Source organism: Mesocricetus auratus, unplaced genomic scaffold (assembly GCF_017639785.1).
Source record: "Mesocricetus auratus isolate SY011 unplaced genomic scaffold, BCM_Maur_2.0 Super-Scaffold_100003, whole genome shotgun sequence".
NCBI lineage: Eukaryota > Metazoa > Chordata > Mammalia > Rodentia > Cricetidae > Mesocricetus > Mesocricetus auratus.
In genome coordinates, this window is record NW_024429188.1 from 79256761 (window position 1) to 79400939 (window position 144179).

At 37.7% G+C, this 144179-nt stretch overlaps 1 protein-coding gene across 1 annotated transcript; it reads right to left on the reverse strand.

Moving 5' to 3' along the window:
- Window positions 1–202: 202 nt before the first annotated feature.
- Window positions 203–107403, reverse strand: Ammecr1 (AMMECR nuclear protein 1). The gene is made up of 6 exons (XM_021234320.2): window positions 106888–107403; window positions 56959–57069; window positions 21281–21395; window positions 8635–8725; window positions 7249–7345; window positions 203–4656 (listed from the first exon to the last, which is right to left on the reverse strand). Exons 1-6 carry the CDS (start codon window positions 107352–107354, stop codon window positions 4542–4544), a joined length of 996 nt encoding a protein of 331 aa, XP_021089979.2. The 5' UTR covers window positions 107355–107403; the 3' UTR covers window positions 203–4541.
- Window positions 107404–144179: the final 36776 nt, after the last annotated feature.

Genomic DNA, 144179 nt, shown 5'->3' on the forward strand with positions numbered 1-144179 from the left:
ACGGTTTGCACTTAATCAGGTGTCTTCTCTAATTCACCAATGACCTCCACATCTCGTGAATGCCCCACTACCCTTGACTACAAAGTGCCTTTGAGACCAGCTGGAGGCACAGGAGACCCTGTCTTTTAAACACAGAAGTACCAACGACCCTAACACCCCAGCATGAGGCAGGTTAAATAAGTAAAGAAATCCAAAACAAAGATTCAGTTTTAACATTTTATTGGGTAAATGATTTTAAAGGTAATAACAATAGTGTCAAAACTACTATAATATCTTTCCACAGCCATACCATACAGACCCACATAAAACTTTTTATATTTTTCTTTTTTTGTTCATTTTTAATATTTTAAAGCCATACAGGTCATATAAAATGCCCACTTCCAATAGCTTCTTCAAACTAGTAAGCAATTCAATCTGGAAGGAGGGAGGACCTAGTTATAATGAAGGGGTTTCTCGTAATCCGTGACGTCTCACTGTAATCGAAACCCCAGGTTACTAAGAAGGGAAGCAAGAGCTACTCCGGGTAGCTTTTTGCTCATTACAAGTCTCACCATTGCATCACCAAAAACTCTTTATGCTGGTGACCGATTCAAAGTAATTTTGGGGAACATATAAAACACTAAAATAACTTAGAAACTAGATCCAAATATCTGAAAAGTAATCAACTTTGATATACAAAAGCAGTCAGAGGTGGTTACAAAAGTATTGTTTGTTTGCTTGCTTGCTTTGTTTTTCTCAGTGCGTCTATGTACCAGCGCAGTTACTGGGTCTGGAGCAAAATAAAAGGTTAATTTTCTTCTGAAACAGTAATAAAAAACAAGGAAAACTTATCTTTGTATATAAAGGATCAATGCTGGTCTTAAGAATAATGAATTCAGAAACCCTGAAATCGAGAGGCACACAATGGGTTTCCACTTGTAAAAAATAAAAGGAAAGTCACCAGTTTATTTGAATGGAGGAGGTGCTCACACTCCTCAAATAAACTTAATTCAGTTTAACATCACTAGCAAAAAATCACTTAGAAACTGTACAAAAATAAAAAAGTTAACACATTTAATCCTGCAAGGTTTTTGTAAGGACTGGAAGGCAGGCTTTTGGAGCAGCATTTGGGCATGGCTGGGGGCTTCTTTGGTTTGATCTAACACACATAAGAGATGGAACCTATTCCAGATGACAGTTTCGAATTCTTGTACATTTGAAGACAGGGAAAGAGGCCAGTATACAAACTTCCGGTGTGCTATGTGTGTGCAATGTAACCATGTGCATTGGACTGGACATCCTAGGTGAGGGGTGGGGGTGGAGGCGAGAGCAAGCCTTGCACTTCCTCCTCCACTTTCACTGACCTCCTGGGGGGGGGGGCGACTGAAGCGGGTAGTAGCACATTCGTGCAATCAGAAGGCCACTTGAGGGGGGGGAGGGGCAATTGTTCTTTTAAAATCTGGTACCTGGCTGACCTTGTTTAAGAACAATAAAACCTTCCAGAAGTGGAAGCCTTTTGCTACATACCAAAATAAAATACACACTGTTTTCCAAGAAAATACCCAGTTGCATTTGAAAAACAAAAACAAAAAACAAAAACAAAAACCAAAACAGAAAACTTAATTGGAACTAATTAACATTTAAAAGGGGCTCTGTAAACTTTGTGCTACTCAAATGAAGTTCAAGTATTACTTCTGAGCTGTTTAAAGATCACGGAACTTATAAAATATTCTGGTGATAAAGAGTGCAATTCACATTTGTGTTTCTGAACAAATAAACCACAACTGGCTAGAACACAACTTGTGCAATCAGAATCTTTGTCTGAGTTAAAGACACATGCTACATATTTTCACATGTTCAAAGTTATTTCAAACCACGTATTTAACAGCTTTGTAATATACAACAAAAGTGAAAGGGCCTAGCATTTGTTTGTTTGAAGCACACCAGTATAGCTTGTATAACACCCTTTACACTACAAAGTCTTTTAGTCAACAGCTACTTAGACACAAAAATGTACTGTGCATCAACTTGAATACAAAAGGAGACAAAACTATCCTTTTCCCCCAAGCCATGGTGGGAAATATTGCTGACCTCGTCCTTTGAAGCCTGCAGGATGGTTATTCTTCAGTATAACATTATTACACTGGTAAGAAAATCTGTAGAACATCTGCATATATCAAGGATTTTAAAAAATCTGATATGATTCTTAGAGTCCGCATGACCAGTCACGTGACCTGCTCAAGATTGATTAGCACCGTTAAATACATAAACACACACATATGCATGTATGCATGTGTAAGTATATGTACACATACATGCATATATGCATGTGATAGATCTTTTCTTTAAAAACAATAACAACAGAAAAAAAAAACTAGCCATAAGCTCACCCAGGATGAGGAGCTATTGAAATGATGAGATGATGGATAAGATGGATTTCACAACAATATTGGTCTATTCTGTCTCTCTTCAATTTATATGTTTCATTTACTTTTCTTTTCTTTCTTTTTTTTTTGCAGCAGACAATACCATTCAGCTTGTGCTCACTTTCCCTATAAGGGCAAGAAAATGTCAGGTAGCCGTTTGCTTTTATACTGAAAGACTAATCTATCCCAACATGCTTCCAAGCACGAACAACAGGACTTGAAAGCCTGTTCTAAAGCCTGGAAGCATACATTTCTGACAAATCTCTGCATTCGGTGGAACTAGCTATCGAGACTGCCTTTCAGGCTAGCAAGTGGCTTCTTAGTTAAGGCATCATAACTGAAAATGTTTACTTTAACAATGGATGCTGTGGATGAAGGAATACCAAACTTTGAAGAACTCTCATCAAAAACTAAAGCTGTGTACTTTGCTCTGGTCGCAAGCAGAATGAATGCAGCCAATTGTCTTACAAACTAGAAAAAGATTTTCTGAACTACCAGTCTGTCATTTATCACAGCAATTAAATGTATAAGCTTGACCATTTCAATAGTCAGCGGCATGTTATAGTTTTAGAATATACATTCTGCAGCATAATTTCACTCACCACTTATTATATTCTCCTGCTTGAAAAAATTATATATTTCCCAAATATATGTATCTATATGTGCACACATAACACACATACATGTATGTACGTATGTATGTATGTATGACGTACGTACGTACTACCATAAAACAAAGGTCATCTTTTGCCAGAATCATCTGTGGATTTTCTTGGGGATAAAGATAAGAGCTTCCCATTGACATCAATAAGTTCTCTTAGATTGTGCCATGGGAAGAAAAGCCCTGCAAATGAGCTGGGCTCTAAGTAATATATCTGAATGCCATCTTCACAGGTCCAACATAATACCTGTCAACACAGAAATGTGTTTCTACAAAAGTATGTAGTGCAGAAAGAGATTCAAACTCTTTACAGGATCTTGGAAACAGCACTGTTTCCATGATAGACAAATTTGAAATCATAGTATGAAAGAACTTTTCACTAGATTATCTGTATCATGTCTTAGATAGTAGCTAAAGTTGTCTCTGACCAATTATGACTCATTGAAAGCTAAAGCTAACAAATTTAAATTAATACAAAATAGACAAATGTCTTTTTGGTTATTTGCTCAAAATAATTTTTTTCAGCTAAAAAAATACTTTGGAGTAAGGAATTTGTGTAATCTGTTGTTTCTTATATAGAAACAATAAAATTTTACAAGAATATTTCTCTAAATTGCCTTTTTAAAACCCCCTCTTAATTTGACTTAATTATAGTCTTCTCAAAGGCACTAAGTTCTGCATCTGATCTCTTCCTAATATGCTGCCTTTCAAAATGATTTCTGCAGCCCATCAGAAAGGCAGCTTATACATTTCTAAAACAGTGTTTTAGTTTGGAAATTGGTTCTATAGCTTGATGAGGCTGTCTCTTCTACCATAACCAGTACAGAAGGCGTCAACGGTTTCTTGTTCTCTGTCACAAGCCCTATCATGGACCTTTGAATGGTTACTTAAACTAAAGCTCACTTATTTTAACTATGGGAAAAAACATGTAGTTGACTCAAATACAAAGCTGTCATAGCAAAGAGAACTTTAGGCAAATTCACGAGTAATATACAAATACCCGAATTTGTTATGAATTAATCCCCAACTCAGCTATCAAAAAATGACTATCTTACTGAGAAATACTAACGACAAACCTAATAAATCCTCAAAAACTGCATACTTTCTTCCATCCACAGTCAAAAGAAGGAAGGAGGAAGCAAGAAAGAGAAAAAGGATAAAAAGACAGAAACCTGACAGAGACAGTAAAAAGCAAAAATATACCTAATATTGTAAGGAAAGAAAACTCCAAGGAAAGCTGTATGTGCTGCAAAAAAATCAGGGATCTAAAATAATAACAACATCTTCTTAACAAATGCCATTATTCCTACCCGTTACCATGATGGTCTTAACTGACAATGTCAAAGCTTCACCATGGCAACGGAAACTATCATCATAAAATGGTACAGTAAAAGAGATAGCTAGACCAAGAAGGTGTTGGGTCTCCTGGGAAGAGGTCTGCCGAGAGGCGCAATGACTGGTTGTGCGGCTCAGTGTCAGGAATAATGGTTGTATGGTGGCAGGGGATGCCCGATGCCATTTTGGAAGTGATGATGCTGGCGATGAGCAAGGTATTCAGCATAACTCAAGGTCATCTTTTCACTACGGTACCTAAAAGAGTGAGGGAAGAGAAAAGTTAGTATCAAGAAACAACTAAGGTCGGGCGTTGGTGGCACATGCTTTAAATCCCAGCACTCGGGAGGCAGAGGCAGGAGGATCTCTGTGAGTTCGAGGCCAGCCTGGTCTACAGAGTGGGTTCCAGGACAGTCTCCAAAACAATACAGAGACACCCTGTCTCGAAAAAACAAAAAAAGAAAGAAAGAAACAGCTGATATGCTATTATCAGAGCGAGGAGGGCCCCGAGTGTAGGAAACAAGAAGCCCTGAGAGAAGCAGTTACTTGCCTAAGGTCACAAAGCTGGTAAGCGGCAAAGCTGAGAGCAGAGCACACGAATCCAAACTCTGAGTCCATTGCTTTTTCTGCTCTACTACTTGTCTAGAGTGCTCCAGGAATAACATTGCCCCTTTCACCCAATTTGGAGTCAAAAGGAACAAGGGAAAGCCAATCTTTTCCATCATGTATCTATCTCCATCATATATACATCTCATTCATTGGAACATTTTTCTTCAGAGACCTTCCATCTCTTCCTCCCTTACCATTCCTGTCTTTGTCCGCATATCTTGGGTTTTGCCACCATGTTACAACATCTTGCACTGGAACCCTCTCCTCCACCTGTATCTAGTTATCTTTCTATTGCCTTACTTTTCAAGAGGAAGCATGGCTTCTCCCTTCAGTCCCCTCCTTATTCTATCCATTGCCCAGCATCCCTTGGTTCTGTCACTGTTTTTTCATGGCTGTCAAAGGCTTCTTTGGATTCTGTTGTACCTTTCCACGATGGTTCTAACTGCCACTTGCTCTGTAGTCTCATGAGTTATACATCTCCTGTCCCTGGTTCTTCTCCTGATTCTCAGATGGCTTCTTACGTCTTTCACAGCTGCTCCTACTACTATATAGAATTTTCCTAGGTTCTGACATTAGCTGTTTAGACTTTACACACTGCCCTGCTCAGTGCGCCAGACCCTTAGAGCTTCAGCTTTGAACTGCTCACACATTATTCCAGGCTGCAAGCTATATCATGAACTTCACACACCCGCATTTTCAGTGGCATGCTAGACAGTTCTATACAGACTTAATGCAAGTCCAGGACTGAAACATAAACCTAAGTCTTCTCTAGTGGTCCTTACATGTTTTTCTCGAGGGATGACACTGGTCCTTTTCATCTTGCATTCCTTTATGTCTAAGTGATCGTCAAGTGCTCCATTTCTTCCACAATCTGCTTCTCTCTGTCCCAGCTTCCCTACCCTGCTGCCACAGCTCCAGTTAAAGGCCCACACTATATTACTGTGCTTAGACTGCTGCACAGATTCTTAGGTAACAGCAATGTTTCCTACATAATTTACCTGTTCCAAGCATATACTTCTCAAGATGAACATTTTAGACAGGGTCTCTCTACAAAGTCCTGGCTGTCCTGGAACCCACTATGTAGACCAAGCTGGCCTTAAAATCATACAGATTCACCTGCCTCTGCTTCCTGAATGCTGGGATTAAAAGCTTGTACCTGGCCTGAAGTATATTTTTTAAAACCCTATAATGGCTAGTCAATGTCTATAGAATCAGGTCCAAAGTTTTAATTTTGGAATCCCAAGCCTTGTATGGTCTGACTCAATCTACCTTCTGGGCCACATTTTCCTTTACTGACATTTCCTATGTGCACTAAAAAACCAGAAAAATCATAGTGCTTCATATGCCTTAAAACTGGCTCTTTTCTTTGCCGCCTACGTGATTTGACTCACAACACATCTTCAGGGAATCCCTTTCCTCCCTCGCTTTCTACCTGTCAAATAGTCTACCCATTTTAAAGCCCTAAATCCACCTCCTCTTTGAAGTCTTCTGTTACCCACTGACTTCCTGGAGTTTCTCTTCCAGCATTATGATCCTACACATCCATAATATTCTGCCATGTAGTAGTAATTATTTTTAGTCATGCCCTTCTATTTTCCTCAAACTATAAACTTGGGGAGAAAGAAATGGGGACATTTTCACATTTGTAACTATGCAGAGCTGAGAACAACCCATTTTTAAACCACAGGCACATAATGTATTTTCTGGAACTGAAATGAATGAAAGCAGTAACCCATTTTCCTAAAATGTTCGATACTTTCCTTCTTAAGTAAGTATCCCTATTATTCCATGATGAAATTTACTTAGCATTCAAGTTCAGCTCAATTGTGTTTTCCAATACGCTTTCATAGTAGACTCCTATCACTGCCAAAATTCTAAGGTTAAATTTAAATTTTAGGACTGCTTATCAGAATCCTGGGGCTCTCCTAGGCAATGTCAAAAGCTAGTGAATAGCTAATTCTGGTACTTTCTCCAATAAGGTAGTTTAAAGTCTCAGGGGGTTGGTTGTACAAAGCCAGAATAATCACAAGGAGCTAAAGATGGGAAGGATGGGCTCGTATATCATGCAGTATTTACTGTCAAGCAGAGTTCCATTGTATCCACACTCAGTAGGGCCCTGCATTTGTTTCCACTATTTATACAAGAGAAGCAAGTCTAGTTCAAGAGACCAAAGAAATCAAAGAGTTATAGGCATACAGTCGGAAGTGTACTGGTTAGTTGTGCTACAAAATGCCACAGTACCTTGTCAGCTTTATGGTTTTCCTGAATTCGTTAGTAATCGGAGCTTTGTAGCCTCCTTTCCTTAGTAAGGAGTCTATGGTCTGAATATGGTCCCATCCTGTGGAGAGGCAATGAGATAAAATATCAGTCAAGCACATAACACAAAGCACCTTTGCTTAAATACAAAATGACTATGTAGAGGTCAGCTATCACTGTGACCAAATGCCATCAACTCCTTTGGTCCTAAAAAAAAGTCATATAGCAGAACTAAGATTTACCGCAAGTTCATCACCACATGTGTTAACTTGTCTAAAAAAACCATTCAGTCATGTCTCTGTAGCAGATACACTTCTCTAATGGTCATGCCTTCAAAAGGAAAGGAAAGCCTCAATAAATAAAACATGACCCGTGTTAACGTGTATTTGGGGCTCCCATAACTGTTGCATGGTAATTGCTGGGCTTAGTGGTAACTTCTATGCTCAATAACCTGTATTTGTATGAAATACTCAAGGGTATTTTATTGTTTCTGATGTGAATGCTATCCTAATATCCTTATGAAGTCAATGATCCTGCAGTAAGACATTTTCTAAAGTAATCCAAATAAATTTTCACATAGCTGCCTTAAAGATTAATATCTCATTTGAGGATTAGCACATTAAAATTTGTTGTTTTATCTTTCATATTTGTATGTGAATATACAGGGAAGGCACATTTTAAATGCTTTCTGAGAAAGATAAGTTCTACAGAAATTTTTAAAAGCATTCATTTGAACTAATGTGAGACTAGAATTTAGTAGTGACGAGGAAGGTCAAAGTACTATAGCACAGTTGTTTGGTGTCACCATATTGGTTCATAAAGATGTGTGGCATATCTGTGAAATAAGAAAATAGTTACTGGTCATTAAGTATAGACTAAACAAAGTGATACTTCATGTATTCACAATGCTCCCAATTTTCATGGGAACTTAGTTTCAGTATTAACACAATGAATAATAGGAAGTATCGAAGAAGAATTGCTACATACTGACAACGAATAACATCCAGCCACACGGCTGTCTGTAAGCCTAAGGCTTCTTCATGGCACCATGCTAATTACTGCACACTGGTGCATAGGAAAATGGTGCTCCAAAGTAGTAACAAACTGTTGCTTAAAATAAACCCCAATTTTTATAGATTTGTACTATTTTTAAAGTATGTATTTATGAGTATATTCTGTCAAATGTCACTGCCAAGAAGCAGATTTTGTGTTAATTCACCAATTTGAACCAGACATTGATTGCAGTGACAGTGATAAAAAAGTCAGTTATTATAATGTGATGGAGATCAACTTTCAGACATAACTGCAAGGTCAGCTACTGCATTTCAGGTTAAAATATTCACTAGATCATATGAAATAAAGTACAATGACCTTGCTCCTTTGCAACCTCCGGTAGGTAGGTGGCGGTGCGTTTTGATCCTTTTTCATTGATGAATTCTATTCTAATGCCATGCACACCCACCTGAAAGAAATTGGCAGTTTTGTTAGTACAGACTTCTTCATAGAAACAGAAAGAAAAGGTTATAATAATTACACTTTCAACACAATTCTTCCCAACCCACCCTTGCTTTTAGTATTTTTTTTCCCAGAGCTAAGGACCAAACCCAGGGACTTGTGCTTGCTAGACAATTACTCCCCACTGAGCTAAGTTGTCAATCCTTCCCCTTAGTTTTTAGAAGTATGTAGTATTTTCTGTTTTCCAACACTTTGGTTTTGGATTGGAAGGTTACTATGATATCCATAGAGACTGAAAAATGCTGACTTGTATGTGTCCAACATATGCTAGCCTATGGTATTTTGTCTAGAAGTCTGAAACAAACTATATGCATAGAGTAGGACAGTTGATGGCAAGAATCTTGACAAATTTCCCAACCTGGAAGAAGAAAACTACTTCAAAGAGATAGCAAAACTCCATGTATTCACACTCCAACTTCAGGTTATATCCCCAAACTTCCCGTGCTGATGCCCTCAAGCTTGAGTTCCTTTAAAACCTTAACTCCTATGTAGGCAATTTAACACTAGCTGATACGTCTGAAAAAAAAAAAAACCCAGTCTGAACTGGCTGGTGTACATGCAAGGCAAGACAGCAGGATCATGTATTTGAGGTCAACCTGTGATGCATAGTGAGCTCCAGGACAGCCTCAACTATATAGTGAGACCTTGATTAAAAGAAAACACTAAAACGTAATGAAAACAATCCGACTGTACATTCTAACATGTTTCAATTTAACAGCAATAAGGAATTCAAATTACATTGAGACAGGACATTTTTCTAGTCTATTATCCTAGCCCAGGAAACACTGTAATGTTTTAAAGTGTGACAAACTTTTTTTTATTAACTAATTTTTATTGGAATAAATGAAATTTTTCTTACGTGACATAAACTTTTTAGTGATACCTAAAAAGAGAAATCTATTGGCCGTAGGAAGATCTGTTGCTAATGTTTTGGTTTTTGTTTTGTTTTGAAGCAAAACCAATGTGTTTTCCTTTCATTAGCATATAATCTAAAGGAAGTGGTCCTTTCCCATCATAGAATAGTGCAACAAAACTGAAGAGAAATTATTCAAGGTTCTTAACGTCTTTAAAAACACTGATAATAAAAATGCAATTTTTTAAAGCACGACCATCCTATTTCATTCTCCCATGTCTCCAGGTGCCTCAGATCAAGACTTCCCAAGGAGAGGGTAAGGCTGCTCACGTCCTGGAGCGAGGATGTAAAGGCCGGTACATACTATTCCCAGATAGAGGCTTCTTTTTAGAGCAGATGAGCAAAGACAGAGTCATATGCTTCCCATGAGTGATACATGGCAAGGTCTTAGAGGAGAAGGGTGCCAGTGAGAAATCTCGCTTGCAGTTTCTGCCCTTTGGCAAATGTTTTCTGTTTTTTTAGGGAATGAAATGTCCCTGGGAAATGGATTTCATCCTGTCTTCATACATATACCCCTTGAGCCTGTCAGACCTTTTGAGCAATTGCTGTTTTATTATTATTGAAGTGTGTCCCCATGGCTATTCTATCTATTGGATATCAATATTCCCATGAATTTCTTCTTGCTAAAAAAGCAATTAGGACGTTGCTTTAAAAACCATCACAGTAAGTAAGGCCTCTCAGACCCTGTGGGATGGCACTGTGGACAGCTGAAAGGAAATAGGACTGTTTAGTTAGCAAATATTTCCAGCAGGAAAGGCATCTATCTACTAGTCACCCCAAAGTATGACACAGCACTGAGGCAATGACAAATGTGATACTTTCTCTATACTAACTTCCTGATCAGTGAGTGGCTCTGAAAGTTTATTCTTTGACAATATCAGATGCTTCATAATTTGTTTCTCCAAAATACACAGCACAGGTAATTTATGCTCTATCATTCAACAGAGTGAATTTTGAATCATTACCTCTATTTATCAAAAATATGTCATGTTAAAATTGAAAATAATTTTGGTGTTATTAAGCTGTCTAGTCACAGCTCTGAGACGCATCCCTTATCTGCACGATGAGAGTATCAGGCAAAGACCAGTGCTATTTAACTGTCTCGGAGAGAGGAGGGGACGAAAATGATATCAGCATTGGGGGGCTGGCTGCTCACCTAAGTGTGCTTTGGAAAAGGAACAATTCCTGGTACAAAATCTCTGATAACCATGCAAGCTCTGGCAAACTACAAGCTCTGCACCTACATACTGAGGAAAAATAGATGGAGGGAGAGTTCAGACATATAAATCCTTTCTCTACAGGAACACACTCTCTTCAGCGAAACTCTCTGGTATTTTAAATCCTAGTAATCTAATAATTAAAAGAAGCTAAGACTAGTTGTATGGTATATAAATTGTTCTTGAAAAACCTGTTTATCTGAGATCAAAATTGAAGGACACATTGAACAACATAAAAATTACTCACCAACAGGATTGTTTATTTACTTTTATATTATGAGAAGGCCCAGACAGCAAATTTGGTTAGAAAGAGCCACATACTTTTCTGGGTTCCTATAATTTCAACAACTAAAAGTCCCTATAAATATAGTCATTTTAAAGTAAATACTTTGTGAGAAGCACCATTTTTCATAGGTCAGAAAGCTATTCCACAAAGCTAGAAAGCACAAACTGTGACTCAAGCGAATGGGAATAATGCTCTCTTTGATATTTGTTTTTTTTTTCCCCAAGACAGGGTTTCTCTGTATAGCCTTGGCTGTCCCTGAACTCTGTATACCAGGCTGGCTCTGAACTCAGAGATCTGCCTGCCTCTGGCTCCCTAGTGCTGGGATTAAAGGCGTGCGCCACCAACTGCCTGACTTCTTTCGTACTTGTTAAGCAGTATCTTTTTCATTGTGCTTGGTCCATGGATGTCAACACACAGAAGAATCAATGCGGGACAGTGGAAGCAACCCATTTTGATCAGCCTACAGAAATCTCTGTCTTTGCAAACTAAGTCTTCTTCACCAAAATGAATGATGCTGTGGTTTGGATATGTGAAGTCCCTATAAGATAAGCTCCTGTGCATGAACACTTGATCTCCAGCTGGTGACCTTTAGAAAGTGGAACCTTGCTGGAAGAAGTAATTCAGGTAGTGGTGGCAGGGGACAGGGAGAGTAAGATTTTATAGCTTGGTCCCACTTCGTATTCTCTGTCTGCCTGTTTCTCAACTACTGATGCACTGTGAGGTGCTAGCCTCATCCTCCTGCCACACTGCCTTCCACACTACAGTGGGTTATAAGCCAAAAAAATACATTTTCCCTTAAATTGCTTTTGCTGGGCTGTTTCATAACAGCTATTGTTGAAGTTATCAACGAGATATGGGATCCGTTACATAGAGAATTAGGATTCCATGAAGTAAATCTGGACTAAAACCATATTTGTAACAGATTTAGGATGGAAAAAGAGAAAGTATCTAGGAACAGAATGACAATCAGATAGTAATATATCCCTAACCAATTGTACCACTCCCCAAAAATATAGCCAAGTAGGCAAAACCTAGAGACTTGTAAACCTAGCTTCAAATGATTCTGCAGGTCAGTTTCAAAATGATTAGAATATCTGAGAAAAAAATGCTTTCAAGATCCATCAGCTACTCTAATATTGTTCTAGTCAGGACTATACTTTTGCTAAGCAGAGCTATAAATCAACTAGAATTGTAGTATATTAAATGTAGGACTTATAGATAAGAGGATATGGAGTTAAAGAGCTATGTCGGTGTGCCAAGCAACCATGAAAAGGCCAGCTCAACAAATTTCTGTTTCATGCTAAAAAGAAAGCCACATTTATTTAGAGCCATCCCATAGCAAGTAATTTTTACTAATGATATTATACAATCTTTCATATTTAAACACATCAAAATTAATGTTGGACCCCCAAATATATTATCTTGATGATTCCATAGTTGATCATCCAGTTTGGGGATTGTGTATCCCGAATCCACCAGGCCTCAGCCCCCATCACATTTTCTCTTATTTGTTCATTCTGTCAGTGAGTATGTATGTACAGGGAGAAGAGATACATGCAAATTAATCAATTTTGCTTCATGGTAAAAGGTTTGGTAGAACAGATTATAACTAATGGCTGAAATGAAGCCCCGAGACTGTCTGCAGATTTCATTTATCCTCATTATCTGTCCCCTTGTTAGAAACGTGGTTTCACTTAAAATTATTATTCTCTAATGCAGTGACCCTCAACATAAGAGTATTAAAAAAGTGCCCTCTCCCACTCCATTATAATACATAGTCCATATTATGTTCTCTACAGCTGCATAGTCAAAGCTTAATAAAGCCTCATCTATCTGTAAGGCAAGTGTTAGTCCTATAATACACTAGCTAGCAGTACTAGAAACGGGCCCTGCTTTTACTGGTGAGCCTAATCAGTGGGCAGACAATCTGAAGAGGTTCATACTTGAAGAAGAAGAAGAAGAAGAAGAAAGAAGAAAGAAGAAAGAAGAAAGAAGAAGAAGAAGAAGAAGAGGAGGAGGAGGAGGAGGAGGAGGAGGAGGAGGAGGAGGAGGAGGAGGAGGAGGAGGAGGAGGAGGAGGAGGAGGAGGAGGAGGAGGAGGAGGAGGAGGAGGAGGAAGAGGAAAATGGCATCTGGCTAAGCATATAATTGCCTCTAAATGTGCTCCAGCATTGAGTGGGCTTCATGAAACCTTTGAGCACTGGGGCCTACAATTATGTCCAAAGACCTGACCTTTGAAGCTAACTCTGTACCTGATAATATTTTGGCCCAGAATATTAATCAGTTTCCTCGAGTATTATATCATCTCAGCCAGTAGTGGCAGTGCTGGTCCCATTAACTCCCACCACGGGGCCTCATGCTTCTTCAACAATATGGGCATAGCTCACCATACTCCTTTCCAGTCAGTTCATCTTGAATAACAAAGAAATATATAGCAGGAGGTCAGAGAATTAAAAGTTGTTTGGCATGTTTTTTGGATGAAATCCTTTGGCAAAATATGCTTTGTAATTAACAACACAGCCAGTTACTGGCCATTCACAGAAGACTGAGCTGCCAGGCTTACTATACCAGCACTACTGAAGTAAATGAAAGGTCTCAGTTCTTAATGAGAGGAACAGGGATGTTTGGCACACTCCCAACTCTTTCAAGGCTTGTATTGCTGATGACATACATATGCATCCAGAAAGCAGCCTAGGATACTGTGGCCAGAAACAAATACTGCACAGGACAGTCCATGGATCAGACCCAAACTCTCTTACTTTTGGGTGGAAAGACTTGATGCTTCTTTTCCCTAAAAGTCCTACAAACCCACAATGCATTACCATCTCAAATTTATCACACCACACCAAATTCTGTCCCACTCTAGCTCAGTGTATCACAATAGAGACTTCTCCTAGTGAAAGAAAATTCAACATAAAAGATGACAATACTGCAATCCCAGATCTACTTACTCCAAGTCTGCAATCTGGGATAATTCTTTGTGTAGGATTTTAATTGCAGAAGCTGATACGGATCTGTATGGCTCCTACTCAGTGCTTACCCCCAAACTCAGCAGTACCAAAAAAAAAAAACCCAAAACAAAACAAAACAAAACAAAAAGATTACATATTCTTTAGATCCTCCATTCAAATTCTCAGTCATGTGGCTGGCTGCATCTCTTTGCCTAGCAGTTTGAGCAGAAATTCTGGAGTTCTTTATGTGTCTAACTGGTTAACATGACCCCCTTATAATCTGGCTAAATTGCAATTTTTGAAAGTATTGCTGCAATCTGGATTTTTTCCTTAGTGGGAAATTGTAACAACTGCAACCATGAATATATTGTCAATAAAAGAAGAAACACACATGCAACTTCTCTTTAGAAGAATATACTGGAGGGAAGGTAATGGATTAGCCTGTAATCCCGAGTATGACCAATAGACAACTTAGTGACTTAAAAACCCTTTCCTCCTGAACTGGGCCAATAAGAAGTGTATCTTAGGCTGTTTTGGTCAATCATCACCCAGTCCTTAGAACACCCTCACCTCTTGACAAGTTTTCTAGAAAAAGAAAAACAGGAACCTAAATTAAAAGGGATAACTGATTACAAATTCACTTAGATAAACATTAGTAATCTTTTAACATAGTTGAATATAAAAACTTGCCTTCACCATCTACCTCAGCTAATGGATTATTTTTCCCTTGTTATGTAACAAGTGTCCCCTTGAATAAAATACATACATGCTGCTCCGGTCTAAAATCCTTGTAAATTAGTCACCTTAGCTTAGCAATAAATTAGTCCAGTATTTAAGGACCATTTCTTAGCTTTTGTAGTAATTTTGGTTCATGTAGGAGACTTAAACATCTTGTCTATAAGGAGCATAAGCCTGCCAATTTAGTCACAAAGGACCATGAACAAAACTCAGATGTAGAATTTATTTTATCTAATAGTTTGACACTCTAAAGTACCTGAACTATCTAACAATAACCGCTATAAATTTTAAAGACTCAGTTAATATTTGAAATAAAACATTATTAATGAAGGGGTGCATTAAAAACTACAAAGCCAAACATATTTATGTATCATTTTCAATGAAAGAAAATGCTCGTACTCAAAGGATTACAGTGAACAAGTGACAGCTCACAGTATAATTATGGGAAAAACCTTCTATATTATGAATAATTATAATAGGCATTCAGAAAAACTGAACACACTGAAGCTCCCCATAGGTGACCTTTAAATAAAAGGCCTGTTTTCATCAAAAGTTAGAAAAATGCATTCCTACCATTTTTAAAAGGAAATAAAGATGAGGAAACAGAAGTTATTTAGATTTTTCAAAACCCAGAGCTATGCCTTAGTTTACTCTTCAGAGGCTGGATTGGGGAGGGCATCTCAGGTCAAATATGTTCTGTAGGAAATCTTTGCCTGGTAAGAAAAATCGTGTCCAATTTCTAACTATACATTGAGTATGTGACTCAATATGGGTTACCTGAGCTTATGGAAGAGATTTGTTTCTAAACAGTTACATGGGGCTTGAATTATGAACATAAACTAATCTTGAAACCATGAGGAAGACAATGAAGAAACCACACCGACCCTTCCCCCACTGAGACATCTCTCCAGTCCTTTCACTGAATCCTTCTGCAAAGCAAAGTACCTCTTGTAAAATGAATAATCTCTCCCTAGCATAACCGTTTCACTTACTTTTAAATGTAAAATGCTGACTTAAAGGAAGAAATGACAGTAATAAAACGGAGGGACTAATGGCTTAGAATATTTTGTTACCAAAGAGAATTCCTTTTGATAATGAAATGTACAATGTATAATTTTAAAAATGGACTCTGACACTTTTTGTTCAACATTTACCTTGACAGTGGTCATTTTCAAAGTTAGGAAACTTTTTTATGATTTCTAAATAGCTGATTGATTCTCTGGATGTAAAATGAACCAGAAGCCAATTTTTTTTAAGGGAGCCTGTCACAGAACCACACTCTGTCAAAGAGACCTTAGTCCAACCTTTTCAACTTCCTAGTATAGAAACTGAGGTCCAGAAAGGTCACAGAACTGGAGTAGGGGCAGCCAGGAACAGAACCCAAGCCTCCCTGTTCTCAGAATTCAGCACTCTGAAAACAATTCAATGCCGGGGATACATGCAAACTGCAGATGAAAGAACTGTAACTGAACCTGCAGGAAAGGAGAAGGCAGGCAGTGTGGATTCTAGGGAAGGAAACAGAAAAACTCCCTCCGCCAAACAATACAGACAGGAAGGCAGGAGACCTGAGAATGGACCCTGCTGCCCATTCTCTAAGGGTCCAAATGAGTAATGCAAATATTTATGGACTAAACTCCCGTCTAAGAAGTTGCTTTAACTGCTTGCTTCCCCCTGAGACTTCTTGTTCGGTATGAGGCCCTGTTGATACCCAGCAAATTCTCTGTAGATGGCCGGTAAGTGCAAAGCACTCCAATGTTCCATAGCACTCAGACAAGGACTAGATATCCATAACCACAGTGGCATCTTCCACTCCATCTCAAGGTCCTTCAGAAAATGACAATGAGGTGCAATTTCCAGAGCTAGGTAGACTCATTTAGTCTTGTTGTTGTTTGGCTTGTGTTCATAAAGGAAGGAATTTTAAGGCAGAAGAAAGACAGAACATAATGTACACCATGGTTGCGGAAAATAATCAAAGGGAAAACAGACTGTATATATGCGACTAGAAGTCATTTTACTTGGTGACTTTGTGAGTCATGCCGGCCATCTGTGTATGAATGGGGACTCTGTTTTCAGTTGCACATTAAGAGGATCTAAAAAAAATTGGAAACCTTTATGGGGGAAGGAGAGTGAAAACGAGAATATTAGCTTCTAAAATATAGGGGGGGGGATAATGACAGTAGCCAATTTGTTCATCTCATCTGTTTATTCTCATGGAGGATGTTACAAAAGCGCCCTATTATTAACTGCAACCAGACACATCAGAAATGGAACCGTGGCCGCTGGAGAGGTGTGCATTAGAGGTTCTTTTGAAAACGAAGCACAGCTAGCTCTCTGAGTAGCAGGAGTCCTCAAGGCTCACACACAATGACAGATGCTTTGTTGTACCAGGGACAGAGTGAGAATAGTGAGGTCTAGCTTTAATAGTCCAGGGACAGATTTTTGAATCACACAAGAATCATGCTGGCCAGCCCCATTAAGCATTGGATGATTCCATGTAAGTGTGATGTACTAAAAATGAACCCGAAAAAAAAGGTGTCTTCAAAGCCAGAGAAGGAAGAAAAAGTCTTCAAGTTTGTGCAAGTATCATTAAACTTTCTAGATGTTATCTGAGCTTCTACTTTAGGATATGTTAGAAAACATTTGTTCTTCATGCCTTTAAAATGATCTTCCCTCTAAAGCTCAGATTTAAAAGATGCCTGATTATAATTTAGAAAATATTTTGACTTCTGTCAGTGATGTGCTACATTAGATCTCAACAAGATCATTGGTAGCTTGTATGCCATACAAGTTCTACAAACACGCAGCCTATTCATTAATAATATCCTGAAAACAAGCAGCTTAGGTGACTTTACCTAGAATCAACCCACCAAACTCTGTCCATTGTCATTTGTCTTACAACCTTAAAAGGAAACACAACGCCCACACAGTGCAACTATACTAGTTTCAGGCTATGTGTCATTTTGGAAAGTTCCGACATGCTACATGAAGTTTTCTTTCTTTCTAAAGTGCCATGTCTGTCAATCATCCCGTCGTTTCGAATTAGCATAATGCTGTCAATGGAAGAACACAGAGTCTTGTAAGTGGATACAACAACATATCAATTAATGAATATGTTCCCCAAATTACTCACTTTTCATACCTTTAAAAGGTACCTTTAATAAGAGATTCTACTGAATACACTTCATCAGTGGCCCTATTACAATTTCTGCTTATATCAAATGTACTATCTTATTTTTTTAATTTTAAGAGAATTTTAAAATTATCTTAAAATTCTTTAATAGTTTTGTTTTCCACTATGGCATATGCACAGGTTGGACTTGGCATTTCATGTTAAGATGAAACACAACAAGTAGGGTATTCTAAACTGGGGAAAGAGTTCTAATTACTCGACAGTGTGAAATTTCTCCAAGAGAAGGTTATAGCTTTCATAATATAGTTCGACTTCTAAAAATGAAAGATCAAAAATATATAATTAACTAACATGCAAGGATAAGTCATAAAGTCATCCTCATAATTTCTTTTACATAATAATCACATATAACTAAGCATGTAAATATATTGCTACATAAAGAATGTAGAGAATCATAGTTTAGGATACCCAAGTGCAGTGACAAGAGAAATGTACATATTTGATATAGATGTAATGTTTCCCAAACATTTTTAGTCTATAGCTGGTTGGATCTGTGCTGGAAGAGCTCATAGATGCTACTAAGGCCTTGACTTATTCAAAAATGAAATGGAGATATTATAAGGGACTTACATTTCTTTATACTTTACATTTTTTAGAGTTTTCTTCAATAAGTCAAAATTATTAAGATCGTGTGTGTATGCTTGTGTGTGTCTGTGTACATTTGTAAAACTTATTTTTACTATTTTCATTTTGTAAAATACAAATAAAATTTACCATTTTAACAATTTTTGTTTTATCTTTTAATGATTTCAAAAGCATATAATTCAGTGACAATAAATGTATTTCTCCTCTCATATAACCACCACTAATTCCAGAACTTCTTTACTATGGCAAATGGAAATGCTGGACCCGCTAAGCAGGCACTTCCTATTTACACTTTTTCCAAGTTCTGAGGACCATTAATCCATTAATCTTCCTATAAGTTTGCCTATTCTGGACAATTCATATAAATGGAAGCATACAGTGTGTGGCCTTTCCTGTCTGGCTTCTTTCATTTAGCTTGATGCTTTATCACGGGCTATGGCTGATATGGACATACTACTGATAATAAACAGTTGGGTTTTCACTTTGTGGTTATTGTGAAAAGTACTGCTATGAGCATTCTTATTTAAGTTTTTGTTTCAATATCTTTCTTAAATTAATTTGGGCATATATCTAGAAATGGAACTTTATCAGCCCATAATTAAAAGTATTTTTACTTCCATTCTGACACTCTGTTTAAAGCAGCAATGGTTTTCATAATTAGCAAAGGCAACCTTAAGACTGTCCTTCCTAAAAGAACATTATATTTTTAACCACAATAGTACACTTAAAACTAACTCACATTCTTATAGTTACAAATGCAATTGTTACTCTTTGAGAATGTATTTCTTGTAAGTTTCTATAGTCTTATTTGAAATAGTGATGGAATAACAGGAAGACAGTCTTTTCCTCCTAGCACAGCCATTGTAGCAGTGTGGAATTCACTTTTGAATGCTGATATACCAAAAGTACAAAACCCTGGGTGTTGTTTTAATTCAACAAGAGAATGTTACATAATACAAATATTTACACTCCCAAACACCAAGTCAAAGAAGAGTATACAATCTTGTAGAAATTCAAGCTGGCAGACAGTGACCATGAAAGACAAATAGCACTTGACAGGATACATAGTGCTAGCATTTCAAGTGCTGTACTTCCCAGCCACCTAGCAGAAAACAGATAGACCTTATGAACATCAAAGCCAAATAGAAAGGTGAGATTTTGCTGTTGAGAGCTCTTGATGTACACTAAGGGGAAGTTATTAACTACACTTATCTATACCGATTCATCAGTTGCTGGGGTCTCAAATTTTTCTTTCCCATGAAACAAACATACATTTACTCAATATGTATACATGAATAAAACATAGCCCTGTGTTTACACATGCTCAAACTGTATTTTCAACTCAGTGGCTGCAAGTAAGGGTGAAAGGGCTTCTGTAGCTTGGTCATCCCCTTGCTCTGAGGCCTTCCCCCATTCTCACTCCCCATGCCACCACTATACACATTACATTATCCAGTCTACAAAGCAAAAATTTAAAACTCTGGCTAGAGAAAAGAAAGCGACCGTCTAAAACAGTGAAAATAACCTTCTAGACTACAAAAAACGCTCTTCAGTAGGGACATGAATTGGAGCCATTAAGTATAATCTACTGGGAGATAGTTCCATAACACTCCTCTACTCAACTATCTCAAGTACATCACCATGAGATCTTTTGAATCCCACATAGTCAAGAAGAAAAATACAATTAATGTAGGTGTCTCTGGCAAGGACAAGACACAGACATACTCTAGATACAACAGTATTTTCGGTGTAATCTCAAGTGTGCGTATTAATGAAGCCAAGGATGAACTCACACTATTTAATTCTAGTTTACTAATACTCTGTCATTGTCACAGACTGCTTTCCCCCAAGTGGTACATTTTGCTAACTCTTGATGCTTCTTTCTGACATGTGTACTCTGACTGCCTGATCACTCAGTAGTACTTACAGCACAATGCACTGGAATGGAAATACGGGAAGAAATAGATTCCACCCATTCTTTCTCACTACATATTAACAGCCTTTATTGAGTACTTAGGTGAGGTAGGAGGATAAAAGTGATGCCTGGGAATCCAGCATGGGACTGATCAAGACCCCCCCTGAATGTGGGTGTCAGTGAGGAGGCCTAGGTAATCTATTGAGCCTTGGGTAGTAGATCAGTATTTATCCCGGGTATACAAATGGACTTTGGGCTCCCATCCAACAATGAGAGATGCACTCTTACCCTAGACTCTTGGGGGAGGGTCTAGGCCCTGCCCTGGATGAAATGACAGACTATGGATGACCCCATGGAGGGCCTCACCCTCCCTGGGGAAATGAGGGGACTTTGGGGGGGGTGGGAGGGCGCAGGAGGAGGGGAGGGAAAGGGAGAGGGACCTGGAATTGACATGTGAAGCAACCTTGTTTCTAATTTAAATTTAAATTTAAAAATAAAATATAAAAAAGTGAACACCACATTCAGTTTGGAGATTCGAATACCACAGGGTATTTGGCCATTAAAAAACAAATCCTTCACTCATAGCTCATTGTTCAATGGAGAGCTTTGTTTCAGTGCTAGAATGGATAGGGAAAACCTTATATCCTGGGCCGAGTTGGTAACATCTACTCAGGAGGTACCTTCATGTGAAGTATCTTATAATCTTACCTCCCAGTCCAAATAGTCACAGACATCTTCAAAGTTAGTGAGCAGAGACACCGAGCAGAAAAGCCGTGGCAGCTCATCCCTTGTCATTGGTGGAAAACGGCTGTCTTTAAGGGCACTGTTGAAGACAGAGTAGAGATTAAAGCCATTACTGAATATGGAGGTTCCTAAGTTCAAATACTGACAATCATTTGAAACAGGTAAACAATTAAGAATCAAAGGTGCAGCCGGGTGTTGGTGCCTTTAATCCCAGCACTCAGGAGGCAGAAGGAGGCGGATCTCCTGTGAGTTCCAGGCCAGCCTGGTCTACAGAGCAAGTTCCAGGACAGCCTCCAAAACAATACGGAGAAACCCTGTCTCAAAAAAAAAAAAAAAAAAAAAGAATCAAAGGTGCAAGTGAATGTCAAGGCATTTTTAGAAACCTGGAGATTTTCGAAGTCACTCTTTTTCATTGCATAGATTCTGTGACTACTTCAACTGTAAAGGGTGAATGCTCAATTCACTCTTCTAAGCAATTTTTATGTCTCTCCATGCTATTTGTAAAAGCAGAACATGCTTTATTTTACATTTGAGGAGAATAAAACTAGAGAAGTAGAAGCATGCTGGAAGGCCTCTGAATCAACGGCTGGAAGAGAAAATGTATATATGATCACATGTAACTGTCTTTTGATATATAAAATCACATTGTAAAACATTAAAAAGTTAATGCTAGTTGCAACAGTTAGCACAGAACATTAAATAACTCAGAAAGATGAATTTCTCATCAAGGAAATAAAATCAAAGAAAATGAAGACAATCATTCAAATCATAGACTAGAAACACAAGGATTTCATGTGCCCAATAAAGGACAACTGAAGACAGGATTAAAAACCATGGAACTACAAGAAAAAGGCTCATCTGTACGACAGAGGTCTGATTAGGAGATCATGAGGTCATTAATCCCATCAGTGGAGATCTGAGTTTCTGCATACATCAACTCTGATTAGGTCCTTTAATCAAGTAGTACTGTGCCAAATTCTAGAGACCCTTGTATAAAGCATAAAAATGGTCCTCTTCCAAGAGTAAAAGAGATAAATCAATGGTGCCCATCCCCACCACCACCTTACTTTCTCTCTGCCTGTCACACACGCCATGTTCCTTGTACTTTTTAAAGAAACCATTTCCTGGTCAAGCAAAACACACCTCTGATTATCTAACATACAAATGCAACTATTGACGTAGCATCCGTAATCAAACAGCCTATATAGCAGCCAGGCTTAGAAAATGTTTTCACTGTCTCATTCTCACAGATTACAAACTGAGAAATATAACTCCCATAGCCTTTGGAAATAATTTAATCCCCTTTGAAGTGACTCATTGCCAAATCCACTCTTCCACTTGTTGTACTTCTGAAACAAGCTCTTATTTCAATTTTTATTTTCTTTTACTTTGCCCTCCCTTCTTGACATTCTGAAACTCACTGCATTTGTATTTTCAGTGCAATTGTGGTGCTACTTCCATCCCACTATACAAAAGAAAGAACAGATAGATGCTCTTAGGAGGATGTAGAGATGATATATATTTATAAACATTCAAGAGGCCACGAGTCACCAAGAAAATCAGGAAATTGCAGCTCATACTTTGAAAGCATCATTTCACTATTTTACAATTTAACAACATAAATTTCCTATGGTTTAGCTCCCTTTATTTTCCTCCTGACAAACAAAATTCTTAAAAATATTCTCGAGCTCTTATCCAAAGGCAATTTGAAGACACACTTATATTCAACCATGTCTCTTTTTTTTTGGTTTTTAGAGACAGGGTTTCTCTGTGGGTTTGGAGGCTGTCCTAGAACTAGCTCTGTAGATCAGGCTGGTCTCGAACTCAGAGATCCGCCTGCCTCTGTCTCCCAAGTGCTGGGATTAAAGGCGTGCACCACCAATGCCCGGCTTTTAATCATGTCTTATATACACAAAATGCTAACATGTCATATAGATATATCCCTGGAATAATTAAAGTCCAATCACATTTTTCAGTTTTCTTGTTAAAAAGAACAGAATGAGAAAAAAAAACACTTTATATAATAGAATCATATAAATGTAATTTTTGGAGTTAGGGAAGGGGTTTATTGTGGTAAAATATACATAAAACTTAATGTTTTAATCATTTTAAAATATCTATATTTTGGTAGAATAAGTATATTCACAGCCATTACCATCATCTATCCCCAGAAATTTATGGATTCCCCAACTGAAACTCTATACCCATTAAACACTAATTTCCCAGTCCTCTCTTTCATCCAGCTCCTGGCATAAAATGGAAGTATACTTTTATAATCTCAAATATTTATGCTAGAATAAATTTACTTTTGTTTCTATTTTGGTAGTCACATATCACTAAATTAACCCTTTTAAAGTACACAATTTGATGAGTTTTAGTATATTTAGAGAAATACAGCTATCAGTCTTATTCACTATTAGAGTGCTTCATAACTTCATAAAGAAATTCTGTATTTATCAGCAATGAACCCAAGTTTTCTCTATTCCCGGTAATTATAAATCGACATTTTGCCTTCATGGATTTGCCTACCTGACCATTTTGTATCTGTAGAATTAGACTTGTAAAAATGATATTTTAAAAGTCAAAATATTGCCTTTTGTGTTTGGCTTCTTTCACTTAGCATGTGTAGCAGCACTAACCTTTCTCTATTATCTAATAGTGCTTTGTTTTTATTCATGGATGGGCGGGCATTTATACTGTTTTCTTCTTTGAGACTATTATGAATTATGCTGCTGTGAATATCTACTTACGTTTTGGTAAGGGCATAATTTTTCATTTCTTTGGGTACATACCTATAAGTAGAATTACTGGTTATTAAGGTAATTCTGTTGGGCTGGAGAGATGGCTTAGCAGTTAAGAGCACTGGGTCTCTTCCTAGAGGACAAGGGTTCGATTCCCAGCACCTATCTGACAGCTCACAACTATATGTATCTCTAGTATCCCTCCAGTCCCAGGGGATCCAATGCCCTCTTCTTAACTCTACAGGACATGAGGCGCACATGTGGCACACAGACATACATGCAAGGAAAACACACATCAAATAAACAAATCTTTAAAATAAAAAAGATATTTCTCGCTTTAACTTTGTGAGAAATTAGGAGTTCCCACAAAAAGGCTGAAGAATTGTACATTTCCACCTGCAATATATTAAGGTTCCCACTTCTTTACATCCTCAGCAATGCTTGTTATCATCCGTTGTGTGTTTTGTTTGGTTGCTTTGTTTTTGTTATTTTGTACAATTCTGGGCCTGTTTTAAGGATGATACATTTTGCATCCAGTTTTATCTTTTCACGTAAATAATACACGTGATGAAGTCATCATACATTTAATTTCTCAATACTTTGCGGTTAGTTACATTGTTTGCCATATTTCCTAAACTGACCAATGAAAGTGTAATTCAAGCCCACTAAAATTCATTCTATTTCAAATGGATGAATATCTCAAGTTCCTAAAATAGAGCAAGTTTTTCTCATGCTGTTGGAGCCTTGCTGTTCAGTCACTCTAGGACTTAGAGAAACATCGATGGTTCTCAATGGAAATTCCTAGAGAAATACACTGACAATGAAATCCTAGCAAGAATTTAAGGGATCTTAAAGAGATAAAAATTCAGCTGGAGATGCACCTCCAAGCTGCCAGGCCAGTGTGAATAGCTGATACACAAGAGAATTAATTCAGCTTATCTCAACCAAGCTCTTTTTAGACTACACCATGCACACTGTTAGACCTAGGGCTTTGGAGAGGATGCTACATTTTGAAGCTAGGCAATGACATCTGAAGTGACCCAGCAAAGCCAAAATATGGAAGTAAGTCTATAACCCAGATTTTTAGGCCCAAGCCCAAAATTAGTACCCACACATTAGTCTTCACCTTTGAATAGATGATGTTTTGAAGTTTGAAAAACGAAATACTTGTCTTACTTGGCATTTTGTTCTCAAACCTGTAGAGTCAGTCTAAAAGCAGATACATAATCATTCAGTAGTATTCGTTAGTAGCCAAATAGAATGCATTCCTAGACTTCCTGGCTATTGGAAATCTACAAGAATAAATTAGTAATATTGTCCACTAAAAATATTTTATACCCAACAAGTATCTGCCAATTTAAATTCTAGGGAGTTTAAGGAGGCTCTTGCAGTAAACTGATCATGAAATTTCTCTTTGAAATGAAGGGAAGCCATTTTCAAATGTTTAAATAGTACTAAGGAAATTACCAAAATGTTTATGCACAAAATCAGCTGGCTGCCCCATCAACCATATGATGGACATGAACAGTTTAAACAACAATTTAGTTCACATACCAAATTCAAATGTATTCAGTTCAATCTGGCACCTTCCCAAGTAGACATTTCACCTAGTTGAGAAGCAGCATTAACATCTATCAAAGTTAATATCTAATGTTAAGTATCACTCCAATGAATATATTAAGAAAATAAGACTTCAGCTACCAAGAAATCAAGGTTTGTGAGAATATCTGCTAAAAGGAAATAAAAGAGCTGAAAAACGGTACAACTTTAGACACTGCAAGGCCCGTCCTAAGCAATACTATTACATGCAACAGAAATGACTGAAGTGCACCTGTCGAGCCATTCATTCGCTTTCTGAAACAAAGTCCGTTAATCAGTTAAGTAGCAGGAAGTTACCAAAGTGACAAGGCTTCCTATTACAGACAATCATTTTACAGCAAAGTAATTAAATCCACAATTAGGCACTGCTATTGGAATAGATAAAGAGAAGTGAATGAAGTGTGCATGATTTTTTTTAATCTTTCTGAGAAGTTTAGGCCATTAGGATATTCCTTGTTCTGTCATTCCCGGGCATTAGGACTCCAAGGACAGAATGCACACATGACACATTCGCACCATACAAACTAGAATCTTAAACCCACATCTGAAAAATTTATACATACTTTTTCTTTCTTATTGAGTAGTGTATCTTAGCTTTTACAAACTTGAGACAACAATGGGACACAATCCAAAAGTCAAACATGTAACTGCTGCTCACACTTAAACACACTGCTAGAAGAAAGAGACCCTGGTTTTGGTAAGGGCTGTACAGGGAAAGGAAATTGCCAACTCTATGCCATATTGACACTGTTGCTTGACTGTGAAGTGCTATTTCTTTAACAGGTATAAAGGCAACTTACTTGCTGCCCATTTTAGTGTAGTATAATAGTGGGCAATTCATGAGGAATGGAGAAAAGAACAGGGCTGGGACAAAAGGAAGAGGGAGGAAAGGGAAATGGGAGGCAATAAAAAGTATACAAGGAAGATACCTAGAAGTCTCCAGTAGAGATACACGTGCAAAGGGACAAAGAGAAGACAAGGGAGGGGAATTAATTACATGGGTGAGGGAAATAAAGGGCAGTAGCTTCTGTAGGGTTAGCTATGCATTTCTTGGCTCCTACAAAATTCATTTAGCCTTCAAGAGCGCTATCACCCACTGGCCTTTTTGTAGTTCTTGGATTCTTAAAATGCCTGCATGTATTTATATTATAACCTCAAAAACTGAAAGGAGAAATAATTGTTTTTAAAACCTGTGCTCTTTGAGACAACCGTGGCTGCCCACCAGAAATGTCTCTGGGCAAGAACATCATCAGAATCTGCCTCTGTGGGCTGCAAGCTTTTTCTCTTACAAATTAGAGAAATTGATTGCAATTTTGATTTAGTGGAGCAAGATGAAAATTGCCAAATACCCGATACCTAAAGAAACAGATGGCTAAATGTGCATATGGCAAATATGTCTCATTTCCGCCTGTGCAAGGTCCACGCAATGTTTTCTCTGTGGAGTTTCTGGATTACTCTACCCTGGTTTTGGAAACAAGCAACTAAAAAACATTTTTTACTTTTACTTTTTCTTATGAAAGTCTTTAAAATATATCCTGCCAGAGTAAATGGTAATTTAATTTTCATTTTATGAGTCAGTTCATCTTTAAGACTCAGTATGAGTTTGAGTCATTCATTACTACACACGATACGAACAGTGCTCTCATCATATTGAAAAGGGAAGGCTGTGTGGGCTTGGAAAGCAGACTATAATGTGGTCATGAACAATTTCCATTTTGGCAAATTTAAAAACAAGACTATTTCTGATTTCAAGTGACTGCAAGGCAATAATAAACTGATGCAGACTAAAATCCTCCAAGGAGCTCACTCTCATTTAAATTAGAGCACTATAAAACTGAATTTACTTGAGGTTTCTTGTTTGTTTGTTTTTGAGACAGGGTTTAACTATGTAGCCTCGGCTAGCTTGGAACTTGTTATGTGGATGAGGCTGGCTTTGAATTTAGAGGTCCACCTGCCTCTGCCTAGGATTAAAGGTGTGCTGGGACTGACTGACGGCATGCACCACCACACCCAGCTTGTTAAATTTCTTGAGATAAATTCTCACGATGCAGCCCAGGATGGCTACCAATCCATAATATTCCTGCTTTAGCCTTCCAAATGCTGAGATTGCAGGCAAGTACTATCATTTCTTAAAGTACTTAGAATTTAAAGACTTTGTCTATATCCCTGAATGAATTACCTCTTTGCAGTTATCGAAAGCATATTCCAATGGTGGAGCCACTAAATACAGCACCAAAAATGCAAAATTGGAAGTTGCAGTTAACACATAAGCACTATTTCACAGTTTTATAGAACCGAATATATTTACATGGCCTAGGACCTTGGGGTCCTAGAATGAGAAATCCTTGCATGTGAATACTGGCTCCACTGCATACCAGCTGTGTCATGTCTTTATCTGTGGAAGTTTCATTTATAAAATGAAGATAATAATAGTACCTCTGTAGTCCTTCTCATAAATGACACATAGTGTTTAATAAGTATTTGGAAAATGAAAGAAAATGAAACAAAGGATTTGCAAAGATACCTGTTAAAATCTTCCCATAGTGTGACTAAAGAGCCAAACTTAGTCCTGCCACTCCCTTCCTTTCACTAGACCAGTCCTGGCCTTATGGAGTTACTATGACAATAAAAGAATAAATAATTAAGTGCAGAAGTGACTTGCATACACTATGTGTTTGATAAATGGTGCCTGTTGAAGAACTCTGATAGCAGGCGTATTTGCTAAATTTATACCCAGGGCCTAGTCTGGTGAAAGGAAGGGAGCTACAAGACTAAGCTTGTTCCTTTAGTCACATTATGGAAAGATTTTAAAATACTTGTTAACGTGTATCTTTGAAAAGCCTTTGTTTCATTTTCAAAATACTTATTAAGCACTTACTTACTATCTGTTATTTATGAGAAGGACTACAGAGGTTACAATAAGTCCAGAGCCACCACTTTTTTTTTTTGAGATAGGGTTTCTCTGTGGCTTTGGAGGCTGTCCTAGAACTAGTTCTTGTAGTCTTGAACTCACAGAGATCGGCCAGCCTCTGCTTCCCAAGTGCTGGGATTAAAGGTATGCGCCACCACTGCCCAGCTAAACCAAAGCTTTTTGAGCAACAACAGAGATTCAAGGTGTTTCAGATTTTAGAGCATTTCAGATTTCAGATTCAGATTAGGTATGGCTAATAACAGTAGCAATCTGGTCCTAAGCACTTCAGTTCCAGAGTCCTCAGCTTGCAGTATGTGGATTACTAAATAACACACAGATGTGTGTAAAACACTCATTGCAATATTAAATTATAAAATGCTAAAGGAGAATGATCAGACTAGGTTAACTCACTTTTTGGAAAGATCTAACTACTGGTTTGCTAGTTGCCAAATGACCTAGGATTGTAGGTAACTTTATAGAAATGAACCTATTTCATCAAATAAGATATATCTTCTTCAAGAGTTACATCAACACAGAAAATATAGTCATATATTATATAATATTTTCTCAAGTTTCCTGAACTAGATTTTTTCTTACCTCTCTACAGCAGATTTTACTTCTGTTCAGGAAATGTTAACAAGCAATAAGTTTGTACAATGAAATCCACTTTGTACAATTAACATACACTAATATAAAGAAACAGTGCTCATGAAATTATAATCATTCTGCATTTTTTCTATTCTACTGGTTACATTCTAACAAACTGATCAGAAAAAAAGACAACTCCCTAAGAGGCACAAGATGGGGAGAGCCCAAGACAGAGACCAAGAGAGACAGAGCAGACAGGACAGAAAGGCAGAGAGGGGCACATGGTGAGGATAAGAATCAGAGACCCCAAGGGCAACAGCTTCTTTCCTTATCTAATCCAGTGGTTTCCAAACTACTTGGGTAGAGCATTTACATCAGGAGAAAAAAAAGACTGAGCACACATTTCAATACCCTTACTCATTCTGTTGTAGAACTCTTAAGCCATGTCATTTTGCTTAGGTTAGCTTATCTAGCTTTGGACAAACTGGTTCAACAGCTTAAGAATACTGCTACAATGAAACTTCAAGTTCAAAGAATCTACTTAACCAGCCATGTCTAACCTGAAATACACTGTAAGTTGCTCAATATGACTGAAACAATGTGTTCCACTACCACACCACACCAAAAAGTGGATGACACCTCATTTAGAGTTATGGAAACCCTCCAATGTGAAATGAATGAGGGTACTGAGGTCAACCCAATTACCAAATATTAGTAGGGCTTAAATATTTTCACATATTCTAGATAAAATGATCCTGAAAAGAATTTCTAATATTTTCTTCCCATTCCTCACTTGGGCATATCCCTCTTTGAAGCTGCTAACTGACTTTTCCTATCAAGTTTTGAAGGCTGGTTCTAATATACCCAGACATGATACTTCAAGCAAAAGCAGCCTTAACTACCAGAGTCAAGATTTATTGAGAATTTACTGTGAGCCAGGCACTATGCATGGAGTCTTCTGTTTAGTCCTCAAAATAATCCCATTACATATGGAAAGAAACAGAAGCTGAGATTAAGCTATTTGTCTGGGGTCCCAAAACAGCTGAGAAACTTGCTGTCTGAAGTTAGCACTGCCTGTTTCAAAAACCCATTCTCTTTTGAAAACCAATATGCTGATGTGGTCGGTGACAATAAATATACACACTTTTAATCGATTTCAAGATTTTCCTCTCCGTGGAGGCTTCCTTTCAGGGAGTTTAACTAGAAGCTCCCAGTACAAGTATAAGCAAGTTCTGAAACTGCTGTAGTAAAAGCGTTCACTTGTTTTCCTTTCTCCTCTTCCTTCTCCCATTTTGATCATGGTGACTCAGAGCTGTTGCCATTGAAAAACATCTGTTTTGTCTAAACTTAATAAGTCTTATTAGGGGATACTAAGCCTTGCCTTATTCTGAAACCCTTCCACAGCTTGAAATTTAATCTGCTGGAAGTCATAATAGAGTTACCAAAGTACTAGCATTTGGACCTATCTAAGCTGGTGGGCCTGTTTCTGATTTTTATCTGCTACTTGGATCTGAATAAGTTGTTTCATATTTGTCACAAATGCCATGTTATTTTTCTTCCCCCTTTCCATGACAATCAAATCTATAATTTGAATTTCATAACCCAGAAGACATGTGTTATCATTCTAACTTGTGTGCCATGTTAGAGCCACTCAGTCTAACCTACTGATTTCCTGACTTTCTAATATTGTTGTCAGTCCTTGATGCTGGGACTGGTGACAGAGATCATGATGGTTTGTATTGTGTGGCCTGTTGGTAATTTTTATAATTGTCACTGGCAGGGGACTAAAGGTACCTAAAGGAAGAAGTAAAACTAACTAAAATGATCAGATACAAAGTGAGCTTCTGTGCTCTCTCATAACTAAGAAATAAAGAGGAGGAAGTGAACTCTCCCTATTTCATCAGAATGCAGTCCATCTTCATTCCTCCTCTCCTGTGACTTTCTAGATGTTTTCCTCTCTTGCCTGCTTACCTAGTAAGGTAAGGGAGGAAGACTATTAAGATGCTAAAAGGAAGGCATGGAAGAAAATACTGGATATGGGAGAAGAGAAGATGCAACTACCAGACAGAGGTACACCGCGGCCACCTATAACGTTCTGTGTGCTTGTGAAGACAGGTGCAAGAAGCCCTGTGAAGCAGGCTTGTGCTCCCACAGTTTCCCACTGGGTCAACATGACCTTTGCCCTTCTGAACAGGTTTCCATGTTCTAGTTCATTCTTTGATGAGACGGGTGATAGTGACAGAGAAAAGTGAATGATCCACTGTCAACCTCTATAGGGTTTAAGCAGAAAGGGGGTTGGGAAGAACAGTAGCAAACCTCATCCCAACAGCCTACCTGCTTAACCAATCAATGTTAGGTGATGCCTAAGACATAGTTCAGCTGGACTTTTTACATGGCCTGTTTCTCTACAGTATGTAGAAGTACACATGAGTCCTTAAGACCACTGTAATTTGCCACACATTCATTTTAATTTGACTATTTTAATGTTGATCGCTACATGGTACCTTTGGGGTGAGGCATTCTTTAATTGCTAATCTTTTTCATTTTCCATGGTATTTCACTGTTTCCAGAGTATATTTACCTCTTTTTATCACAGCTGAATCTCAATGCAGCCTCATGAAGTAGACAAAGCTAATAATACATTTTGTTAGAAACTATAATGGAGTCCTCCAAGAACAAGTCCCCTATAGTCATGGGTTCAACCAAACCAACTCCTGGGAGAACATATAGTCTTCACAGGACAGTTGACTTCATGTATCCAAAGTTACTCAACTGCCTGGCAGCAGGAGCAAGACTCTACAGTACTCTACATGTATCTCCTGACTTCTTCCTGTTTCCACTGAGCATTCCATTATTCTGCCACATACTTCTTGATCCGCTCCATCCTGATCCAATAACATTCCATAGCAGATGTTTAAGACGCAAAGAGGAAACTGATACCTTTGGTCCCAGGGAGTAACTAGAACAATAAAACAGCGGGCTGCTGCTCAGCATAACTCAACACTGTTGGGCACCTGGCACTTGTTAGCCTGCCAAGGCCAAGGCCAACCTAGAAACTGAGCAGACAGAGTCCTTACACAGTCTTCTACAGTGCAGCTCTCTCCCTCTCCTGCTCTTATAGCGTCCTTACACTTCGTACACAGTGGGGTTCTCTCCTTGCCCTGCTTTTACACAGTGGAGCTGTTTCCCTCTCAAGCTCTTACCCAGTCCTTACACAGTCTTATAGAGTGAGGTTCTTTTGCGTGTCTGCTTTATCCTGCATTCCATCTAGCGTGACAAGTTTCTCCTTAGCTACTTAGTTATATAAAGGACCATTTAATAGCAAAAGTTACATATTTTTAAAATAAGACATTTAATTCCCTTTTATTAAAGTCTAACAACTGAAGAGTCTTGTCCCCATGGTAAATCCACTGTATGTTCTGATTGTGTGTGCACAACTATGTCAGGCTATAAGCGGTCAGGGCAAGATAACCTCAGTGCTCATTTTCAAGTAAACAGCACAGCACAATGCCATGTGTAGATTCAGTACATGGGAAATATGTGGTGCTCGATGTACTTAAGCTCTCTCAGACTTTAATCCATCCTACTACTCAATCTCTTAAACTGGAACAGATTTTACTTCACTCCTTTCAATATGTTTAAACTGAGTCTGATAAATAGGAAAGGACATTTTAACTATTTGTTTCTTGTTTGGTTGTAGCTTAGGAAACCCAATTTTCAAAGGCAAAGACAAATTTTGTTAGCACAGTTTCCCACTCTTTTACCATAAAAAATGGAATAACTCATTGAAAAGGTCCTTCTACTTTGATTTTGTTTCCTTGCGAAATAAGCACATAACTAATAAATATATTGTGACGGCAGCTGAAATAGAAGTTGCTGACTCTGTCCTGTGATGCATTTAGTAAAACCACAATCGATACTGAAAGGGGCAGCATCATTTGAGGATAAGAAAAATGCAATGGATTAAAGCTATGCAATTGAAATCATAGTCATGTGACAGTAGTGGTGTCATCCATAGCAGAACTTGCCAACAGGTGGTAGCTATGACTAGGGTGAAGCAGGGAATATTAGTGAGCATGACTTATTTTAGCAGATTTTCTGAGTGCCTGCTACAATGAAAGCAGAAGTATATATCTAGGATCGTTCTCTACTCAGTTGTAGAGCACCTTGCTTCGTGGAAGTTTCACTACACTGCAGTAACATGACTAGATTTGAATGCAGCTGAAATTTGAAAGGAGTTCTGACCATTTGTATCCATGTACATATTATAATTTAATCACACCCAGGGTAAATGGGTGTTGTGCTTATTTTTGTTCACTGCTGTACATTTAGTACCTTAACACACTGTAGCTGGTAAGCAGGTATTTAATCAATGAAATAAAAGTATAGGAAAAGCAGTCTCATATAGTCTCATTCTAATACATATTTATTGATAATAAGGATTAAAATAATTGTGCGGCATATACTTTATTAAATGGTTAATGGTCCCTTAAATTCTTTTATCCTTATATTTTATGTATATCTTTTATTGCTCAGTTTAAAAACTATGCCCTAAAAGTATATCTTCCTTTCTTTATAGCCATTAAATTATGTTCATTTAGAGCATAGCAACTGGTCTTTCTAGTTTTTATTTAGATTACTGTGTATTCACAATGCCACTGTTTGATAATATTTTTCTATCTGAAACTCACATACTGCTATAAATAGATGATAATCTCCCATGACAGAGTCACGGAGTGGCTTTGATCTCACAAGCCTTTTCCCCTTGAGGAAAGCACAAATGCTCTTATCCTAACGGAGCTTGACAGCATCTTATGTTTATGTTGCTATTATTACCATTTTGTTGTAGCTTGAAACATATAGGGGCCCATATTACTAACCTATTTTATGCTTTTCATACCTTCTTACAAAGGGACATATTATGAACTGAATGAATCATAAGACATCAAGGGTAGGCACAGATGATAAAAGCAGCACAATAGTCCCTTTAAATGAACACAGGTCTTGTGGAAATGAGCTAACAATTCATATGTACGCACACTGTTAAAAAAGGTTCCTGTGACCACTTCCTATTCTCTGATGGACTTCAGGTTAGTAAGTGTCCAATGTCCAAAGGGAGAAAGGGCCTTGTTGCAAACCAAGCCTCTGAAGCCATGCAGATTATTTGGAAGGAGAAAGCAGATTCTGTGGAAGGCATGTGGGAATAGTGCACACCTGGCAGGACTGTCAAATTGTTGACTTCCAAGGTAGTACAACTCACCAGGCTCATGGGGGTAAAGGATTAGCATGCACTCTATCAATAACATTGGACTTTAAAATCCCAGGGTCTAGTTTGCTTTTTATATGGAACAACATTGGCTTAGAATGCTGCTCAGAGCCTGCTCCACGGGTATGAGACCAGGTTATAGCACCTCATTTTCTTAGGTCACTGCCATGTCCTCTGTGTAGCCCCATGAAACTAAAGGCCACTTCTTAGACTTTGGTAAACAACACTAAGGAAACCAAGTGAGTATTTTCTGTGGATTTAACTTTCCTGGAAATAATTATCAATGATGGAAAATAAACTCTCCAAACAGAATGAAGCCTCATTAATTTAAACTCTACTATTTCAAAAAATGGCCTAATTCAAACAAACCTTAGCTAAAGGTTTCCTTTAGCAAGCTGGAAAATAAGGATCCACTAAGCAAATCAAGCCTGTAATTAAGGTTATAAGGGGAATACAGAACTTGCTCAAAGAGTGCAAAGAACTTTCCTGACTTTACTCATCTACAAGCATGATAATGTCCTAATTACAAATCGTCTGTGTAAGTTAAAAATGCAGGTCTCTGGCAAACTTAGATAGCACAACCTATTTTGAGACATCCATGTTACCAAACCAAGCACAACTAATTTTAAAGTACATATTTCATTAATTCTTTTTTGATATTAATTTTTATTAATTAAAAAATTCATTTATTTTACATCCCAACCATAGTCATTCATCCTTTTTTGATTATTCTTGTCTTTCTTCAACTGTTCTGAATTTGGGAGCTTTTACTCACATGAAGGTATTACTAGCTACTTGCCTACTGTAACAATGGCTACTAAGTTTATGGTTTACAATAGGTCATTAATAAACAGAAAATAAAACTAAAACATCTGGATTGCATTTGATTACTTGCTTACTATCTGAACCAATTAACTTTAATATGTGAGGCAGCTCTATCCATAAAAGAGAGAATGCAGGGTAAGAAAGGAGTATATTCCTGAGGTAAAAGATCTACGTACCCAAACCGACAAAATAAAAAGTTCAAACAGTGAAAAAAATCCTTTGGAACACTGTACGTTAAGTACTAAGTATAAAACACAACAAAATATCACCCCTGTCCAATGGAAGCATTCCTGGAAGCTGTTATTCCTCATGTGTCTACACTGGCTTTCATTTCACCAGCACAGGGCAGTCTCGCAACTCTCTACAACTATTCCCTCTGCAAGTATGGCTCACAGCCTAAGAAGCTCTGTTACCCTGTCAAAAATATACATCTGGCCACCCTGACTATATTGCTAGCTCTTGGATTTATATAGGTTTCCCTAAAGCACAAAAACACACTAAAGTAGAACATCATGGATATTCTACTAGCTTTGCTTGGTTGGCTAGGATAAGATGCCTCCTTTTCATATACAGAATTGTAAACCACAGTGATGTAAAAAAAAAAAAAAAAGGCAACAAGATGTCCTGTTTCTATGGAAACCTTGAAAACACCAGAACCACCAAATGTGTTTGCTTAAGAAAATTTGGGACACTAAAATTGATAGGTATCCTTTCAAAGGCCTATATAGAAATACTGAATAAAATAATCACAGGTCAATGTTCCAACAAAGTAAAATGCTAACCAGTAAATTTTATACAGGGGAAAAGTCAAAACGGTTTTGGGCAGGAAAGTCACAAAGACTCTCTGTTTTAAATGGAAGCATCTTTATGCCTTGAGTTAATAATTTAGGTCTGCTCTGTATTATCAGTCCAAAAACCCATCTACAACAGGAAATCAGAAGCTTGTGACCCTTGAAATGAGACTTTTTTGGGATAATGTTTCTAAGATAGTGAACATATGCAGGGCACAAACCAGCTACTGAGTTGTTCCATTTAGGGACTGCTTTTCTACAGAAGCATTATAAAAATCAGTAAAAACTAAATATGGACTATCACATAAGTATTAAAAATAAATATAGCTATAAAATAATTCTGGCACTTGTCCAAAGTTACTTTACTATTCAGTGCTAATCGACTACAACATATCCACATTAAATTAGGTAATCTATTACTTGGAAATGGTTTTGTTTTAACACTGTATATAACAGTACATCCATCCTCTCTTTTTACTACATTTCAGAAATTTCCCTTTAGAATATGTGTCAACATCTTGTACATAATGATCCATCTACAGTTTTTTTGGAACTAGCTATTCATTTGTCCTATATTACATGATTATTATTCAAAACTTAGTGACCCAAGTTGATGGCTGGAAATGTTATTTTCTTTGTTAATGTGCATTGCTACAATGAGAGCTGAACTCATTTCTCCAGAAAACTCTCCTCGTCTTCCTCTCAAGAAGGTCTGAAAGTCAAAGTCAAGAAGGCCAAAGTGTCACAGGGGATAACTCAGAACACTGCAAAGGACCCAATTTTTTGGATAGAATTTTACCTCATCTAAACATTTCATACATAAGACATCAGCTACAATATAAAAACAGACCTTATAAACTGGAATCATATTCACAAAACATCTGGAAGGGTCTGCAAAGGAGAACAGATTATTCAAAAGTATTGCTAAATAGATGGAGTAGAAGACAGTGATTTTATAACAAACTTTTGTTTGCACTGTACTACTCAAAGGATATGTTGTTTCCCTTTAAGGAACCCTAGAATCTATTTTAATTTAGCCTCAAAACTCAGACACACTTAAGTAATAAATAGATATTAAATTACATAATAACCATCCAGTGGTTGTTACAAATGTTTATTTCCTTACAGATTTCTCATCCACAAATGTATTTTTGGTTAGAAATGTTTTTTCAGGGTTCTGTTGTATTTTAACAAATGTCATAATATGTGGAGGTCAGAGAACAACTTTGTGGAACCTTTTCTCACTTTCTACCTTTACATTGGTTCTGGGCATCAAGCTCTAGTTGTCAGGCTTGCACAACAAGTGATTTTGCACAATGGGCCATCTCATCAGCCTTCCCCACTTTCCAAAAGTAATTTTATCTATAATTGAGAAACTAATTCTGTTTTGTAAATTACTGTTTATTTTTTAAATTATAATGTAATTATATTATCCCCCTTTCCCTTTCTTTCAAATCCCTCCCATATACTCCTTGTTGCTCTCTTCCAAATTCACAGCCTCTTCTTTCATTAATTCATACACACACATATAATATATATATATTATGATACAAACACACATAGTAATCAACCTGTTCAGTCTGTGTAATATTACACATATGTATTTTTTCAGGGATGATAATTTGGTATTGGATAACCAAGAGGTGTGTTCTTCTCTGGGGAAAACTATTAAGAGAGACTAATACTGTTAAAAAAATCTTACACACATCGGAGCACACATACACATAAAAAATGTTGGGGACCCAGAGAGATGGCTCAGCAGCTTAGAGTACTTGCTGCTGTTTTAGATTATCTGAGTTCCATCCCAGTACTCACACCAGGAGGTTCACAACTGTCTATATCTCCAACTCCAGAAGATCCAACTCCCTTATAGCCTTATGGGCACCTGCATATATATGAATGAACACACACACAGACATACACACATGTAAATCATACATGCTTAAACTAGGAAAAAAGAGCTCAAGACAAGTTCAAAATGTCTTTGATTTACATTATTGTGTCCATCTTTGTTGCTAGTATTTGTCCTCTGCAATACATCTTATGTGTGAGTAACCAGAGACAACCCTGATCACCCTGTTCTTCTGCTGACATCTCCCAATGACAATTCAATGCCTTTATAATCTATCTCTGTATCTCCCTATCTCCACTAGAGGCCAAGCCATGCAGCATTACTTATAATTCTTCTCCAAATAACACATACTTCTTAGTATTTATGGATATAGAATGTGTAACCTTTCCATATCCCCACCCTTAGATGTTGAAATTGAATCTTGCCAGGTGTTGGTGGTGCATGATGTTGAAATTGAATCTTGCCAGGTGTTTGTGGTGCATGCTTTTGATCCCAGCTCTCAGGAGGCAGAGGGAGGCTGATCTCCTTGAGTTTGAGGCCAGCCTGGTCTACACAGTGAGTTCCAGAGCCGCCAGAACTGTTACACAAAGAAACCCTGTCTTAGACTCTGGAGATCCACCATGGAGGGCCTCACCATCCCTGGGGATCAGAGTGGAGATTGGTTGGGGGACTGGGGGCCTGGTAGGGAGGGCAGGGGAGGAGGGGAGGGAGAGGGAGCTGGGATTGACATGTGAAACAAGCTTGTTTCTAACTTAAATTTAAAAAAGGAAGAAAAAAATTATTGGATGAATTAAGAAAAAAAAGAAACCCTATCTTGCAAAACTAAAAAAGAAAAAAATAAGAGGATGTATTTATGTATATATGCATAAAGTATTTATAAAAAGAAATTGAATCTTCGAATGTTCATAGACATTCAGCTTTAAAGTCCATTCCTTAAAACATGACAATCTATTGAGCCTCAATTAATTCCTCCCACTTTTGTTGGCACTATACCTCCGCCTAATGTGAACACTGTTACTTTGTTCATTGTACATCCTGTGTATATACACCTTGAAGGTGGATGTGTCTTGATGGTCATCATTAGTGCTGTGTTCTCAGTTCAACAAACGTGAAACTGAAATGAATAAAACCTTAATTCAGTCTGATGTGATTAAGAAGCAAAACCATGAGAATTTATGAAAAAGTCTATCTTTAACTACAGCTGTGTTGTTATAATTGCGGCATATTTAGAGAAAACTGAATGTATCTTTCAAGCAAGCTTTGGAACTATGGTAACTATTCTGAGTTGGAATTACCTTATTAAGAAAATAAGTAGAAGAAGAAGGCGAGCAAGCCCGCTGAAAGCTCTAGTAACATGATGCCAGCTGGAAAACCAAGACCTCCACAGTAAATCCAGCTGCACAAGTTCAACCAATAAGCTGCAAAGGCCACTCTTTTTTAAAAGCCCTGAGTACAAAGAGGGCAATAGTAAGCACATGAATAAAAACTAGCTAGGAGACATGTGTAAAGTGTATCAGTACTAACTCACACACTGGCAGGTCTGGATCTTCTCCCATTGAAGGGCTGAGTAGACTAATCTCATTTAATTTCCAAGCCTGACAAAATCACAACTTGCAAGTACATGACTACTGGCAATTGTTAAAACGCAATTGTTCTAGACAACCCCCTCAAATGGCTTGCATTCACAGCTTTTGTACCAGATGTTTTGTTGAAATTAACCCAGTCCTATCAAATGTACACCAGAAGGCTATTTTCCCACTGCATCTCAGCTTTATTACACTAAGCACTCTCTTTCACCCCCAAACTGTATACTCCTCACACAGACATTTACTGTGTCATATTTGTTCCACAGGGAATGAGGAAGAAAAGTCAAGTTCAGAAAGGGGCGGGACCCTTTTGGGAATGGATATTACCACAATTAATGACTGTAAACAGGAGCACTTAGAGGTTGGTTTCAAAACGCTGCTTTGAATTTGCTAAATTCAGTGATAAAAATGACTCAATCACAAGCTCGACTTTTCTTCCCTGGGAAAAAGATAGTATGTAGTACTTCATTTGTTGAATTCAAGTTTTATTTCTGTACCAACACAACCTAAGTGCTTTCAAACCTTAGTAAAAGTAAACATAATTAGCTAGTTACTAATAAATGGCACACTATGAACCCATGACCTCCAGTTGCTTACCTAGCACTTTGGTCCTCCCAAATTGTTCCTCTACCACATGAAGGTCATTCTGTAAAGCCACCCTCGCCTGCCCAGAAACTATAAACAAAATGCCACAGAAATGGTCATCTCTCTGTCATGAGGATTCAAAAATATACAGGGAGTAGTACTAGTAAGAATAAAATGTTCTCTGCAAAACAATTCTAATTGTGGCTTCATAGCACCTTCTTTACAAATGCTGGTGAGCTACAACTGTGTGCTAGTGGACACACACACACATACAGACACGGACAAAACACACACATGGACACACATACACACCACTTACCACTTCTCTTCTAGCTAGTGCTCTTTCTCATTCATCTTGTACATAGACTACTAGACTATTTACAGATTTTTCCTTGGGTGCAGATTTCAAACTTGTATTTCAACTGCTTCATTTTAAGAATAGCACAACTTCATTACCACAATGAGAATATCTAAATGAGAAAACTGAGTATCCCCATCCTTTATTAAAGGATGACTGATACTGTTTTAACACAATGAGGTAGAATTTCCATGATTTAAATTATAATTTAAAAAATGCAGATAATTCTTAATTCCAAGGCAAACTGCTACAAATGAAAACAGTGTGCTTTTGCAAACTGATTTGTTTTCATATGCCTTACCTAACACATACTTTCAGAGGTTTCCTTGTGCCTTGCCACTCTTATATAGGTCACAGTTCCCAGTGCTTTAATTGCCTTGACCGCCTTGAAAACGGATACTTCGATATACTGAGACAACTGGCCTTAGTCAAACACTTACTTTGCTCTGTACCTAACTCCTAACAGTTACCAAGGGAATGGAAAGGTGTGAAATATTTGAAATATTTGGTCTTGGGAGGGGATAATCAACTTAAGCAGACAACCTGAAGCAAGAGCTGTAACCCAGGCACACACAGTACAATGTGAGCACACAAAGGAAGGAACGGTGACTCTGGGAAATTGGGGGAAATTTCGAGGTAAGTCCTTTGGGAAACAGAAAAGGAACTACAAAAAGTATAAGTAATGCCACAAGCATTTACTTATTTATGCACTTCAAGAAAGCTTGAGTTCTTTCTGGAAATCGTGAACTGAAAATGGCAAATGCCTTATACAAGAACCAACTCTGACACTCAACTATTTGGCAAAATTACCACCGTACTAGGTCCTATCATCCGTTCCTCCTACTTCTTTAGCCTATGACTTCAGGCTACAAATGACACTTAAAGTCATGGGCTGGAGCACTTCAGCAGTGGGAAGGAGATGACATGTCTGCACTGGGCCAGCAAGCACATCCTGTTCATCAGGTAGAGGCTGTGGGGAATGTGGACAATGAAACAAACAAGGTGTTCTGGGAAAGAGAATTAAGACTCCTACTGAATTCCATGCACTAGCTAACAGCTTCAGGGGAGCACTGCTACAGTTATAGCGCTGGGACTCAGCCAAGACCAGACTCATCCTAGGTCACACGGACCTTTTAACCAGAACCCTAAAGTCACACCTTTAAAGCTTTCGTTCTTGGTCATGACTGATTTGGGATCCACTGGCAAGTCACACACTGATTCACTGCTGTGAACAAAAAGCCCTGAGAAACTGGTTTAGCTGACCCTGTCACCAGATGCTGATATTTTCTCTTGTACTGCCACATCAGCCTCTGAAACCACAGAACTGAACCTAGAAGTTCAGTTTTATAACGGCTTTGGATGCAGTCATGTTCAATATTGGCATTACTCTGGTGGGCCAACTCTTGAAGCTGAGGGAGGATGAATTTGCTGCTGAAGACTATGAATCTCTGAGGAGTACCTCCTAGGAAGGACTCTTACAGAGTTGTCCAACAATAATTTTGGCCTCCATTCAGGCAGTTGCCCTTCTATTAAAGAGAGCTTGACTAGTTGTCTAGAAATACGACTTCTTGCAAAATATCCTAAAATGCTAGGATATTACCCATAGGAAACCTAAATTAAAATTAAGAGTAGATTCCCAATCAGACAATAGGAACACATCTCATGTTGACAAGAAAGGACAACTGAGATCTAGCCACACAATGATTAATCAGTAATATCCTCTAAAAAAATGGTTCTAAGACACAAGGGAAACTAACAAAATATGAAGTCCAACTGACTGTGATGGTGCAAGTCTGTAAACCCAACACTTGACATGGGAGAATGAAGCAGAAGGATCAGGGTTTAGAGGCCAGCTAATACTACACAGTGAGACCCTGTTCAAAAGCCAACCACAAAACTTTGAATCACTTCTGCTAACCCTTCCAAATGTAACTAGATAGAAATCAATGATGGAGAAGATTTTATATATAGTTACCTGGCCCTTATGTCTAGTTGGATGTCTTCTAATTCATACTACTACTAGTATTCTGCTCATGGGCTTTCCTTTAGGTGTGGGCACATGGATTCTCATACCTACATGTTTCAGGAGCCACTGACAGAATCTACACTGGTGCACAACACGTCAATTCCTGAAGACTGAAGCATGGAGAAAACAAAAGGGCTGTAAAGAGGGTCTGAAAGATTAGATCGATTCCAGGAAATTTCATAATGGGAATGAGTATAGGTCACTCAAGGGAACGTTGGTGCCAGCAGAAGGATTTTCTCACAGAGAAAGACTCACCTCCCAGTTCTAACAGGTTGCCCTCACCGTTATATCTACAGATGAAAATTCTTGCTTTTTGGCTCATCTTTTCTATAAATTGCAACTCTGCTATAGGCAAGGCAGAAACAAATTGAGAGTTCCTTTCACTATGGTTCTGGATAAACTTGTAAATAAATTCAGTTTTCCATTTTTCATTATAATAAAGTGACATGAGTACTTCTTGGTCTCACTGCTATCCTAAAAGAACAAAATGCTACCAATTTCTGGGCTAGCATCTCCAGTCATTAGCTGGTTTTGCATTCGCTGCAGCATTAATTTAGCATGTTGCTATGAGCAAGTATGTAGGCCCTGAATATGTGAAATGACAGTATCTAACACTGGTAAAATTCTTTGAAACTCTAAGAGATACAAAACATGAATAATGCCCCCAAATACTGCTATCAATTTCATTATAATTAACAGGCAATATGTGAATAAAAATAAAAAGATTTTTCCACTGGCAAATTTAAAAATATCTAACCTGACAACAGGGTTCCAGAGGATGTATTATCTTACTCAGACAAAGAAAAGCTCTTACATGAATCACAAGAAAACCTAGAGGACATTCAACAATACCTATATTTCTAAAGTTTCTGTTATTCTTTAACTCAAAATTTTAAAGACAGTCCACCTATAAAAAAAACTATTATCGTTTTAAGGTATTTTCTTTTCTATTACTCTTCAAATATCCACTACAGAAAACAAAAGGCATATTCTGGATGATTTCATTATCTGAAAAATGATTCTTGTAAATCTAAATATGGTAAAAGAGGCATAGCTTTTTACCACATGCACACAATTCCTTCCTGAAATCTATGTCAGTCATAGGTACATTTGAGTTCCACTTATGTAACTGTTTCTTCTTTTATGCTAACTTTTCGTAAGGGACTTAAATTACAAGGGAAAAAGAGGAAGAAGAGAAGAAAATGAAAGCAATCTTTGACCTAAATTACCTAGAAATCTGGGCTATTTACTTAATTATAATTTCTAAGGAATGGACTAACTTCTTACTCCCCAAATGATGCCTCCTATGTGATCATAGAAGAGCAGAGTCAGGGTGACTCAGCACAGACCCTCTATGGAAAATCTTCCTCCAGGCCCTCAAAATACCCTTGTAGAACTTGAGGATTGAACTAGTACTCCATGTAAATGTGTTGAGGTTGGCTGCACACATCACACAGAAAGGGACATGGAAGTCTTCAGATTGTATATTCCCTCAAATGAGAGGTTCTGGTTGGAGTATGAAAGTTCTTAAGACCCAACTGGACTAAGATCGCTATGAAGAAAAAAGCATATTTTGGGAAATAGTGCCTTGGGATTCTAAAAGAAAAGTCAACCCAGGAGAAGATAAATTACACTGGAATAAACAAACTGGTGGTATATGGGACGTTGTGGGAAACTAAGAGTTGAGAAACTGAATGTCCAAAGGCTCACTCAAAGTTTTTTTTTCATCTGATATGATACTAGATTAGTTGAGTGAAGGAAGCAAGTATCTGTTTAAAGAGGAGGAAGTAAAGCTAGTGGGAGAAGAGCAGTGTAGGACTATGATTTGGAACCCAAGTTTTGGAGTTTTTACTATGTATTTTATTAATACAATGCATATTGATCATATTCATGCCCCCAGTCCTCCTGCTGTATATCTCTGGGTGTGGGGCCACCCACAAGAGTGTGGTTGACTCACCAGGAACAACGCCCTTAGCCACTCCCCCTCCCTCAGAAGCCATCAACTGTCAATAGCTCCTGAGGAGTAGAAGCTTGTGTACCTTTCCCACTGCTGAAGATATTTCTGATAAGGAAACCTACCACAATAAACAAGGTTTTGTTTCTAGTTCCTATAATAGCTTCTACTAGTGCTAATGAAAACATGATTACATTTAGTGTGTGTATATACACATGGGTGTAGATGTCAGAGGACAAATTATGGTGATCAGTTCTCTCCTTCTACCAAGTGGATCTAAGTAATCAAATTCAGGTCAACCAGCTTGGAAGCAAGTGTCTGTACTTACTGAGCCATCTTGCTGACCCAGTCTTGCTCTTTAGAGTGAAGAACTCTAAGTGTATTCTATATTTTATGAAAATAGTGTCAAAACTGTGATGCAAGGCATATAGTTTAAGAGTTAGTGTTTACATTATAAAATAGTTATTTTTTATAGGACTCCTTGAAATAACATACATGTTAATACAAAACTAAAATACATAAATGTGTATACTCGTATGCCTTCTATCATGTAAACTGAGTGACAATCCAAGACTGTCAGGAGGGCTGTGCTCTAACTCTAGTTCTAATTCTATGTTATAAAATAGTGGGATAACTGAAAGATCTAATTCTAGTTCTAACTTGAAATCTTGGGAATTCTATTGTTCATCTGACTCTAAAAGTTTAAGAAACACGGTGAAAAAATTGTGATGGCAGTAGCTCCAAAGGTTTCAATAATAAGAGGCCAGTTAAAATTATTATGGGTGGGGCAGAAGTCAATTGTAAAACTCTGTATCTTACCACCCCTAAACTTCTGAGGTTAAATTTGACTTCTTCTAGTTAATGTGGCTTTCACGAAGAAGAAAGTGCTAAATATAGGCAGTCTGTGGCTTCTGGCATTCAGACTAACTGGTACCTAGTGAAAGAATAACTGGAGTCAAGGTAGTAAGGTTAGAGGTGTCCAAAAATGAAAATGGTTTACTTAGCTAGTAGTGGGTTCCAGGTCAATGGAAATAATTGAGACACATGCTAAATGCTCATTTCTTGGAAGATTTAAAGGCAAATCAAATAAGGGCCTGCCCAGAAGACTTCTGAGGGTCTCTTCCTATATCAAGCATCAGTTTACATGGAGCTTCTTCCATCACTTATGGCTATTCAAACAAGACATTAGTCTTGTGTTAATCTGCTCTGTAAAGTTCCTGTCCTACAGTTCAATCAAACTACAACTGGCCTTAAACTAAATCCTCACTTATAGGCTCAAGTACATTGGCAGCAATAAAAGGTAACAAAAGCCAACAGAGGCAGATGGAAAGGAAGAAAGTAGACATGGCTATCAGAACCAAGTAAGGTTACCATCAAGCAATGAGACTGGTTTGTGTTTATTTGCTTTGACGTGGCTTGGTAAACGACCATTAAGGGCAATTTTATACCAGAGAGACAAACATATAAAGTCAATAATGATAATCTGGTGGGTTAAATATTTACAACAGAGGCCTGAACAAAGTGCTATGGGAACACAAAAGACTAGCCAGCTTTTCTGGGGAGTGTCAAGGAAATTTCATACAGGAAGTAACTAGCAAGCTGGGGCTTGAATAATGAGTAGGAGTTGACTGGGTGGAAATGGGGCAAGGCATGGATGGCAGAGGAAGAAAAGGTTCAAAGCCAGAAAGACATGAAAGAATACATAGGAAATTGTGAATAACCATGCATGGTTGGGTTGGGAGACTGGGGCTTTGGAGGGTATGCTGCTTAGAAGAATGGGCCTTCCTCCTCTGTGCAGACAGGGAGTGAGAGTGGATCCTTTAAGCAGTGCCATGGACTGTGACAACAAAACCACTCTGGAGACTGACTGGTCTGCAATGGTTTTGATGGGAAGCATGTGAACTCCATGCGTCAAAATCAGAGCCTTGATTAAAAGAATGGCATAAATGCTTGAGATGAAGAAATCAAGAGATGAACTGAGGACATATTTGATAGTGTAGAGCCAACTGAGGGTACTGACTGATGGCATTTTGTTCAATGGTCACACTGTGTATATGTGTGCACATTTAAAGGAGGATTTCATAAACAAAAATGACATAGTGACAGATTGTATGTCACTGATTTAGTTTTTAATGATGGTTACGTCTTTTCAGACAATAAGAACTCCTACTAATTTACATGTGCAAAAGATAGAGGAAAATTTAAATTCCTACAAGTATATTTCAAATTTTATTTGTTTATTATTCTATTTAACTTTTGATGTAGAAATGCAGCATAACCAGAATTGCTGACAATATGCTTCTTAATTTTCACAAGAAACCTACCAGATTGGTATCATTTTTATTTTACAAGAGAAGACACGAAGACTCCACAGAAGTTCTTTAGCTTCTCTAATTTCACAGAGTTAAGGACTGGGGTAACCAGCACTGCAATGCAGCTACTGCTTGCTCTTAGGCTCAGCCCCTTGATATGATCTCACATAGCATCTTTTCTCCAAAATCAAACATCAAAAAGACTACCACCAGGCCATTCTAAGTCATTTGAATTGATACACAATGAGAGTAAATGAGGCAAGTACATTGGTATCTGGGAGCAGATTAGTCCAGGTTGAGAAAATGGCATGTGCAAATGCCCTGAGGAGAAACCATGCTTAACATGTTCAAAGAAAAACAACGAAGTCAGCGAGGCTAGGGCTAACCGTGTGTGGGGAGTGGGGGTGGGGAATATGCGAAGCAAAGCAGATTAGGAGAAAGGGAAGCAAACAGAGCACTGTAACATTGTAGAATATTACTTGCAAATGAGGAAAATGTACATTTTATAATGATATTGGCTTTTACTCTAGGCAAAAAGAGATAGACAGGAATCTTGTCTCAGAGGGAGAGATTTGCTATGCCAGTGAGAGTCTGGGGTACCCTGGTTAATGGGTAACCATGTGTGCTACTCTAAGCAATAACAAAACCTATGACGTGGAAGAGAAGACAGCACAGGAGGGCACACAGCTTGATAGCACAGATAACCACTTTAGTGAGCCGCTACCTGAGGTACAGGCACATCTCCACCCACAACAGATGAGCACTCAAACATGCAGCCCTTTCAGATGTACTTTTCAATGAGAAGCAATTGTACTTGATGGGTTTTTCCCATTGGTAAAGTTAACCTAGTCATCCTTTCCCACTGAAATATTTAACAGTGGCAGCAGCTGAAATATACTATTATCTGAGATGACTCTCACTAATTCTAACCACTACTCATCAGAGGTGGGCACTCGGGAGATGGGAAGTAATAATAAACAAGTTCTTCAGGATGTTTTGAGTCCAGATTTTCTCTAGTTTTCCATAGTATTTTCAGGTTTGTTGAAGACCAACCTATGTACTCAGCTTTCCTTCTATTCCAGAAAGCTAAACACTTTTTTCCCCTAAAACCATATTGGCTCTCTTAAGAGAGCTTTTGAAAATAAATCACCAATTTTTCATATGTGTACCTTATCTTTCAGAGTCAAAAGAGTTAAAAACTCTTCCTGAGATGGCTTGGTGTTAGCAGTCTTAATGTAGCATGTTTGGGGTTTGTACTTGATTGTGTGCAAGCTCTGCCTGAGCTTTACCATGTTAACTACTTGGAGCCTGAGGTACATGATGCTATGAGGAACAAACAAAGCAAACTGGCCCAAATTGGCACTTGAACATGACCTTTTTCCTAGCAGAAGCCTAGCCTAGTGAACAGCTCACTCCTTTTCATATGCAATCCTGCCTGCTACTCCAAAGACTTGGCTAGACCTGGCTAGAAAATCAGCAGATCAGTTCCCCTTATCTAGGGAGCAAGAAAAGGCCATCTTATAAGAATGACTGAGGTTAAAAACAGCCTGAAAAATGAAAAGAAATTCTCTGCCCTGACAGTGCTTATGAAGCGGCTATAGATGGAACTTTTTAAACTGACTATGGAACACATAAGCAAGTCTGACAGTAGCTGGGCATAGCAACAGGAAGTTGAGCTCTCAGCAATCCCTGTAATTACAACTTCTGTAGGATTTTCTCTACGGATTTTTCTTATTTTTCTCTTTTACTCTAAGGAAGGATACAAATTAGTATTTCAATGTGGAAATGTTTTTAAAAAGTGGGTGGTGGTGGAGATGGGGACAATAATATGCTAATCTCATTTAAATGAGGTTCCTACAGTTTGAATGTGGATATTCATGCTAATTTTGTGAGTTGAAGTAAGGCTATAAAATTAATAAAATGGGGCAGGAGAGATGGCTTGGTGGCTAAGAGTACTTGTTACTCTTGCAAAGCACCTGGGTTCGGCTCCCAGAACCCCCATTGTAGCTCACAACTATCTGAAATTGAAGTTCTTCAGGATCCAATGCTTATTTCTGATCTTCCAAGGCACCAGGAACCAGGAACACATGTGGTACACATACATATATCCAGGGAAAACACTCATATACACAAAATCAATCTAAAAAGTCATAAAAATGTTTTCTGATCACAACATAAATTAATGGGCTGCATGTTAAAGATTTTAAATATACTGAGAAGTATTTTACACAATCTCTCCCCACATATGTATATGCACATAATTTATTTTGCTAACCAGAAGCAGTTCAAACAATGTACCTCATTTTATACCGATATTTGTGATTTGTTTAAAAAGCATATATATGTGTGTGTGTGTGTGTATATATATATATATATATATATATATATATATACACATACATGCATATATATATATATATATATATCTGGAAGCTGTTTCTAAGAAAAATATATTCTCGATGCAACATGAAAGGCTAACAGTGTTTGGCCTTAGAAGGACAACAAACTGTTATCAGTAATAAAAAAAAGAATTTTCTTCCAGTGACTGCTACTTTGAATATACACATATGAAACACTTTACAGTCTGAGAGAAGGGCAAGGATCACAGAGAAGGACTTTCTTTTTGCCTTTTAAGGAAATCTTTTCAAAAGCATTTTCTAGTGCTCAAAAAAAGCCATAGCAAAAAAATTTAATATGAAATCACCACACCCAAACCTCAACATTCATTATTTTAAACCACTCAGATCCCTAGCAGCCCCTACCCCTATCTCCAAATGTGGCAAAAGCGTATTGTTTGTGTCAGATACTGGAATAATCACTTTGAGCTTACATCAACATGACTATTTTATTCTTCCCAAATGTTAAGACACAAATGTTTTCTTGTTGACTCAGGTTCTACTGATTCAAACACTTTAGACACTTATAAGTAGAAGCAATATTTATCACTGAAATGTTCAGACCAAAAGAAATATACCTTTAAATCCAGCCATGGAGGCACAGGCTTGTAATTCCAGATACTCCAGACTGTGGCAGGAATATTATGAGTTTGAGGTTGGACTGCACACATAATAAGACTCTGTACCTCCCCCTTTAAAAAGTAATATCCACATTAAGTACCTGAGTATAATTTTAAGCCTCATTTAATACAATAGTTCAGGATAATATTGAAATTATGAGTACTTCAGGATTCTTAGAAAAAGGAGGTGATATTCAGCTTATACTATAACAAAATATGAATTAACTTTAATGGAGATGGATCAGGAAAAAAAGTTAACTTTTGTCATCATTTGTCAAACAACAGGGCTATAATTCAACTTGGTTCTAGATAATTTTTGGTAATAGTATTTGTGTGTGCGTGCATGCATGTGTGTGTGTTTATAACTACATGTGGATACACATATTTTGAAATAAATTATTTAATTAAAAATGTTTATATGCATGAGTTTTTTGTGTACATATATATCTGCTTCCTAAGAAGGCTAGAAGAGGATTTCTCTAGAACTGGATTTACAGATGATTGGGAGCCACCATATGGGGGTTACAAACTGAATCCTTGTCATCTGGAAGAATAACTATTATTCTTAACTGCTGAGCCATCTCTCTAGCCTAGTAATACACTTTTACAAGTACTTCTATTCCAAAAGATTTTTCCATACCAAGTTAATTTCCCCTGTTTAAAATATGGTGTTTCTGGGCATGGTGATACTATTAATCCCAGCTCTTGGAAGACAAGTGGCTGTTTGTGAGTTCGAGACCAGACTATTCTATATACCAAGTTTCATGGTAGTCAAGGCCATATAATGAGACCTTGCCTCAAACTAACAAAAAATATTAAATGTCATTAATCTCTTGAAATATCCAAAATCTTATATAAGGTTACTTGGCTGACATCAATTTAAATATATCCTTGTAGAAAAAATTCATATACAATAATTTATGTACCCAGTAAAACAACTGGCTAGATGAAATTATTGCATAAATTGCATTAAAGTTGTTTCAGTTTTATCCCAATGCAAAGTATCTGTGTTCATCTCTTTTGTCTCTTGAGCAAAAATCTATTCTGCCTAGTACTGTAATTATTTATCTACCTTCTTTCTCCTACTATGTCATAAATTCCTAAGGCAAAACACAGACAGATTTCAGGAAGAATTATTTAAACATGATCAAAAAGGGGAAATATCAACATCATAGGAGCAAAGAGGTTAAATTCAGAGATGTGTGTGAGAATACAATTTCTTATACTTTGCTCTCTGCCTGTCAAACTCAAGAATCAAAAGGCCTGACATTGAAAGGGCCCCATTTGCAGCTTCTCTCACAGCTTTTTTTTAACCCATGGCCCTTTCTGCTTTTCTGCCCTAACGCACTGTGCCTGTGGCACTTAATCAAAGCAGCAGGGGAATTCTAAGTGGAGACTCTGGAGATCTGAAAGATGTGATAGGGAATTGGAACCTGATATACTCAGTGCATTTAATTTCTATGGCAGGGGGTGCTAGATGAGTTCAGACAATTCTCTGTAACTCAGGAGCCATTAGCCATACTGGGAATGGTCCGTGCTCTTTAGTTTCTTTTTCCACATTGTTCTGGCCAATTTTTTTGGCCACATCTCTGCACATTAGCACAACCTTGGGATAATGAAAAGAGTGCATTAACCAGCAGCTAAAATGAAGATCTCAGATTTCTGCAGCTAAGAATCTTCATCATGCTTTCCTAAGGGTAATATTGGACAAAAAAGCATATGACAACCTAGGTTCCAAATTATACCTTAGGTTAAATACTGTATAAAATCTGACGAATTTTTATTTGGTAATTGAGCTGAAATGACTGCAGTAGGTGTAAGTTTTAGAACTTGGGCCATCCTCCTTTTTGCAAAGGGTAAAGCATAGACTATAAATTAATGTAATTAATTTTGCATTGTATTTCTAGTAAATCTGTTTTTCCCAAAGCATACTTGAGCCAGGAGTCTTGCCATAGACACTTAGCAAAAATAGTCTGTCCTCGACATCTCAGGAAGGAGCTGCCATGACAATATTGTACAGTCAGAAGTGACTCAATCAATCTGGGTGATGCTAACATAAGGACCAATATTACATGAAAAAGGAGAATAATTTATTTAAATTTAATTATTCACAATAAGCCCTGTGTATTACTAAAATAATCAATCATGAGAATTAGCACATAATAGTCTATTCTGCCTTAGTGGAAAAACATAATTATGCTGCTTACAATGCTTGTAAACTCACACTACTCTACAAAAACGAGAGATTATGTTACCAAATACAAAAGAAAATTCAGTTTACAACGCATCTTGTCACCCAGAAGTACCCAAACTGAATAAGACCTTTCAAAGAAAAGTAGAAAGCAAAGCTTGTTTGGAATTTTCACTATCTCAAACACTCTAATCAAAAGCAAACATGTGCAAAGTGCAAACAATCCCTGGCCTGCTTTTCTTGTTATTCCATTTCAGCACATACACACATGCACACATACACACCACTCAGGTGTACAGAATCAAAGAAAAGAAAACTCTACACCAAAACAAACTCTTCTCCTTTTACATGGTTACTCCATTTCTTAGAAAGAACTAAACCTCCTCTGCTAGTTTCTCAGAATTCAGAGCGCAACAAAAGCAGCATAGTGAAGACTCAAGCTCCAGGTCTGGCCCTAACCTACATAATTATTTCGATGCTCAGAGCAGACATCTACGGATAATGAAACAGAGGGGGGAAAAAAGAGTCTTCTTGTAAGTGTGGTGACTGGCCGCATCCCTGTCCTTACTATCAGTCACTTCTGTGTTCTAAAGTTCCATGTTATCATCAGGAATTTATATAAATAACTAGAGCTGTACTTTCAAGAGCAATTTATAAGACACCTTCATTGACTGAGATGATTGAATTCCTCTCTTAATCCTAATTCTCTTATATACAAAAGTAAGTTTGTAAATAGCAATAAATAAATCTATTGTCTAGCTTGCAAAAGCTATTAATCCAAATAAATACTATGTTATTGGTTTTAAAATGGTAAATACTAGACTCCATTTTTATTCACCAAGAAAAAGGACTGTTTCTACTTCAAAGTATAGGCAATGAAAAAGTAGTAACTCTGTACTTCACCATCAGCCTGCATTTTATGTTTATCTGTGACTCTCAGCTCTACAGTCTGCTTCTATACATTTTTTGCTTTTGTCTAAAAGAGTGTCCCAGGAGAAGGGAAAGGTTGTCTTCTTTGGAGTCCCATATTGTAGTTGTCACAAAGTTTTCATACTTTCTAAGTATATATTTCTATTACTGGGAAAAAAATCGCTAGCCAATTTATAAAGTCTTATTTCAATCTGAAATAAATCAAAATTTCAATTAAGCAAGCACTTTGATGATGAAAATTTTCAATTACAAACTTCATTTATGAATCAAACTTTAATCCAGGATAGATGTTTCATTAAAAAGAACTGGTCATTTTTAAAGAAATATTTTGAAAGATTAGTGACTATCAACAAGCTATATGACTGTCATCTGAGATAGCTAGCTTTTAAAGAGAGTATTGAGATATGCGCATACTCATTTTCATTGCAGCATTATTCACAATAGCCAAAAGGTAGACACTAACCAAGGAGAGGATTTAAAAGTTCTGGAGATAAAAGGTCATGATGGTTATACAATAACATTAAATGTATTTAAGATCACAGAAGTGTATATTTTAAAATAATTAAAATGATAAAATATAATTTAATTTACATTATACCAGAGTAAGAAATGGCACTGCTGCATAGCATTCTGAAAAACTCGATGTCTACCTAATCGCAGATGAAGATAACATAGAACTAGATATTCTAATTTTAACTCATCTGTTACTAAAGAGTGGTTCATTCTACTGTGCTGGTTGCTCACTGGTTAATACCGCTATTTGTTCATTTACGAGTTATGGACTTTATGAAGCGAAGACTAGACTTCAAAAAAATCACTAATTGTTATGCTTAGAAATTCTGAATTCTTTTTTATGTCTATTCTATACAATCAAAAATTACAATTCCATATCTCAAAGTAGTATTTTTATATAGTTAAAAATTCAAATAAAGTTTATTCATAAATCTTCACTAGACTCTTTGAAGAATTATTGATCACCGACTTATTAAATTCATAGTACTCTTTTAAGTTTATTATTTTCATGATGAAGCTATAAATAAAATCAGAGTAATAATTTCATTTCTGTTTAAAGTACTTACTTTGATTTAATCAAAGTTTCATTAAGGGAACACATACATATATATGTGTGTGTGTATATACATAGCACAGTGAAAAATATGCCCTTTGCAGTCCATGACCTAAGTTTGAATCTGAATTCTACCAGTAACTTACTAGATGTATGACTGAGTAAATTATTTAAATTCTTTAATCTCCATTTCCTCACTGATGTAGATATTAATACCTAACAGTTATTACAAGGAATGCACAAAGCTCCTCACAAACGTCTAACACAGTAATAGCCTAGCAACAGTATAGCATGTAGGAAACAAACACATCGTTGGAGTCAGACAAGGATGAGAGAAGGTCTCACAGGGAACCAGCATGTCACTGCTGAACATCTGCTTGAGTACAGGTACTAGCAGAGGAGGAGCATTGCTTTAGTTGTGTACTCACTGGTGAGACCATCAAACTTCAATGCATAGTTCCAAACTTGTGGGCATACAGACAACCCAGGTTAAGCTCAGAGAGTTATAAACAAAACAGAGACATGAATGAGGGAAAGAGACTTGAAGGGAGGGTGGGGGGTTGACAGTGATGAGGAAAGAAAAGAAGTGGGATAAGAATCAGGGTGTATCATATAAGACCGTCAAAATAACAAACTTAATTAATCGAAAATTACTGCTCTTTAAAAACCCTAGTTCAAAATACATTTCTCTAGACACATATTCCAACATACACACACACACAGGTGCACGCACGCACGCACGCACGCACGCACGCACACACACACACACACACGGGGAGGGGGTGGTGGTGGTACATAAGCATACTTTTGGGATGGATAGCATTATAATACATACAGTTTGTGATTCTAAAATGAATTAAAACAATGATTAAATTTCATAAGATTTATAATATGTTAATTAGATTATATTGCACATAAAAATGGGAAGCAAACCAGATGCATGTATGTGTATATACAAAACACAAAGTAAGTACATATACATGCATTCCTTTTTAACGTACTATATACAATTAAAGGAAGTGGTATAGAAATCCAAGGAAAAGGTTGCAAAGTAAACAGGATGTTCCCAGTCACAGACCACAATGCAATGAGAGCAAAAAGGCATACAAATGCAGGCAAATTTTAATTGTGGAAAAATTCACTCACTTCACATTATAAGAGTTGGATATTCTCATCTTCTAGGCAGAAGAATTTCTCTAAACAAAACCAAGGTGTTATCAGTTACTACTGCCACTACCACCACCAAGGATTTTTAAGTATGGAATATTTGATAATGGAAGTTCGTCCATAATTTCACTTAAAAACAAAAGAAATTCTATACTATAAATTGTGTGTGTAAATCTAAAAAAACGTATAATTTGCAACACTTGTAAAATTTCATCACAGGCTCATGTTTACAGGGTTGTATTCCTTGGAATCCTAATGCACAAGACATTGGAGAAGACGGATAAAGGGGATTCGTATTCAAATAAACTTCAGTCTAGAAGATGCTGCATTATATAGTTTTCTAGATTTACAACAATACTTACATATAAGGGCCTAAAACTTGCTAAAGTCAAGGGGAGCTTTTCACATTTATCAGCTGGTGTTGTTGTTTCCCAAGTTCACCTGACAGAACTCTTGCTCTCTCAGGAAATGTCAAGGAACCAGTATGCCTCATAACAAGTTGCTTTGGGAAAGTACAATAGATTATCCATTATATGTAGTTAACAAGCAATTTCATATCTATCTATTTGCTCAAAAAGTGGTTACTTAAAGAATCTAAGTCCCCAAATTAATCTATCTTATTTCATGTTTAAAAACATTTATTTCAAGGGTAGCATTTATACTTTTTAGTGAGCTGGAGTTCTTTTCAGAAGATAGATAGATGATACAGATATTTGACCTCTCACAAGCTTTGTGCTGTTTAATCAAGTCCAAACACCCAGTTTCTCATAGTTGGGAAGAGACAACAATAAATGTGTCCCTCCAAGCTACTGCACATTTTTTCTTGTAATTCACTACGAATTGAGAAAACCTTGAGGCCATGAACCTTCAAACATGAAAATATTAAACTTACAGGGTTTTTTATTAACGGTGTTGTAAGTCTGATCTTATACAATTCTACAGCAACATAGTGAATTTTCACATCACTTCTGTAGTAAAATAATAATTATTTCATTCTAACACCTATATTGAGTATATGGAAAAATACTAGAATTATTACTTTATCCATGATACTTTACTTCCCCAAAGTATCAATAGTTAGCAAGGACCAATTTCTTATTGCACCAATACTATGTGGATTACAAATATGTATCAAATAGCCATACTAAAACATGAACAAAACCAGGAAATACCTTTACTAATAGCTAATTATTTATGACATTTTCTTCTTCTGAAATAATTTTGGAATACGACTTACTAGAAGTTGTGCTTTAAAGAAATGAGATGGCATGGTAAATAGCTTTCTTTGAGTAGAGAAATTAAGAGAAAAGTCTTAAAATGTGTAATGAGGCACTCATTACTTTCTCATTGTGTTAGAAGACACAAAATAAGCAAGCTACAATTAACTCGAGGGTGAAGTGTGAATGTGAATGATTATGCTGCCAGGCTGTGACATCACTTTCTTCCTAGGATTTCTTTTGAAGTTTTAAAGCACATGAAGTATAGCAAAATGTATAAGATGAAGAGAAAAACAACTCTTTCTGAAAGGTCTAAAGGGGAACTAATAAAGGCTGTTAAGATAGAAATAACACTTTCAGTAACTCAGGGACATTAGTCATCCATTTTCAAGTTATGCAAAATAAACTGCCTAGTGGAGGAAAAAAAAGATTACGTTAAAAATCTATGGCAAGATATATGTCACCACAAAATCTTATATAATAATACATATCAATAATACTTTATAAGAAGTTAACTGGATATCAAAATGGAAAAAACTAACAAGAAAGTAGAGAGGAATGTCAATAATTTAGTAAATGAAAAGGAATTAAAGTATTAGGCTCAAGTATTGCAAGATTTTTTAAATAAATAGACATAAATGAAACAAAAATTGGTCTTCACCTGGTAAGTGTATACTCCCTGAGTCCTGAATGCAAATTCATGGCAGAAAAAGTACCTATGCATCCACGCAATCTTTTGTCTCGACCAATCTTCCATGTTACAAACAGTGGGCTGTAACAGAACATAAAATAGGGTAAATCATTCAATTCAACCAAGCCAGCATTTATTGAGCATTTACCATATGCTAGGTAGATGACTGAGATATCAAGACCAAAGATAAGCCCTCAAGGGGCTCAAAGTTTAGTTCATTAACAGAGTGTTTTGTACATTGTGTTGAGTATCTTCTATACATTAGACACCAAAATTAATGCTTTAATGACATATTTTGCTAATCCTCATCAACAATCCTTGAAGACTAAAGATATTAATTTCCTGTTTACAGACCAAATATAGTAAAATAAATAATTAAACTTGGTAATGTTGAATACAGAACTTTAGCTTATCACCTATTTCTGTAGGATTCCCTGTTTAATCCTAGGATCACTGACTGATTTGTAAGTCTGATTTAGAAAACTGGAAACAGGTCATCAACAACCTTAACAAACTCCTTTTCTGAAAATAAAGGGGCTATGAAAGATTAAAAGGCAGTCATTGGTTTGTAGGAAGCCAGCACAGAGGCAGACACAGTCACAGCTAACACAAGGCAGACTAAAACAAGGATTACAAACCATGCCCCAAATGCCACAAATGAAGCTATAGGGATAGGAAAACTTTTCATCAGGCATGATGATAATCTTCAGCTTGCCCTAGTAAAATCAGGATGGTTCAGACTAGGTGAAGTGTGACTGCAAACATTAAGTAACACATACTCTTAAATGATTAAATTAATGAGTAAGTCTGAAAACATACAAATCTATACACTTTAGAACATTCAGCAAAAATAAAAATATACTGCAGGTAAGATGGTCTGTATTATTATGAATATTCACAATAATAGTGGTATAACATATTTCTGCTTTCTAAATTATTTAAATTTATGGAGCTATCCCATATTTTATATATTTCTCATTATTCAGTAGCGAGCTACAGAACATTCTCTCTAAAATGTTCTTGGGAAACAAGATAGCCCCTTAAAGCAGTTCAATCTTCCACCTTAAACATCTCAGTTATGGCAAATTCTGACAGAGAGGTACAAAGGCAGACTGGATCCCCAACAAACCCTGCAGATCAACCAGGGAGGACTATGAAAAGTTCCCTTCTTCCATCAACTCAATGTTCAAAACATGACTACATTAGCAAGGCAGAGATGATGTACATTAAAGGTATTAAAGTAAAAACAAGAGGACAGCCCAACTTTTCTGCTTTTCAGCTCTTATGCGTTAAATATAAATAACGAGATTATAACCATCCATTTGAAAATTTTCCTCTAAATGCTCTTGATTAGCAGTTCATAAGAAGACAAAAATTAGATGGGAATTACACTATCACGATCTCTTTTCATTAATCAGAGAAACACTAGTATCAAAAGATTTATGCACTGTTTAAGAAAATGTAGCCTCTTTATTTTTCCATTTTCCACCTTAGTGCAGTCCACATCTGACTAGACAATATCCCAATATAAGACAGGTCCTCTGACAGCTCTGACAGCTTCAAAATGAAGTGAGTCATCCTGTAATCTTTATTATGCCATGTATCCAAAACCTTGATGACTTTTCAATAACAGACCAATATCGTATATTCTCTCCAGTGGCATAAGACACCTAAAAAGTGGGAGTGGATTCATTTCTTACCAAAACACATTAAATGAAAGTCATTTAAAAGTACTATACCTTCAATCATTTACCTCAAGAGAATACTTACATATGTCGTTCTTATAATAATATAACATCTTCTACAGTAAATACTCAAAATATATAGGGTAGATAGAACTGCACATACTGAACACTATACTGAATGATGAAATATGTTGGAAGGGATTCAACCACATGACAAGGGAAATTACATGTCGTTTTTAATAATGCTATGCTCACTCATTGGGGGGAATTGTTAATATATGGCTAAGGGTGCTATAGGATTGCATTTTTGCAAGGCAGCCTGGGAGGCAAAGGCATTTCACAATAACCCAGGGCATTGGGGATGTAAAAAAAACTGCACAGGGAATGAGTAGTCTGAAAACAGCCTTTATAACTTGCTGTGGTATCTTTCAGATTTAACATTTTTTGGATTTTTGACATTATTGAGTATATGTTCTTAAGAGTCCTTATAACAGGTAAAGTAGATGACACAAAATTATCTATGTTATTTCCTATTTTTCCCTGCCCTAAGCAATATTCATTTTGGAAGTTAAGATTGCAGTAAAGCAGCTGTCAAGAATGGGAGGGAATGACAACCTTACTAAGACATGTTTGAAGATGTAAGAACTCAAACTTTTAGTAGACATTATAACGTTTTCCCGTAAATGTCTGGGTCTTGCCATTCACATCCAATATCTTTTATCTTTAAAAGTGTTCACAGACTTAAAATTAAGTGTCTAAAAGCATCGTTTAATAGGGAAAAAACAATCTAGGCAGTTGAGCATTTTAACATAGATTAATACACAACAAACCACTGAGCCCCAACGATACCATCGTAGGCATAATAATGACTCTGTACAGGGTAATGGCTGCAGGAACATTCAATGCATATTATCTAAAAATAGAAACAACATATTTTCACTCCAAACAGTGGAGAGGAATAGGTTATTTCATTCTTAAATATGGTATTAAAACATGTATGAGTTCGCCAAAGTACATAAGCTAAGCCATCAGCATAAGCAGAATCAGATCAAAGGGAAGAAGGGGGCTTTGAGCCTGCTGAGAGGAGCTATTCAGTGACAAGGAAAATAGTTCATAGTAAGGCAAAGATTGAATGTTTTTGGGAAATGCTTTTGCCATATGGTTTAAGGCCACCTACATACATTGAAAAAATACTACAAACTCCAAGAAGGTTCAAAATGAGTTAAGATATTAATGGAAATATTTATCTGAGGGTAACCAGATGTAGCTTTTAAAAGAATTATCCTACTTCTGAACATTTTGTACCACTATGTTCTGAGAAACATTTGGAGGAAAGTAAACCCCATTTCCCCAAGCTTGTACATAGAAACAGGAAACAACCACCTAATCTAGGTGAATCCTAGATTCTGCCGACTGGCAGCCAGCACTGTCAGATCAAAAGTGGCTCTCAGAAATGTAGCTGTTATGGAACAATAACAGTACACAGAGCAATATAAATCTGCACAGGATTCTCCCAGTTTTATGCCACTTCCAAAGCCCTCTTCCAAGACGGTCTACTGATTTAAGCCACAACACATTAAAAATGTGTTTTGTAAGACTGGAATACAATTACATGAGACAATGATAAAGATGTATTTACTTAACAACAGTGTAGCTCAAAGCCTCTCTTTCTGCAACAACATAAAATGGGAAGTTTAAAAAAGAAAACCAAATAAAAAAGAAAACCACAGTCCATGGTGATCTCTCACTTCTCTTGTTTATAATGAAGTTTACATTAACACAATATAAACCATACCTATCTGCTATGGGCATTCAACAAAATTATTTATTTTAAAGGTAGATAAAAAGAAAAAGAGAGGTGTTAAATCTTAGTTTGTTTCTTACATCACCAAATAATGACTGTCAAGTGTCCTTGGTCTCATCAGCAACTTAGCTAAAAAATCCAGTTAAGATCCTTATATCAGGCAACTAAACTCTGGGATTTAGGAAGCTTAAGTAAAACAAAAATGATGGTGCCTTCTTTCTATCACCAATCTAAGATATTTGTCTTCATATTTCAATGAAAAGAAATTGGGTGTTACCTTTCCAAGCCATATAAATTACAGTTTTCATGAATACAAAATATGCCCAATATCATTAGATCCTGAATTAGTCAACATGGGCTGCTATAATAATTACCATAGGATGGATTGCTTAAAGAAGCTTTACTTCACTTAGAGCTTTGGGAGTTAACAAATCTCATGGTCCAGGTTATAGTAGACTTCATTTCTTAGAGACAGCCCTCCTCCAGGCTTATAGAAAGTTACTTTGTCCTCACATGCCATTTCCTGTAGCATTGTGGGACAGCAGCTCCAGGGTAGTAAGTATAGCTGTTAACCATATAGATGAGTTCCTACCACTCTTCTGAGGAGTGGAAAGATTCACTGAAAAGATGACAGAATGCAGGAGAAATGCCAGACTTAAACAGTGCTGCAACCCTTTAATACATGTTGAGGTGATGCCCCCCACCATAAAATAATTTTCATTGCTGCTTTAGAACTGTAACTTGTTATGAACTGCAATGTAAATATCTGTTTTCCAATGCTCTTAAGTGACCCCTGTGAAAACGTTGTTTGACTCCAATAGGATATAACCCACAGACTGAGAACCACTGACCTAGAAAGACCCCACCAATTTACAAATTCTTACACTGTTCCTATTAGAAACCCACAGCAAAGGCTATTTCATCCTTGATGGCTCACCAACACCCTTTCTACCTCCCCCTTGCCTTCTCATTTCATGTTCTCCTGTTATCTAGGCACCCTTCATGAAATCCATGTCTTCTGTCTATTCTCTACAAATTGTATGCCAAACGAAAATGTTCACTTACCCTTGTTTAATAATTATCCAGCTAGGGTTGGGCTCTGCTCATTTAATTATGCAATTTATGTTATGGAATGAATAATGCTTAGGTTCATATAATCTGAATTGCAGAGCAATTGGAAATGAGAAAAATAGGCTAAACTGTATGAGACAGGGGAAAGAAGGTATAAATGCATTTGACACATCTGTTCATACCACTGTTTTCTTACAGATGAAAATATACTAAAAAGGAAACAAACAAAAAAACCACCCCTCCCTTTAACCTTTGTATATAACCTTGTACCTCATGGTACTTGGGAAACTAAAGTAATAAGGCTAGATAGGATGGCTACTATAGATCACAAAAATCTAAAATTGAGAATCAATATCTAAAATTGAGAATCAAGAACTACCTTATTCTAATATTTTTTGGTTTAGTATTCACAGAAATAAATTAATAGCAGCATTATATGCTTTTCCCCCATTTTAGTATGTCTAATTTAGTTGTTAAATGCCAGAGGAATGAGAGGTAAGGTCTAACAGAGCTGAAAATTCTGAATTCTATTTATAATCAAGTCTAATCACGCTGACATACAGTCACCCCAATCAAATGTGTGCTTTAGGAGATTACCATGATTCTGCCAATTTCTGAACTGAAGAAACCGTTTCCTCCCCTTAGCAAGACTAAATCAACCATTTTCAGCAAACTTCTTTAAAAATTCAGTTTCAGGTTGACAGGCTGTCTTAGTATTTTTATTACAGTCCAATTTAGATAAGAATGATTACCCAGACTGGAAAAATAACATTTCTGTACATATTTTCCCCTTAATTTATACTGCAGTGGGCATCGAATACATGGCAACATTCTGAAAATGGTTTTCTTTCATGACAAGAGGAACATACCACAAATTTTTATTATGTGCATATCTGACTCACTAATTTTATTTTAGGGGACAGTCTACTACAGAGTTCAAAAATGAAAAAAATTTTTATTTGAATTTCCTACTCTGAAATCATTTTTCTCAAAGAACTTTAAATCTTGCAATTCAGCTTTTGCTATGAAAAGGGTTATTTTAATATGAAACAGATTAAGCAAAAAGCAACTTTATTATTGACATCCAAAGATTCCTTGGCATGTAAAAAACTAAGTAAAGGAAAATTAGGTCCAGAAGTTTTAGAATGAAAAATAATGGATACAACTAATAGAGATCGTTTACTCTTATTTTTCTCTACCACCAAAAATGTTTGTGGGACTTTGCTTTGGCACTTGCCTGTGACTGAGTATATAGTACAATCAGGAAAATTATAATACTTTAAAGAAAACAACAGAAGCAACTAGGGAATTGGGTTTTGTACCTATATTTTATCTCCTCAGTTAAGGTTCTATACTTTACCATCTTGTCCTTGCTGTGCAGCCCACTCAGGAGAAATGGAGTAGATAGGAAAAAATATGTTGATTAATTTAAACACTAACGTAAAATGAGCTGGAAATCATTTTAGCTTCTTCATTCTAGATTTTCTTGTTTCTCATTCCATGGAGAGCTGATTAAATGTGTCAGCTTAGTAAGACCAGCAACACAACTGATATATTTGTTTTTCACATGCTTCCTGGATTTAGCAAGGCTAACTCTTTCGATTTTAAGGTCCTTTCTTGAACTGTATGCTCTCGTGGAAGAAAATTACTGCAAAGACATAGCTTTGCAGAAAATCAGGAGGACCGTCTCATTTCAGAGGGAAGAAAAGCAGATTCCAGGGACAAAGCAGACAAATGACACTATAGTTGCCCTCTCCTTTCTTCTCTTTTATCTTTCAGAGAACAGCTGAAGCTATCCAAAACCCTCTACCATGAAATACGTGAGTGTGTGTGTGTGTGTGTGTGTGTGTGTGTGTGTGTGTGTGTGTGTGTGTGTGTGTGTGTGTGTGTTGCCGAGGACTGAACCTAGTGTAGGCGTGTGTATATAGTGTTGGGGATTGAAGCCATATCATACAAGTTAGGTAAGCACTCTCTCTACCACTGAGTTATACTTGCCGGGCCCGTAGTGTTTCTATAGATACAACTGACATCTTTCTTCCAAACTGCTTCTTAAACATCACTTTTACCAAAATATAATTTGCATACAAAAATTACCAGGATCAAATGAAACATTCAGGAAACTGTGGCAAACATAAACACACATGTAAGTTGAATCAGAATCAAGATCTGAACATCTTACCCCCAGAATTCCTTCATGCACTTTAGTAATAGCTTCATTCCTTGCAATACTAGATCCCAGCAAACACCAATCTACTTCCTCTCATTGTATTTTGCCTTTCCTAGAATTCCATACAAATCCCCCATTTTATCTACCATCCACCGTGTCAATGTTCTTTCACCTAGCATACTGCTCTGAATATATAAACATCTTGAGAGCTCACTATTATTGCTTAGAATCCCATTGAATGAATACACCAACAAATTTCTCCAGTAAACTGCTGAGAGATATGTAGGTTGCCTCTAGTTTGGTGATATGTATGTTGCTTCCAGTTTGGTGATGGGTATGTAGGTGGTTTCCAGTTTGGGACTATTACAAATAAGGACACTGACATTGTTTCTCTTCAAGTTCTTAACAGCTCTGTGTGTGTGTGTGTGTGTGTGTGTGTGTGTGTGTGTGTGTGTGTGTGTGTGTGTGTGTGTGTGTGTGTGTGTTAAAATAGGGTTCTTACTTAGCACTATGCTACCCAGACTTAGGATTGAATTTGAAACCCTGCAGACTAAGACTCCATTAGCTGGGGTTATAGGCACATAGCTCCTAACCTAGCAAAAATAAACATTTAATATATACAATTTAATGAGTTTGTATAGTTACAAACAACTATGACAACATCATCACAATCAAGGTCATAGACATATTCATCAGCTCTTGCCAAACTGCATTCTTTTAGCTTTGTTTTGCAGTAGGGATACTTAACCTCATAAATTTTGATATAAGCATACTATATTAACCATAGGACTGCAGTGCATAGGAGATTTTTTAACAGCTTATAGCAATTGTGACTGTAACCTAACACATACTGAACATCCCTCCAGTCCTGTTGTAAACTTCTAGCAAGCACTATTACAGACTTCTCGCATAAGCCTGTTTGTCCTCCTGTGGCTGCATTATTTCACTTAGCATAATGGTTTCCAGATTAATACACATTGTTGTAAATGCCAGGATTTCTCTCGTTTTAAAAGCTGTATAACATTTCCTTTATTTGTTATGAGTTAGTTCCATACCTTGGCTATTGTGAATAATGACACAAGGCATACTAGACTGGGAATAAGCCCTGAGCTCCTGTTTTCAATTCTTTTGAATATGTACTCAAACATGGGACTGTTGAGCCACTGTGGCAGTTTCGAATTAAAAATTGTCAGCAATGCCTACACTGTTTTCCATGGCTGCTGCACTTTGTCACCAACAGGTTTCCAACATCATTTGCCTCGTGGTATGAATTAGGAAGAGTTCTAGTGTCCTCTACATGCTGAGTTTGGTTTATTTGTCCTTTAAACATTCATAGAATTTATCCTTAAATATATCGGAATTTTAATTGTGGGACAATTCTTAATTGTAAAGTTAATGTCTTTGACAGATGTCAAGCTCTTCAGATTTCCTAGTTTTTTCTGAATTCATTTTGATCAACTGTGCCTTCCAATCTTTTCATTTATCTACATCATAGAAATCTCTGACATAATATTCAAAATATTCTCCTAATGGCTCTAAGAGATGTAGTAGGATCTATTACATTGTCTCCAACACTGGGTATTTGTGTGAACGTGTCTTTTCCCCCCTTTTAATCTTTGTAAGTCTAGCTATAAGTTCAGCAATTTTATTGCTCTATGTGCTGATATCTACTTTGTATTTTTCCTGTATTGCTTGTTCTCCATTTACTGATTTTTACTTTTCTACATTTCTCTTATTTACCTGAAGGGAACTACACTTGTTCACTAGTTTCTAAAAGGAGAAGCGTGTTGACTTTAGGTTTTCCTTTAAAGTTATTTCTATCTCAGCACTGTGGTACTTGTGTGTCATAAATTTGCATATGTTGTATTTTCATTATTATTTACCTCTTACAATTTTGGCTCATTATCTTTTTAGATGTATATTAAAAGTCAGGCATGTCGTGTGCACACGCGCGCGCACATACACACACACATTTATTTAAAAACATTTACAATAAGCTTTACAATATAAAGTAAAAATGTATTTGATAAACCAGACTGCCTAATAATATATTTAAATATCCTTTCTTGTTGCAGCTTATATAAAATATAAGCATCCCATTTTTATAGACCTTTTCCAAGGGTAGATTTGAAATATCAAAACAACTGGTGTGGTTGCAAAACATGTTCCTAAAAACTAGTATTTGTAATGAATGACTTTATTTTCCTTCTCAGTGAGGTGATCAAAATATATTGTATGGAAAAATTAAATAAAAACTATTCATTATTATTTAACAAACAAACAAAAAAGCCAGGCATGGCAGCTCATGACCATAATCCCAGCACTTGAGAGGCTAAGGCAAAAGAATCATCATATGCTCACTGCCAGCTTTGACTACATAGTAAGTTCTAGATGGGTCTGGATTATACTGTGAGGCTGTCTCAAAACAACAATAACAACAAACAAATATATACTGTGGAATAACCTTATATTTGGGAAATTAAAGGTATCGCTTTGTTATTTCTAATTTAATTACATTTAGATCAAAGGTCATACATTATATGAGTTCCTTGTTAAATATTATTTTATGACTCGTGTTGAATATTCCATGAACAGGAGAAGAAAACGTATTCTGATAGTGTTGTGTTCAATGCTTTATAAATGTTAATTAGATTCAGTTAGTTGAGTTATCCACCTTCCATTTCCTAAATGTAGTTTTATCCACTACTTCTAGTTCTATTAAGCACTGTAAAAATAGTTAAAATATCCAATTCTGATGATAGTTTTGTTTATCTTATCAGAATATGCTTATTTTAAATGTGCTTTGAGGTTCTGTTAGGGTTCTGGTCATTGACTTTCTGATGAATTGATCACTTACCAGTATAAAATAGCCAGCCTTATTCCTGGTAATACCACTCTTACTAAAGACTACTTCATCTCATATTAATACGAGCATTCTGGCTTCCTCATAGTTAGTGTTTACATTGTCTTTTCCCATATTCTTGCTTTTAATCCGTATTTATTCTTAAAGTTAGTTCTTATCTATAGTGTATTACTAGGTCTTGCATTTTTGCAACCTTTAATAACAGTGGTTGCATTACTTCTATTTAACTATTGAATGGTTACATTTAAGTCTACCATATCTATATTTGCATGTGCAAGCATGTCTGCCTGCCTGTGTGTGTGCATGCGTGCGTGTGTGCGTGTTGTGGGTGACTGGTGGCTAGAGGTTGAAACTATGTGCCACCAAATCTGGAGCTCACCAATTTGGGTAAACTGCCCAGCTGGTCCCAGGAACTACCTGTCTCTGCTCCCATCTGCCATTAATCTCCTTCTGTCTAAAGAATGCCATTAATATTTCTTACAATTGAGATGTACTAGTACCTACTCTTTCCACTTTCATCTCAAAGCACCTTATTTCTTGGTTTCCTTCATTTTTTTTTGTTTGTTTTTCAAGACAGGGTTTCTCTGTATTGTTTTGGAGGCTGTCGGTCCAGCCTGGCCTCGAACTCACAGAGATCCGCCTGCCTCTGCCTCCCGAGTGTTGGGATTAAAGGCGTGCGCCACCACCGCCCGGCGGTTTCCTTCATTTTTAAGATACTTTCATTACCTTTGGGTTTGACAGTCAGAAGTACTATCTGTTTTTTGTTTCCTCACTTTCAGTTCTTTAAGGATGTCAGTGAGTCTCCCTCAATGTTTTTGATGAGAAGTAAATGGCCCTCTCTGCACTTAATATGTTTTTGTTTTTCTCCAGCAGCATTTAAAATGCAATCACTGGTTTTAACAAGTTGATTATAATTGTTCTACTCTTGTTTTCTTTATAGTTTTTCTGTTTCTGGTTTCCAACATATTTGGAAATTTTACAGTCATTACTTCCATATTTCCTGCTTATGCTTCTCTTTCCTTGACTCCAGTAACATGGCATATAAGTGTGCCTCATCATTCCTGGAATCCTCCCCCAAACTGGGTTATTCCCACTATGTCTGAGATTGGAAAATTTCCACTCATATTGAAATTCATCAGTCCTTTCTGTCTGTAATGTTTACTTTGCTATTTATCTCATGCACTAAACTTTCATATGCTACAATTTTTTTACCTCCAGAAGTTCCTTTTGTTTCTCTATAATCTTTTATCTCTTTATTCGTTATATTTATGCTTTTCTTTTAATCCTTCACTATATTTTTCAGGGTGGCTTTAAAGTACTGTGATAGTTCTATTGTCATTCTCACTGGTTCTATTTCTATTGACTAACTTTCTCCTAGTTACAGCACATATTTTGCTGTCTCTTGTAGATCTAATAATCTAGGGGAGTGTGTGATCTTTTAATAATTCTTTGTTAAGTATCTGGATTTTGCTCTATTCCCTTGGGGAGTATATAAGTTTTGCACACAGTTAAATTATGTTAGAGCGTCATTTTCAAGGTGTAGTTTTGTTATGTTCATTTGGGATCAGAGTAGCCTTACTCTAGGGTTAATATAAGTCTGCTAATATGGCAAGATCACTCTTGGGTCTCTACTGTATGCCCATGGTATTGGGCAGTTTCTTATAACTCCTGGTGTAGGAACTCATATGTCTATTATGATGCATGCTCAGACTTACATCTATGCAGAATTCTGGAGTTGTTTCTGTGAGTGGTTCCACCAATTCCTGCTATCTACTCCTCCCTGTCTCTTAAATTCAGCAAGATCACAGGCTCACAGATCTTAAAAGTGCTGCTTTGCAGGCAGAAAGGCAGGATGACTGTAACATTCATTTCATTCATTTGTTCCCCTTCTTTCAAAGAGTGCAGCCTGTGTATAATGTCTGAAGACAATTTTTTTTTCATATTTTGTCTGGTTTCCAGTTGTTATGGGAGATAAAACTTGACAAATAACTAGGCATGTACTACTTACTCTTTCATGAACAGAAGTGGAAGTTTCTAAAGCTTTCAACCCTGAGTCACTTTTTAAGGATCAAACTCTGGTAGGTTTCACATCAGAAATGTGGAAAAACTTGCCACAGATAATAGAAGATTATTACCAGAAGGAATTTGGTCCAGGAAGCAGAAGGCAAAGGGGACAGATCTCTTCAGCTTTGAAAGGTGGTGAAAAATATTAAGTGACTCAACCAATTTCAGGGGCAGCACACTGCTCAGACCTAAAGGGTAGAGATGTCACTGTTAAACATTTCACTTTGAAAATGCTAATGTCCAAAGTAATCAAAGATTGAAAGAAAGAAAGATAGAAAAGTCAAAGCACTCAGGTAGAAATTGAACTTGACAAAAGTGTCGGTTAACAGTCACCATGATATTCCCTTAAGTCTTTGCCAAAAATAGATCACTTTTTATTCTCCTTCCATGAGTTAAAAAAACAAAAACAATCTTAACAATTATATTTACAAGACCTGACATACTTGAAGATGTCCTCGGTAATCATGAACAACATCTGATGTATATGTCTTTTTTATTTCTATTTTTTAAATGGCTATTTTAGCTGTGACCATTTAGTCTTACATCACAATTGCTTACCTCACTGTGACCAGAGACAATACTAAATGCATCAATTTTACTAGTACAAATCTTGCAATAGCAATGACATATCTGTAAATGAAGTTACTTAAGGACAGGAACTCCATTAAGAAGGGAACCATATATAAAAGCCCTTTACCATAAAACAGAAAATAAAAACAATGAAATAATATCATTAAGTAATTATATCCAAAACTTCATTTAAAAAGTACACCACTAACACATCAGGCAATACGGTGATAGTTCAATATTCACAGAATAATGTGAACTAAATTTTCCAATTTGGGACACAAAGAACAAAGAAAATTTCTAAAGAAAATTAGCATAGCAACAACAAAGTCAATGCAGGTGTGCAAGAGGAAAGCAAAATCCATGAATAACAATGGCTGGGAACTCCAAACAGTAAGATGGTAAAATGAGGATACCTGTTTATATGTACAGCAGTCTTTTTTGCTTTACCCTTCTTTTTAAGGTCCTATATAACTGTCTGATTCAAAGCTTGCATCTCTGTAAACAAATCAAATACAAGCCAAACAAAGGGGCCAAGTCCCCTGGGATGATAAAAGAGAAAAAAAATACTTCTACCAACAGCCTCTCATACAACTTCTTATGTGTATTTAAAGGACTGGGTTTAAAAAGTCTCCAACTGATGAACTACTAGATACATGGTAATGGAGATTAGTATATGGCCTAAGATTAAAAGCAACTTACTTAATCACAGCAATAACAGTAGGAAACACAATTTTTCAAGCCTGGTGGCACAGGCCTATCATTTCAGCTACTCAACAGGCTAAAGCAGCTAAAGCAGAAGGACTGCAAGTTCAAGGCCTGCCTGGGCTACAGTGAATTCAAGAGTAGCCATGGTAGCTTAGAGCAAACCTTTCTTAAAATGAAGGTTAAAAAGAGAGCTGGGAATACAGTTTTGAGAGTGCTGGCATCCCGTATCGAAGGGGGAGGGAGGGAGGGAGGGAGGAGAGAGGGAGGGAGGGAGGGAGGGAGGGAGGGAGGGAGGGAGGGAGGGAGGGAGGGAGGGAGGGAAGGGACGGGACCATGAAAGAACCTCTTCTTGGATAGAAGGAAATGAAGCAATGGAAAAAAGTAACTACCTGTGAAGAACTAATTCATTAGAAATAAACCATTAGAATTAAGTTAAATTCAAATTATTTTCTGTGGAAACGCATTTGTAATTTTCTAATATAAGAATACAATTTCCAAATGATTGTTTCAGTAGACTGAAAAACTGTGTAATACAAAGTGTCTAGCCCAATGACTGATTCAATGAAAGGTAGCTTTCTTTACACCACCAATATGTCTGGGGAGATAGATCCAATTAGAGAAATCAAGATTGAAGCATTTTACAAGAAACAAATATAGTTCTTTTGGGATACACTGACATCTGCCCTCCACTTTTTCCACTAAAGTAGGACTTTAATGGATTAGAATAGCTGGTAATGAGAGCACTGGGTCTGTATGTGGGGTGGTACTGTGCACTGAATCCAATGTGGAACTGAACTATTGTTCTTTAAGGTGAATACCTAGAAATTGGAACCAATGAAGATAAAGCCATACCAAAAATAAATCAAAATAAACATTAGAAGATTAAAAACTCGCTACAAAAAATGTTCTAAAGATAAAATCTAAATATATATATATATATATCATAGTAATAGAAACTGACTGGATAGTAATAAAAATTGTCTCACTGAGGGAAGGGCTGGAGTACTTATAGAACATGTTTATTGAATATGAATTTAATCCAGGTTGGCTATACATCATTTGTAATACAGAAAATTAGAGAGATGAAGATGTAAATCATCCAAAACAAAGAAGAGGAAATTTTATAATGGAAATATAGTCTATAGAAGCAGGCTGGATGTTTACGTTGGTGTGGTAAAGTGCCCGCCAAGCACATGTGAGACTCTAGGTTTGATTCCCAGCACTGGTTTTATAGTTTGATTTTTCAGTTGAATTGGATAAACATGTTTCTGCATGGTTAATATTCTTTAAAGATATTTGAAAGGCTCCATAATATTTCATTACACAAGTTTTCCTAACCATAGCTAATCATTTTTTTCTTGTTAAACTGTTGGGCAAAGCATCTGTGCATTATGGTCTATCAGAATTTCAGTTTTCTTTTCTCAGTACAGATTGCTTAAGTAACATAATTACCAGATCAAAGTCTGAAAATATTTATCACTCTTTGCATTTTATCAAATGCCTTTATCAGTACTTTCCAGAAAGGCACTGGCACTAAAGAGACAGGCTTCAATGAGTTAAAACTCCAAGAATACATATTTATAACCAGCACTTACGAATCAGTTGAATCGATGACAGCTGTTTTAAATGTTTTTCTCCTTGTTAAAGATGCTGTCTTAATTAATGGTCAAACCACAGTTACAGTTTAAAAATTAAACTCAAGTATATTTACTCCATGGTAAAAATGGCCTCATTCCAAGTTATGGGCTCCCTCTTCTTCAAACCTATATCAAAAAGAATTTATTCTATGGTCCCAATGACACAGCACTAAAAGCATCCAACTAGAATGTTTTTTACATGATTTTTTTCCTCTTTTTCTTTCTTTCTTCCTTTCTCTCTTTTTTTTTTCTTTTTGGTTTTTCAAGACAGGTTTTCTCTGTATAACTCTTGCTGTCCTAAAACACACTTTGCACACTAGGCTGGCCTTGAACTCAGAGAGCTGACTACCTCTGTCTCCTGAATGCTGGTACTGAAGACTTGTGCCAGCATCACCCAGCTTTATATGATCTTCTTAAATATAGCAGAGTTAAGTATTTTCAAATATATCAGTTTTCATGGTTCTTAGTATAAGACACTACAAGGCAAGACATTTGAAAGAATAAAAGGTAAAATAACTCCGAAATGAAATAAGGCTGCTTTTCCAAAACTATTTCATTCCTATCTTCCTTTCTCAACAACCTGCTTGTCCATGCCCTTAAACTCCAATTTGATCAAGGTTGTCAAAACTACAAAAGGAATTGCCCAAATTATGGAAAAGAAGGTGAGCCCTGCAGAGAGTTCTCAAAGAATGCTCCTTCTCTAAGGCCAACTTTCTATTGATAACTTTATAAAAGGTGCTACCAGAGGCAGCTGTTACAATTTAGTAAGATCCTACCAAAGGCAAATTTTTGAAGTGCTTCATTTTCTTTACAATACGTATCATTTTTAATCACCTATCTTGCCAGATTGTAAGTCCCAAGAGGACAGAGAGCCAACCTTTTAAATAGACATAATCATAGTCCTGGCACATAATAAGGACTGAATATGTTTGTTGAAAGAAAAAATAGATGAAATAATATAACCTAACAGTTCTAACAAGAATCTAACACTAAAACATCATTTCTGTTACAAATCTAAGACCAACAAATACTGCTTTTGAACATATAGTTCATGTCTATCTGTAGCACACAGATGTATACCAAAGGCTTAAGTAATGCTTACTGAATTTCTAAGACTATCATACATAGAGAAGCATCCCAGGATAAAACTGAGAGGAAGCAAGGAAATACTTTATTCTTAGCAATCTAATAATTATATAAATCATGTACAAGAACTTCACAGTTCAAATCACTGTGGCTTAGTAAAACAAAGGTGATGGAATAGGGCAGGAAGGAGAGGGTTACCACAAGATACGTACGTAAGGTACAACCTTCAGTCAGAAGAGTACAGGGGACCCACATAATTCTCTTGATTCTCAGACATAGTTATTCAAGATAGGGTCACACACCTGGTGAATTGCTGTAGGTTTTTGTTATTGTTTGGATATGAGATTTCTCCTGTAGACTCATATATCTCAACACTTGGATCCTAGCTAGTGGCACTGTTTTAGGAGGATATGGAACCTTAGTGGTGAGGCCTAGGTATAGGAAGTAGTCACTAGGGGCAGGCTTTGATGTTTATAGTCAGATCCCAGTTCCTTTTCTCTCTACTTCCTGGTCCTCTGAGATGTGAGCAGACATGATAGATACCTCATGTTCATACCTCCCTAGATAAGCTAGTTCTGGAACCATGTCTTCCAGACCACTGTAGACTTAGATCCCTTGAAACCATGAGCCAAAAGAAGCCCTTCCTTCCTTAAATTGGTATTTTTGTCCCAGGAATGTGAAAAATGACTAATATATAATTCAAGGACATTACTGATTAAAAGGATTTTGTAAACTGCCATGTAGTGAATCCATATCAATAAAGGTGTAACTCTAAATGTTACTATCATTTTGGGTCAATGAGACATTTACTAAATTGGTAACCTCTCAATATCCTTGCTTAGAGATACCTTGGAGAATAAGGGATGTTCTAAGTACTGTGATTAATCATAATAAAAATCATTTAGCAGGTAGTTCCTGAAAGGATTCCTTATCTAGAAAATGTAAGCTTCGGGAGCCAATATGGATGCAACACAAGGGATTGTACCTTGATCAGTCAAATTGTTCAGAGTTAAAAACATCAAGAAGGAAAGTAAGAGTAAGCATTGAGTAAGAGCATACCAAGTGTTAAGTACTGCTGGGTATTTTCATATGTATTTTAACCTTCATAGCAAGACCGGTTGACTTATGTATAAGTGTTGTATTTGTACGTAAAAGACAAAATAAGTTTAATTTAAATTTTAAAGAGTCTGGTTTAATTGCCAAAGACATAATATAGAACAGACATAATATTACCAACCAAGGCTATTTGTCTTCACAACCCAGAAAAGATTTATCATTTATAGATATGACAAAGCTTGTGCATCATTTCCTCTTATTTCCCTCATTAGTTAATATATGGGTTCAAATATGTGTGTATACTCTTTGCCACCAGGACCCAAATAATTAAGCAGAAAACTCTGAATTAATGGTAAAAATTGCTTCTCAATCTGGGAAAAGTAGTAAGTCTGGCCCCTTGGTGCAGGTGAATGGAAGACAGTCTATTAAATATACATGAGATGTCTTTTCAAACTTAAAATACCTTTGTCAACCAGAAACATCCATTTCCAGTATTCACCATCTGATAAATATGTTCTGGTTTAGGAATTCATAGATTGCTGATTAAGTAAGTATTCTTCCTAGAAATACCTACAGAAAAGCCTAGTACCTTACTTCATTGGGATTGCACAATAAAATAACACAAAATAGCTACCTAAAAAATAAGACAAATCGATTTCTCACAGTTCTTTACACTGTGAATTTGAAAATAAAGGCACCAGCGGAAAAGTTGCCTGGTAAGGATCAGTTGCTCACAGACAGCAGCTTCTCACTGTATTTTCATGTAGCAGAAGAAATAAATAAGCATCATTGGGCCTTCTTTCTAAAAGGGCACTAAGTCCTACTCATGAAGTTCACATGAAAGAACTTCCAATCATCTCACAAGATCCTACTCCTTAATTCCATCTACTCATGAAGTTCACATGACTTGAGAATTACAATTCGGTATACGAACTTTGAGAGGAAATAAATATTTATAACATAGTGCTTGGTTAAGACACCATTTTTCTGCATAGGAACAGAATGCCAAAGAAACTTTAATCAAAACAAGATAAAACTGGACAGCAAGAAAATAGTTCCAGAGACAGAATGTTCTAAACAAAAGCCAGTTAAATCAAAGCACGGAAGGTCCAGAGCAGGGGGAAAAAAAGAATAAGTCATCAAACATCAGAGCTAAAATGATAAGAGCAGGTGTGTAGAAAATATCTCTAAATTAGATCATAGTGTAATGAAATAAAGATTATTAACAGAATCTTGGAAAACACACATATAGTGGGACATTAAACAAATGTTCTTAAACAACAAATGAGCCACAGAAGAAATTCAAAAAGAAACAAATTGCTTTAGTCAGAAGAAAATGGAAGCCAGGCATGGTGCCATAAACACCTACAATCCCAGCACCTAGAAGGCTGAGGTTGGAGAACTGCCACGAATAAGGACAGCATAGACTCTATAGAAGACTCTAACTCCAGGGGAAAAAACATGCAAAGAAAAAGAAAAAGAAAAACGACATACCAAAACCACCTTTTAAAAACCCTATTACTTTCTGGGCAGTGGTGGCCCAAAAGCCTTTAATCCCGGCACTCAGGAGGCAGAGGCAGGTGGATCTCTGTGAGTATGAGACCAGCCTGGTCTACAAGAGATAGTTCCAGGACAGCCTCCAAAGCCACAGAGAAACCCCATCTCAAAATACCAAACCAAACCAAACAAACAAACAAAAAACCCTATTACTAAAATCAATAGCTCTTAATCAATATATCAAAAATAACATATATACAACGCATATACAACATACACTTGAAACATTTAACAAACTCCAACAAAATGTAGTAGAAGAACAAAGATCAGATCAGAAACAAATGAAATATTCTAAAAATAAAATAAAATAGAGAATAAATGATGAAAATATTTGGTTTTGAAGAGATAATAGACAAACCTCTAGTTCAACTAATGAAGAAAAAGACTATTGAAATAAGACCAGGAATTAAAAACCTGGCACAACTGCTATCACCAAAAAACAGAGGATCAGGGCTGGAGAGGTGGCTCAGCGGTTAGGAGGACTGACTGTTCTTCCAGAGGTCCTGAGTTCAATTCCCGGCAACCACATGGTGGCTCACAACCACCTTGAATGAGATCTGGTACCCTCTGCTGGCCTGCAGACAAAAAGGCTATATGCACAATAAATAAATAAAATAAAAAAAACCAGAGGATCAAACGAGATTTCCATGGACAATTCTATGTTAACTGGATAGCATACAAGAAACTTAATTCCCAAAGACATAAAACGAACCAAGAACAAATTGTGAGGGGAATAGAAAATCTGAACACATCAGTCAGTATTAAGGAAAAAGATTAACACAATAATAAAAAATTCCCCAGTGAAAAATAGTCAAAGATGGGTGTATATCACCGTGACCCAGGAAACCTCAAGAAAATCATAAGGCAGTAATTTCCACTAAATATAAGCTCAAAAATCTTCAGAAAAATATTGGCCAAATCAAATCCAGGAACACATTAAAAGAAGTAGGGTTGGAGAGAGAGCTCAGCAGTTAAGAGCACAGGACGTGAACTTGATTCTCAAAACCCACATAATGGCTCATAACTGTCTGTATATTCAATCCCAGGGGCTCTGACACCTTGCCATCTTTTGACCTCCGCAGGTACCAGGCATGCACGTGGTCCACAGATATACAGACAAAGCACACATATACACAAAAAATACAATAAAACAAAAATTTAAAGAAATTCTTAAAGAAAACAGCCTCATTTTAATAGTAACAAAATTCAAAATGTTTATGTACAAATTTAACCAAGGAGATAAAAGGCTGTGTATTAGTTATAGTTCCTCTTGCTGTGAAAGAGGTCCCCAACAAAAGTTATTGCGACTCACAGTTTGCTGGTGCAGGCAGCCTGGTAGGGAAAACATGGTGGTGATGGCAGCTCTAGCTGTGGGGGCAGATGGCTGAGGAACCTGGCCACATGCGTCTGCAGTCAGGAAGCAGAGCAAACAATGCTGGTGCTCAGCTCACATTTTCCTTCTTATTCAGCCCAGTACCTCAGCCCATGGAATGATGTCCTCACGTTTATGGTTGGTCTTCCATCCTCAGTTAAACTCTCAGCAAAACACCTGAGTGATCCTAAATCGACTCACACATTTATTGTCAACTGACTATTTGTTTTTCAAAGGGGCTCAAAATACACAATGAGAAATGGATAGTATCCCTCAAAAACAGTTTAAAGAAAACTGGATATCCATGTACAAAAGAATGAAATTTGACCTTAATTATATGCAACAACAACAAAAAATTCCCCCATCAAGGCTCAGGGAACAAAATACAAGAGAGGCTGAAAGAATGTAAGAGCTGGGACTGGAGAGATAGTCCCATGGTTAAGAACACTTGGCTGCTCTTCAAGAGGACCCGGGTTCAATTCCCAGCACCCACATGGTAGCTAACAACTGTAACTATAGTTCCAGGGGATCCAACACCCTCTCATAGTCATGAATGCAGATAGAACACCAATGAACATAAAAAATAATGTAAGAGCTAGAGATTATAAGAATGCTATGAAATGCTGGTTTCTGGACATGACATGGCTATCATTCATGAACTCACAGCATCTGGCATTACCTACATAAAATCTGCACAAGGTTAAGCTAGCCAAACTCCTAGCATAAATAGGAAAGATAATCCCCAGATTCCATGTCTTAGGAGGGAGCTATTGGCAGTTGATAGCTTCTGGGTTAGGGAAAACCATTCTTTTTCTTGAGAGCGTGGCCATCAGAGTGCCCCCCCCCATGCTCTAGTGGATGGTCCTATACCATCCAACTATAGGCAGCACTGGATTTAGTAGGTTGTAAAAAAAAAAAGATGAACTTGGGAGGGGGACTGTTTGGGGGTACATGGGGGGAGCTGGGGGAAATGGAAGGGTAGATATATTTCATTGTATACATATATGAAAAAGAATCAAGATAAATAAAAGACTTAGAGACATAAAATTGTACAAAATTGAAGAAAATATAGGAGTAAGTTCCATAAAAGTAGTTTTGGAGGTTTTTGTTTGTTTGTTTGTTTGTTTGTTTGGTTGGTTGGTTGGTTGGTTGGTTGGTTGGTTGGTTGGTTGGTTGGCTTTTCGAGACAGGGTTTCTTTGTGTAGCCTTGGCTGTCCTGGAACTAGCTCTGCAGACCATGCTAGCCTCAAACTCATAGAGATCTGCCTCCGGAGTGCTGAGACTAAAGGTGTGTGGCTACCAGTGCCAGGCATTTTTTTGAGTACGGCTCTGAAAGCACAGGTAGCCCAAGCAAAAATAGACAAATAGTATGACATCAAATTAAACATTTCATGCACAACAAAGTTCAAGTCTTTCCTCATTTCACTTTAATGTCAGTTGGTTCTTCAAATATGTGATATGTTAAAAAAATGAGCAGAATAAAAGAACAACACATAGAATGGAAGAAAATATGTGCAAACTATACAACTGCTAAGGCACTAATGAATGTCCAAAGTATATAAGAAAATTTCACAACTCAATAGCAAGAATATAATCTGATTTTTAAATGGGCAAAGAACAGAAGCATTTTTCAAATGAAGACATACAAATAGCCAAGGGACTCATGCGAAAAATATGAGTATCACTGATCGCTAGTAAAGTGTATCAAAACCACAATGAGACAGATATAGCCTTGTATCTGTTAGAATGGATACAAATCTGATAGAGGGAATACCATACTCAAATATTGTCAGTAAAAATGTAAGTAGGGCAGCCATTGTGAAAAACAATAAGGAAGGTTTGTTTTGTTTGCTTTGTTTCCTGAATCGAAAAAAATAAAACCTACTATACAGGGCTGTGTGTATAAATGGCTCAATGGTAGAGTGATTGCCTAGAATATATAAACACACTGGCTACATTACCCAGCACTGCAAAGACAAAACAGAACATACCTACAGTACAACACTGTATTCCTATGTCTGGGTCTATACCCAAAGGAATCAAAACCAATGTTTTAAGGGATATTTACTTTTTTGTGTTCCTTACAAAACTATTCATAAAAAACAAGAAATAAATAGAAACATTCTAACTGTTCATCAATGGATGGGTGGATGAAGAAAATATAATAAATACAAATGTTGGAATACCATTCAGCCTTTAAAAGGTGGTATAGAACCTTATCTTTTGCTATTACATGGATAAATCTGGAGGATATGGTATGTAAGATATGTTTTCACAGAACTATAAACACCTTATAATCTCATCTCAGATGTGAAATCTAATATATAGATAGTTGAACTCATGCAAGAGAAAATGTGTAACAATGATGGGTACTGGAGGCTGGAGGAAGGAGGGAATATAGACTTCTTGGTCACAGAGTACAAAGTAACATACAGATAGGAGAAATAGGTTCTGTTACTGTCCATCAGGATGTCTATCTATAGTCTATAACAATGTATTACATTTCCCCATTACTAACAGATTAAATTTCAGTTATTTAATGTGACTGGAGTCACTAACGCAAAGGCTCTTTCCCCTCCAAACCTAACTTACTAAGAATTTCAAACAGTTCCAGTTTCTTCTCCAATCCTGAAAAGGACAGGCCACCTTGTTTCTATAGAAGAAAGTACACCTGACTATCAGTATTCCAGTCACAACAGTGACAAAAGCCAGTATGACTTATTCTAATTTCTACCTGAAGCAGTTGGTTCCTTGTTGAATGAGGAATGTGAAGAAGGCCACTTACCCAATTTTCAAATTCAGGTAACTAAGGAAAGAGTGGATTACTAAGGAGGAAGTATATCCACATTTATGATTTTGAGCCATCAGAAACCACAAATCAATAGAGGAAAAGGAAAAAGAGAGGCCAGTGCATTTAACATTTTTAGAAAATAGAGAACTTGATAGAGTGGGCAGTTTTCTTTCAACGAAGTGTTCACTCACTAACACGCTAGCACACATGCCAACACATGTATTGGCTTAGTGGTGAAAAATAAAAATAGGTATGTGAAACATCCATCCAGGCACACATATTATGTTATCATCCAGCAGCATTCATTTCTTTTGATTTAGCTTCCTTCATAAGCTACACGAGAAATTTCAGAGGTTAGTTTGTACACTGTCAAGAATTGATAGAAAACTGGAGATCTGCAAAATATACCTGGCAGCAAATTACAAACCAATTTGTACAGGGCTACAACAGTGTATGGCTGACCAAGATCTCCAAACTCTACTTGAAAATGGCACAGCCCTTCTCTTTGGAAGAACAAAGCTAGCCTAACGGGAACCCAAGAATGATCATACTGAATGGTGATGGTACATAGCTTTAATCGTAGCACTCAGGAAGTAGTGGCAGGTGGATCTCTGTTGATTTTGAGGCCCCGGTCTACAGAGCAAGTTTCAGGACAGCCAGGGCTACACAGAGAAACCCTGTCCCAAAAAACAAAAACTACAAATTCTTAAATATCCTCATTACTCTATAGTTCTCAGAACAAAACTAGTCATTCAGCCCTGTCCATGACCCTCAATGACTGGAATATCTAGTTGTCTTCCTCACAACAAAATTCTCATCACTATGACTTGAACCATAATACAAACCCATCGCCGAATCCTTCCTCAACAAATAAGTTCATGAACTATAAAATGACCACTATGTATACTGCCATTCCCATGGTCTACTAAGTTCACATGTGACATTTCCCCTCTTTGAGTTTCCTACTTCTAGCACAACCCACTCCACTGAAATCAATGGAGCAAGATTAAAAAGGCACACAAGGGCTGGAGAGATGGCTCAGCGGTTAAGAGCACTGACTGCTCTTCCAGAGGTCCTGAGTTCAATTCCCAGCAACCACATGGTGGCTCAGAACCACCTTGAATGAGATCTGGTGCCCTCTGCTGGCATGCAGGCAGAAGACTGTATATGAAATAAATAAATAAAATATTAAAAAAAAAGGCACACAAATGAGGGAACAGGACAAGAAAAGGAGGCAGGATCATAGTACTGTGTAGCACTATTTACACAAGGGTCCCTCACAAAAGTAAGGATAATGGCAAATAACAGTCATCGCTCTTTATAATTAAATCCCAATTGTTATAATTAAATTGTACTTATTCACATATGTATATATACAATTATAGATATATGTATGTGACATCAGTTTTTATTAAAATTTGATACATTTCATAAAAGAGACAACATGTTTTCATATATTCTTCTATAAGACTAAATGGTTAAATTTGATGGATATGCCAAGTCCACAGACCAAAATCACTATAGGATATGTATGCATAAACACACATAGCCTCAGCACAAATGTGTCCATCCTAGTCACTAGTATAAAAGCTTATGACACAAAAAAGATACTGTTCTATTCTCTAAATGCTGATTAGTCTGCAATAATCTGTCAAATATATACATGGCAGTCGAATGGTAGTTGACAGAATAATTCAAATTTAGGAGAAAATTAATGTTTAATCATAAAAATTCTCAAAAAACAGCAACCTGCATGTGAAAGCATTCTTATAATTATACTGAAAATTATACTGTAATTTACTTAGTATAGCCAAGAATTTATAGAATAATGATTCAGAGTTGCACACAATCTCATTTTAGCACTAATGCTGAAAAATAAACCTACTGGAATCAACCCAACTTGCTATATTTCCTGGAACACAGGTAAAAGCTTGTTATAATTAATAACAGGTTAACAGAGCTTCTGTGAAACAATACTGAGTCTCACACTGAACCCACAATCCTTTGTTGCTTTGGTTCAAAGAAAACTGTTTATAGCAAATAATCAGGAAAAAGAAATGTTTTCTCCAATTCTCTTTAATAATCATCCTTTATAATGAAAACTATGTATGGCTAGCAAAGCATTTCTCACTTGATAATTCACTGAGATCATTACAAATGAAGAGCAATCTCTCTCACAGCCTCTTTCAACACAACTTCTACTACTATCTCATTAACTATTACAATAACTGCCCATTATGGATGCCAAGCAGGTCACTCCCTCATTTTAGGCTTACTTTTCAGAGTCATGCCATTTTTACAATTTTTGTTACCTATTTTAACTATTGCTACCTATTATGTTACTTGCATATGATATGCTGATCAGGCTGAACAGTCAATCTACTAATTTTATTTACTAATATGAAGTTTATGCAGAAGATCTACTTAACAAAAACATTAGTTTCCATTCTTCTTTGTCTGTTTATAGCAGTCATATATAAAACATATATGTACCACATATGATTCCTGTGATAAGTTTTAATATTTAACATAAATTCATAATACATTTCTAGTACTTAACAGTAATGATAAGTCCGGTCTTAAAAATGCAATTTCCTTCTAAAAATCTATGACAAAATTTAGAGCTGATAAAATTGGAATTTTTATGGCATAAACTTTATGCATTATCTCAGAACCACACTTACTTAACATAAGCATACAATGCATATAATAGATGTTAGCTTTGTTCTGAATAGAACTTGATATGCTTTCCTTGACCTATAATAATGTACAATTCTTTCACATACATCAAGTTCTTAACACACCCTTGTGAAAAATTATTTTTCTTCCAATGGTATAATATTCAGTGGAACCAAAGCCCAACAACCTGCTTACAAACTCACAAGGAGTGCTGTTACTCTGGTTTTTCTTCCGAAAGCTATAATCCTTCATGCTTTTGAAAGTGCAATACCCCATCATTAGCTGGTTGATTTCATAGCACACCCTTTTGCTCTCTTGCAAAAATGGTATGTGTGGGTATTTTAATTCAAATAATTTGAGTTTTCAAATTTCAAAACACTTTCTTGAAGAATTGAGAAGCAGATTTAAAATTCACTGCTCATGGCTTACTTGTCAACAAAAATTCTTTTAGCACCTTGAAAGGAGGGGAGGGGAGGAGAGGGGAACAGATAGGAAGGCACTGGAGGGGAGGGAAGAGGAGGGGAGGGAAGGTTAAGGAGGGGATGGTTAAAGATGAGAGGGAAGGGGAGGGAAGAGTTAAGGAGGGGAGGAAAGAAGAGGTTAAGGAGGGGAGGAGAGGAGAGGGGAGGCAAGGCCAGGCAAGGTGACCAAAGATAAAGACATAAGGTCTCTGGTGTCAGAGAAGCTCACAATCCAATGGACAGACATGTACGTAGTAGAAAATAATACAACACCTGAAGTACAAGTGAGGAAGATGTAAGTTTCAAACTGAAACACTAATACCATGTTGAAGAATTTCAAAGTATACTCCATTATCAGACTTGGGTTCTCACACACATCCCAGGAGATACGCATGTAGAGCTGCTAAATGTAATTACTCTCATTTTATTCTACTTTTCAATAAATGTGCTTAAAGGGCTATATATATTGAGGGCATTTTTTTCTAACTGACACAGGTAACATGTTAATAGTGGCTGTGAATACACAGATGTGCCCTGTTTCTTGGCCTTCCTTATCCCAGCAACACTACAATCTGAATGTACATCAATAAAGAACATAAACTATTACAACATATAATGGAATATGTTAAGGGCATTAAGATGACAGACACAAGGTGGAATAGTTAGATACTTACAATTAATATCTTGGTATTGATAATGCATTATATTTCTGTAAGATATCACCAATGATGGAAGCTGTGATGAATACATAGGATCTACTTACAATTTTTAGTTTCTTGAGAGTCTATAATTATTTCAAAACAAAAAGTAAAAGTAAACAGAAGAACTGGGCATCTGTAAGTACACTGGACATAAATACGTACAAGATTTGGAGACACTACAACTCTCATTACTGGGTGGGGGGTATCCAGCCAACTTTGGAAGAGTATGGCTGTTACTTATATTGTATGACCCAGCAATTATTATCTTTGGTATTTATAAGAATAACTAGAATGTGTGTATCTACATAAAAACCCTTACACTGATATTTCAAAGTAGCTTTATACCTAATTGCCAAAATCTGGAAACAGCTAAGAGGTCTTTCAACAGACAAATGGACAAATACAATGTGTTACATTCAGATAATTAATATTCAGCACTTAATATGAAATGAGCTATCAAGCCACAGAAAGACATGAGTGAAACTTAAATACAAATTACTAAGTGAAAGAAGTCAATTTGTATGATTTCAACTATATGGAACCAAAAGTGATTTCAGGCAAAGGAGAGATAGGTAAAGGACAGAGAAACTATTTTATGTGAGCCTATGGTGGGAGACGTTCATATATGTTCAAGTCTGTAAAATTTATATCAACAAAAGTAAGCCCCACAATAACTGAATTTGAGATGATAAAGATTTTCCAATGTAAGTTCATCAATTTTTCAAAAATGTACTCCTGATAATGGAGTACATTTGTGCACAGAGGATATGTGATGTCTTTTTTTTTCACTGTGAAATAAAACAGCCCCCAAAATAAAACCTTGTAAAAATAGCACCGAAATCAACTCTTAATTGCTGAGAAGAATGCATAGAAGAGCATGTATATAATATGCTACTATTCACGTAAGACAAACAAAAAGTATATGTTCTATAAATAGAAACTCTGTAAAGACACACAAGCAATTGGTATCAATGGTTGCCTCTAGGTAGCTGACATCTGAGGGTGGGTTTTCACTGCATTCTCTTCTTACATTATCTGAATATACTATATTTCCATAATGAGCACATAATACTTGCTCAAAAGAGAAGTCCTTTCTATGGACACACTTTTTCCATGTTACAAACTTTTAAGGTATGCCTCCATCTGGCATATTGCCTTTTACCCAACTGAGGTCTGGAGATAAGAGTATGGAATTTGGAGATAGGTTTTTCCACTGATTCAGAATTCTGTGTTTTGCTACATCATGAGCTACTCTAGTGTAATATACCACTCACTGTATGAGCTGTTGCTGTCACAATGACTGACACAGTTAACAGACACAGACCTTCCAATTCAACCCATTAGCCCAAACGTTCCATTTGACCTACTCTTAAAACCCCAGATCTAAGAGTGCTGTCCCTGGGATGACATTGTTAAAAACTTAAGTTCTCACTAGCATAAGTCATTCTCCAGTCAACAACTACTTAGCCTTAACCATCAATAGTAAAAACAGATGTAAGCTTATATAGTAAAGGCAGAATTTCTTGTGGAAATCAGTTACTTACACATTTCTTTATGCTAACATTCTGTATGTCAGTGAAGCATGGCCATTTGTCACCTTAGCTAAATTCCCTTAAAAGGCACTCATTCCTTTCCTGAGCTTCTAACTTAGTGCTTGTACTAGAGACTAAAGTTCTTAAGGGCAGTGAAGCTTTACTATCTGACACAGCCCTACTCACAGCAACTATTATGTAGGTTAGGTCACTTGTTTTGGGGGCAGTTCATTTAACATTTCAAACTTTAAAAACTAAGTAACTTTAAAAACAGAATTTAAAATCAAACTATTGTGCTTAAAACTGAACAATGGTATTATTATAAAGGCAATGAAAATGATTCTATACGTGTATTATAGGAAGAATGACATGCTTGTAACTAACAAGGCTTTATCCCTTGTTAGAGGATGTTGTTTTGACTTCGTGGGTGGGAGACCAGCATTTGTGCATTAATGAAAACTGTTTCCCTTTTCCTGCCCTTCACCATGCAGAGCTTGTTTCTTAGCTGAAACACTACTACTAAATTGCTCAACTACTCTCTTTAAACTTGGTAAATAAATACTAAAAAAGGAGACTAAGATCCATAGAGGCAGATGGAAGTTGGTAGTCCCTTCTGAGAGCACAAGTTCAATAGTTTCCTACTAGCAAAGAATCTTGCTTTGTCTGCTCACATCCTAGATCTTCAAACCCCAGAAGCATGCGGTCCTTATTTGGTGCTATTCACAACCAATTCAAGACAACATTCAAAATTATTCAGTTTTTACTCATTTTGTCTATCACAGTTTCCCCCTTAAGTAAACAGAACTGAAACAAACCAAAGGAGACTGGACTTTCATCCCATAGGGACAAATCAACAATATTGTTATATAAATGATAATACTCATGATACAACAGAACTTTGTTCGTATATTCTTTAAGTTTGTAAGTTTGTGTAAGCTCCAAACAGGCAAGATTAAATTCTCTTCAACAGAGCTTTACCAACTTCAAAGTATAAGAACTCATAATTCACTTTAATGTTCTGATTGCTGTGAATTTTTAAGTATTTAAAGTTTATCATAAAGAAACTAAAGTATTCTGTTTGGGTAAAATATTTGTACCTGGTTATAAGAGATGAAATAAACTGTCAAAACTTAATTTTGGAAATACCATTTATTATTTTACTCTTAGAATCTAGATTCTGAGCACATGTCAAACCATAGATTCTAATGCTAAATTCCAATTGTTAAGTCATTTTCTTAAGGGTTACTATGGTTATGGCGATATCTTAAATCCATCCATTTTAGGTTAACACAAACAACATCAGTAATGTACAAAAACTCTTCCTCTTTATCTGCTCCTTACCACCTCCTTATTTGTACTATCCTGTCATTCAGGCTCTGTTTTTTTTCTCCTAGGCTAGCTTGGAACTCACTATATAACCCAGACTGTTTTGATCCTCTTGCCTGAGCCTCCCAAGTGGTGGGATTACAGGTGTGTACTACTGTAACTGACTTCAAATAGTGTGTCTCTAAGTCATAATCCTATCAACAGTTTTAAGAGCAGTGTGTTATGTAGCTTCTGTTTTTTAGATCAAAGGAAGTAAAAACAAAATACTCTTACCTTTAATTTTCACCTTTATAGTTAATTTTACTCGTTTTTTCTTTGTGTGCATTTAAGTTTATATCTACAGATACTCAACTTACATGGTGTTAACATCCCAATAAACCCGCTATAAATTTAAAAAAACATAAGTTAAAAATATATTTCATACAACTAGCCTGCCCAAACATCACAGCTTAGCAACACAGAACATTGTAGAGTCTTGGTTGTTTGCCTTCAAGATCCCATGGCTCAGTGGGAGCTGGGACTGACTATTATTGCTTGGTATTCTGAGACAGCACAATACCTTAGCCTGCTAAAAGTTACAAATTTAAAATTCAAACAATGGTTTCTACTAACTCTGCATCACTTTGATATAAGCATAATGCCTAATAAAAACAAAAAGTAAAACCTAAGTTGAACTCCTGTGAAATGAGGAATGCACAAATTTCCTTTCATTGCAGTCTAAAGGGCTCCTCCATCCCCACTTCAATAGCAACAAATTCTCAATTTTTAGTAATCTGAAAATATTTCTATTCTCTTATTTTTAAATAAAAGACATTCTTATTAGACATAGAATTTCTGGTTTGAAATCAATGTCTTTCAAGGTTTGATTATTTTATCCCACTACTCTTCTGGGTCAAAAATTCTGATGCGAAATAATCTGTTGATCTCATTGAGGCCTCCATCTATGATCGGTTTCTTTTCCTTTACAAGATTTATTTTGCTTTTGTCTTTCAAGAATCTGAACATGCTTTGGGATTTATCTGATTTGAGTTCACTGAATTTCTTGAACACTGAAAATTTATATTTTCATCAAATTTGGGGAGTATTTATCTATTATTCCTTCAAATACTCTTTCTGTCCTTATCCTCAGTTCAGGGACATCATGCATACATTGGTATTCATGTTATAACCAGGTCTCTTAGACTAGCCAATTTTCTTCATTCACTTTTTTGCTCCTGGGATATAACCATCTAAATAAAATTATTTTTAAATTTCTTGATTCTGCTTGGCATGATGGCTCATTCCTTTATTCCTAGCACTCTAGAGGCATTCTGATCTATATAGCAAATTCCAGGCCAGCCAGGATTACATAACAAGACTCAGCTCCAATAAAAATAAACTAAAAGGGTGGGGGGCTGGAGAGATGGTTCAGGAGTTAAGAGCACTGTTTGCTCTTCCAGAGGATCCAGGTTCAATTCCCAGCACCCACTTGACATCCACTGTCTGTAACTCCAGTTCCAGGGGACCCTATACCTTCACACAAACATACATGCAGGCAAAATACCAATGCACATAAAAACAAATAAATCTTAAAAAACTAAAATAAAACGCATTGATTCTTCTTTCCGTTACATAATTTTAGTGACATTTATATTTCCATTATTGTACTTATGTAAATACAGCTATTGTACTTTTTAAATCCAGATATTTGTTTCTTCATTTTATCTTTCTCTACTATATTTGTCTTATAGTTCTTTGGATATGGTTTCTTTTAAATGAGTTTGTTTATAATATCTAAATTAAAGTATTGTCTAATAAGCACAATATCTGGGCTTCCTCACAATTTGTTACTTGTGTATGTGGCCTGCTTAGGAAAATCAGGCATTTAAATAATACGATGTAGAATGTTTGAAAATCAAATTTCCTCCCTACTTTGTCATTGTTGCTTGATTAGAGACTTTCCTAGACTAATTCTGTAAAGCCTGCATTCTTTGTCATATCTGGCTACAGAAGTCTGTCTTTTGGTACCCTAATAGTTAATGATGAGGATAGGTTTTTCTTTTTTTTTAATCAAAAGATGGTTCACTCTCCATCCAAGGGTCCTTTACAGGGACATACCTTCAATAGTGTGGGAGAGATGATCTTGTCTTTGCTTTTGCTTCCTGCTTACACAATAGTCTCAAAGTCAACAACTTCAGGAAGATTCAGGGTTAGAGTATTGTCCCTGATGGTTTTCAACAAGTTCCCTGGGCTTTTCCCAATGAGTGAGGATCATGAAGATAAATGCAAGTCAGATGAAGATGGCCTTTTTCTGGCGCTACCATATAGGTCAAATAATGAAAATGATTTGGAGACAGAGATACTATAGATCTCCCCTTGAGGTGACTACTTATTTCCAGTTACCATGTTTGTAAGGTTGCTGGCTTTCAAGGCTATCATAGAAATGGAGACAGAAGACATAATTAAGAGAGATTAAAGCACAACAGGGCTTACTGTTCTAATAAAACATTAGCTGTTTTATAGAGTAAATGTTCTTTCATGCTACTGGAAGCATTTATAAAATCTTTAATTACACTCTGTGTGTGCATGTGCTCTCCACTGAGTGAGGGAGAGGGAAGGCAAGGAGAGAGAGGTTGAGGGAGAGAGAGAGGGGGAGAGGAAGAGGGAAGAGAGAGAGGTTGAGGGAGAGAAAGTGAGGGAGAGGGAGAAGGAGAGGGAGTAAGTGCATGTGTGCTCCATGGAGTATGTGTGGAGGTCAGAGTATCTGTGGGAGTTGGTTCTCCCCTTCTAGCATGAAGTTTCCAAGGATAAAACTCAGGTCATGAAGCTTTGAAGCAAGCATCTAATAAGTCATCTTGCTACCCAAAAAAAAAACTGTCCTTTATAAAGAAGTAAATTTTCTAAGCTCTTCATTCCTTGAGTTTGAAAATCATACTGGTAATGGTAATTTTAAAAATTACCTTCAGCTCTTAAAATTACACAGCAAACTATGTAGGGTCCTAGGTGATATCACCACCTAGAATGCTATTCGAAGGTATTCTATGAATATCCATAAAACAAGTAGAGGAAAAAATATGACCTGCCTTGATTCCTGTTCTTTTTTACCTTTGGTCACTACAAAAAATACATGTGGTAGCCAATAGAAGATACAGTAAAAAAGTATTTGTTATTATCACCATTCTGCTATGGTTTTAAAGACTCAAGTGTTAATTTTATATAAAAGAACATGAGAAATAAATAACTGATGCTAGCCAGTCAGACTAATTATGTAATACTTAGTTCAGTGCCTAACACTGGAACTCAACAGATGAAAGGTTTCCAAAAGGAACCAACGCATTTCTTTGATGAAATAAAGAACACAGTAATTATAAGCTCTAAGTCTTGATTTTCATAAACAAAAATCTTTATAAAAATTCACTTCAATACAGAAGTTACTGTTTTATCCACCACAACTATTCATGATGTTGCCAAAACATATTAGACTATGAAAGTTTGACAACAGTAATATTATCTGAATATCAGATCAGGAGATATAACATAAAAGTGACTCTCCACTTGGATAGTCTTAAGGTATGATTAATAACAGAAATATAATAATGGGTATGCATTCATATGTGTAGAGAAGGAGGGATGGGGAGGGGAAGAAGGTAAGAGAGGTGGGGATGGGGAGAGGCAGGGAGAAGGAAGACATGATGGGATAGAAAAGAAAGGCAAGTATGTAACATTTTTCTACCCTTATTAAAATAACATCTGGAATTATACATGAGATTAGTATGGGAACTCATGTGGCAGTGTGCAGATTTCTGCTCCAGGAAGAAAAATGTTGAAAATCGGTGGCAATGTGTAAGTGATTACAAAGTCCAAGACCTTTTCTGGGAAGCCAATTTAAAAGAACAGATACTGAATATAAGAAATCACTCATAAAATCAGCAAAAGCAATCTCGATAATTATGATGCTGTCACCTTTTCAGTGATTCATTGTTGTATTCCGTGTGGACTTTACAAAAATAGCATGGATATACAATGCATGACATACAACATACACCAAACCTTGAGAATCTATGGAATTAAAATAAGCAATTCCAAACACTTATGATCAAAAAACATTTATGGACAGCCATTAAGGTCCTTGATTAAATAATTTTTCACTTAACTGGGTCATTAATTTGAAGTATGTAAATCTTATGTGTTTTAAGGCTAATATATGTGAATTAGCTGTCATATCATCTGCCCAGGCTTGAATGCTTTCTTTGCCTTGTAAATTATATAATAACTCATGATGTGGTAAAATTTTCTTTTTAAAACCACTCTTCCCAAATACCTAGCGCTGGCAATTAACATCAGCAGTGGTTTAAAAGTTGTAAATTATTGCTGGTTCTCAGCCAAAAGATTAATTTTGGATAAGTAAAAGACTAATGCATTGAATTCGGTTTTGACTCAGCCCTATAAAATAAACAATCCAGCCATAAAACATTTTTGAGAGAGATTACATATGAAAATAATATTTGTGCTTTCAAAGATACCTTATAATCCCTTGGATCAGGCTTCCTCAACTCTGTTTTTCTACATGTTATTAATGTAAGTACAGATACATCAAGACTCTTTATGAAAACAAGGCTGGGCGATGTTTAGGCAAACAGCTTGCTTTGAAAGCATGGATGCCCAGAACTCTGCAAAAACAAACAAACAAACAAACAAAAACCAGAACAGTGGTACATGCCTGTAATTCCAGAGATGGTGAGATGGAAGGCAGATACAAGATCCTTGGGAGCTTGCTGGCCAGTTAGCCCGGCATAGTTGGCAAAACGCCATGTCAACGACAGACTTTTTCTCAAAACAAAAGGTGGAGAGAGCCAAAGAAATAATGCCCAAGGCTGTCTGCTGACCACCACAGGCATGCGGAGGGGAGGGGGGGGAGGAGGCGCAGCGCGCGCACACACTATGTATGTCTGTCTGTCTGTCTGTATGTATGTATGTATATATTCATTCCCTGAACACATACAAAATAATTTCCACAAAACCAAAAGTATTATCTTTTAAAACATTCAATTAAAAATATGGTAGCCGGGCATTGGTGGTGCACATCTTTAATCCCAGCACTCAGGAGGCAGAGGCAGGTGGATCTCTGTAAGTTCAAGGCCAACCTGGTCTACAGAATGAGTGCCAGGACAGGCTCCAAAGCAATACAGAGAAACGCTGTCTCAAAAAACAAAAAAAAAAAAATATGGTATAAACCTGACATAGCAGCTCACACCTGCAATTCTAGCACTCATGAGGCAGAAGCAGATGGATCTCTGTGAATTAAAGGGCAGCTTAGTGTACATAGCAAGTTCCAGGATAGCTAGGGCTATATAGAAAGAACTTGGCTCAAAAAATATAGTATATATTATGGTATACAGTGATTACTTACGTATATGTTATACGTTATGACAATCTATTCTATATCCATGTTTTACTATGTGTTTGATTCGACATATTAAGGGCACAATAAGGCATTTTTTGTGTACCTGGCTCTTTTCACTTAGCATAATATTTTCCAGGTTCATCTATGTTGCCAAGATTTTAGTCAATAGTCTTCTGGTTCTGTTGTCTTAGGCTTGTGGCAGCATAGTATTTGTGGGAAACACATGGAGCAAAGCTACTCACCTGATGGCAGCCAGGAAGCAGAGAAAAGAAATAAAGGGGCCATGATCCCAATACCCCCCTTTTTAAGGGCCTGTACCAAACAACCTAACTTCCTCCTCTAAGGATCTGTCTTCAAGGTTCCACCACCTATCAATATCACCGAGATCAGAATAAATTACCTTTGGGAAAAATTCCATGTCCTAACAATAATAGTGGTTCATTACAGTGGCAATTTTATTTGTATTCTCATGCCTTCTTTTTGTGAAGTATATGCTATACTTATATTTGCATTTGTTTTAATATCAGATTTTTGTTCTCAAGTTTAATTCTACAAGGCTGTGTCTTCATTTATTATCTTCTGGCATGTGTTGTTTATCTCCTATTGGGTAGTTACGAGTATCAATATGTTCAGGCAAATGCATGTGCCTTAAGATTTCTAGAATCAGGAACTCTTCTAGAATCCAAACATAGAGTATAGGTATTCACGTTTAGATAAATGCTCCATTCTTTCCTAATATGTCTATATTCAGGTATCCTTAGTGTCTAAGAGTAGATTCCAGAGGTTTGGCAAACATAATGAATGTTTATGCAATACAGGACATCTCATTCATTCTCTGCTTTAAATACTGTCTAGAAAAAAACCACAAACTTTTCAAATTCAAAACTGATCCCATTAAACAGTATACACACACACACACACACACACACACACACACACTCAAATGCACTGTTTGAAACAACTCCACAGTGGTTAAGTGTACAGCTCCTTCTACGTTACTTCTTCTAGGTTCCACAAATGTAAGAAACAGTAATCCCAAGAAATAGCTTTCCATATTATATAAAGGGGTAAATATTGCTGTGGTAGAATATTATTTTAAAGCCGGGCGTTGGTGGCGCACACCTTTAATCCCAGCACTCAGGAGGCAGAGGCAGGCAGATCTCTTGTGAGTTCAAGGCCAGCCTGGTCTACAGAGCTAGTTCCAGGACAGCCTCCAAAACAATACAGAGAAACCCTGTCTCGAAAAACAAAACAAAAAAAAAACGAATATTATTTTAAGGTGTGTGACTTTTGTTTATGCTGCATTTGTTTAGCTCTGTGAAGCTGTGATTCTTTGCCTGTCTATAGTACCTGATGGTTTAATAAAAAGCTGAATGGCCAATAGCAAGGTAGAAGCAAGGATAAGCGGGCTGGCAGGCAGAGAGAATAAATAGAAGGAGAAACACAGAAGAGGGAGAAGCAACGAGCGAACAAAGAGAGGAGGATATCAGGGGCCAGCCACTCAGACAGCCATGGAGTAAGAAGGAAAGGAAGATATACAGAAGAAAGATCAAAGCCCAGAGGGAAAAAGTAGATGGGATAATTTAAGAAAAGCTGGCTAAAAACAAGCCAAGCTAAGGTCAGGCATTCATAACTAAGAATAAGCCTCCATGTCTGAGTTTTTGGGGGGCTAGGTAGTGGATCCCACAAAAAGGTCAAAAAACCAAAAGATTAAACAATAAAAGCATTTCAAACAGACACTGCTAGACTTATAAAGTCATAAAGGTGTTATAAGGCCTTTAGACATGAAGACTACCACACTTAGCAAGGCAGTGGTGGCGCACACCTTTAATCCCAGCACTTGGGAGGCAGAGGCAGGCAGATCTCTGTGAATATGAGGCTAGCCTGGTCTGCAGAGCCCAGGACAGGCTCCAAAAATACAGAGAAACCCTGTCTAGAAAAACCAAAACAAACAAACAAATAAAAAAAGACTACTACTTTTGAAGTTGGTGAAGCAAGAGAGAGGAATTATGCAGTAGAAAGGGAAAAGGCTCTTTCTAAATTTATATATCAAATTTAAGGTGAGACAGATGGGGAGAGGAAAGTATTCACATTAACATTGCAATTCTGAGTACATTAAGGCCGCAGAGGCCATCCTGGATTGATGAAAAACTATTAAGTTAGCAAATCGCTATAACTTTTCCCGAATGTGGAAGGAAGCTTCAAGATTAAACACTTCTTCTATTAAGAGCTGACATACATGTTGCTATGCAGAATTTCAATAAACATGAGTCAAGGTTTTAGGAGCAGCTCAGTCAAAACTGGACTAGGGACCCATGGGACCCAAGCCCACTTTTCTACTTTAATATAGAATTTACTTGTTTTACTTCCATACCCAAAATGACTCTTTCTTCACTATTATGTCTACCGTATGGAGGCCACTGACAAATAAAAATGTACATTCTTCGAAACCTGGGAAAAATAAAGTTACCTTGTATGTGGTTTAGCCCTATACAAACAATATTACCTCCCACTCTCCTGGGCTGAGGATGCAGTTTGGGTGACTTCCTACCTAGCATGCTCTTACCTAGCATGCACTAAGCCTTGGGCTTGATCTCCAGCGCCACATAAACCGATGATGACGGCACATATGTGAAACCCAACACTTAGAAGGTAGAGGCAGAAAAATCAGGAATTCAAGGCCGTCTTCCACTTCATAGCTAGAAACCAGCCTAAAATATATAGTGTCTCAAAAAAGCACAAAGGAATAAAGCTCTCATTCAACAGTGATCAATTTTTATGTCTTGAAGGCGAAGATGCAATTATATCACTAGACCCAAGATAAATGATAAATGGGCATTTATTGGGGGCAATTACACAGGAAAATACAAAGAACCACAGGAGCATTTCCCTGCTCTTCCTACTGGATCCGCTGACCCACCAGAAAGAGCACACAAAGGAAGACCACACCTCAAGCTCCCCTCTACAATGAGCACAAGCATTAGACTAATAGATGTTTAAACCAATTTTAAAATATCATTCATAATTAGTATACACTCCTTCTATAATTGATATAATTCTCACTACCTTCATTATATTAAATAAATTTTGAATATCCAAGCAAAATTTCATTAATTGTAGGGGGTGGTTTGAACTATTTAATTCTATAACTGGGGTGGGGTTTTTTTTTGGTTTTTTTTTTTTTTTTTTGGTTTTTGGTTTTTTGAGATAGGGTTTCTCTATATGGCTTTGGAGCCTGTCCTAGAACTCGCTCTGTAGACCATGCTGGCCTCGAGCTCACAGAAATCCACCTGCCTCTGCCTCCCAAGTGCTGGGATTAAAGGCGTGCACCACCAATGCCCGGCTTGGGGTGTTTTCTTGTTTGTATTTTGTTTTTTTTTTTAATTACATAATCCTTGTAGAAAGTCAGTTTTTCCAAGTTCACATTTAAGACATGGAGGTTTAAAACAAAAGGATACTGGACACAGAAAGCACTCAATCAAAGTATGATGTAACCAATGTTCCAACTGACTTACGCTGAATATGTATTGATGAATAAAAGCACTTTGTCTAGTGGATTCCTGCTTGTGTGATTCCCCAGTCTCTTATCCAGGCTTCATGATACTCGTGGTATTAAAAGAGCTACTGAAGCATAGGTAACTGAACAAAAGGGAAACTTTAGCAAGAAATGGGGAATTCATAGGGTCATTACTAGCTTAAAATTGTCAACTGATAGACCATCATTTCCTAATGCCTGAATTACAACTAACTCTTGTCAGGTCCCCTTTCTCGCTAGGTTCTACCCTTGGTTGGTATACAATGGCAACTGCATAATGTTCATTCTGACCTGTTTCTTTGTTTCCCCTACCTAGAATGCTTTTTCTGTCTATGAAATTCCACCCAGATTTAATTCCACTTGTCTGTAAAGTCCTCCTATACAATCCCAGGCCACATCAGTCAATCCAAATTCCTATGAACCTCATTGTCTCTAATATTTATTTAGTGACTGAAGGATATGTAACTTCATTATGCATTTCATAAACCTCAACTCCTCAATATGTCTACAGTTTTTTTAAGGACAGCAATGCCTTTTTATAGACCTCTCACATCTACTCAAAAAAAACTAGCACTATTTTCTGCCCACAACAACTATACTATCTGAACTGAGTGTAGTATTACAACTAACCATTATATAAAGAATATACTACCCTAAAATAACACTGGCCAATACATTTTTTTTTTTTTGGTTTTTCGAGACAGGGTTTCTCTGTATTGCTTTGGAGGTTGTCCTGGAACTCACTCTGTAGACCAAGCTGGCCTGGAACTCACAGAGATCCGCCTGCCTCTACCTCCCCAGTGCTGGGATTAAAGGCATGCGCCACCAACACCCGGCTTGGCCAATACATCTTAAGCTTTGAAGAATACTTATTTTTAAAAGTCTGTTAGAAAAAAATGATAATCACGATGAAAGTTCTATTTTTTAATTGAGAAATCCATCATTAAATGGAAGAAAAAAATGTTTCCATATTAAAACTGACACTTTATAATCCAATGATAATATTTTGAAACATCTGCATATCCCCAAAAAACTTTCAAGATCCATGGCTTGACCGCATGTATTATTTCGCTGGTGCTACTCCCACATCTAAATGACATTTTTTATTAGAAACAAGTGTGTATAGTATAAGAAGCAATCTCAAGAAATGCCTTAACTTAAAGTGGCCTACAGCACAATATGGACTTAAAGGCCCTACTTATAATACCCATTATGCAATTTATCTTCCAATTTTCCATCTCTTGAAAGCACATTTTCTCAGACAGATTTCTTAGAAACTGTCAAAAATAATTTTCTCCTTTAATGCCTTAGTCCTTGTACCTTTGAAAGTGGGTGAACAAAGGCAAAGCTTCTACCTGTCAGAGGCATTTCTGTATATTATCATTAGCAGATTCATCATAAAACTCTAAAGGACAGAGAGGAGAAAATATAATCTGAAAAGAAAACTAGGAAATCGAGTTCTTCTCAAATACAAGCTCCTAGAATTAAGTAATAAAGCAAATGATAATTATGAAACCAATTTGGAAATTAAGTAGTTTAAAACATTTCAAATATCTGTTTGTGGTTGCTATACTTTTAATCTAGTTTAGTTATAATTGTCAGTAAGTTTAGAAAAATATCTTAAACCCTAAATTGAGCTATATTGTAAATAGCTATGGACTGTAAAAGTTTAATTTTGAAAGTATTCCCAAAATTCCTATGAAAAAGATGAGTTGCTTCAAGGTATAGCCACTATCATGTATTATTGGACAATAAGTACTCTTTAATATTTGTTAGAGATCAATCTTGTTATATGCTTTTACTACAATAAAACATTTAAAATAGCCAGGCATGGTGGTTCATATCCATACATTTCATCTTGAAAGTCTGAGGTAGGAGGATCACCATGAATTTGAAGGCAACCTTGGCCTACAAAGTGAACTCCAGGTCAGTTTGGGCTAGAGTAAGACTCTAAATCCAAAAGAAAACAAAAATTAGGCTGGATGGACAACTCAGCGAGTAAAGCACTTGTTGGCACAAGTGTAAGGGTTGGAGTTTGGATTCCCCAAACCATGGAAATATGTGTGGTGGCCCACCTATAATTTCCAGCTGTTTGGAAAGCAGAGATACAGGATCACTGAAGCCAGCTGGCCAGCTATACTAGCCAGAATTAGGAAACGATACTTCAACTCAGAGCTTCTGTCTCAATGAATAAGATGGAGAACAACCAAGAAAGTCTCCCAACATCAGCATGGGGCCTTCACAGGCATGCATACTCATGAGCACACAGACACAGATATCACGTACAGTACACATATGCATACACATACACACAAATGTTAAAAATAAATTTTATAAAAAAAACAGAAAATAGGTACCTCCTTGCCATAGTAGACAGAGCTTCGGTCTCATATATGTAAAACAAACTAATATCAGCAATATGTTTATGATTAAATATGGTGAACACTATGGGAATGTTATGTGAAAATTAGGTTAAGGGTAATAAAAAATAAAACTATAGAAGATATAGGGATGAATCTTTACATAGCTATATTATGCAGCTATACAATCAGAAATTATAGCGTAGGGGTAGGGATGTCCTGCAATCAATCCCTAGTACCATGAAAAGAAGGGAGGGGTGAAAGAGAAAATTATAGTTGGGTCTATCCTTTAATATTACCTGTCCTATAATTTCTGCTATAAATAATAAGTGGAGCAAACTAAATAAAAAAGAAGCATCGCACATCTAGTAGAGGCTATTACTATATAAATATATAGGCATAAAAATAAGATATAGCTGAATACCCAAGAATCTATAACTATATTCACAGCAACATAAGAAAATAAGGGTACTCAGGCGGTACTAGTGAATGCCTTTAATCCCAGCACTCAGGAGGCAGAGGTAGGCAGATCTCTGTGAGTTTAAGGCCAGGCTGGTCTACACAATGACCAGGACAGGCTCCAAAGTTACACAGAGAAACCCCTATCTCAGGAAAAAAAGGGAAACAAAATAAGGGTAATAATTAGAGACATTTGTAACTAAAGTTATTTGTCTCATAGCTTTCAAATATTTGCAAAGGCCTTCATCTGATGAATCTACGTTATTAGTTTTCACTGTGATCTACTAAAAATACACAGAGGACCTATAGTAAGTAGGTACTCTTGTATTTATTTCTAACAGAATAATTACTTTCTAACAGGGGTGTCATGGTAGGTGGTGGTGGTGCACTCCTTTAATCGCAACATTCAGGAGGCAGATCTCTGTGAATTTGAGGACAGCCTGGTCTACAGAGGCTGTTACACAGAAAACCCCTGCCTGGAAACACAGAACAACAAAAATGCTTTCTTGGAGCTCCCATCTCCAGAAAAGGTGCTCAAGTCCTCTTTTGGTCCTAAATCCAGATTACCTTGCTTACTACAATTCATTTTCACCCTCCTTGTTTCCCATGAGCCCTCTATTCCTGCCTGCAGATCTGAGACTCTCTTTCTGCAGATAACCAATGCTTTCATTGTGGGAGAGAGGCAAAGTAAGACAGGGCCATAGATGGTTGGTACTAGATGCTAGTCCTTTAAATTTTTCCTTTAATTGTAGTTCTGAAACTATTAAATTCCTTGGAAAGTCCTCCATGAGACAATTTTGCTGAAGACTGTATTATGATACATAACAAAAATATAAGAATCACTGCTTTACAAATTGGCAAGCCTCAAGACTAAATATAAAAACATACATTAGGGAAATGCAATTTTCAGCCGGTTATTTTTACCAGCAGTACAAAGCTGACAACTATCTCAGATACCTGCCCATCTGAGCAGTTCAAAATCAGTATGTGGCTGGAGGAGCAGAAGTGATGCCAAGAGACTAACCAAAACATCACAAGAGCTCTGTGGCTGCTCTGTGGCTTTGGTAATTCAAAAAGAAATGGCTTGGGGTAAAGGCACTTGCTATGCAAGCCTGGTGACCCAAGTTCAATCACCAGAGCCCATGTAATGGTAGGAGAGAACCAACTCCACAAAAAGAAATGACATTTAATACGTGCCAACATGTGGATATGAATTAAAGATACCAAGAAATACGATTTCACCTGTTGGGCCATTTGTTTCTTCCCATTTTCTCTGGTGCCTCCTACCACAGGCTTCAGCCTTACAAGCTCTGAATCATGTTCAAACCCTGGTCTTCCTTTCATTCTCCTACCCCAGCAACTGGAATTCTGAAGAGTGCATTGTTTGTTTCTTAGTTTTGCTTACTCACAATAAGTCCCTAGCTTAGGATCTTATCCTAAAAACCATCCTATCCCTATACTTGATCCAAATTTTATAAACCAATGTCTTCTTTCTCTTAAGACATACTTATGAGCAAATTCACAGCCATTCCAATGGAGTTACTTAACAAACTTTTTTAGCACAAGAATAGCTAGGCAATGATGGAAGCAGAAAAACAGGTGAGCTGCAATCTTCCCACTCCTACACAAAACCTGGCCCTAGAGTAGGAATGTCTGAAAATGCTGATACTGTCTTCCAATTCTTCATTTTGCAACACTCCAGCAATCACAATCTCTGCTCAGTGTCAACTTTCCCACTTTCCTACTACGAGATCATCCTAACTTTCACTATTCTGTCCCATATGAAGACTCATCCTCCAATTCCTCTGACCTTCTAGAAGAAAGACTCTCGTATGTTCCTTATCTCTAACACAAGAAATGATCATCTAATTCAGACCTCGTATCCCTACTTCCCTGGGAACTTCCAACACTTCTTTGACGTTCTATGAATTAAAGAAACCACAGCAAAGTGGAATGGTGGAAGAATGCTGAGAGTGCAAGCTGCTGGCTGCAGACAGCTGCTGGGAATCCCCGAGTACTGTGGAAAGGGTGTGGTGCTAACAGCAACCGGTTTGAGAACACCCGAGTTAGAGTTCAAAATCTGTTGGCCATAAAAGCTCTTTACCATGGGCCTTTTCCATTTAAAAACCTGACTATTTGGGAAGCCATTCCTTCCCACATATCATATTCCTGATCACTCTTTTATGCCATGCCTCTTAATTTTGCCTGTTGGCTGAGCATGTATGCACTGTGTTGAAATAATATTAAGCAACTTTATTATTTGTATCACTGCATGAATAAGATAGGACGCTTTGAGGGAATGGGATCACTTCTTCCATTTCATTGGTATCTAACCACAGACCCCAGCATAATGTATACTGCTTGAACACACACACACACACACACACACACACACACACACACACACACACACTTTCCCCCAGTGACACAGACTTTCCAGTCATTCAAGTTTTTAAAGTATGATATATTAAGAAATGTAGAAAATACACTCACATTTGATACAAAAGATGTCACTTAGAGTTGCACTAAAGATAATTTTACTCCACCCAACCAACAATAGACTATTACACCATATATCTTGCTTTGGATGGTATATATATATATATACACATACACTACATAAGCTCTGGTTCATTTTTGCTCTTAGCAACAATAACTACAGAAGCTCAACTCTAAATAAGTTTACTGTTGGGAATGTAGTCTTCCCACCTACACAACCACTGGCTTCCCACAGTCTCCAATGTCTTGTGAGCAACCGCCCAATTACTGAATGTGGAAAGACAGCTTACACATTGAAGGTCCATTCTTGGCAGCCACTGGTTTTTACTGCTAGTCCTCACTTAGCTTAATTGATTCAGAACAGTATAAAAAGAGACATTATTACACAAGTTTGAAAAAGAGACTACTTACAAAATGTAAATGTAAAAGCTCTGGTCATTGTGCCGCTTTAAAACAGGCAAGCATGTGTGACATGGGAAGTCCAGAATAATGCCTATTGAAATCAAGGAAACCTGGGAACTCTGACTAATCTCATTACACAAGTTTAGTGTTCCATACATATACATTCTCAAAAAGTGAATTTATCCATAGAAAGGGGAAACACAACTGACTTCAAAATACAATCCATTGTAGCAAAAGGGTTTTGTGTTGGACACAACTTCAGTATCAGAAAGTGTAGTTTTTAAAAGAGAGAAACATACTTAGAAAAGCAACCTATGCATGTGCTAACAAAGTACTTTACTGTTTATGATCTTCCCATCGAATTGAAAGATCCTAGCAGAGACTCCTCCTGGCCTGCCATGAATTAGCTGGAATCTGAACTCAAGCACAATTTCTAAGTAAGAAAAAATTACAGGCTAGATTATCACTCCTTTCAGTCATATTCGGAAGAATGGAAAATAAACACATTTCTACTTTTAACTAAATATACTTGGCTTTACATACACCTGTATGTACACATATAAACTAATTTTGTAATTACGTTTATACATCTTTCTATGTCAACCACTGATGGTTTTGTGGTACAAGTAATACTGAGAACATGTCTATCTTCTCTATTAGTTAGAAAAGACATTAAGTTGTTCTCCAATGTAAACCAAAATTGGTGAAAAGAACCATATTATACCTTCAAAAGGTCAATAACTATCAGAAATATTTTTCTTTTACAGGAAAAACTATACAATATGGTCAGAGATAGGAAGTTAGTACCATTATGCTAGCATGGATAAGGAAATCGGTCATGGTCCAGTTGTTTCATCTGCAATAGAGATATACTTCCTACTTATTTTGTCACTCTTCATTCAAAAAAGACAATAGGAATGCAATAGCTTGTGTTTAAATTGCTAATTCACTATCATTTGAACCTGAATTGCATTATCAAATCAATCATCTTTTTGATTGCTCAATAAACAGGATTGCTGCTACTTTAGAACAAAATGCTTACATCTCTACCACAACCCACCACTTCCCAAACATGATGAAAGCAGTAATTTTATTATTCTGTTAGGACAAGAGTTAATGCTCAATCCTCTGACGTGAGTCTTACAAGACCTGCATGTCCAAGAGTGGATTTCATTTTTTTTTTTACAAAAGGTCTTTTTCCTTATGATAGAAAAATCACACTTACTGATATTTAAAAGCAAAATATCCGACAGGCATTGGTGGTGCAAGCCTTTAATCCCAGCACTCGGGAGGCAGAGGCAGGCGGATTTCTGTGAGTTCGAGACCAGCCTGGTCTACAAGAGTTAGTTCCAGGACAGCCTCCAAAGCCACAGAAAAACCCTGTATCAAAAAAAAAAACAAAAAAAAAGCAAAATATCCATGTGCAATTGTCAACACAAATTCTAGTGTTATATTAATTTTCCAGATGGTAAGATCATTAAAAGGTTCATGAGATATAATATACACCTTAGCATTAAAAATCTAAGACTAGGCGGGCGTTGGTGGCGCACGCCTTTAATCCCAGCACTCGGGAAGCAGAGGCAGGCAGATCTCTGTGAGTTCGAGGCCAGCCTGGTCTACAGAGCGAGTGCCAGGACAGCCTCCAAAACTACACAGAGAAACCCTGTCTGGAAAAACCAAAAAAAAAAAAATCTAAGACTATACTGTAGAAATACAGACTAATAGTTATGGGTTAATAATTAAGAGAGAGCTAGCCAGTAAGAAGCCTAAGCCATCGGGCAAAAGTTTATAATTAATGTGTCAGTGTGTTTATTTGGGGCTAAATCACTGTGGGACCAGGCGGAACAGAAACTCCATCTTCACTCCACAATCTTAGTGTTTTAACCAGGACCTTTTTCATGTTTCTTTACTAATGAGCAAGATACTTTAAATGAGTTTCAGCAAAAATAAATATAAGTAAGGGCTCTGAAAAAGCTTATCACATCCTCTTATTTAGGGAGCCAATCATAATAGCATTTTTCATGAAAACAGGTGGGGTCTTTATTTTAAAGAAAAACTCATGTTAAGATATTTCTACTTGTGCTGCTTCTAACTCCTGAAATACACCCTTCACTTGAAACAATTTCTTTTAAAAACCTAAAACCGCCGGGCATTGGTGGCGCACGCCTTTAATCCCAGCACTTGGGAGGCAGAGGCAGGCGGATCTCTGTGAGTTCGAGGCCAGCCTGGTCTACAAAGTGAGTTCCAGGACAGCCTCCAAAGCTACAGAGAAACCCTGTCTCGAAAAACCAAAAAAAAAAAAAAAGAAAGAAAGAAAAAACCCTAAAACCATATAAAAGTTTCCTAGTGTAACCCCATCCCCAGACTATGATTCTAGCACTCAGTTTCCCTAGTGTTATGTGAAAATGCTGAAGGACAGAAAAACAGAATGAGGATCACGCCAGTCCAAACTGCCTCTGCCAGTCACTCAAGCACCCAGAGGCCCTTGTTTCTCTCTAGCCTACAGTTACTCAGTGTGTGACCCTGGGAACTGTGGCATCAGCATCACCAGGGAGCTTGTTAGAAATACAAATATACAGCTCCACCCCAGAACAACTGGATCAAACTCTGGGAAAGTGCCCAGCAACTTAAAGAGTTTTAACAAGCACAACAGAAAACTACAATGTGTGCTAAAGTCAGAGAACAAGTCCACCACAAACTATAATGTGCATGAGAATCACCTGGGGAGCTTGTTAAAATGCAAATTCTAAATCAGGGGGTTGAGGTGGGACTTGGGCGCTTACATTTCTAATAAGTTCCCAGGTGATGTATTTTATGGCCCATATTAAAAGCGTTTCCTAAATCAATTCTTTGCCAAAATTACCCAAGATGCTCATAAACTATGGAGTCTATGGCACTACCCCAGATCAAATTAATCCAAATCTCAAAAAAAGCTAAAAAATATCTAGCAGTTCTCCATTCCAACTACACACTAAAATTACCTGGGGAGATTTGAATAACTGTTTCCCAAATACCATCTTTGATCAACTAAATCAAGATCTCTGGGGATAGAGTGCAGCTTTCCACATTTTGAATAACTTCCCAATGATTCTGATGGGCAGCCATAGTTGAGAAGGAATGTTTTGGAGTCTAACTGGTGCAACACCTGCCACAGAGGAACCTTTACAATAGCCAACGAGTTCTAAAATGGCTTATGTGAGCTTCCTCACCTCGAAGAGCTTTGGTTGAACAGGAAAATGTACCTAAAATTATGGTTTCCTTGTGTCTTGAACCTTATTTTTGGAGGGAAAAATGTGCTTTCTGCAATGGTTAGGTATGCAAAAGACAGGAGCAACCTTGAAGTATTTGTGTCTACGTGGCCTTTCATACAATGACCTTTGTTCCCCCACCTTGAAACACACAAATAACTGAAATTTCTGATGACCTATGTCAGAGTGGCAGTGTAACACATGTATCTGTAACTTCTAAACCTACAAAAGTCAGATTCCACCAGTTACAGGCATTCTGACTGAAAGGTTTAGGAGATGACAAGCCTGTGCTTTTACATACGACAATTTGAAATTGTCAAAAGTTCGCCTTCTGGTAGATAGGAAAATTAAAAATAAGATCTTAAATATAATGTCTATGACATGATATCCATAAGTGGGGGGGCTATACATTGCCACACTAATAAGCACACAATATCATCAAATAGGTAAAATGGAAAAATGTGGGGCAGTTACTAAGGCACTGTAAAAAAATTTTTTCTCACAGATTTTCTTAAATTTGACATTGTACACTTTAGAAATTAGTTTAAATGAAATGAGACTCAGTCCTTCATCCTCTGGTTGCTCAGGCTCGGCGGGCTATAACTATAAACTAGTTAGTCTATAGAAGCGTGACATAGTGAACCTACTAACCGTTCATAGCCACAGTTCTCCTACCGTCTCAACACATTCACAGTGGTCAGATAGGTGTCTTACTTATCTGTTTAATAACTGGATAGGCAGAATTCAGCAACTAGGGTATTAAGAGAGAGACAACCTGAGTATGTGTGCAAAGTGGCCACAGTTTTAAATATTTCTAAAGCAGTTCCTTTACGAATTGGTCAAGCTCATTTTCCTCTTAACTGTTGTTATAGTCATTCAGTTAACCCAAACTCACTTTAAAATGTGCGAAAATAGCACCTCCTGAAAGTGTGTTCTCATATGCTTTGGAGCAATGAAGCGTGAGTGCTAAAACAGCCTTTGCCAAACTCAAGTAACAGCTCAAGAACTGAACAGGAGTAAATTTTTACAGTCCCATGACTTTATAGAGACAAGCTAAGAATTACCCCAGGTCTAGCATTTACTACATCACAGCCATCCAAGAGAAGGCAAAAAAAGAAAAGAAAAAGTCACACATAAAGTGACTCAAACTAGTATTTCGTAGATTTTTTTTAACACGGCCATCTTTTAAAAATGGATTTTACTTCTTAATGAAAAAATAAATAGGCCAAATAAAGTGTACACATAGGATTTAAGCTCCTAGAATTAGCACTAAAAAATTTGCAAAAGTACTTAATTTACTTGACAGTGTCCACCACCGGGATGCTGTTTCATACATTTCTCATGAACTGATGCCCAAAGACGAACCAGATCTATGAAATGCACAGAGCACAGCAGAGTCATACAAAATTAAAGACATTTAAAGAAAGAAAGCAAAGAAAACAATACAAATGCACAATTTCCAGTACACTTTATTGTAATTTCCACTTTACATATGAATTTAATATTTTAGTAAAGTCATATGTGTTTATAATTATCCAGCAGTAGTTCATCCCTCTAAGCCCACAAAATGAAAAGCAGCAAGTTAAAAAGAACAGCAATTCAGGTACGCTATAGGACGCAAGGGGCCTCTAGGCAGAAGGGAGGGGGTTTGATGGTTTTCAGTTTGAGTGTACTGAAATTATTTTTCTGTATTTTTCTTGTGGATGCTAGTAGTCATAACAAAAGCAATCATCCTTTTCCCCATTCTGCCTTCTTTTGGACTTTACATTCTGTCTAGCATTTATCTGAGAAAGTCAGTTTACACTCAGTTTACACATTTTTAAAGAAAAGCCATATGCCCCATCTCCCACACAACCAAATGGACAGAGATTAGAAGTAACCTGGCTGTTAGCTCGTAACAGTGCTATTTGAAACTATTTCAACCACATACTTGAAAGGTAAAATAATGTAAAAGTACAAAAACCAAAGGAAATCATAAAAGTGCCTACACATTTACCGAATTGCTTAACTATTCCTCAAATCACTGAGTTTAACACATAGGTCGCTTAAATTGAAATCTACACAAAAGCGAATTCACCCTTAGTACAAACTGACAGTGCCTTCTGGGGGGGGGGGGGTCAACGTTCTTTGAATGTGCTATACCCAGACACTGGAATGAAGAAGAAGAAAAAGAAAAAAGAAAAAAAAAGGTCTCACTCTTCAAATGTGAGGAAGCTGGTGGTGCGCCAGCTTCACTAGAAACACATTTTAATGGCTTTGCTCAGTTAAAAATAGGTAGTAAGTCAAAAGGTGTTTTAAGAAACCTCTCCCCTCCCTAAGGAACAGGGAAACCCGGAGGGAAAAAAATGGGCAACCTCCCTGGAGCTCAAGAGCTTAAGTAAGTTCCATCACTAGCAGAAAAGAAGTTAGATCACTGCTATTTTTCACCCTGCAATGGGATAGTAGCTCCCCATGTGCAAGCAAGGTACGCGGGGCGGGAATACTAGCGGGGCTTTCACGTGGGGTACGGGCGAGCAAAGTGAGGAGAGGTCGGTACCAACAGTGATTCAGATCTCCAGAAACGCCGGTGGGGTGAAGGGTGAGGGGTTAGAAAGGATCGAAGGAAAGGGTCAAAACTCCTGGAAGTTAGCGCAAAGAGGAAGCGGAGAAGTCTGGAAACCAGGGGGCCATGTCTGGCAAGCAGCCTCCTGCTCCAAGTGAGGGGTGCTCGCCTCGTGGAGCAGAGGAGCGCCGAGTGCCCCTTGGGTCGGACGGCTCTGGGGACCCGGACGGCGAGAGGGGCTGAGGGGCACCCGTGAGCAGGAGGCGGAGGACTTGCACTTTGCCTCAACTCTGAGCCCCATCCCGAGCCCGAGGGAAGAGGGCGACGGGGAGCGCGGTACTCACTAGGGCTCGTTGGTGAAGCGGGGGGTCCGGGGCTGCTGGTATCCATACAGGTGACAGTAGAGCACATCGAAGCAAAAGCAGCACATCTCCGCTGACACCACCATCTTCCGGGAGCCTGGGGATGAGGACGAGGAGGACGGCGAGGAAGCGGTGGCGGCGGCCGGAGTAGAAAGTAGGGTTCCCACTCCGCAGCTCAGAGGTGGAGACAGCGAGATGCCCCCGCCGCCGCCGCCGCAGCCCTGGGGGGGAGAGAGGGTACAGCCGCCACCGCCGCCGCCGCCGCCGCCGCTCAGCCCGCCCAGTCCGTTGAGCCGCGTCCCGGCGCCTCCTAGTCCCAGCTCCCCGGCTCGGCACTGGCTCTCCCCGCTACAGTGGGAGGAGGAGGAGGCGCCACCACCGCCGCCCGAGCCAGAGGGGGGCGAACTGGACAGTTTCTGCTTCTTCACCCCACAGCAACCCGCCGCCATCTTGGAACAGTCTCCCCCACGCAGCGCTTCCGACCCATAAGTGAGGCGAGCTGGCGGCGGGGGCGAGCACGCTGCGGCCCCGGCCGCCGGGGGCGCGCCGGGGGCTCGCAGGCTGCGCGCGCACGCGGCTCTGCTGCCGGGCTGCCCGACTGGCCGCTGTTCGGGCGTGCGCGCGGCCCCGCCTGCGGTGCGCGCCACGAGCTTTCGTGGCTTGGCGCCTATAGTGGGTCCCGCCCGCCTCGCGCCTCCTGGGAGTTGGGCTCCTGAAGGAGGATGGAAGACGGAAAAGCGAAGGGGAAGGAAAAAGAGGGAGGAGTGGGCGGGGGGGGAAGGTGGGCAAGTTTCAAGAGGAAGCAGAGAGACAGAAACTAGTGGGGAGCGGGAAGAAAGTCTGAAATAAGCATCCAAGTTCTAAAGCATACCTTGGTGTTACCCCATTGCATGTAGGGCTAGCGACACTCGAGCCCAGTTAGGTGGAACCTGAGCCACCGGCCTCGCTCGAATCCACTGGTTCTGAACTGTTGTGAGTGTGAGCAAGCAGGTACTCCCTGGAGCTCCACACCTGAGACCGCCACTGTAAAGAATGTACAAAGCAGACCGGGAAATGGCCACGCTGCGGTGTTTTTAATGCTAACCCGACCAGACAAGACACCGTGGTTGTTCTGAGATTATGCTGGAAATACAATACTTTTCTCTTTCCTAATTGACAACTTTTAAAGTCCAATCAATCACTTGTTCCCTCCATCTTCTCCTCGGAGTCGAGGAAGAACATTTAAAAGCAAAACTAAATACATAAATGAGTGCCCCACAAACACCTCACAGGTTCTAAGATGTTTGTTGTGTTGTCAGACTCACAGCTGTGGACTTTTCAGGTTTGGTGTTTGGGACATAAAAAATAAAGAAATTCGAAATATGTCGATAATGTTCAGACTTTACAGATAAATATATCAGTCATGTAGTGTACTTAGTTATAAGTTAGGAGATTTTGTTCAGATGTATAACGAATGAGATAGTTCTGAATTCTAAGTTTTATTTATTTATTTATTTTGGTTTTACGAGACAGGGTTTCTCTGTATTGTTTTGGAGGCTGTCGGTCCAGCCCGGCCTCGAACTCACAGAGATCTGCTTGCCTCTGCCTCCCGAGTGCTGGGATTAAAGGCGTGTGCCACCACAGCCCGGCCTTAATCCTCATTTTAAAAAAATTGTCTCAAAACTGCTTGAATGGATGAGGAGGTGTATTGTTGAGTCAGTCCCATTCTGGGCGCTTAAGAAGGGGCTGTAAAGTGACAATATTCAGATATAAATATTCATTAAAAAACGAACCTGATAGAAAATAAGTGATCTCTATTGGGTCTACACCATGTCAAAATAGCTGCACAAAGTGGGGAGTCTGTCTGTATGTAAACAGTAGAAGATTGGTTTTGGTGTCTTTGATCTAAATGTGTGGGACCTTACAAACAGCAGAGAACATTTCATTCTAATCAGGGGTAAGGGTGAGGGGGACTTAATTCACAAAGTAAACACTGAGCCACTATGTACATCCTTGTGTACTTCTGTTAAAAACTGACATGTGCAGAAAATATGTATGCTTCCCACTTTTACACTTATAAATTAAGTCAGGTCTGTCTAAATGAGCAGGAAAATTGCATCTATTTATTAAGCGCTTTTTAGGTAAAATAAGTGTTATACCTATCTTACACCATCATTCTAAAAAGTTGTGTACCACCTCATTTGACCTTCGAGGAAGAATCTGAAATTTACTTAAGAGTTAAAACTCAGCCAGGCGCCGGGCGGTGGTGGCACACGCCTTTAATCCCAGCACTCCAGAGGCAAAGGCAGGCGGATCTCTGTGAATTCAAGGCTGGGCTGGTCCGACAGCCTGCAAAACAGTACAGAGAAACCCAGTCTCCTTAAAAAAAAAACCTCAGCCAGACAATGGTGGCCCATGCCTTTAATCCCAGCACTCAGGAAGCAGAGGCAGGCAGATCTCTGTGAGTTCAAGACCAGTATGGTCTACAAGAGCTAGTTCTAGAACAACCTCCAAAGCCACAGAGAAGCCCTGTCTCGAAAAACAAAACAAACAAACAAAACAAAAAAGAGTTAAAACTCTTAAGCAGCTGCTGGGCAGTGGTGGTGCACACCGTTAATCCCTGCACTCAAGAGACAGAGGTAGGTGGATCTCAGTGAGTTCAAGACCAGCTGGTCTACAAGCGCTAGTTCCAGGACAGCCTCCAAAGTCACAGAGAAACCCTGTCTCGGAAAAACAAAAACAAAACTCTTAGCCGGGCGTTGGTGGCACACGCCTTTAATCCCAGCCCTCAGGAAGCAGAGGCAAGCAGATCTCTGTGAGTTCGAGGCCAGCCCGCTCTACAGAGCAAGTTCCAGGACAGCCTCCAAAAGCCACAGAGAAACCCTATCTCGAAAAAACAAACAAACAAACAAACAAACAAAAAAACTCTTAAGTAGCTTGCCCAACATTAGACACCTAGAAAGGGACAAAATCAGGATTTAAGTGCAATCATGTCCTATTCTAAAACCCGTTTCACAGAACTGGAGGTATAAAAGGTCAGTGGTAGATTGCTTGCCTCTATCAAGTTCAAGGACCTGAATTTGATCCCCAACATCAGGAAATAAACAATTATAAAACTATGATGTAGCCAGGCATTGGTGGTGCATGCCTTTAATCCCAGCTCTCGGGAGGCAGAGGCAGGTGGATCTCTGTGAGTTCGAGACCAGCCTGGTCTACTGAACGAGTTCCAGGACAGGCTCCAAAACAATACAGAGAAACCCTGCCTCAAAACAAAAAAAAAAACTATGATGTTATGCTACACTACTGCTCAGCCACTGTATATAATAATAAAAAAAAACGTTAGTAAGAAAAGAAAGTGAAATTAAACTCTAGTAGAATAGTACCAGGGTTAAACAGAAAGAACGTTGTTTTTATGGATTGAAATATTGAAAAACACTGAAATATGTTACCAAGAAGGAAATGCATTCCAAAAACATATTGTATGAAATGAACAGACAAGCAACTAGAATTGTTAAATAGTGTCTATACACTCGCCCACACACACACACACACACACACACACACACACATACACACTTTTTTTTTGGTTTTTTGAGATGGGGATTCTCTGTAGGCTTGGAGGCTGTCCTTGAACTTTCTTTGAAGACCAGGTCAGCCTCAAATTCAGAGATCCGCCTGCCTCTGCACCCTAAGTGCTGGGATTAAAGGCGTGCACCACCACTCCCTGGCTCAACACACACACTTTTTAAATTGGGTAGAATGGCACATACCTGTAATCCCAGTACTCAGAAGATTAAGACAAGATTCACAAGTTCAAGGTCAAACCAAGCTACATAGCAAAGACACTGTCTCAAAAAATCAGATGAGGAGGAAAAGGGTTGTAGAGGATGAGGAAGGGGAGAAAGAGGATGAAGATTTAACTGGTTTGTAATAAAAAAAGGCAAATAATTATTGCCAGCTACTATTGAAGTAAAAAGTGTGCCAATTTTTTGACTTGTTGAAAAAGAGAAAACAAAGTGCTTGAAAAATTAAAAATACTGGGCAGTGGTTGTGCACGCCTTTAATCCCAGCTCTCACACCTTTAATCCCAGCTCTCACACCTTTAATCCCAGCTCTTGGGAGGCAGAGGCAGGTGGATCTCCATGAGTTTGAGGCCAGCCTGGTCTACAGAGTGAGTTCCAGGACAGCCTCCAAAGCTACAGGGAAACCCTGTCTTGTAAAACTAGAAAAAAAGAGAAAAACTAAAAGTACTATAACTGATACACTATGTCTTTTGTTTTGTTTTGTACCTGATCTGACTTTTTGGAACTGAATATCATTATGCCTTGAATACAGGTGCTGAATAATAATACTGCATCCCTTAATTAAGTACACATATTATACTTGAATTAAGCATAAATTATTTTCAAAAGAAAGAAAAGTAAAATCATACTGTTGTGAGATAATAACTATGTTACCTGGCTCAGTTATGGTGATCATTTCATAATATATACATATATTAGGAGACATCAAGTTTCAGACCTGAAATAAATATGCTTTGTTTGTCAACTATAGATTGATAAAGGTGGGGGGAGACTAGATTAAATACAATATTATACTATAGGTGTCAATTTACTCCCCTCATCCCCAAAATGAGAGCACTTGTGGAGTAGAAAACCTGAGCCATTTAGTGGCATCATACTACAAAGTAGAGTACCATGGGTGCAGCTTCTGCCGAGGGAATTTAAGAAAACAGAATGTAATCTCCCGATTTAGAATTTGGCCAGTAGACAAGAGTCTAACGCCCCTACTCTAGTGAAAATAGCAAGAAATCTTTAATGAGCACCAGTAGTCATGTCCTTAGGTCTACATTTCACCTAAAAGATAAAACACTGTCGTGGCTGTCTTGCCAAGCTAAGTGACTGATGCAATGGGAAACCCAACAAGGATACTCCAGCTAAATTACATAAATAGCTTTTCTGCCAAGGATTTTTCATTCCAACTCCGAGCTTCACTATCACAAGGCAAATAGACAAACACAAATGTGATCATTGCAGAAAATACATTATTACCTGACCACTAGGGCTTACTCATCTGGAGTCCCTCATTGTACAGTTTTGCTGAAATGAGGGGAAGTAAATAGTAAACTTTTTCTGTGTGTTAACCTCTAACTTGATTCATGGTCCACTGTAACCTTGCAAAGTCACTAGCACAGAAACAAATACATATAGACAGACACGGGTATATACATACATGGATTTCATTCAAATATACAAAACCTATAAAATAAATTCTACATCGCTATATACATTGCATACTGGATAGGAAGCTGACCATGATCAGGGTTCTCTTGACTCGAAGTACAAATGTCAAAGTAAGATAGTGTGGCCTTTCTACCCTCTGCTGACCCTGGAGTGCAGTGATAATACTTTTCAGAGGAGACTTTGAGGCGCCTTTTGCTTTTTGTAACTCACTGTTGAGCTGGGAGCTAAAGATTCCACATTTCTCTTAAGTAATAAAAGGAAAGTAAATAAGCCTCTGGCTCTCTATCACCATTCAAATTGACCATCCAAATTGAAACCGTCTCTGCTTCTGCATCTGCCTCCAAATTGCTGTTAACCAACTTATCAATTATTTTGTTTTTACAGCAGTGGAAAAACTACTCAAACAGAGAATATGTACACCTTTTGCTATGTGGTAAATTAACTTGAATTAAACCCAGTAACGACTTATTATTTTATCATTGCCTCAGTTTATTCTCACATTTATAAGGGGTTTTTTGCATTTTACAAAACAAAAATACTTGTAGTTTGATGTGATAGTGAACTTCATAATGTTGCAAAAATTATTCTTAGGTTTCTGGAGTTTGTGGTAAGATGAGAAGCACTCAAGTTGTTGAATTAAAAACAAAACACCATTTATGCTCAAACAAGTGTTATTTTTATCCTCTGCTATCCAACTTTCTCAACTGTCATCCTTGAACAACTGCAGAATGGAATATTCTTAGCTGACACTTTGATCTAATCTTGTACCCATGTAACCCATGGTTGTGTGGTAAAACTGGAGACTAGTTGCCGTTTCATGTTTAATGAATATGTGAGATAATACTAAAATTTTTGTCTGGTTTTTTATTCAAATAGATGAATCTGTTTTTGCTTTCCTGGTTTCAAAACATATTCTTGCCTCTTAAATCCTTGCTTTATGTAAAGAACATGTTTATAGGTAGAAGCACCGTGATCTACCTTGGACTGTTTTTCCAGTTACTTCACGTGCATTTCCTGTAGTATACTAGAGTAAACACTAATTGAATGGGATTTTGCTACCTATTTTCTTGAGACAGTTACATTAACTCTTTAATGAGACTTAGATATGCTAATGTGAACACTGTGTGTGGGACAAAGGACAGAGCTAGCTCATTGTAGATTAAAAACTTTGCAGGGAAGAGATGATAAAAGAGTATTATATGGGGGCTAGTTATAGCAAGCAAAACATAAAGGTATCAAATGCAGTTTGCACAATCTTTTAAAGGCATTTATCTATACATCCATTAGGGTCTAAGTGTGTATATATTACAATACCCAGCCTCCAAGTTTAATTATTAATATATGGTTGTTTTCTATGGCTAATTCCACCACTTTCTGGAAAACTTACTTCAGTATATTAGAGGTACATGTCAGGCAACGGGAGGATTAACTTTGTTAATTAAAAAGTAAAAGTGTATTTCGAGTTAAAACTCTCTTTTGTGCAAATACACAACTTAAGTTCAAACTCACTTGTGGAACTGAGGAGTAGAAATCTGAGCCCCATTTCTACAGAATCCTGACTGCAAGTGCAATTCATTTTATTTTACTATATCCCTTGTTTAAAGGTTCATAATTTATGTCTCATTCTCTCAGCATGGGCAATGCACCATAATGATGGTGTTTGGGAGGGTTGCTGTCTCTGGGTGCTTATTCTCCTGGATTCCCACCCCTCCTAGTGATGCCATTTAATCAATTTCTGTGCAGCTACAGACTCTTCTTTTGAACAGTTCACCCCCATGGCACAAAAACTGCTTGGCAAGTCAGCTGCTATTAAATCCCCAGCTGTCTTCTGCATCCACAAGGAATTCTCCACAGAATTCCACTAGGAGTTTTGGATTTCTTTCATGGGCTTCTCTAACTAAAACCCAAGCTGCTGTTTCTACTACAAATGCTTTGTAAGAGCACGTGGCTTTTCAAAAGCACTTGGAATTTTTCATGCTCTACCCTGTTCTGGATTTCTCTTACATGTTTTTAGTTGTTTTCTCTTTTTATTGAGACACAACCCACAACACATACAAACCACACATTTTGGGGTGGGGGTTCGAGACAGGATTTCTCTGTGGCTTTGGAGCCTGTCCTGGAACTAGCTCTTGTAGACCAGGCTGGTCTCGAACTCGTAGAGTTCCGCCTGTCTCTGCCTCCCGAGTGCTGGGATTAAAGGCATGTGCCACCACTGCCCAGCCAAACCACACATTTAAGGTTTAGAATTCACCATGCTTTAGAATGTCCGTGTAGTTGTACAACTATCAGTTTTGAACAAATTCACCCAAAATAAATCCCTGTGCCAATTACCAGTTACTGCCCATATCTTCTCATTGCTTCCTGCCTTAGAAAGCTACTAACAAACTTCTTATCTCTATGGATTTACTTTCTCATAAATGGAATCACACAGGGTTTGACCCCTTACATCTGGTTTATTTCATTTAGCACAATATTCTCAAGATTTCTCCATGTGACATCATCTATCAGTAATTTATTCTTTTTTATAACTAAATAGTATTCCATTATATGGGTGGGTTAAGTTTTGTTTGCCATTTCGTGCATCCCTTGATATTCGGGAGTTTTCTCATATTGATCGTCATGAATAATGCTGCCGTGAAGATTTATATATACAACATTTTAAATGCATTCTTTGAAAAGTTTATACATACATATGTATTTTTATCATATGCCCCTCTCCTCTTCCCTTTCAATTCCCCTGTACCCTTCCTCAACATATCTCCCTCCCACCTTCACGTCCTCTTCTCTTTTTACTTTTTAAAAATAACCAACTGAATCCAACTAATGCTGTCACTGTGCACACTGATGTGGGGTCAGCCATTACAGCTGAAGCAACCTGCAAGAGACCACGCCCCTGAAAGCCACCAACTCTAACTGTAATCAACGGCCAATAGCTCTCAGCTGGGGGTGGGGCCTTGCGAGCCTCTCCCCATCATGACTGGAATGTTGATTGGCTCGATCGATCTTGTGCCAGTAACCACAACGCTATGAGTTCCTAAGCATATCTGCCCTGTAATAGTAAGAAGACAGTTTTTGTAGGACTGCTTCCCAGCGTCTAGGTTTCATAAACTTTCTATGATATTTCTATGACATTTTCTGGACCCTGGGGGTATACAAGTGATGTAGATATCCCATGTGCACTCCACAGTCCCTTACTCTTTGCATTCTGACTAGTTGCGAGTCTCTAGATTAACCAGCATCCACTGAAAAGAAAAAAAAAAAGAAGATTCTCTTATGAGGACTGAAAGCTGCACTGAGCTATGGGCGTGGAGATAAACATTTAGAATGTAGTGTGATACTATGTCCATTTAGCAAATTAATGACAGACTTTTTGTGTAAATTTATTTTCTCATTTTGTGTAGATATATGTTCTCTCGAGTATATCTAGATATTTAGTAGTGGAATGGCGGGGTTATATATTTAGAAACTTTGAATCTTTACAGGAAGTGGGAGATTTTTTTTCCAAACTGGCTACAGCATTTTACAATCCTATTTGAAAATATATCAGGATTCCAATTTTCTACATTTTTATGACCCCTGATTATTATTTTTTTTACAAAGTTCAATTTACTGTTTTCTTTTATTGGTACAACTAACACCCATTTGCTCTTATTGTCTATACTCTAGATATTACATATAATAAACTGTAGCCAAATACAAGATCATGAAGATTTACACCTATACCTGCTTCTTAAGATTTGTATACAATGCAGAGGTAACTTGCTCAGCCTAGACACAGGAGTGTGGCAGGTGGAGAGGTTCCTTCGTCCTGCCTCAAAGAGGTGATGGAACAGACTTAGTAGACTTCTTAGGGAAGTCCTTACCCTCTCCAAAGAGCAGATGGGAGATTGGGGGAAGTGCGGGGAGGGAGAGGAGAGAAGGGAGGAGGAACTGGGATTGGAATGTAAAAAATAAATTAATTTTAAAAATCCAAAAAAAGATTTGTATAGTTTTAGTACTTATATTTGAATTATTTATTTATCTACATTGAATTTCAATAAAAATAGAAGAGCATGGAGAGATAATTGAGTGGGTAAGGGGCTTGTCCAACTTGTGTTAGGTCCACAATTTGCATCCCTAAAACCTGAAGAAAAAGTTAGGTGTGCTCGATGATCTACATATAATGCCTATGTGCAGGAAGCAGAGACAGGGAATGAATGCCTGGAGGAGGAAGCTTGGCAGCCAGGCCAGCCAAATAAGTGAAATCTGGTTTAGTGAAAGAACTTTTTTCAACATACAAGATGGAGACTGAGCAATGAAGACCCTATATCCACCTCATGCTTCCACGTGCTTGTAAACACATAAAATACACACACACATACACACACACACACACCAATATAAGACTAGGGTTGACAACTTTATTTGGAAAAACAAAAAACACAGGATAGCCAAAAGAATCCTGTACAATAAAGGAACTTCTGGAGGCATCACCATCCCTGAGTTCAAGCTCTATTATAGAGCTATAGTTCTGAAAACAGCTTGGTACTGACACAAAAAAGACAGGTAGACCAATGGAATTGAATTGAAAACCCTGATATTAACCCACACACCTACAAACACTTGATTTTTGACAAAGAAGCTAACATTATACAATGGAAAAAAGAAAGCATCTTCAACAAATGGTGCTGGCATAACTGAATGCTGGCATGTAGAAGACTGCAGATAGATCCATGTTTATCACAATGTACAAAACCTAAGTCCAAATGGATCAAAGACCTCCACATAAACCCAGTTACATTGAGCCTCTTAGAAGAGAAAGTGAGAGGTACCCTTGAATGAATTGGTACAGGAGACAGCTTCCTGAACATAACACCAGTAGCACAGACACTGAGATCGACAGTTAATAAATGGGATCTCCTGAAACTGAGAAGCTTCTACAAGGTAAAAGATACAGTCAGCCCACAGAATGGGAAAAGATATTCACTAATCCCACATCTGACAGAGGGTTGATCTCCAAAATTTACAAAGAACTCAAGAAGCAAGTCTCCAAAACACCAAAGGATCCAATTAAAAAGTGGGGTACAGAACTAGAGAATTCTCAATAGAGGAGTCTAAAATGGCTGATAGACAATTAAGAAAGTGCTCAATATCATTAGCCATCAGGGAAATGCAAATCAAAACAACTCTGAGATACCATCTTACTTCTGTCAGAATGGCTGAAATTGAAAACACCAATGACAGTTAATGCTGGGGAGGATGTGGAGAAAGGGGATCACTCCTCCAGTGCTGGTGGGAGTGCAAACTCATACAACCATTTTGGAAATCAGAATGGAGATTCTTCAGGAAAATGAGAATCAGTCTACCACAAGATCCAGCAATTCCACTCTTAGGCATATACCCAAAAGATGCACATTCATACAACCAGGACATCTGTTCAACCATGTTCATAGCAGCATTATTTGTAATAGCCAGAACTTGGAAACAACCTAGATGACCCTCAACTGAAGAGTGGATAGAGAAAATGTGGTACATTTACACAATGGAGTACTACTCAGTGGGGAAAAACATGGAATCTTGAAATTTGCAAGCAAATGGATGACAGTAGAAGAAACCATTCTGAGTGAGGTAACCCAGTCACAAAAAGACAAACATGGTATGCATTAACTCATATATGGACTTTAGATATCGAGCAGGGGATTGCCAGCCTACAATCCCACCGCCAGAGAGTGTGGGAAACAGAGCAGACCCTAAGTGAGATATGCATGGTGCCCCGGAGAAGGAGAATAGGACGGGATCTCCTGAGAGGATTGGGTGCATGGAGAGAAGGAGAGGGAGCAGGGAGAAAGACAGAGGGAGAAGAGGAGGGGAGGACATGGGGGAGCAGGAAGGTTGAGTTGGGGGAAGAATAGAGGAGAGCAGGATGGGAGATACCATAATAGAGTGAGTCATTATAGGTTTGAGGAGAGTTCTGACACTAGAAAGATTTCCAGAGATCTACAAGGATGACACCAACTGGCAATCTAAGCAATAGTGGAGAGGCTACCTTAAAAGCCCTTCCCCGATAATGATATTGATGACTACCTTATATGCCATATTAGAACCTTCATCCAGTGGCTGATGGAAGCAGAGGCAGACACCCACAGCTAACCACTGAACTGAACTCCTGGAAACCAGTTGCAGAGAGGGAGGGGTGATGAGCAAAGGGGTCAAGATCAGGCTTGTGAAACCCACAGAAACAGCTGACCTGAACAGAGAGAGCTCATGGACCCAAGACTAATGGTTGAAAGGCCAGCATGGGATTGATCCAGACCCCCTAAATTTGGGTGTCAGTACAGAGTTCTTGGCAATCTATGGGGCCTTGGGTAGTAGATCAGTATTTATCCCTGGCATACGAATGAACTTTGGGAGCCCATTCCACATGGAGAGATGCTGTCTCAGCCTGGACACATGAGGGAGGGCCTAGGCCCTGCCCTGGATGATATGATAGACTTTGGAGATTACACTCCCTGGGGAATGGAGTTGGGGATTGGGTGGGGGCTTGGGGGGTTGTTGGGTGGCGGGGTAGGAGGGGAGGGAGAGGGAAGTGGGATTGATATGTGAAGCAAGCTTGCTTCTAATTTAAATAAATAAAAAGACTAGAATTGAACACCTTTAATAATTTTAAGTGAAAGAAAAAAGTTTCACCAGTGACAAAGGAGGAAATCTATCAGATTTTTATATTGTGTTGTCCCCTGCCCCAAGCAAATATTTTAAGAAGCATGGAATGGTTAGCAATGTAAAATACCACAAGGAATTCGAACAAAACAAAATAGAGGAGAACCTATTGGATTTGGCAAGATAGAGGTTGCTTGCTGTAATAACATGAATGGTTTCTGTAAGTGCTGTGGCCAGAAGCCTCACTGGAGTGGATTGAAAAAGGGTGATGAGGAACCCATAGACAATTCTGTCAAAAATATTTGTTTCTGAAGAGAAACAGAGACATGAGACAGTAGTTAGAAAGGAATGATGCATCAAAGGAGGGCTGTTATTTCATTAGGGTACTTTTTAGAGCTCTTATTACTAGTTATGATTATCTTTATTAGAATTATGCCTTTGATGGCCATCATTAAAGTCTTCTGTGAAGTTTATCTAAAAGCAGTTGTTGAACAGAAACACTTCTATCCTGAAAATCACCAATACTTAGATCTTAAAATTATCTATTATTCTTTTCTAGTCTGGTAAATAGGGACATCAAGAAGACATAACAATTCAAGTAAAATAAAGACTGATCTAGATGAGCTGACTGTAATCTGAAAAGTTCATAATTGAAGACAAAGAAGATATGTGTGATACCATTGTATTCCTACTGGTTCACCTAACTTTTCTTCCCCAGAATCCTAACAGAGCCTAGTGGTTGCTTCTCACAAAGCTTGAATGAAGCGACAGGAAGCATCTATTCTTCGGCCTTTCCTACAACATTTGTTCATCTACAGCACAACTCCAAACATGTTATTTAAACTCACCCTCTTTATATCTTAAGCTGTACATTAGCATATGCTTCATAAAATGGTTGTTAAGGCTTAAATAAAAGAATGCCATACATGTGTTGCATAAACATGCATGCATGATAGCAAATACCAGTACACATAAGATATAAATAGATAAATCTTCTTTGAAAAAGAGATAGAATGTCTAATTTGCTCATTATGGTGTTTTTATTGATTAAGACAGACTACATGTTCTAACAAGTAAATTAAAAGATGTAACGGTTCAATAAGAGACTTCTGTTTCATACCTAACAATTTGAGTATTCCTCTCAGTAAATGGCTCTCTTAATAGGGTCACTCAAAGACCCAGTCTAATTCCATTTTGTAGTTCTGTTATTCTATGAGCCTTGTCGTCTAACTGGTAGAAGCAAATTCAAAATGTAGGAAGATACTAACTCTTTTAAAAAGTCATAGCTAAAAGAGTTCACACACAATTAAAAAATCATTCATTTCCATTGTCTAAAATGTAGTCATGAAGCCTCATATAACCTTAAGGGAGACTAGGAAATGCAATCTAGTGTTGACTTACTCAAAGAAAAGAATAACAGAACAGGAGAATTGTGAGTTGGGGAGATCATGAAACAACTTATGCTACCACTATGTATCTCAGTTTCCTTATCTGTTAAATTTAAATCATATTTTCTCTGGTTATCTTTTGTTGTTGCATTTGATTGACTGACTGACTGACTGTTTGGTTGGTTTTATATAGGGTCTCATGTAACAAGGCTGGTTTCAGACTTTCTGTATAGTTGAGGACCATCTTGAATTCTTATTCCTGCTTCTACCTTCAAGGTGTTTGGATTAGAAGAGTAAGCCACCATGCCTAGTTTCCTATACAGTTAATCTTGAGGACTGAGTTAAGTCCTGTTTATCACATCTGACACAAAGTAGGCATTCAGAACATGTTAGCCCTGTTATTATTAATGATACCTTAAGATCTGGACATATTTCCTAAGAAAAGGAGCCTTAATGAAGTAACACTTGAAATTTTAAAATGCTAACCATTATTTGGTGTTTACTGTATGCTAGAAAGCACTTTGCTTCTTGGGATAGACTATCATTTAGGCCTCACGACAGCTCTCTGATATTGGGGTCATTATCATCATTATAGTTCTTCAGATAAGAAAAGCCAAGGCTTAAATAGTCTAACTCATCCTTTCCCATATTGAGAACTTGGTTGCTGACTGATGGCCTTGTGGGAAATGACTGGATCCTTAGAGATCTAGCTGAGTCAATGGATTAATTTCTTGGTAGATTCACAATAAGATGACTTTATTGAAAGACAGAGAAAACTAGAAAGTAGGGTCCTGTTGGAGGAACTAGATTGCTGTTACCATGTTTTCTGGAGCTACATCTCTCCATGGATTCTTACTATATTCCCTTCCTTGAGGTGAATAGTTTCTTCTGCATGTTTCTTGCTGCTTTCCCATGGGCCTAGAATCAATAGCACTAAGGAATATGGACTGAAATCTCCGAAGCTGTGAGTCAAAACACACCATTCTTCATTGGATCATTTCTCTCCAGTGTTAAGTCACAGTGAAAAAAAAAAACAACCACACAATTTAGCATAATCTCATAGTACATCATGAAGAGCCCAAAGAGTCTGCAAAAGGAAGTTGTGGACATCATCTAGATTTTGTAGGAATATGGAGCCACTATATTTCCTTGCTCTAAGATAAGGACAATGCTGTGGGTCTCTCCTTCTGCCCCTAAAACCAAACATTGGGCAAAGCTCAGGGAATCCCACAGAAGAGGGGGAGGAAGGATTATAGAGTAAGAGGAGATGAGGACATCAGGAGATCACGGCCCACAGATTCAACTAAGTAGGGCTCATAGGGGCTCACAAAGACTGAAAGAACTCTGTATGGGTCTGTGCTAGGCCCTCTGCATATATATTATGGGTGTGTTGCTTAGAGTTCTTGTGGGACTCCTAACAATGGGAGTGGGGGGTGTCTGACTCTTGCTTGCTCTTGGGACCCTTTTCCTCTTACTGGGTTACCTTGTCCAGTGTTGATATGAGAGTATATGCCCAGTGTTGTTGTAACTTGTTATGCCACATTCAGTTGATTGATATCTCTGTGAGGCCTGCTCGTTTCTGAATGGAAACAGAAGAGGAGTGGATTTGAGTGAGATGTGAGGGAGGGGAAACTGCAGTGGGGATTTAATGTATGAAAGAAGAAGCTTCTGTTTAGGAAAGTTATTAGAGAATCAGACTTGTCAAGAGAGAAACTGATTCTATGAGGACAGTATTGAAGATGATTAGAACATCTTACAGAACAGGCAAACCTGGCTGTATATAATCCTGGGAGAGTTAGACTCTAATGTGGTTTCTTCCTTGAACCACGGTTTATTTCAAAGCATTTTTTTTATTTTAAAACAACCTTTTTTTCTAGAAGAAACCATCCTGAGTGAGGTAAAAGAGAAACATGATATGTACTCTCTCATATATGGAATTTAGACATAGATCTGGGGAGTGCTAGCCTACAATCCCATGGCCAGAGAGTCTGGGAAACAGAACCTTCATTCAGTGGCTGATGGAAGCAGGGGCAGACTCCCACGCCTAAGCACTGATCTGAACTCAAGAAATCCAGTAACAGAGAGGACTGATGACCAAAGGGATTAACACTGGGCTGGTTTAACCCCCAGAAACAGCTGACCTGACAAGGGTTAGCTCTTGAATCCCAGGCTGATGCCTGGGAATCCAGCATGGGACTGATCAAGCCCCCCCTGAACGTGGGTGTCAGTGAGGAGGCCTAGGTAATCTATTGAGCCTTGGGTAGTAGATCAGTATTTATCCCGGGTATACAAATGGACTCTGGACTCCCATCCAACAATGTGAAATGCACTCTCACCCTGAACTCTCGGGGGAGGGTCTAGGCCCTGCCCTGGATGAAATGACAGACTATGGACACCCCCATGGAGGGCCTCACCCTCCCTGGGGAAATGAGGGGATATGGGGGGGGGCTGGAGGGAGGGCATAGGAGGAGGGGAGGGAAACGGAGAGGGACCTGGAACTGACTTGTGAAGCAACCTTGTTTCTAATTTAAATTTAAATTTAAAATAAATAATAAAAAAGAAAAAAAACAATCTTTTTTCATTTTACATACCAATCCTAGTTCCTAACCCCTCCCCTCCTCTTGCTCCCCCACCGTCTCCCCACCCCACCCCCATCCACTCCTCAGAGAGGGTAAGTCTTTTGAACATTCAGATGTCTTTCTTATTTATGATTTTGTGTTGATTTCTGGCTTCATTGTACTGTTATCAGAGTGTCATTTTTACTATATGAGTCCTTTGTTTTATGAACCTGCGTCATTAGTTTGGGTACTGTTGTTTGCATATTTGAAAAGAATAGTTCCTTATGCTGTTAGATGGGTTTCACTAATGTGTTATTGAAATCTTCAATATACTTATTGATTTTTTTTGGTCTATTTCTTCTGGAAATTACTGAGAGAATTCAAAATTTCTCTTGATTATGAACTTGTCTATTTCTCCTTTTAGTTTCGTCAATCTTTCATTTTATTTTGTAGTTAAGGCCAGCCTGGACTACACAGTTAAACTCAATCTCAAATAAACAGGCCATAAAACTGCACTTATTAATGATCTATCCTGTGGTGTTTTAATACTTACACACGTTGCATATCTATCTCAAAACTATCATCTTTTAAAAAATATTCAAAGTCCTTTTTAGCATTATGTATGTGCATGTACATACATAAATGTGAAAGACCCCTACCCAGGACCCCCTAGGAAAAGAAAAGCAAGGCCAGGCCGTTGCCTAATGAAAGAAACCCAGACCAGGTGCCTCGCCCAGCTGGCAGGATGTCAAACAGGATCTGTGGTCACCAGAGCAGTCATGGGACCCGGATAATAATTGCTGAAGCGTGCCGGGGTCTTTCATAAAGTAATACCAGGAAACTTAGTCCGTGGGAACTACCCCTGCCCCCAAGATGAGCCAATGAAATGCCTGTTACTTATGTAACCATTAAAACTCTATAAATATTGTGCTCCCTGCAAGCCCGGTATGCTCTGCACCCGAGTTGCAGCAGCATCCACAGGCGCCTGTGTACTCAATAAATCACCTCTTGCATTTGCAGCCAGTGGTCTGGCCCCGGTTCTTGGGCAGAGGGTTCGGTTCAGTGCCCTTGATGCTGAGGTCTTTCAAATGCACATATCTGTAGTCATTCTCCTACACAGTAACACACAAGAACATCAACTAGAAAGTAATTAATACAGACCATTAAACAGTTCCTAATTCTTTGCTATTGTGAATAGCATTGCAATAAGCATAGGAGTTTAGATGACTATCTTTTTTAATTTTAATTTTTAAATTTAAATTTAAATTAGAAACAAGGTTGCTTCACATATCAATTCCAGGTCCCGCCGGGCGGTGGTGGCACATACCTTTAATCCCAGCACTGGGGAGGCAGAGGCAGGCGGATCTCTGTGAGTTCGAGGCCGGGCTGGACCGAAAGCCTCCAAAACAATACAGAGAAACCCTGTCTCGTAAAAAAAATAAAACAATTGCAGGTCCCTCTCCCTTTCCCTCCCCTCCTCCCATGCCCTCCCACCAACCCCTCCAATATCCCCTCATTTCCCCAGGGAGGGTGAGGCCCTCCATGGGGGTGTCCATAGTCTGTCATTTCATCCAGGGCAGGGCCTAGACCCTCCCCTGGGAGTCCAGGGTGAGAGTGCATCTCTCATTGTTGGATGGGTGCCCAAAGTCCATTTGTATACTCTGGATAAATACTGATCTACTACCCAAGGGCCAATAGATAACCTAGGCCTCTTCACTGATACCCACGTTCAGGGGGTCTTGATCAGTCTCATGCTGGAATCCCAGCCATCAGTCTGGGATTCAAGCGCTAGCCCTTGTCAGGTAGATGACTATCTTTTAACATACTCATTTAATCTACTCATGTTTAAATATAATTACTTATTTGTATTCAAATTATGTTATTTTGACCTAACTAATTATGGTATGTTTTTCCCCATTGGTGAATTTTGCTTTTGTTTTTTGTTTGTTTGTTTGTTTGTTTGTTTGTTTTGGTTTTTCGAGACAGGGTTTCTCTGTGAGTTTGGAGGCTGTCCTGGAATTAGCTCTTGTAGACCAGGCTGGTTTCGAACTCACAGAGATCACCCTACCTCTGCCTCCCGAGTGCTGGGATTAAAGGTGTGCCTCCACTGCCTGGTCAGTGAGTTTTAAATAAGTAAGATCTCATTTCTTTGGGAACTTATTTGAAAGGATATTTATAATTCTAGGCTAAGAGTAAGTTCCAGCATTCTGGCTGGTTCTTGTTTTATCAAGTCTACTTTCTTCTTCAAAGTCCTCACGTATGTATGTATGTATGAATGTGTAACATTATTTCCAGTTCACCAATATTCTGGTCATTTCAGTTTTACCTGGGAAAGAATTTTTTTGGTTTTTACGAGACAGGGTTTCTCTGTATTGTTTTGGAGGCTTTCGGTCCAGCCTGGCCTCGAACTCACAGAGATCCACCTGCCTCTGCCTCCCGAGTGCTAGGATTAAAGGCGTGTGCCACCACCGCCCGGCTTGGGAAGGAATTTTATTCAATTCCTCGCCTTAGACAGGTCTTGTCTTTGTTTTTTTTTTTTTTTTGGTGTTGTTTGTTTGTTTGTTTGGTTGGTTGGTTTTTCTAGACAGGGTAGCTCTTGTAGACCAGGCTGGTCGGCTGGTCTCGAACTCACAGAGATCCTCCTGCCTCTGCCTCCCGAGTGCTGGGATTAAAGTGTGTGCCGCCAACACCCTGCCTTTTGTCTTTGTTTTTATGTCCCTTAGAGCTCATTCCCTGAAGCTAGAAATTAGCATCAGTGAATGTTCTAAGAAGTAACTTCCTCCTCTGCCTTCCCCTAGGACTGGGTTTAGAAAGATTTACTATCTTTCTGGCTTTTTGACATTTTTAAAGAGGTGCTTGTTTCACTTCATCTGGCATTTTTGGTTGTTTTCCGTGGGAGAGTAAGTTTGCATAGTACATTACCAGAACACTACTATCTGTTTTCCCTACTCCTGCTCTGGGGCTGCAAAGTCACAAAATTGAAATGATTTGCTCCATGAAGAGTTTACCATTTGCAGTCTAAGATGCACCTTCTATATGATGAGCTGTTTTCCAACTCTTTGATTTCCCTTACCTCTGCTTCACATCGTATTTTCAACAACAGCTGTTTTAGCCAGTAACTCCATTCCTGCAGTGCACTCACCCCAGCTCCTTCCTCTTTGCTCAGTTCAGAAAATCCAACTTCAATTTTTAGAATCCACCAACTCTCCACTGGCTATTCCAGAGTTCTCTCCCTTTTCCCATTCTTCCTTGCTTGCCCCTTCCTTAGAGGATTCTCTTTCTGCTTTTCCAGGACCCACTACTAAAAGGTTCTAGGATAGCGCTCCTTAGAGTGTGCCATTAGATCCCTTCCCAACTCGACCTATTTTATATGGCTCCACCACATCATAAGCACCAAAACTGAGAACAAGAATTTAGAGGCATCAGCCAGGCATTGGTGGCACACGGCTTTAATCCCAGCCCTCGGGAGGCAGAGGCAGGCGGATCTCTGTGAGTTCAAGGCCAGCCTGCACTACAGAGCGAGTTCCAGGACAGCCTCCAAAACAGTACAGAGAAACCCTGTCTTGAAAAACCAAAAAAAAAAAAAAAGAATTTAGAGGCATCTACAATAATTTGATAACCTTCATTATTGAATCATGTATTGAAAATCAGGAGCTGATAGTCTAAACGTCTTTGTTTTTGCACTATTTTCTAGTAATTAACATGTATTGTATTTTACAAAAGTACAAATACAAAACAGATTGGAAATTTCAAGGTACTGACCCTTTATCAGAGATAAATTTAGGAGAACTGCAATAAAAACCTATACTCTGTCTCAAAAACAACAAAACAAAACAAAACAAAAAACCTCACACAACTTTGACTCCATTTTGGTTTTCTATATTTTGGTTAACATCCACCAATGGTCACCTGTCTACTATCTCCATATCCAGTATTGCTGTCCTCTCACCCACTCTTGGCCCATCTGTTGGTGAAAAAACATCAAAACTGTACTTGTCAGTGTCTTGCCTAAAACCATTCGCTAATTTCATTTTGCCTGGGAGAATTTCAATTCCATTAGATTGGAATATTGACAAAATACATGAACAGAAAGTTGCCAGAAAAGAGAGTGTCAAGAATCAGTGTGTGGATTGTTTTTTTTTTTTTTTTTGATTCTGGATCTCTCTGTGTAGCTCTAGATGTCTTGGAACTCACTCTGTAAACCAGGCTGGCCTCAAACTCAGAGATCCACGTACCTCTGCCTCTTGAGGGCCGGGATTAAAGGCGTGTGCCACCACCACTCCACTCGGCTATGGATTTCTTTTCTTTTTCTTTCTTTGTCTCTCTCTCTCTCTCTCTTTCTTTTTTAACAGTGATTTTGGTTTGGGAATTTCTTCAGCCCTTCTTCATCCTATTCCAAAGTTCTGTTTCTCAAAAATAAAAATCACATCTTCTTCTTACATATGCCATATAACATAGAGGACAGTAGCAAAAAATGAATTTTCAATAAATATGTATAGAATTGAAATTGACAGCAAAAATGTAGAAACATGGTATCTGCAGACTTGTCAGTACCATTCCTAAAATAAAAGTATCAGTAAGTATTATAGCAAAATTTGTTTCAGGAATATGTATTGAAAATAATTACTTTATTAATTTTTTTGTTTGTTTGTTTTTAGAGACAGGGTTTCTCTGTGTGGATTTGTAGACTAGGCTGGCCTCGAATGCACAGAGATCCACCTGTCTCTGCCTCCGGAATATTGGGATTAAAGGCGTGCTCCACCACTGCCCTGCTTTTATTAATTGTTATTGCCATACTTTTTCCTTCCCATTCCCTTCCTGATTTCCTTTCTTTTTATCTTTCCTTTCTCTGTCCTACCTTAATTTTTTTCTATTAGTTATTTGAGAGTGTTGTACAATATGTTTTGATCATAGTCAACTGCTCTACAACTTCTCTCCAATTCAGTTCCCCTTTCGTATCCACCCAACTTTATATTCTTAAAACAAATCCTTCAAGACAAAATTGTGCTGCTCCAATATTTTTGGATGTGTTGTCTGCCACTAGAAGCTACAAGAATATTTGGATAGTTATACTCTTAGAGGAAACTCTCTCCCTTTCTCAGCATCTAACAATTGTATGCTCAACTCCCCTTTCCACAGTGGGGTTTGTTTTGACATAGGTTTGCACAGGTTTTGTACATGCTGTCACAACTACTGTGAATTCATATGTGTAGTTGCCCTGCTGTCTCGAGAAGACAGTGTGACCTTGTTGCCATCCACCGCCTGTGTGTCTTACATTATTTACACCCTCTTTACTGATCTCTAAGCCTTGAAAGTGTGGAATGTTTCTTCAGGAGTGGACATTTTGCAGTCTCTTACTCTCTGCCTTGGTCCTTCCTTGTCGATGTGGGTTCTTCATAGTGGAAGCTGGCTTTGAATATTTTCTGAAGCCCAGGCTAGCTTTGAACTCATAATTCTCCTGCCTGTTTTTCCCCAAGTTCTGGAAATACACACACGTGCTATCATGCCAGGTTTGCCTCGTGTTTCTTTTTTCTTTTGACCCAGGGAAGGGACATGTTTGGATTTGAAACAAGAGACAGAAATTGCCAAGTATCTAGATCTCCTTAACCCCAAGCTTTTGATTGCAAAATTCTAGGCGTGCTGTGGGAAATTATGCTGACTGGTTCCACAGGGTTAACAGATAAGGACTTGAGAAGTAGCAGAGGAAGAGGAATCTCTAGATTATAAAAGAGATGGGGAAAGTAGAAAGTTCATTGAGCAATTGTCCCCCAAGGTGTAAAGTGTCCCGGGGAAAGGATGGTTTGCCTACTTTGTAAGGGAACCTCATGACAAATAGATAAGCAATGAGAATATGGATAAAAGGGCCGAGGACTTATTTACCCTGAAAGTTATGATCCCCTTTTCTTTTTCTGGGACCACTAATAACTATGAATGAGACTGAATTTTGATTTAACTGCCAAGGTGAAGGGATCACTCAGATGGAATCTGTTGTTATGATATAAAGAAATATGTCACTTTTGGAGTCTGGTGGTGTGGACCAGATTTTACTGCCAAAATTGTAATTTCTTGGTAAATTACTTGCCCATTTTAGCTTAAATTTCTACTTTTGTAAACAAAGATAATACTTTTCCCTTTCCTACCTTCAAGATTTTATGAGACAAAAATGAAAAATGTTAAGAAAAAATGGTTTGAAAAAGCAATAAATAGGTTCCGTAAAATTCAGAATAAGAACAGAACATTGTATAGCTTTGAGTTCTATATTGAACCTAGAAGATATATTGTGATAAAACTGATAGCACAATATATTTGCTATCATAATTTGGGTTGCCTTATTGAGATATGGTTTTAATATTTCTCTACAAACACACTAGCTGTTTTCCTCAGCTTCTAATTGCTTTGTGTTTAATCATTTTCAAATGAAAAAAAGTACAAATATATACTGTTTTCTTTTTAAAGTATATCTTCAATACAGTAGAACATCTTTTTCTGAAGTTTTACTTTCCATAATTTCAGTTATTTGAGGTCAACTATAGTCTGTAAATATTAAATGGAAAATTCCAGAAATAATTAATAAGATTTAAATTCCTGGATGTTCTAAAAAACATAATGAAATTTTATAAGATAATTCTGGAAATATGAACCATTCTTTTGTCCAGTCTATCCATGCTGTATATACTACCTTCCCATTAGTCACTTATTATCTATCTTAGTTATCATATCCATATCACATTTGTGTTCAAATAACTCTTAATATATTTCCTATTGTAACTGACATAATTGTTCCATAACATTCGTCTACTGGTGCATCATGTTCTGGACCATGCAGGAACACTTCTTCCTACTTCGTTGCCAGATCCTTTGACTGACCTATAACCTGAGAGTATCTGAGCTTCCAGTGTTGGCAGAGTCCTATTTTTTTAATTGAAGGCAGAGCATATGTAATGCATAAGAGGCACCATTGCATATTCTGCCACAAGAAAGAAGTACATGGTACTGGGCAATCCCTTTGATCTCAGTGAGCTCTTGTTTTCTTTTTCTGGAAAATGGAGCCAATAATGGTATCTTCATGAATTTATTGGGAAGTGTTACTCTTATTGAGGGGCAACAATGGTATTCCAATTATTGCTATATCCCAGGAAAGGACAATGCTTGGCATTCAGTCCCTCAAGTAAGCATGAATAAAATTAATGAAACTGGAGGTTACCAATGAACTTGTCTCCAGAACTCAATAACAAGCAGTTTGCAAATGAACAGCTTAGCACAATGCCTTGAATACAGTTATTGCTCAAGAAAGAAAGAGTGGTGCTATATAACCCAGTTATGCACCTTTCCTCATTTGTATCCATTTTACCTTATTTGGATGCAATGCACTATCCAATGTTCAGCTTTCCTTGAGTTGACTGTGTTTTATCAGCTCTATATCTCCACCCTGATTTTAGAATTCCTACTTCATCGTAGATATTTATTTGACAAATGCGCTATTAAATAACTACATATTAGGCATTATGCTTAGATTTCAGGAATTTTGAGGGAATCATCATCCAGCAGAAAGATTAGCAGTGTACAAATAAACAAACACAATGATTCCAACTAGTGAGAAGCGAGTACTATGAGAAAAGTAGAAGACGATAACATTGTGTGTGTTTGTGTGTGGGGGGGTTACTTTAGGTTGTGTGGTCACACAAAGTTTCCCCAAGGATGTGGCACCTGAGCCCAAGTTTTTAAGATCAGTAATTGTGGAAATAGAAACAGTTTGCTGTATGGAAGTGGCCAATTTCTTCTGAAAAGCGGTGAAGGTGTGTGCGTGTGTGTTTTGAGAAAATGAACAGTTTAGCAGACACTAGAGATGGCACAAGAGGAAAATGGAAAAAGACTGGCAAATTGTCACCCTGCCAAAACCGGTCTCATTGTTTACTGTAAAACTGTTTTTACAGGTTCTTTCACTGAATGTCAAGGTTAGAAAGTCACTGGCAGATCACCCAGATCAGTGCTTGTTAGATGTGGTATGTACCCAACTGTAGAGGGACATGAGGTGATTTTCATTGCTCACAGATGAACACTTTTTAAAATGCTTTGAAAACCATATGTAGAGTGGAGCATGAGAACCTACCTGGTCTACAGAGTGAGTTCTGGGCCTACACTCTGAACTCTGGAGAGAGAGAGAGGGACGGAGGGAGGGAGGGAGGGATGGAGGGAGGGAGGGAGGGAGTGAGCGAGAGCGAGAGCGAGAGCGAGAGAGAGAGAGAGAGAGAGAGAGAGAGAGAGAGAGAGAGAGATTTAATGGATTTAATGGGTGTAGCTCACTGTCATATGCAGAACCTATTAAGAACCTATTACAGGGTGGTCCTGTGGCAGTTACAGTCTTTTCATTCCTCTTCTATGATGCTCCTTGAGCCTTAAATGTAGGGATTGTGTTGTAGATTCATCAGTTGATATGGGTACTCTAGAGTCAATTGTTCTCTGCATTTTGACTAGTTATGGATTTCTGTAATGGTGCCTATCTGCTTCAAAAAGAAACTTCTTAAAGTATGACAGGATCTATTGGTGATAATAGGTTCTCAGTGTTAGGCAGACATGGATTTGAAACCCAGATCTGCCATTTCACTGCTCTGTGGCCTTGAGGAATTGTCTATAACTCTCTTCACACTAGTTTTCTTATCTATATACATGGGGATTCCAGGTCCTCTTAGGGTTGTTGAAAAGATTAAATGAGATAATACACATGAGAAGTACTTCTCTCAGTGCTGGTTATATAGTAAGTACTCAAAATACATTATAGCTATAATTATCCAGGCTTTCTGGGGCAGTCCTAATTTTAAAATATTCTGTTACATTTTTATCTCAGTATATTTGTTATCATGTGAATGTCTAAAATGTGATCACTGAATTTCTCTTCAGAGATTGAGGGAAGCTTTGTGTTTTTTCTTTCAAGTAGCAAAATGTAAAACTGCTTCTGTCTGTACTTGATTTCAAACCCTCCACAAGTGAGAGATATCTTATTAAGATCCAAAGCATACAACAGCTATTATCAACAAACAGAAAATAGCAAGTGTTGGGAAGGGTGTGGAGAAATGGGATACTAGCACTCCTGGTGTGAATGTAAAATGGTACAGCTGCAGTGGAACACAGTATGGTGGTTCCTTGGAGATTTAAAAATAGAATTACCATATGATCCAGCAATTCCACTTCTGGATGTGCACCACGAAGAACTGAAATGAAGATCCTGCAGTGATAGCTGTACTCTAATACTTATCACTGCATTATCCACAGTAGCTAAAATGTCAAAGAAACTCAAGTTTTCATTGACATATGAATAAAGAAAATATGGCATGTTAATGTACAATGTATTGTTTGACCTTTAGAAAGCAGTGAAATATGCAACAATATGGGTTAACTTGGAGGACACTGTACTGAAAAAGCTGGTCACATACAAACAAAGATCTATATCCTAGGGCTGGGGACATGGGGGTGTACCGTCCAGGCAGTCCAGACAATCAGGGAAAGACCTTATCTCACAAAATAAAGCAGAGAAGAAATTGAAGGACACTCCCCATTAACCCCTGGACTCTGCATGTGTGCAAGACACACCTACACAATCACATGCATACACTACATACATATACACATAACACCTCAATAAAAACAAACAGACAAATACTTTATGATTTTATTTCTATGGGGTACTTAGAATGATCAAATTCATAGAGACAGAAAATGTAATAAGTAGACTGTTAGTTGTCAGGGACTTGGGGTATGATGGTAGAAGGAATAGAGGTTATTGCTGAATAACCCCTATTGTTTCAATTCTTAAACATGAAGCGTTCTGGAGGTAGGTGGTATAATAGCTGCACACCAGTGTAGATGCAGTTAATACTCATGAACTGTACACTTAAAAGCAGTTAAGATGATAAATTGTATGTTGTAAGTATTTCAGTGCAATAAATACATAGATAAGAAGGCCTACTGGGGAGTTGTACTTATGAAAATGGGGTAAAGAAGAATTGTGATTTTGATTCCAGAAGAACTCAAGAAGTAAAGTTTTGGGTTTTTAGGAGTATGTACATGTTCATTAAGCAGACTGACTTAGAAACCTGCGTGAGAGAGTCCTGTTACTGGATGATGCTGTTCATTTTCTATTTGATTTCAGGTTTTGTTTAATCTAACACATAGGTGGAACTCAGATTATTTATTGCCATACATTGTCAACGATCATTTTTCTTAATTACCTAAAGCTCATTATAATTATAGAAACGAAATGTTGTATATTAAAATTACATTGTAATTGAATAGTTGTCAATATCAGTAATCAATCTGCATGCTACAGCTGCCCTTTAACTATCATGACTATTAAATTTTACCTGTTCATAAATGGCAGCATGAAGAAACACTACGGAATAAGTTTTGTTCACCAATCTATAAGACCATCAAAGTCAACCAAGAGATATAGAAAATTATTAAAATATGTATATATTCAAATTATAATCTCAATATTCATCAACTCATGAGTTCTGGTTACTGTTATAAATTTATTAGACCCATCTACTCTGTAGCATTCCTGGGACAGCTCAGAACACTGAACAATGGAGTCAGCAAGGGAGTTGCTTGGGATGACAATTTAAAATGGGTATTTAGGAGCTTTAAGCAGGAGGATAGAAAGTTGAAGGACTGCTTGTGACACAAGTGAGAACTTGTTTCAAAATCAATCAATTAATTTTTCCCTTTTTATTTAAATTATAAACAAGCTTCCTTTACATGTCATTCTCAGTTCCCTCTCCCTACTCTCCTCCCCTGCCCCACCCTGCCAACCCCCTATCCCATCCCCTTTCTGCTCCCCAGGGAGGGTGAGGCCTTCCATGGGGAACTTTTAAAGTCTGTCATATCATTTGGAGCAGGGCCTAGACCCTCCCCCATGTGTCTAGGCTGAGAGAGTATACCTCTACGTGGAGTGGGCTCCCAAAGTTCTTTGTGTACTAGGGGTAAATACTGATCCACTACCAGAGGCTCCATAGATTAACCAGACCTCCAAACTGACATCCTCGTTGAGGGGACCTGGAACAGTCCTATGCTGGTTTCCCACCTATCAGTCTGGGGTCCATGAGCTCCCCCTAACCCTAACCCTAACCCTAACCCTAACCCTAACCCTGAACCCTAACCCTAACCCTAACCCTGAACCCTAACCCTAACCCTGAACCCTAACCCTAACCCTAAACCTAACCCTAACCCTAACACACAGGTCAGATGTTTCTGTGGGTTTCTCCAGCCTGGTCTTGACCCCTTCGCTCATTACTCTTCCCTCTTTGCAACTGGATTCTAGAGTTCAGTTCAGTGTTTAGTAGTGGGTGTTTGCTTCTGCTTGCATTAGCTACTGGATGAAGGTTCTAGGATGGCATATAAGGTAGTCATCAATCTCATTATAAGAGAAGGGCATTTAAGGTAGCCTCTCCACTATTGCTTAGATTATTAGTTGGGGTCAACTTTGTAGATTTCTGGACATTTCCCTAGTGCCAGATTTATCTTTAAACCTATAACGGCTCCCTCTGCTATGGTATCTCTTTTCTTGCTCTTCTCTAATTTTCCCCAGACTTGATCTTCCTGCTCTCTCCTGTCCTCCTCTTCTCCCCTTCTCTTTCTTCAAACTCCCTTCCCCCTCCCCCATGCTCCCAATTAGCTCAGGAGATCTTGTCCCTTTCCCCTTCTCCGGGGCATCATATATGTATGTCTGCCTCTCTTAGGGTCCTAGGTTCAATGCAATCCCCATCAAAATCCCAGCAGAATTCTTCACAGACCTTGAAAGAACAATTCTCAACTTTATATGGAGAACAAAAGACCCAGGATAGCCAAAACAACCCTGTATGATAAAACAACTTCCAGAGGCATCACCTTCCATGACTTCAAGCTCTATTAAAGAGCTATAGTCCTGAAAACTACTTGGTATTGGCACAAAAATAGAAAGGTAGACCAATGGAATCGAATTTAAACCCCTGATATTAATCCACACACCTATAAATACTTGATTTTTGACAAAGAAGCTAAAATTATACAATGGAAAAAAATAAAGCATCTTCAACAAATGGTGCTGGCATAACTAGATGCTGGCATGTAGAAGACTGCAGATCGATCCATATCTATCACCATGCACAAAACTTAAGTCCAAATTGATCAAAGACCTCAACATAAATCCAGCCACACTGAACCTCTTAGAAGAGAAGGGAGGTGGTACCCTTAAACGAATTGTTAGAGGAGACAGCTTCCTGAACATAACACCAGTAGCACAGACACTGAGATTGACAATTAATAAATTGGACCTCTGGCCGGGCGTTGGTGGCTCACGCCTTTAATCCCAGCACTCGGGAGGCAGAGGCATGCGGATCACTGTGAGTTCGAGACCAGCCTGGTCTACCGAGCGAGTTCCAGGACAGCCTCCAAAGCCACAGAGAAACCCTGTCTCGGAAAAACCAAAACAAAAAAAATTGGACCTCCTAAAACTGAGAAGCTTCTGTAAGGCAAAGGACACAGTCAGCAAGACAAAAAGGCAGCCCACAGAATGGGAAAAGATATTCACTAAGCCCGCATCTGACAGAGGGCTAATCTCCAAAATATACAAAAACTCAAAAAGCTAGTCACCAAAACACTAAATAATCCAATTTAAAAGTGGGGTATAGAACTAAATAGAGAATTTTCAATAGAGGAATCTAAAGTGGCTGAGAGACCCATAAGAAAGTGCTCAACATCCTTAGCAATCAGGGAAATGCAAATCAAAACAACTCTGAGATACCATCTCATTCTTGTCAGAATGGCTAAAATAAAAAACACCAGTGACAGTTATTGCTGGAGAGGATGTGGATAAAGGGGAACACTCCTCCACAGCTGGTGGGAGTGTCAACTTGTACAGCCACTTTGGAAATCAGTATGGAGATTCCTCAGGAAAATGGGAATCAGTCTACCACAAGATCCAGCAATTCCACTCTTTGGCATATACCTAAAAAATACACATTCGTACAACAAGAATGTCTGTTCAACCATGTTCATAGCAGCATTATTTGTAATAGCCAGAACTTGGAAGCAACCTCAATGCCCCTCAACTGAAGAATGGGTGAAGAAAATGTGGTACATTTACCCAGTGGAGTACTATTCAGCGGGAAAAAAAACCAATGGAATCTTGAAATTTCACAGGCAAATGAATGGAACTAGAAGAAACCATCCTGAACAAGGTAACTCAGTCACAAAAAGACCAAAATGGTATGTACTCACTCACATGTGGATTTTAGACAGAGAAAAGGAGTACCAGCCTGCAATCAATCAATTAAAGAAAAAATATGTGTTTAATCCACAAATGAACCATTAAAATGGTGTCAACTATCTTGTTTTCAGAAGTACTTCCCAAAGTAGTTGACCACTTTTCTCACTAAAGAGTCTTAATGCCCAGACAGGAATTGGGAGGTCGTAGCAAGATGATCAGAGCTCAAAACCAACCTAGGCTACATGTGGCCCTGTCTCAAAAAAAAAACAGTAAAAAAAAAAAACATGGAGTTTTAAAAAAAGAAGAAAAGGTTAAGAGTTTGAACCCCTTAAGTCAACCCTGGGAGCTGCTTAAAGAAAGAAACTCTTCATTGCCAGTTGGGATTGGGAAACAAAATACTGCATACCACAGTGTTGTGCATCAGGAATTTGGGGTTTCTATTTTATCACATCTTGTATCTTCTAATACATTTTCCTATGAGTTGTCTGGTTTATAAAGCTGAACACATAATACCAATTACCAAGAAGTGGAGAATGGTTTGTTGTCAGGCAAACAAAACAAAATAGGGAGAGGTTTAAATGTAATTTTATAAACTATGTTCTCATAATTTAACTCATATTAAAATTATATCCCTGATAGTACTATCACATTTAAAGGGACAAAATAAATGAAGTAAGAAATCAGTAAGTCATCCGGGCATTGGTGGCACACGCCTTTAATCCCAGCACTCGGGAGGCAAAGGCAGGCAGATCTCTGTGAGTTCGAGGCCAGCATGGTCTACAGATCGAGTTCCATGACAACCTCTAAAACAATACAGAGAAACCCTGTCTTGAAAAACCAAAAAAAAAAAAAAAAAGAAATCAGTAAGTCAAAATGGCAGTTTAGGATTTTTCTATATTTGAAGACAGTTAAACATAGTGTTCATGCCCAAGCATTCAGGTGTCAGCAATCAAAAGCTTAAATCTTGGTTCTTCCACTTACTAGTTATGTGATAATGACTGACTCATCTTGACTTTTGGGGCTTCCTATGTTAAAGAGAGGAAAGAAAAAGGAGGGTAGAGGAGAAAGAAGGTGAGGAAGAAGAGGAGGAGCCAACGTCCAATGGTGAAATGACACAAGGCATGTAAGGTGGTAAGTGCTTGTGGAAACCACTTAATACATGGTGAATGTTACTGTTACTAGTGCAGGTGGTACATTATCTGTTTTGAATATAAATAGGTATACATTTTGATTAGCAGTTCTGTCTTTGTCTACTTTCATTAAACATAATTTGAGTAAATATTTTCAAGGGAAGCGTCATTGGAATACAAGTCCTAAGTCACTTTAGGGAATCCACAACCCTCACGTAGGGTGGTTGGAGACTACCTGAGACACAATTAAAAGAATAATTAGATCAGTAAGATGGCTCAGTGTGCAAAGGTAATTGCTATACACGTTTGGAGACCTGAGTTCCATCCCTGGAACCCATGTAAAAGCAGAACTTTCCTCTGGTCTACACACACACACACACGCAGGCATGCACGCACGCACGCACGCACACACACATGCACACATGCATATACACACACACCAATGAATAGTAATAAATTTTTATATTTTAGAAGAACTGTAGATGGTTAGACTAGAAAAATCTGTCTTTGAGTTCCATCTCTGCTACATAATGACTACTGATGCTGTCATGTGTGTGTCTGTGAAGAAATCATGTAACTTCTTTGAGTTATAATTTCCTCATGAAAAGGAGGATACCTATGTCATATATTAGCGGTTAATATTGGGAGAAAGATTGCCTGTTAAAGCATCTGGCATATATTAGATATGCAGTGAATAGTTGTTGACTCTGAATCACAAGGAGAGAATAATTCTGCAGAGATGTTAATACTTTATCATTGAGAATGAGGGCCCAAGTTGCTATGCAGCACTGGTATTGCCTCAAATTAGCTTCTGCCATTTCTTGTGAAAAGGTCAGTATTGCTGTCATATCCACAATGTTCCAGACCTAATTGTGAATGCCTGAAAGAATTTTTTTAAAGCAAATGATAAAGTTTGGCTTAGATGTCAGAACATAACTTTCTCAACAAAAAGATCTGAAATAATCCAAAATTAATGGAAAAGAATAAGGGAAAGCTTGAGGCAACAATAATCATCTTCCAAGGGCTTTTTGTATTTTTGTTTTATATCAAAATTGATAGTCCAGTTTCTTCTCTATTGATCACTGAACAATACTGCTGTTCATATTCTTCCAGAATATGATTGACTGAAGTCTAACCTTGTTTAGTGTACATAAAATAAGATCTAATGCAAAAAACAGAGCATGTGGGTGGCGTGAAAATAAGATTGACATACATATAGACCTTATTAGATTTGCTTTGTATTAACTGATATGTTTTATATTAACATCGTGACAGGTATGAAGCAAATTTTTCTATCTCTGGAAGCTCCTTCTCAAATGTAGCAATTCCACATAAATGACACAGTATTGAAGAAGAATACATACAGATTATTCTAACTAGAATTACAAATAATCAGATAACCAATGAACCTATGCAGAAGTATTCAGTCTTATTAGTCTAATCTTCCAGGAAATAATAAACTATAATAAGAAACAATTTTTTTACCAATATGAGGTTCCCAAAGGTACTTTTAATATGCTATTATAAAGGCCCAGGAAAACCTGCAGTCTTTTTATTATTAATTTTATTTAAATTAAAAACCATCTTATTTTACATACAATACCCATCCCCTCTCCCTCCTTTCCTCCCATGCTACACACCAAATCCCCATCCCACCCCCATCCACTACCCAGGCTTTCGATGGGGGGATCATCAAAGTCTATCACATCTTTTGGGGTAGCGCCTAGGCTCTCCCCTATGTATCTAGGCTGAGAGAGTATCCATCCATAGGGAATGGGTTCCCAAAGCCCATTCATGCACAAGAGATAAATACTGGTTCCACTGCCAGAGGCCCCATAGATTGCCAAGGCCTTCCAACTGATACCTATGTTCAGGGGCCCTGGTTCTGTCCTGTGTTGTTTCCCCAGCTGTGAGACTGGGGTCTGTGAGCTCCCACTTGCTCAGGTCAGCTGTTTCTGTGGGTTTTCCCAGCATGGATAACCTACACTCTTATACATTGTTGATATATGTATTTTCACGTGCATTGTGTGTATTGATACATACAATACAATGTGCTAGCAATTTGAATTTATTCAACGAATGAACAATTTTATTGTAATCTTTTGAATACATTTGTGACATCCAGAAAATTCTTAATGACAAAATATATTCAAAACTTGAAGACAGAATTCACAGACTACTATTTTTTGTGAAATGCACAGAAAATTCATTCAATTAATTACTGCCAGTTTTAAATTGTATTTTAGTAACTGTATTTGGTGACTTTTTGGTATATAGTTCTGAATTCATTTAAAAAACTGTCAGTGAATCTATATAATCTGCCAATTTTACTATTATTGGGTCCCAACCTTCTGGAAGTTTATAATACCCTGCTATTATTAGCTTGATTTTATGTCATTTCTTCTCTTCCTTCAAATTGTGTATGGCATATATTTTTTAAACATTCAGGGACCTCATATTTAATTTTGTTTTGAGAAGTGTTCAGAAAGATTTTGGTGCTCCTTAAGATAATTGTACCCACCCCAGGGGGAGGCAAATTTAAATGCCTCCTTTGAAGCATCTGTATGATATTTCTCAATAGCTTTTCACTAGTTCTATAATACATTCTTTTCACAATGTGAACAGATTTCTCCATCAATAAGGAAAGTGTAATTTTGTTAATGATAGGTAAGCACCTTATTATCTGTATTTGGCAGACTTAGACATATTGCTGTCTTTGAAGAAAGACAGCTGTTTCCAGATGTCATTAAAGCAGGCATTACTACTGACAAAGCTTTCTCACAAAGTATCTGACAACAGTTCTGTCCGCTGTCAGAGTTGCTTGTACCAAAAATTCTGTGGGAGTTGGGATCCTGTGATTTCTAATTGCTGACTGCTTTGATTACAACCTCCTGCTCAGAAACTACAGTGAGTGACATTTCCATCTAGGCACATGATTCCACTCATTCATTTTCTCCTCTTATACCCACTTTGCTTCAGCATTCTCTTACTCATGAACGTCATGAATGCTTGCCTGAAAGTCTGACACCCCTATCAGATGCACACTGCTAGTCTAGGCCTGTTGAAAAGGAACACAATTTATTTTGTTTATTCTTGAATTATGAACCTTAAATGGTCCTCTGTGGGTTTCTTTATGTAAATGTAATCATTTTTGAATGCATGATTATCATATTTTGGCATTTCTCAAATATGTAGGCCAATTTCTCATCCAACAGAGTGATTTTATTGTAACTCTTCAGCATAAAAAGTTATTATAGTAGTTTCTTGATACAAACTATCAGTTGCTATAGTGACTTAAAGTGTCTTGTCCCTGGATTGAGTTACTTCTGTACTTTCTTGAACTTTTTATTTCCACTCCAGCCCTCTCTTTTATTTAGTCATGAAATAGCAGAACTTACCAGGAAAAATGTAAATGGGTAACTTACTTAGCTTGCTTTTGTATCCCCACAGCATAGAATTCAATAAACTATGCATCACCTATGCAAAGTATGAGTCTATCTTAAACTGCATGTCAATACACTATATTGTTAAATACCAGCTGGGGAAGTAAAGAGCACTATAATTGGCATCTTATAATCCTACTCATGCTACTGTACTGAGAATGATGATTGCATGTTTTTGAAAAGCATACCATGGGTATGTCTATTTTATCGATTGCTGAATAGTTGGTAAGGATAAAAGGATCAATTTTTATAGACTCAAATACAAAGGTGTTAGATACACTATTGTGGCAGAAGTACAAAACCACAGAAAATTATATGGTAAGGTATAATTTATATATGGCAATACAAATGTGTTTTATGTATAAATTCACATGCAACGATAAAGGTCTAGGTATATATACAACAAACTAGCTTTTATTGATGTTATCCTTGGTAAAGGAAGAGACAAAGGGTCAGGAAGGGATATGTAAAGAGTTTTACTTTTCACTATATTGCTCTATAAAACTTGGATTTTCTGAGCATGTATTAATTTTACAATTGTGGAAACAATCTTCTCTAACTAAAGTACCTTATGAATTTGTCCTTTACATGCCACCCCAAGGCCAGAATGGGGAACTTGAGTGATCAAGAACTCATTGGTCAAGATCAGGGCATGAGCAACAGCATTAATACTTGCTATTCATTCAGGGTTTGCATAGAAGTTATCTATTTGATTACTTCTAATAACCTTGTAAGGGAGATTCTGCTCCATATTTACAATGTAAAGCCTAATGGTGTGAGAGATTAGTTTGGTGGAGACCCTACAGTTGGTTTGTTAGTCTGATTAGGATGCTGTAGAAAGACTACAATTGACTGGGCCTTATAAAAGTCATATATTTATTTCTCACACTTCCAGAAGCTGAGAAGTTGAAGATTGAGGTCAAGTTGCCCATGTGGTTAGTTTCTAATAGGAATCTATCCCCTTATTTCCTCCCTTAGAAAGTCCAATTACCTCCAAAAACCCAGTTACCTTCTAAAAGGCTCACTTCTGTGTTTAAACGTAACCATATTGGAAATTACAATTTCAGTATGAACTTTTGGAAGACACAAATCCTGAGTCCATACCAGTTAAATAGAGTTTTCAACCTGATTCATCTGGATTGCTTTTATACCACAGCCTAGTAGTAAGTACCTAAATAGAGTTTACTATGGTAGCAGAGATTGTCTTGTATGGTGATGGTTGGAATTTTGGTGTCACCTTGATTGGCACGAGAAGCACCTAAGAGATGAGAAAAGGGCACCTCTACATGCATCTGTGAGTTAATCTAGAGATTGTTAACTCCTACTGTTAATATGGGTGGTATGACCCCAAAGGTTGGAGGCCCAAAGGAAGCAAAAATAGCATGCTAGTGTAGCATATTCTTGCTTGCTTCCTGGCTACCATACTGTCATCTTTCCTGCTCCATCACATTACCTGTATCTTTTTTCAGCCATAGTATTCATCGTTTTTAAAATAACATTTTTATTTTGATTGTATTGACCCCTTCCCAAACAGTAGAAGAGGAGGTGGAAAGATTATACCTTGTTTTAAAGAGACAGCAAGTGAGAGCAGGAGAAACAGAAAAAGTCAGAGAAAACTGTGATTGCAGCCAGAATAAAAGGAAGACTGTCTATCTTTTATATAGAAGGACAGAGATCTGGGGTGTGTAGGAGGGTGGGAGGAATATAGTCTCAGTATGCAGTGCAAGCTAGCTGGCTTTATATTTGTGATCCTTTTGCCTCTACCTTCCAATGCATTTGGGAAATGTTTGAATGTAATTGACCCCAACAAATTCATAGGAAGTGGCACTAGCAGGAGGTGTGTTGAAGTAGGTATGGCTTTGTGGAAGAAATGTGTCACTGTGCAGGTGGACTTTGAGGTCTTTTTTGCTCAAGCTCACTGTGACACTCAATTCACTTCCTGTTGCCTGCCAATCAAGATGAAGGACTCACAGCTACAGCACCACGTCTGCCTACACACTGCTATGTCCTACCATGAAGCTAATGGAGCAAACCTCTGAAATTGTAAGCCACTCAATTAAATGTTTTCCTTTATAAAAGTTGCTGTGGTCATGGTGTCTCTTCACAGCAATAGCAACTCTGACATAGGAAATATATTTCCAGTTAGAACCTAAAATATGTGATCAATTTAAACAACTCAATCACAAGAAAACAAATAACAAAATGGACAAATGAGCCAAACATATATTTTTCAAGAAATATGAAAAAAATCCAATGCCACCAGTAATCATGGAAATGCAAACTAATCCTACAATGACACACTACCTACACCTGTTATAACAGCTACTGTTAAAGATAGCAAGTATTGAGAATGTTCAGAAATAGAAGCCTCTGCACACAGTTGGTGGGAATATAAACTGTAGTCACTACAGAAAATAGTATAGAATAGTATAGATAGGCCCTTTTAATTAAAAAAATGAAACTGCTGTATGATATGCCCTTCTTCTGTGTATATGTATATATATATAGCATATTATACATACATATATTTAAGTATCTGTGTATACACACATATACGTGCATATGTATGTATCTTTGTAAAACAAAGAAATTGAAATCTATATATCAAAGAGATATGTGTAAACTCATTTTCATCTCAGCATTGCTGTTAAAATATGTGCACAACCTAAATGATCATAAATGGATGAATAGATAAAGAAAACATGGTACACATACACAATGGGATACTATGCTGTAGCCTTAAGAGTGGTGAAGTTCTTTTACTTGTGACAATGTGGGTGGAACTGGAGTACATTATGCTGTGTGAAATAAGCTGACACAGAAAGACAAATATTGCATGGTCTCACTTGCATGTGAGAGCTAAAAGAAATCAATCTCATAAAAACACAGAGTAGAAAGACATTACCCATTCTTGTGAGGACAGTGGAGCATACAGAAAGGAATCAGAAGGAAAATCAAATCAGTTCTACTTGAATTTTGAGTCTGTACATCCCATTTGTACATTAAAAGTTTGCACAAAATATTAAATTCAGGGTATAGTGTCTTTTAAAGACTGTTTTTATCAAAAGTTTTATTTCGTTGGCTAGGAAGTATTTTGAAAATAGAAATATGGGAACTGGATATGTATCTGTTATTATATACCTATTATCATAGGTCACACTGATATGAAAGAGTCTCCCTTTAAAAGATTTAAATAAAAATTTACTTAAAAATGTGAGACATTCTCAGGAGGCAGAAGCATGTGGATTTGTGTGAGTCAGAGGTGAGCCTGGTCTATCTACATAGTGAGTTCCAGGACAACCAAAGCTCTACAGTGAGACCTATTGAGAAAAAAATAGATATAGCACAGAGGAAAACAACCCATGGTTTCGATGGACCACCAAAGTAGGTGTGTTTAAGCTATTTTATATGTGTATACAGAGGGGGAAAATTAGTGCCTTTATAAATTATGGGTTTTTATACTTTTTGTTTTCCACTGTTCTTTTCAAATTTGTTTGTTTTTATTTGATTTGGTTAGGGCCATTTGAGAGATGGATATTTTGATGTGAAATATAAGAATATTCATTAATGATAGTAGCCACGACCAGTTTTTGCCAGCAAACTATTAGCTTTGAGGACAAATGTGGTAAACCAAAAATAATCAAATTATTTGGTAAC

Excerpts from the sequence above, each read along its gene's own strand:
- Ammecr1 (XM_021234320.2), bottom strand. The coding sequence starts at position 107,354 with ATGGCGGCGGGTTGCTGTGGGGTGAAGAAGCAGAAACTGTCCAGTTCG. Across the intron at positions 21,396-56,958 it reads AGGGAGTATACACTTACCAG|TGCCCTTAAAGACAGCCGTT; the intron begins GTGAAGACCAAT and ends TGTCTTCAACAG. Across the intron at positions 7,346-8,634 it reads GGAGGTTGCAAAGGAGCAAG|GATGGGACCATATTCAGACC; the intron begins GTCATTGTACTT and ends GCCTCTCCACAG.